Here is a 112,535-nt window from a genome sequence, read left to right as displayed (position 1 = left end):
TTTCCTAATCATTTTACGTATGGTCCATCTAATAATTCCAATTCGGGATGACAATTCTATACGGCGCAAATTTCTCGACAACCTCCTAAAAAACGATCGGGTACTTCACGGTATGTTCATTCCGATGAGCAACAATAAAATGAGAACTAATAAGAGGATGACGCCTAAGGTCAGATTATTAAGATGACGAAACTGAATTCTATTCTATTGTTCTCCGTCGAGTTGATCGGCGTCGCTGGCGGCTTGTCAGGAATCACTTATTTTGGACAATCGCTTTGCCCGGTCAACGAGGGAAGATATGCAAAGTCTAAGATGACATGATGATATTAACCCGTCCCTTTCCTCCGTCAAATAATGAGTCAACTCAACTTTCCTGAGGATTGAAGTCTTCGTGAGCGTTTAGATTAGATCTCGTGAAAGAAACAACCACCTCCAAGGAGATTTTTCCAGTGAATTTATTGCAGCATTGGACTTTTTAGAATAGTCACCAAATAAATGGTTTCATGTATTAGGCATGAGATGAGACGCGTTCTTGCAGCTTGATAGTTCCACGATATACGGATGTAATGACGGTTTTCGTGAGTCTAAGGTTCTGTGTCTATCAAGCTAGCCCTCACCATCAATAACATGATCACAGACTCATTAATTTTTTTATTTATTTATTGAGAATTCGGAACTGTCCAATGGTAGGAAAAAAGAAAGTTTAAGAAGGTAAGAAGATTGAGTTTTCTTTTCTTTAAAAAATTTCTTTGGCCGAGTAAGAAAATTGAGTTCATTTCCTCTATTTATTAGCATACATTTTGAAGTTAGATATGAGCTTATTTATTTATATGCTAAGCAGAAATTTATGCAAAAGAGCTCAAAATTCAACAAAACATATTATGATCAGTACTGGGTCTATGCCCGACGTTTGACCAATAAATCAGTATGTCCATTGGATAAAAGATTCAACTTAAAATCCTGTTAGAAGTCCACCAAACAAGCTCAGAATCACAGACTCCTTTGGATAGCCCATTGAACGTTTGGGCTTCTTAATCTGTACCAAGCCACTAGTCTCTCCCCAGTTCAGCCATTCCCTTGGGAGAAGTACTACAGAAGAAAAATGAAAGAAAAATTAATCTGTAAATTGGAGAAATAAGGGGAAAGATATTAGGAAGATAGTAAAAGAGACAATATATGTATTAATCCAAGCACATCATTACCTTTCCTAGCCTCTTGGCTGAGATCCGGAGAACACGCATAGTTAAGGTCGAACTGTATCACGATGAACGTATTAAGCGGAAGAAGTCGGAGGGCAACTCTCCTTTGGCAGGTTGTTAACCGGAGAAACAACCTAATATCGTCTTGCCAAAAGAGAGAAGCCCTGCAACTAGTTCACTTACTCATGTCATGTCAACTAATGCTCACCATTGTGTCCTGCTTTATGATACAAGGGAGATATATATATATATATATATAGGCCCTTCCCCTGGTTTTAGCTGAGGGAAAAGTTTTATTTGGGGCGAGATATTATGCGTAGCATATGCCCATGGATATCCAACGCTGGGTGCCCCTTCTTTCTTTTTCCCCCATTTCCTTTCCCTCTGCTTTCATTTGGATAAAAGCTTCCTCGAAAATGCCCGTGAGATTCGATTCAGCATGATTGAGACTCGACAACTTTAACGTTAATGTACTGGATGGATTCGCTCCCAGGATGAATCGGTCTCAAGTAACGTGGCTTTGAGTTTACATAGATTAAGCTTCCTTACTCCGATCGTACATGTAAACAGAGGTATTTATAACATAAAATAATGACCATGATTTTCTGCAAATTTTTCTAAGACACTCATTTGATCATGAATAATGTAATGCCGAAAATTTGTACTTAAAATATAGTATATATATGTCTCTTATACAATTTCATCAAGTTCCCTCTACGTTCATGGGACATGCATTTTAGAAAAAAAGAAAATTTTCATCAATCCGAATCCTCCCTGGCAAGTCTCTCATTCAATATTTGAACTCCCATGTACCTGCAATCACAAATAAATCATATGATGAATCACATTACTTCATTCTAGAGAGCTGAAAAATTAGGTAATAACCAAGAAAAAAGAAAAAGTCATGGAATCGAAGTAATTGTGGCAATCGCTCGATTCAGCAATTACATACCTGCCTAGCATCATGACTGTGGCTTGAGGATTAGTCCCTGGAGAGTAATTAAATGTGGACCCATCAATCACCCTGAGAGCATCTACACCGAGGACCTTGTAGTCGCGGTCCACGACCTTCCCGACCTGGCACCCTCCATGGTAATGCCATATGGTAATCACTGAGTCACGGCAGTACTGCTCCAACGAGGTCGAGGAATTCCGGTGCTTGGGCAACAGGTTAACCGGCGCGTTCAGGGTTATATTGAGCAGTTGTTGCATAGAGAAGTAATCATACGTGAAATTGACAAAGGACCTCGACTCGATCACCCTCTCGATGGTAGAGATCCCCTGTACGCATCTCCGGAGGTCTTCGGGGTCCTTGAAGTAGTTGAAGGTGATCGAGGGGTTGTCGTCCACATCACTCGTGCGGAGCTCAAGGTGGCCCGTGGAGAGCGGGCCCATTATCTTCTCTAGTATGAAGCCGCCCTGAAAGGCCGCTGCGTCGAGGGCACTCATATCTTCCACGGCTTTTGCAAGGGCCTCCGGAGTCCTTTGTTTCGGTGGCACGGTCGATAGTTGGCCAATCTGCATATAGAACCAAACCAGTTTGCAATGCTTTCCTAGAACATGATGAATTTGGGCGTGGATATGGAACATTGGAGAGTCGAACATAATTCACCTTGGGAGAGAACATGCCGTAGTCTCTACCCGAAGATAGCCGGGCAAAATTCCCGCCGCTGGCAGCTTCAATGTAGCTGCCGAACCGCGTGATGCCCACGACCTGGATGAGGGAGAACTCTACCAGGCTCGGTGATGGCACAAAGATGGCATTCGTTGGGTTGTCCGACATGCCCTGCCCCACCAGCGGTTGGTCCAACACCACGGTTATGTTATGGGCCCTCAGCTGATCTGCAGGACCCACCCCGCTCAGCATCAGCAGCTGCGGGCTCCCAATCGCCCCTGCTGACACTATCACTTCGCCCGCTCCTCCCGGCCTCACATACGCCCTGTGCTTAATCCCCCTCGAGTCCCTGAACGTTACTCCGTGGGCTACTGGCTTTGAGGTTCCTGCCAGACCAAGCTTATCGAGTTAGAGAAAAATTATTGCGTGTTCTTGATGTGCTAAGTGAAATGTGCCAATGTTTTCTATGTCAAATCAAATTATTAAAGTTGATCAATGCACTCGCTAAGCTTTACTTTACAGCAAATGGACCACATACCTCTAGTCCCGAACAAAATCTTATGCACAGATGCATACAGAAGAACGGTGATTCCAGTCGGGTTAGCATATTGAAGCAGATCAGCCGCAGTGTGCCGGTTCCCTGCCTCATCAAAGATGGTCCCGCCGATCTTAGTCCCGTAAATGTGGTCATAGGTGAAGCCATTGTATGGCTCTACCCCGACTTCCATCAGCCCATCCCTAACCGCCGCCTGCCATTGCCGGACCGTTGGCTCGAATGCCACCTTCCTCTCCACCCACTGGTACGATTCGTTAACCAATTTCCCGTCCCACCCCGCGTCCCTATGCATTTTACAATTCAAAAAGAACAAGACAGATTAAAAGTCTATTATTGGACCAAACACCTACAAAATTTGGAATTCGTCACGTATAAAAGATTTATGGAATGTCTAATCCTCACCATACGATACGATGTATTACCTCACATATTCTGGGGAGGCCCGTGTGTAGAAGCCGGCATTCAAGCAGCTCCCACCACCCAAGACCCGGGCACGGGAATTGATAACGCCATCCTCAGAGATGAAGCGCTGGGAGGGGGACGACGGAGAGAGGTCGGTCAGGGCGGCTCCGAATGCCGCCAAGTTGGTGATGTTGGGGTTGCCGTAGGGGGAGCCACCTCGTTCCAAGAGGAGGACAGAGTAGTTGAGGGAGAGTGTCGCTGCTAACGGGCAACCGGCAGTGCCTCCTCCCACGATGATGTAGTCGTAATAGGACACTGTCGGAGCTTCCATGGCATTGCGCATGAAATTATAAGTGGCGCCTGGAACAGTTAAAAACTAGATAGTTATAAGTTTAAATACATGTAAATTATAATAAAACTCATGCCCTATGGTCTATTACACCATAAACTATATATTTCATTTCAATTGCCAATCAAAGGGCATAGGTATTCGTAATTGAATATCGTCCACATATGTCAACGGTTGTTAGTTGGGTTTTGTATGCTTCAGGCGCATCAATCGAGAGCTTTAGATCAGAATTGTCTTTTTTTAAAAATTAATTCCCACGTCAGTGTTCCTCAAAATCTATTTCCCAAATTAGACATATTATTTTCTTAATTATTCTTCATTCCCTTAGCTTTTTTATTTGTTTCATTTAAATCCCTCTTGAAACAGGGTCTTCCTTTTATTAGCATGAATGAGTTATTTACAAGTTTGCCATTATACATACTCTTAAATTATATTACCATGAATCAAATTTTAAATTTTCTGAAAAAATTATTCGAGCTTAAGCGTCACATTAAGATTAAAATTTTAAACATATATATTTAAAAAATATTTAATAACAACCAACATATATACATTATTAGCTTAAGTTCTATGCTAAGAGTCTTTCGTTCGTTTGATGTGTTGCTTGTCGGGAGTCTTCTATGTAAGAATTTGGGCATATGCTTAACCATGATTGATCGTCATTGACTTCCCATCATTAAAGTAAAGTAGAATTAATATAATCTACATGTCATCAAATCATCTATAGATATATATATATATATATAGTAATATACCTTTAATATGCGTTAAAACTTAAAAGTATCAATATAAAATTTTAATTATATTTACTAAAAATATTTTTAAAATTTCTTTTTAGTTTTTAGGAAATACTTCATATAAGGATATTGATATTTTTCTACCTCGAATAATATATCTTTTCATAATAGACGTTCATGCTTTAAAAAATTTTAAATAGATATTGTATGTAGTTTTTTTACTCGTATTTTAGAATTGCTATAATACAAGTATATTTACTTATATATTTCACATTAATAATGTATTACTGAATAATTTCTGATGTATTAAATTTATTTTTTAAAATTTACATTGTTGTAAAATTTAAGATGCTTTGTAATTTCATTTTGCTCATCAAGTCTTGAATTTCTACAAAAAACATATATATCAAAATTATATAATGTAAACATTAATAGAAGAAGTTCATTCCAAAATATGATTATTATGTATATCTATCTATTATCTAATCTATATAAAAATGGTTAAATTTATTTTCATAGTTTTATCTATATTTTTTGTACAAGATGAAAATCATTTTCTTAAACTCTAATAATTTCTGTCCATAAAATTTAAATTTTGGTTCATGGTATAATGTATTTAAGAATAAGTCCGATGACTCTTACAAAAATTCATTCATGCTAATAAATAGAAGACCCTATTTCAAGAGGGATTTAAATGAAACATATAAAAAGTTAAGGGAATGAAGAATAATTAAGAAAATAACATAAATCTACTTTGGGAAATGGATTTTGAGGAAGAGTACTGTGGGAATTAATTTAAAAAAGAAGACTATTTTGGTCCAAAGCTCCATCAATCGATGGTCATAATGATCGAATTTAATGCTGACTAATCGACATATGATATATGTCTTTCATGATATCATAATTTTATTTTGGGTAAATGCCAGTGTTATCAGAACCGAACCGGACCGAGCGGTTCGACCGAACCGCCCGATTGGACTGGAAACCGGACCCTTGTCCAGTCCAGTTAGCTTAAAAATCGGAAATGCACAAATAAATCGGTGACCCCTAAAAACCAGCCGATTTTTAGGTAAACCCATCGAACCCATTCGAACCGGCCGGTTTCGTGGGTTCATAATTTTTAAAGGAAATCTGAATTTCCTAACCCGAAACCGAAAAGCTCAATTGAATCATCAAATCAAAATCGATTGAAACGATGAAACTTGAAAGTGAAACCCTAGTCTTCTTCTTCTTCTTCTTCTTCTTCTTCTTCTTCACTCTAGTCTGCTTCTTCTTCATCGTCACTCATCATCAGTCAGTGATTTCTGCTAGAGGCTGAGCATCCTCTTCTCCTTCTGTCTCTTCTTAGCTTCTCCTCGTCCAGACGTAGCAAAGCGATGACCCGGGAACGAATTCCTCACCGGCAGGGGAACAGGAGACGGCCATGTCGAGGCACATCAGCTCCTGAAACGACAGGGGGCCAGAGTCCAGACGCAATAAAGCTTCCTCTTCCTCTTCTCCTTTGAGGCATATTTTGACCTGAAAAGGTAAGCTTTGCTTGCGGTGACTGGGGCAAAAGGATGCTTGAGATGAATGACTGGGACAAATTTAAGATTTGTCTCTCTCTGTAATTGGTAAAGTGGAAAGGGACATGAATGTCTCTAGGCTCTTCCTGCTCATGTGGGCAACAAGGACCTCATTGCTCCCGGCTATTATGATTCTCGTCAATGCCAGAGTAGAGCCTGTTGTTTTCTCCATTGAAACTTTGCTATAGAGAAATGATATATGTCTGTTGAAACTTGTGCTGTCTCTGTTTGCTGAAAGTGTAATGGGCGGTTCCATCTTTCTTTCGCGAAATTCTGGGTTCCTTCTGCTAATGCCGGACAATTGCACAGGAAATGGGAGGATTCTTCGAATTTTTAATGAAGATTCTCATGGATGTGCTTGTCTGAAACTCTGAACTTTGGCTTGAACATATACAACTGAGTTGAATTATTGAAATTCGTGGTCTGTATAGTGATGAGCGCTTTCCCAGATAGAACCAGAAAGACACTTCTTTTTTTGTTATATTGACCTCCTAGAGAACCTTTTGTTTCATCTAAAATCTGCATATTGTGGGTGGATGATAATTTCTGCTTGAACTTCACTGTTTGACTTTGATTCTACCCTTTTATTGAGATCCTGATGGTGCAAGGAAGAAGAGCGATCGCGAGTTTGAGAGATAGAGAGAAAGGGGGCGAGAGAGAGATCGATCGATCGATTAGAAAGAAAAAGGTCAGTGAACGAGTGATTTATTGGAGAAATTTTATCTTTTAATTCTGCGCTTAACCTTGTTTTAAGCTATAGTTTGCAAACGAATCGTATTGACAGGGATGGAGGCAACGGTGAGTTTGATTTGGTACATATTTGATGAAATGCCCGTGTGTGAGAAAGAGGTGTTGTCGGTTACATGTGAGAAAGAGGTGTTGTCGCTGCCTGCACTGGTGCCTCAATGGAGCGGAAGCTTGTGGTGAGTCCCTATCCCTTGTCCATTGTTCACTGCTGTCTAGGAGGTGGTCATTTTTCAGGTAATAGGAATTGGCAGCAATATGAGTGAAGATCTCAGTTTGTTGTACTGCTTTTAGAAGTTCATTATGTGGAGGAAATGGGGAGGTGGTCCCTCTTCTGGTTTTTTCTCGAGCTGTAAGCTAGACTCTTGGTTAGATGTGTAGAGGTTTATCTGATCGATCTGATATGGAATTAAATTGATTATTTATTTATAAAACTTATTGTTGAGTAATTTCATAATTTATATTACTGTTTTTTGGTATTTTATATTATTTTCTTAAAATAATAAATATTTATTTATTTTATAATAAACAAGCAGTCCGACCCATCGAACCCCCGGTTGAACCCATAAACCCATGAACCCATAGCTCGGCCGGTTCGATGTCCGATCCGATTCTGATAACACTGGTAAATATCACTATATATCCCAACCTTTACACTTTTTCTTAATTTTATCCCAACATTGATTTTTTCCTAAGGTATTTGGATAGATTTGAAACCAAAAGTAGTAACATTATGATACCTATTGAAAAAATTGAAGGTTGAAATAAAACTAAGAAAATAAAATTATTAGTATTTTTTCTTTTATTTTTCGGTGAATAAATTATTATAAATTCATATATGCGGCTTCATCATCAATATATTCATATTGTGGATTTTGTATTTTTGTGGCCAAACATTCAGATTTATTCTAAAATGACAGACAAGGACTTAAATGACTCATTAAAAAAGGGTACTGGAGGAACATTTATTTATTTATTTATTATCTAGACTGCAATTGTACATCATCAATCATATAACTAACATCAATATACCAAAACAGTTGGCAAATTCTTGATGAGCTCTTTTCTGAAATTCCAAAAATTAATGAAAGAGAACTATTCATATATGCAGTCGGACTATCAAATCAAGGTTATGATCAATCAACGTACTTATTTTTCTCGGGACTATTCATATACGGCTACGAGAGTCTTCCTGATTGAACATTTTACACAGATGTTAGGAACTTTTCATGGTTATATGGCAAGCCCTCCGTTTTTAGCTCCGCACTGGTCATAATGTACGGATCATGATATATGAGAATGAAGAATGACCGATGAATTTCATCGAGACAAGCACAAACCAATGAAGGAGGGAACGAATGTGGGACAATTCTGTGTCGACAGAAATCTTGAAACAGCAAAGAATATACGGATAAGAAAAAACACAGCCGCATGCATTTTATAGTTTTTAATAATAAGCGAGCAAATTAGAGTACCTGAAGCAGAAGCAGCACAGAAGCCCATATGAAAGATATTCAAGAGGATCATCCCAACAGCAAAAGCAGCACCGACATATCTCCCCCGCCGATTGTCAGCCCGATAAGCCGCCATCACATACACCGTGTCTAGAATACAATGAAGTTATTATCGTTTATGTAAATATATCTATATATGCATATATGGATTGGAATCTCTGTGTGTATATATTATATAGGAGTGGAGTGGGAGAGATGCAATGTAGACGAAGTTGGGGGTGTGCAAAAATGTCCTTTGTCGGGTTTTCGGGACGAGAGAGAAGAAAATGCAGGAAAATAATTCTGCTATGATCTCTCTCTCTGTATCTCTCTCTCCAGAAGAAGATGGAGTAGCAGATGTTAATGATAAGGCAGACTGGATTGGAGTACTCATTTAAGGCTCTCTCCAATCTGCATGTCTCTATTGAGAAAATATTCAATGGGTATTTCTCATTCACTTTGAATGAGTAACAAGAAATCAAAATGCTTATAAGTGAGAATCTATGAGTTCATTGTGAGGTCAGTTCTCACTTTTAAAACATTTTCATTGGACGTTACAAATCCAAGTGGATAAGTAATACTCTTTCAATATTTGCTCGTGTCTCTCCTATCTCTGAATTAGGCCTCATACGACCACATAAGCACCATGTCAGACAGATACAAGCTCTAAAGAAAGAGAGAGACACCTACTACATTCGTGTCTTTGATTTTAGTATCTCTAATCCAGGCTCACATACATATTATATTAATTAAATGCATATAACTACTATTATATATCATTAATAAATACTCTTAATTAATAGTATTAATTAATTAAAAATCTCCCTTAGTGGGTCAAAAATTAACGTTAGGAGAGTTTTACCTCTTAATAAGTCGACCTAACTCAACTGGATTAGCCAGAACCCAATTAGATTTCCGAATATCATTATTCACATTGAAAAAAAATCTCCCTACAATAAAATATATGTGAGGATAATCCCATATTTTTAAAATCCCTAAACTGCCCCTGCGACTACATTTCCACTATTGCCGCCGTCTTGGTTCTTTCACGTTCTTGTTTTTATCTCTGCAACTGCTTGTCTCTTTGCTTGCGTGTTTCAATGAATTAGAACGTGGACTTTTTCTCAAGCTAGGAACGTAAATGTGTTGCAATCGCTTGATTGTTTGTTTGTCCCACGGCCACCTATTAGGAATACGAAATCCGCATAGTAGAATTATTTGCAATAGCTTTTTTCAATGATTCCAATTTTTCAATCATTCAATGGAAACAAAACTTTGTTGACCTTTTCAAATACGGCTTTTATTATCACTGCCAGTTATGCTTCACGCTTGAATTTCTTCATGCATCCTCTATTCTTTCATTATGTTGTTTCGATGTTTTTTTGCATTCATAAATGATATTGTACAATATTTGCTTAACAACTCCCCTTCTCTTTGTTGTGATTTATTTAGCTCTGCCATGATGGAGACTATCCAATCATTATGGTCAATCTCCTTCACCTGGAGAGTGAGTTTGATTGGGTGTTGTTGTTCAATTTAGAATTGGGTAAAAAAATGGTATCTGTTTTTGAGTGAGTTCTTTAAAAGTTTTTTACTCCGTGCTTTCCTAGAGTCATCGATGCTCGAGAAACATTGATTCCTTTAGATGGTTCCTTTTCATTTGGTTGTAGTTCAAAAGCGCCACTTAGGATGGGTGAGATGCATCTCTTTTGATCTGAGGAACACATGGTTTTGTACAGCCAATGCCAGTCGGATTGTTGATTCTCCGCTGGTTGAGCAGATTGTTCTACTTTACCGTTGTTCATTCTAATTGAGCTTGTCTCATGATTTTCGAATAATGAATAACTCCTTCCATCGAGTCTTGGAATGCATTCATTCCAACATTATTCAATTTCTGTACGACTTAACGAAAATTGTTCCTTCAACTCCTTGGCAAGCTGATCCTTTGCAAATATTATTGGACCAAAATTTATTGGAAATTTTCTTTGCAAATTCTTTGATGGTGATAGAGGTAACTTTCTGACCCATCGTAATTGCTCTGCTGTCAATTTTCTTGTAACTCATGCAAATTCATATACAGAGTTGTTCCTTTTTCGGCTTTACTATTAGCTGTATGGATATATTTATTCTCTACAAGGGATGCTCTTTAAGTCAAATGCTGGGAACACTACTTTTTGTTTTTTTGGTAGAAAAGGATAATATTATATTGGAAGTTAACCATTGTCAGTCGAGTCATTTCGATTAATACATGAAAGATGAGTTTTGTCAACACCCATCTGATCAAATAATACATGATCAAGAGCCCCAACAGGAGGGGTATCAAAATACCAAGTGGTATCCTGGTGTTGTAAGTCCTCTCGTGCTGACCGAGCAAGGAAATTAACAACCCCGTTAGCTTCCCTGAACGCATGTCGAATCCTAAAATCGGTGAAGGAAATAGCTAGAGTCCTGCAATCCAAAATAATTGGCATTAGTATTAGGTTGTCACGTGAGTTATCAAGGAATAAGTCAACAATCACCCTAGCATCCAATTCCACAATCAGAGATTGGATGTCAAGTGCTCGAGCCATGAGGAGTCCATCACGTAGGGCCAAGCGCTCAGCCATAAGGCTATTTGTGACCCCAAGATAGAGAGCAAAGCACCCCGATCCAGCCTCCCAAGTGGTTTTGTATGACCCCACCCGCTCCTGCTTTCCCCGCTGAGTGGTTCGCAGAACCATCAATATTGAGCTTAGCCCATCTATGAGTTGGAGGAGTCCAATGAACCAGAATACTATGCTTGTTCCCGTTCATTTTTGGGGCAATTGAGGCAAAGAATTCAGCGGCTAGCTCAACACAAAGTCGGTGGGGTTGGGGATGTATTTCTTTCTTGCCAAAAATAAATTTGTTCCTTTGTTTCCAAAGGGTCCATACAGCAAATGGGAGGATAATCTTCCATGGAATGTGCAAAATGAGGGGTTCATAAGCCTCACAGTTAACCTTAAGCCATTAAGTGATAGGAAGAGAAAAGGTTCCTCTCTTTGACGTTGGGATGCCCAGGTTATTCCAGAAGACCTAAGCTACCGGTATTCCCTTAACACATGAGATATTGTTTCCTTCGGATCCCTGCATATGGTGCATTTTGAAGGAATGTTGAGGCCTCTCCCATTAAGGACAGTAGCCGTAGGTAGTCTGTTGTAGCATGCTAGCCACATAAAGTATTGAATCTTGTGTATAGTGATAGTTTTCCATAACCACAACCAGGATTTATCGTAAGATTTCGGATTACGGCCACATGCGAGAGTATAGGCCAAGTTGGTATTGAACAGGCCATTCGAGGAATATTTCAAAACCAACCTGTCGTCACAACCATTGCAGGTCATACTACGAGGCACATTAAGGAGGAGCTCTCTGGTGTTATCAAGCCCAGGAAAAGACATTTTGTTTTCATCCCAAGAGCCATCATTGTCAATGACATCAGCGACCTTTAAAGTGAGGTCAGTAGGCAGTAAATGTCCAACAATTTGAGCCCTAGCTGGTTCATTTCCCAGCCAACACTCATTCCAAAGGTTCACCCTGCTACCGTCCTCAATCATCCATTTGCTTCCCAAAGAACATAATTGCATTCTAGTGGTAACAGCAGAACGACTAAGAGCGCTGGAGTATTTTGGGGCAGGCCTGGGTAGGAGATATTTCCTCCTGAGGACCCGAGCCCAAGGTCTGTCATCACTCTTGAGTCTCAAAGCAAACTTGCCTAGGAGAGCGATGTTTCGACCTTTAGTAGGGGGTTATCAGTCGATCCCCAAATAAAATTATGAGCAAGACAATCAAGGGAATTGCAAAATAGTTTGTGGGAGGAGGGTACATTGCATGATATGAGATGGGATAGAGGCAAGAACAAAGTTTGCAAGAGTGACCCTCCCGGCCATTGACAGAGAATTCGCTTTCCAACCGGTGAGTTTATCTTTGAATTTATCAATTAAGAAATGGAAAGTGGAAAAGGGCCTAGGAGACATGTCCAGACCATGGGGAAGCCTAAGCATTTTCTAAGAGTCGGTGCTTCCGAGATCTCCAAAGTATCAAGAACAAAGTTTTTTAACCGAGAGAATTAACACCAAGCGGGGGTCGGGGATCTGCTTCGTTGCCTTCCTCCCGAATTGGAATTAACACCAACCACGGATGCACGCCTCGTGGCATGAGTAGCGGCAGATTCGGGCACGTGTCGCCCACCATTGAACCCAGTGGGAAGTCCCTGAAGAAGTGTCAAGCCCTCCGATGCATAGTGTTCTATCTTAATGGTGCCATGCTCCTCATTTTCGCGAGGGCAGTCTCCATGAGTTGCTCGCATGAGTTGGTTTTCCTTCACGTCCCCCGATCTGTCTACAGAGGATGAATTGTTAGGGTTTGACCCATTTTCAGGGATGGAGAGTAAAGGTACAGAAGATAAGGCACACAGTGCCAGCATCCATTGGAGTAGATTGGGCCGCCTCATTATGGGCTGGGTTGATATCTATTTCAGCATTTGGGCTAGAGGTAGCCCGCATCTCATTGGAGTCCAACAACATGTCTCTCACTTCGGGCTCTCCTTGGCCATCAGGTAATGGGTCTTCTGTGGGTTGGGGGTTAGTTTTTTTCCCCGCAGCCCCTGATCCTTTTGTCATTATCATTAGAGCAGGTATATTGTTTTTGTCCCTGCGATGGCTCCAGAGGATGAGGCGTCCTGGTCATCATCGTAGTGTTGCTCAATTCCAAAAGCCTCTTCATAAGCCCCAGGGAGAGCACCTGCGAGTTCGTCTTTGTATGAAGTTGCAGCAATCGAACGTTCGCCAGTTGCGATAGGAGCTGCAGGGGTGACACCTCCAGACGCAGTGGATCTTGCATTGGTGCTCAGAAGATGGGGTTGATCAGAATGAGAGTCCTTGATGCGTTTGTTACTCCTTCGAATTTCATCAGCTTCCTCTGTCGAAATGTCACGAGTTTCCCCTTGGGAAGGGAGATGGGTGGGAGGGAGGAGAGGCAGAGAGAGAACACGCCATTAAATGTTAGGAACATTACGCAAAAAGGTAATGACCCCTTTTTCAGTGATTGCTACCATCCATCTATTCATTCATTCATTCGTTCGTTCATTCATTTATTCATGTTCTTCTTTTTTTTTTATTATTATTATAATTATTTTAATGTGGCTATAATGAGTTTGTTTAACTCTTTACTTATTCATTTTTTCAATGGCCACAAGTCCACTGCTTTGCTCTATTAATTTTACACTTTTGCTTGTTTAAATTATACAGGAGAAGAAATGCCATTCAATTTTGCCAGCTGTTATTGTTGAAAAGCCTTAAAACAAACAGGGCTTCCAACATTGTAGTAAGGTATGGTTTTTACTTGCCTTCGGTTCATGATTTTGTAGTCGACAAGAAAGACCCTTGACACTGTGAAGTTTGCTTTGAGAGGTGGAAATGGTGAACCCCATCTCTTATTGATATGTTTAGAATTGATGAATTAAGAACTGTTGATTTGAGTTATAGTGTTCTCTGTTTTCAAGACATATGGATTTTTCTTTTGTTTTTTTTTTTTTTCCATCCGTAAGCTTTGCTCTCATTCAAACTTAAAAATAAAGTATATTTGATTTTAGAGTTAAGTAGAGTTAAATTTTGATTTTAATTGGGTTGTAATGATTGTATTGTTGAATTATGAGAAAAAGTGTGAAAAAGTAATGAATAATTGAGAGAATTTAGTATTAAAAATTGAATTTAATAGTTAAAAAAATTGAAAAAAGGAAAAAAATAATAATTGTGTTATTAACTTTTATTGTGTAGTGAGTAGAGTTAAAGTTAGAGTTAAATTTTTAAAATCGATCTTAAAAATAAACGGGACATAGACAAAAAGGCTCACGGAGCTATTTTTTTTTTTTAAATAGTAGAACATAATGAAAACAACTTTTTCGAGCCTTGCCTTATTGGGAAAAAAGTTCTCCTGATCTTTCGATGAAAGGCGAATGGGGAGGGCCTGGAAAACTTTGACAGTTCTCTGTATTTGCTTCTATGTTCATCATAGTCTTTGCTTGTATTTTCCTGAAAACAAGTTCGCTTACTATCTCACACAATGATGATCAACTATCTTATGCTTTGTCCTCTCTATTACTTCAATTCTTTAGCATACAAATGCATAAGGCCATCAAGTATGGGCTATTCCCTGCTAGCCTAGTTCTAGAATACTATGTGCATGAAGCAAGATACTCTCTCCCAAGGAATCTGATAATGATTCTAGAAGTACCTCTCATTTGCTTTTAAACCACGATGCATGGTATCATGGCGGTAATAATTCTCGAATATCTATGCTTTGCGCTATATTCCTACTTTGTCGAGAAAAAGTTGGATTGACAAAGCGTTGTTTAGGATGTCTTTATATAATTGTAGCCATGTATCCAAACTCGAACATATATTTATTCCCTTATTTGGTTTGTCGGAAACTTTATTATTTTTTGATGATAGCAAAATGGCCGGTACTTTTTGTTGGGTCCATATTCGCTGCCATATCTTTAACACCAGATGAATCATGGTTTGCTGACTTCCACCATTCTAAGGGTAAATAAAACAAGATTTTATAATTTTGGTTTTAGTGCTTGGTTTTACTGGCGGAGGAATCCTGCTTCAGGTCATTTATATAAGGGGTTTTTAAGGCATATATATGTCATGATTTTACCATTTTAATAAAATATGTTCCATTCCATACTTTAAAAATTACTCAAAAAAGGCATATGATTTAAACCTTGTTCCAAATGTATCCGAGTGTCAATTTGTCCGTCAATAAAACGTAAGTAGACTCCAAATCTATCTCATGGTTTTAATTTTTTTCTAATATCTATCCGGGACAAAGGCCGCGGTAGTAAGGATGAGCCCACTTACGTTGCACGTCAACAACACTGTTAAAAGTTGACGGAAAAATTAACGCAGAAATAGATCTGAAATAACATGTAAACCATGAGTTTTTTTGGATAATTTTTAAATAAAATGATCAAATTATGAGATATATAGCATTACAATCCTTTATTAGTTTTTGCAACTTCGAATGTATTTATGGAACTGAATGGTTCATTTTTCCACAAGGGACAGAAATTTTAATTCCATCCCAAATCATTTTATTTTAAACTGCAATGTTTTAGAGATATCCGCAGGAATGTTCGAAGCGCTTTTTCTCGGAATTTTCAATGCTACATCTTCGCTCTTCCGGTTTCTCGTTGCCACTGTTGCAGGCAGAACTCGAAGGGCTCGCTTGGCGGTCTATTTCATTTTTCATCCCCATCAGGCCCTTGAACAACCTCATTCCCCTCCCCATCTCCTTTCTTATTGTCTAACGGGCTGATAACGGAGATGCAAGATATTTTGCGTCACAAGAAGAATCCTTGCAGGTCAGACTGAGTCAACTCTCTTCTTTAGATTAGAGAGGGACGGAAAGGACTCTGTAATTGGAGAAGTTGAGTGGGTGTGCTAATTCTGAATATGCAACTGGGGACGAGAAAGAGATGGAAAGGAGAATAGGGGAAGGAAAAGACGAAGGAAATGCTACAGAGTGAGTGAGTGAGTGAGAGAGAGAGAGAGAGAGAGAGAGAGGTGCTTGCAAAAAAAGAAAAAAAGAAAAAAAAAAAAGGCTTTCTCTGCATCTGCTTCTCTCTTTGCCGAGCTGAGGGCAAGATGCGATAAGGTGCCGGCATGAACCAGGAAGCCACCCTAGGATGTAAGTTTTAACGTTTACTGTAATTATTGGGATCGTTTAAGATTCATGTTGTACTGGTAATACTTTATTTAGGAAATTGACCAATTATTTATTCTTTTTCTTAATAAATACCAGTTAGAGACGGATTAGAGATGGAAAAGTCCACCTTACATCCATCTCTAAATGAAAAAACTAAAGACTTTATAAATTTTTATTTTCTTCTCAGCTATGACATGCCGTTCGTCTTCCATCACATTTTTCTTTTTTTTAATTGCCATAATAGCATCGAGTCTCAAATATGACATGTTGTTCGTCTTTCGTCACATTTTTCGTTTAATTACCATAACAACATCGAGTGGATCCCAGCTTGCCAATGAAAAAGTGACATATGTACCATTATGATTTTGAACCCCTCATTCTTTTAGTTTCTTGGTAACTCTCTCCCCCCCCCCCCCCCCCCCCCCCCCCCCCCCACCCTTCCTGCCGTCACCCGATCATCGTCGACACGGGCATCCTCTCTTCATCGTCTTCCCAATGCCACCATCCACTCCTCCAATTGTCGCCATCTCAAGCTCCTCTACCTCGATCCCGAGCTCACCGTGGCGACTCCTAGTATGTGTCTCCGATCTGCCCGAAAGCTCCTGCTTCTCAGCATCAAGCTTGGCTCTGCCACCACCAGCTCACACATTTCCTCCTTTCGGTGAGGTTGAGGCCAGTAGCATCAGCTCCGACACGGAGCACCCCTTTTCCGAGCTTCCTCCTTCCCCCTGTTGCTGCGGCCACCCTATCTCCTCCATCACAAGTTGCAACTACAACTTCTCCTTCCTTCTAGCCTCAAGCTAAGTCCCTGTCTCTTATCAATTTCTCTATCTTCCTCTATTTTTGTTTATCTCTGCCCATCTCTGTCTCTCTCTCTCTTTCCTTGGCAGCAGATCCTCCATGGCAACACTGAGCTTCACGATCTCCTGCCTCTTCCCATAGCTCCGACGACAGCAACAACTCGTCCCTCTCCAATTAAGCTCAGCCTTCCTGGCTTTCCAGAGTCCAGCTGCTGCAAACGACCTCAGCTTAGTCTCGCAGTAGACCATTGAAGCCAGCAGCTCCCCCTCATAGCACCCGCAAACTCCTCCTCACAGCGGCAACTTCAAATCGATCACTTCCTCATATCTGGCTCATTCCCGACACATAGAGGGCTAGGTGGCCTTCTTAAATCCTTAGTTCAGCTAACTGTGTGTGGCTGAGATGAATGGAGCTTGCTTGATCAATTTGGGGTCAAATAAAAGTGATAATGGGTGGAGAGATTGGGGCAAATTTGCAAAATTAAAAGAATGAGGGGTTCATTTTTATTTTTCAAAATCATAATAGTACATATGTCACTTTTCCATTGGTAAGCTGGGGTTTGGATGCTGTTATCGTCCACGATGGCATTTAAATGGAAAATTTGATAGAAAACGAACGGCGTATCATATTTGAGACGAAAATGAAAACTTATAATTTTTCATGTCAAAAATGAAAATGTGTCGAAATCGAGACAAATCTCAAAAGTAGGGTTTTTTTTTGTGAATTTACCCAATTGAAAAAAAAAATTGAAAATTTGAGTGTAATAATGACAAAAAAAAAAGTTTAAGGACTAAAAGTGACGAAAAAATTAAAGGTGGGATCCCTTATATCTCATGAAGCAAACCCATATGTGTCCTTTGAAAAACCACATGATTCAATTTGTCTCAAATTCAAATCACAAAAGGGGGTTTTTGTTTTTTTTTTTTTACTTGCCATTCACGAAACAGATTTGGGCTAAAATTTTGCTGATTGTTCGAGATGCAGGGGACTAGGAGTCTGATTTTCTCTTACAAGACAATGGCAATGGAAAGTCGTTGGAAGTTGTAATTAGAAAATTAGCTTGGACTTGCTACTTGTCTTTTAGGTGGACAGAGAGAAATACAAGGATTTTTCAAGGAAAGGCTAGAGATGTGGATATCTTAGCGAAGCAGGGTTAGACCGTTAGAGAGCTGGTGAGATTTAAAGTGGCATGGCTGCCAAATTTTGCTGTCAAAGTTGCAACATGCCCTCTGTCCACTTTAATTTGAGGGAGTTGATGTAATTGGGATGTTCTTTGTACATATTTAAGGGCCGTTTGGATTCAGAGTTAAAGTTACTTTGATTTTGATTTTAATTTTGATTGTGGAAAATGACAAATGAGATGTGATTATAAATTTGACTTGGGAAACGTGTGTTTTTGTTGTATAGTGTGTTGAATTAAAGTTAAAATTAAATTTCTTATAAAATAAACGGGGCCTTAGTTTTATTTGAATAGAAGAATTGCGCTTATAGGGAAAAAAACCCTAATTAAGGTCGGAGCAGGCGTCCCAATCTGTTCCCATTCATCGATTAGGGACATATTTTACTTATTTCAATTTAATTTTCTCATCATGCATAATAAGAACAAGGAAATATACAATTTTTCTGCTCCTTTTATTAGGTAGTCCCATGTCAGTAAAAAAGTACGGATCGAATATAAAAGATATCTGGAGAGAGACCTAGTTGTATTATATTTTCATAGGTCACACAACCTGCAGCTCGCAAATTACACATATCATATATATTATATACTGGTATTTTTTTTATGGCACTACAACATAAACGATCTATAGAAACAAAAATTAGAAACATTTAATTTTTTTGTTTCTAAATCTAAACTTTCAAAAACAAATAAGAGATATGTCTTTATATATAGTGTTATTTGTTTCTAAATCTTTACTTTCAGGGACAAATAAAATTGTATCTTTATACCATATATTATTTGTCTCTAATACAATTAATTAAAAAAAATTATTGACTTAGGTATGAGCAATAGAGACTAATTTATATGCTTTAAAGTGTATCAACGTATTGAGGCTGATATAGAGTTGCTAAATTGAATTTGAAATTTTTATTTTTCGAAGGTAAAAAATTTTCAAGTTAAGAATAGAGAATCGTATAATTCATTAATTTTACTTTATTCATTTCAATTTTTCACTCTTTCATCTTTTTTTCTAAGAACCATTTCTCATATATATATATATATATATATATATATATATATATATATATATTCTTCACTCGGTCTTTTCTTCATTGCAAGTATTTTCTCCTGTCATGCTTTACATTTTCTTCTCAGTTTCTTCCACTCCTCACCATATCTCTCTTCTCATTCTCTACTTAAATTCGACGACCACTTATCCATGAAAAATTCGGCCACCACAAGAATTTTTGGCATTTCCGCTCGACCAACAAATTGTTTACAAAAATTATATCACAAATCTTCCGATATAATTTCAAACATAAGTCTATCAAAATTTTTCTTTAAGAAAATACACTCTCACTAAATATTTTATTGGACCAAATATTATTATTTTGTAGGTTTCTTAAAAACAAAAATTATAAATATAAAATATTAATGATTTATTTAGAATATAAATATTATCATTAAAGTATAATAAATAACAAAAGTCACAAATTTAGACAAATAAAGAGAAGTGGTGCATTGGATAAGGCGACATTAGACTAAAATTGAGGTGGAAGGTTCGATTCTCTTTGTTGTAGAATTAGTTGGGTTGGTAGATTGAATTGGTTTTTTGTTGTAGAATTAGTTGGGTTGGTAGATTGAATTGGTTTTTTGTTGTAGAATTAGTTGGGTTGGTAGATTGAATTGGTTTGTTTGAAGTGTGGATTCACAAGTTGGTTCCGTAAAAAATATTTAATTTTTTTTTGTAGAGATTTATATATAGGAATAAAAAATATTATTGAGAAAACTAAATTTGCTTCTAAAAATATATATATATATATATATAGACAATTTTATGGGATACTTTTACTTATTTTAGAGGCAAACCATTTGTTTATAATTGAATTCATTAGAAACAAATAAAATTTGTCTCTAAAAATTTGTAGAAACAATACTAACATGGTCAATTAATTTATTTATCTCTAAAGATTATAGAGGCAAATAAATGGATTATAGAGACGTATAACACCGTTTCCAATAGCTCATTTGTATTGTAGTATAAGTATTATATACTGGTATCAAGTATCATCAAATGACCTTATAAACCATAAGTGGACATAATATATATTTTATTTCATATACTAAATAAGCAAAATATATTTGTGTCATCAATATTGGTACAAATACTAGTAATGCACGTACAACGCGCGTGCTGTTCTACTAGTAATTACAAAAATACAAAACAAATAAAATAAAATATTAAAATAAAAAATAAAAAATGTTAATTAATTAAAATTCATTAAAATAAAAAAATATTACATAACGTTAAAAAAATTACACAACATAAAAAGAAAAATACACCCGTTAAGAAAAAAATTACATGCCAAAAATTGCCACCCCTAATTGTCCCGTAGTAGGAAAAAAAAGAAAGTTTGAGAAGATAAGAAGATGGAGTTAAAAAAAAAAACTTTGGCTGAGTAAGAAAATCGAGTTCATTTCCTCTATTTGTTAGCTTATACTTTTGAGTTAGATATGAGCTAATCTATTTAGGTGCTACACAAAAATTTGGTGCGAAAGAGTTCGAAATTGAATGAAAGTATATTATGACCAATGCCAAGTTTATGTCTGACGTTTGACCAAATCAATATGTCCATTGGATAAAAGATACAACTTAATATCAAGCTCAGAACCATGGGCTCCTTTGCCTAGCCCATTGAACGTTTGGGCTTCTTAATCTGTACTCGGCCACTGGTCTCCCCCCATCTCAGCCATTCCCTTGGGAGAAGTATTACAGAAGACAAATGAAAGAAAAGCTAATTTGTAAATGAGAGAAATAAGGGATATTTACCCCAAAAAAAAAAAGAAACAAGGGAAAAGATATTAGGAAAAAAGTAAAAGAGACAATATATGTATTAATCCAAGCTCATCATTACCTTTCCTAGCCTCTGGGCTGAGACCGGAAAACACACATAGTTAAGGTCGAACTGTATCACGATGAACGTATTAAGCAGAAGAAGTTGGAGGGTAACTCTCGTTTGGCAGGCTGTCAAACGGAGAAACAACCTAATATCGTCTTGACCTATCAAAAAAAAACCTAATATCGTCTTGCCAAAAGAGAGAAGGTCTGCAACTTGTTCACTTACTCATGTCATGTCAACTAATGCTCACCATTTTGTCCTGCTTTATGATTTATATATATATATATATATATATATATAGGCCCTTCCCCTGGTTTTAGCTGAGGGACAAGTTTTATCTGGGGCAAGATATTATGTGTAGCATATGCCCATGGATATCCAACATTGGGTGCCCCTCTTTATTTTTACCCCATTTCCATTCCTTCTGCTTTCATTTGGATAAAAGCTTCCTCGAAAATGCCCGTGAGATTCGATTCGGCATGATTGAGACTCTGACAACTTTAACGTTACTGTACTGGATGGATTCGCTCCCAGGATGAATCAGTCTCAAGTAACGTGGCTTTGAGCTACTGCAAACTCGTGTGTTTACATACATTAGGCTTCCTCACTCGGATCGTACATGTAAACAGAGGTATTTATAACACAAAAGAATGACCATGATTTTCTGCAAATTTTTCTAAGACATTCATTTGATCATGAATAATGTAATGCCGAAAATTTGTACTTAAAATATAGTATATATATGTCTCTTATACAATTTCATCAAGTTCCCTCTACGTTCATGGGACATGCATTTTAGAAAAAAAGAAAAATTTCATCAATCCGAACCTTCCCTGGCAAGTCTCTCATTCAATATTTGAACTCCCATGTACCTGCAGTCACAAATAAATCATATGATGAATCACATTACTTCATTCTAGTAAGATGAAACTTTAGGTAATAACCAAGAAAAAAGAAAAAGTTATGGAATCGAAGTAATTGTGGCAATCGCTCGATTCAGCAATTACATACCTGCCTAGCATCATGACTGTGGCTTGAGGATTAGTCCCTGGAGAGGAATTAAATGTGGACCCATCAATCACCCTGAGAGCATCTACACCGAGGACCTTGTAGTCGCGGTCCACGACCTTCCCGACCTGGCACCCTCCGTGGTAATGCCATATGGTCATCACCGAGTCCCGGCAGTACTGCTCCAACGAGGTCGAGGAATTCCGGTGCTTGGGCAACAGGTTGATCGGCGAATTCACGGTCATATTGAGCAGTTGTTGCATAGAGAAGTAATCATACGTGAAATTGACAAAGGACCTCGACTCGATCACCCTTTCGATCGTAGAGATCCCCTGTACGCATCTCCGGAGGTCTTCGGGGTCCTTGAAGTAGTTGAAGGTGATCGAGGGGTTGTCGTCCACATCACGCGTGCGGAGCTCAAGGTGGCCTGTGGAGAGCGGGCCCATTATCTTCTCTAGTATGAAGCCACCCCGGAAGGCCGCTGCGTCGAGGGCACTCATAGCTTCCACGGCTTTTGCAAGGACCTCCGGAGTCCTTTGTTTCGGTGGCACCGTTGACAGTTGGCCAATCTGCATGTAGAACCAAACCAGTTTGCAATGCTTTCCTAGAACATGATGAATTTGGGTGTGGATATGGAAGATTGGAACACAATTTACCTTGGGAGAGAACATGCCGTAGTCTCTAGCCGAGGATCCCCCGGCAAAATTCTCGCCGCTGGCGGCTTCAATGTAGCTGCCGAACTGCGTGATGCCCACGACCTGGATGAGGGAGATCTCAACCGGGCTCGGTGATGGCACAAAGATGGCATTCATTGGATTGTCCGACATGCCCTGCCCCACCAGCGGTTGGTCCAGCACCACGCTTATGTTATGGGCCCTCAGCTGATCTGCAGGACCCACCCCGCTCAGCATCAGCAGCTGCGGGCTCCCTATCGCCCCTGCTGACACTATCACTTCGCTCGCTCCTCCCGGCCTCACATACGCCCTGTGCTTAATCCCCCTCGAGTCCCTGAACGTTACCCCGTGGACTACAGGCCTTGAGGTTCCTGCCAGCCCAAACTTATCGAGTTAGAGATAAATTATTTCATGTTCTTCATGTGCTAAATGAAATGTGCCAATGTTTTCTATGTCAAATCAAATTATTAAAGTTGATCAAATCACTCGCTAAGCTTTACTTTTCAGCAAATGGACCGCATACCTCTAGTCCCGAACAAAATCTTATGCACAGATGCGTACAGAAGAACGGTGATTCCTGTCGGGTTAGCATACTGAAGCAGATCAGCCGCAGTGTGCCGGTTCCCTGCCTCATCAAAGATGGTCCCGCCGATCTTAGTCCCGTAAATGTGATCATAGGTGAAGCCATTGTATGGCTGTACCCCGACTTCCATCAGCCCATCCCTAACAGCTGCCTGCCATTGGCGGACCGTTGGCTCGAATGCCACCTTCCTCTCCCCCCACTGGTACGATTCGTTAACCAAATTCCCGTCCCACCCCGCGTCCCTATGCATTTTACAATTCGAAAAGAACAAGACAGAGTAAAAGTCTATTATTGGGCCAAACACCTACAGAATTGGAATTCGTCACATATAAAAGATTTATGGCATGCCTAATCCTCATCGTACGATACGATGTATTTACCTCACGTATTCTGGGGAGGCCCGTGTATAGAAGCCGGCATTCAAGCAGCTCGCACCACCCAAGACCCGGGCACGGGAATTGATAACGCCATCCTCAGAGATGAAGCGCTGGGAGGGGGACGATAGAGAGAGGTCGGACATTGCTGCTCCGAATGCCGCCAAGTTGGTGATGTTGGGGTTGCCGTAGGGGGAGCCACCTCGTTCCAGGAGGAGGACGGAGTAGTTTTGGGAGAGGGTCGCTGCTAATGGGCAGCCGGCAGTGCCTCCTCCCACTATGATGTAGTCATAATAGGACACCGCCGGAGCTTCCGTGGCATTGCGCATGAAACTATAGGTGGGCTCTGGAACAACTAAAAATCAGATAGTTATAAGTTTAATTAATGTACATTATAATAAAACTCATACCCTATGGTCTATTACACCATAAACTATATACTATATTGATTAATTTCATTTCAGTTGCAAATAAATTTATATAATTAGCTAGAGATTATATATATATATATATATATATCATATCAATGGTGAATAATATCAAAGGGCATAGGTGATTTCGTAATTGAATATCGTCCACATATGTCAACGGTTGGTAGTTGGCTTTGTATGCTTCAGGTGCATCAATCAATGGGCGTAATGATCGCATTTAATGCTGCATACCTAGTCGATATATAATATATGTGTTTCATGATATTATAATTTTATTTGTCGGTGAATAAATTATTATAAATCTATAAATGCGGCTTCATCATCAATATATTCATATTGTGGATCTTGTATTTTTGGGCCAAACTTTCAGATTTATTCTAAAATGACGGACAAGGACTTAAAATAACTCATTAAAATATGAAAATTTAGCCTAGAAATAAACTAAAAAGAAAAGGTACTCGAGGAACATTTATTTTTTACCTGGACTGCAATTGTGCATGATCAATCATTTAACTAACATCAATATATCACAACAGTTGGCAAATGCTTGATGAGCTCTTTTCTAAAATTCCAATCCTCGAAATTAATGAAAGAGAACTATTCATATATGCAATCCGACTATCAAATCAAGGTTATGATCAATTCAATGTACTTAATTTTCTCGGGACTATTCATATACGACTACGAGATTCTTCAAGATTGAAGATTTGACACTGATGTTAGGGACTTTTCACTGTTATATGGCAAGCCCTCCGTCTTTAGCTCTGCACTGATCATAATGTACGGATCATAAAATATGAGAACGATGAATTTTATCGAGACAAACGCAGGAGAGAACGAATGTGGGACAATTCTCTGTCGACAGAAATCTTGAAACAGCAAAGTATATATAATATATATAGGAGCAAACACAGCCGCATGCATTATATAGCTTTTAATAATAAGCGAGCAATTAGAGTACCTGAAGCAGAAGCAGCATAGAAGCCCATATGAAAGATACTCAAGAGGATCATCCCAAAAGCAGAAGCAGCACCGACATATCTCCCCTGCCGATTGTGGACCTGATAACCCGCCATCATATACACCGTGTCTAGAATACAATGAACTTATTATCGTTTATGTAAGTATATCTATATATGCAAGTATGGTTTGGAATCTCTGTGTATATATATAGGAGTGGAGTGGGAGAATTGCAATGCAGACGGAGTTGGGGGTGTGCAAAGATGTCCTTTGTCGGGTTTTCGGGACGAGAGAGAAGAAAATGCAGGAAAATAATTCTGCTATGATCTCTCTCTCTCTCTCTCTCTCCAGAAGGAGAAGAAGAAGGAGAAGATGGTAATGATAAGGTAAATTGGGAGTACTCATTTAATATCGGGGAGGGGGAAATTCAATTTAAGTACACCGTACTTTCTTACTTTCTACAATAAAAGAGAGGTAGGAGATGAAATATCGGTAGCTAGGATGTTCATGCTTTCCAAGTGTATGTGTGTCTCTTGACCCGTTTTCCCCATGGATTATGTCGACCTGATTATACGTACATATTAACCTGTCTCCCGAAGTCGCAACTCTGAATGAAATTCACGTGTACTCACGAATGTATGAACACGTACCTACTGCGGAGAATACATTGTATAGAGATGCTTATATATCACATATGATACATCTTGAACGATGATACACGCGTCTCATAACATTATGATTATCAAAATGTTACAATGCTCAACGGTCACATATCACCAAGTTACTTACGCTGAATGAACATTTTGTCTGTAATTGCGCTAACTCCGCTTATGATGCGCAAGCTTATGTTAGAAAGAGATTCTTTAATTTCTTACGGTTCCATTGGAAAGAGGTCGTGATTTTTCAATTACAATTATAATTATTTATGGCCATTGTTACGATCTCGATCCAAATCAAAGATGTTGTCGGGATTCCTTAGCCCCCGATCAACAGATCTTGTAGATTCCCTGCCTAGTACTCCTCCTCAAGTGCTCCTTGGTCTTCTTGTAGCTGGCAACTTACCTTGTATGCTAGCAGATCGATGTTGTACACATATGTGAGCTGGAGAGCACTTGATCTTTATGCTTATTGCGTGCCGACCAAACTATAGGATTTTTTCGTGTGAAATACGAGGCCGGAGCCCAAACCACAAGGACTTTAGTATTGGATTTCTGGTCATTTTTCTGCCCCGTAAGCATTGGTTTGTCTGGGTTTCATTTTGCCTGTCTACTATTCACTTTTCTATAGCTTTAGTTCTACCTTTGTCATCCACATTTCCTTTTTCCTTAAGGGAAACAAATGAACCCTTATATATATATATATATATATAACTGAATTGGCTTTAACACACTTAAGCTTCAATTATCAGCCTCATAGTATTAAACAAAGTCTTGGTCATTCTTTTCTCTTTTGTTCGTTGATATAACTTAGGCCAAACAACACGACACGATAATATGACATAGATACGACATAGAATTAAGCGGGTTTGGGTTGAGGCTGAATGTATTTTGTGCCTAAACTGGTTGAACTCCTTTGACACGATAAATAATCGTGTTTAAACGGGTTCAACCTTTATAATCCGTTTAGACTAGACCCATTTCTGTATACTTGTTTTTGAACTTGTTTCACATATTGTAACAATTTATAGAAAAAATTACACTAAAATCATCTAAATTTATTTATATAAACCATATGTTTATAGTATTTTTATCATAGCAATCATGTACTACCATGTACTTAAAGTTATAGTGTCATATCGTGTAGGTAATAATATGTGTCTTAAAGTAATAGTGTCATATCGTACAGGTAAGTATACGTACATATTTAGACACAGTTAGTTAAAGGGGTTAAACTTATATCATATCCGTGTGAACCCGTAATTAAACCTATCGTGTTCGTGTTTGAAAATCTTGACCCGTTTATTAAACATGTCGTGCTCGAGTTTAGAGTTTTCTTATACGAATCCATTAAAAACGACTCATATAAACATGATGCGACACATGTTCTCACCTGATAATTCCTCTTTTGTATTCCCCGTTCTTTTCTTTTCTCCTCCTCATACGCTAGTCTTCGTCATTTACCCGGAGTAAAAATATAGTCCATCGTTCATGATTTGTCTTGCAATATTGGCAAAAATAAAAATGAAACAAAACAATTTCATCTCGCATTGTATTTTTCAAAAAAAAAAAAAAGACTGAAACGAGTCAATGAAATAAAACTTACTGAAACAAGCGGCTACTTGCCTGCATGGATGGGAGTGAAATGGAGGAAACCGGAGGAGACTGCATGAGATTTTTGAAGGGCAAATCTTAATTAAACAATCCTTTTTCACAGTTAAAGGTTGGATAATCGAAGTATTTCTAATTTTTTTTCCGGGTCATAAGACTCTGCATTCATTTATTAACACCTTTAAGAGGTCGTTGTAAATGTGAGGTCATGGAGAGTAGACACATTGCATGAAATTCCGTGACATGTTGAAGTGCGAGATCAAGGCTGGCAAGTGCACTGTGTTGGAAACTCAACCATTCAATTTTCAGGTAAAAGTCCATATAATACTGCTTGTATATATGTAACTACTCAAGAGATTATTGCACGTTTGTACCACTTCTGGTTGCAGCTTGGTGTGAAACATGCACCTAGAAATTAGAAATTCAGTTCAATGATGCTCATTCTCGACTCGTAATTGAGAAATCTTGAGTTTCTTCTTCTTCTTTTTTAACTGAAGAGATCTCGAGTTGAAGTTTCATTAATGAAACTTCTTATACCCTTATTAGAAGCTGAAGTGGTCATATTGAGAATGACATCAAACTATAGGGGCATACTATTGCAATTAGCTCTATGTACTTAAACAAGTAGAGATCAGTGAGGAGATAGTTAAAGATGCAAATGACTTCGTTAGTTCACCATACGTAACTACTTAATTATAAGAAGAAATCGACACGGACACACCCACCTATACCTCCTAATTAATCCTTCTTGTACTACATCAGAATGCAGGTGATTTGTCAAGGGAGCGGATGCAGCTAATTAATCTCCATAATCATAAAGGGATTCGATGACTATAGGGGCGATAAAAGAAGAACTAGGCCCCAGTTTTATGCGATCATCGTCGTCATCATCATTGAGTTAGGAGGATCTAAAATGAAGTTGGGAAGAAGGTCTTTAATTCTATAAGAACCCAACTACCCGTGTAGGGGGTAGTTCAGCTTCACTTAAGACGGCACATGCATGCAGATAAGGATGAGGAGGAGGAAGAAGAAGAAGAGCTGGAGGAAGAGATCGATCATCCATAAATTAATAGAAATTTTTTTAATGGAAAATAGTAATAATTGATCCAAACACTACATAATAACCATTCATCTCGACTTCTACAAAGGCGCGAACGGGGAATCAGTCTCGAGTATGGCCTGGTGTGTTGCCCGCGCCCACGCTCGCACCCCCCAACCCAATACTGGAGTGTAGAGTTGATCCATAAGAGCCGAGGAGGTATGTGATTTCGTTAGTATGAGATGGACGTGTAAGTGCCATGATATGCTAATGCTTTGAGATGGTAGAATAATTCGTTGGTACTTTTATTTAATCATGGACTTGCGGATGGAAATAGGGCACCATTTTTTCTTGCGTTTAGGTTTAGTCATTGTGAGAGAGCATTTAACGGATTGGGTTTATTTATTTTTTGCCCTGCTCCTATCGGAAAATTTTGTCACTCGAACAACTGAGTTAGTAGGATAAAATTAATATGGATTGATTCAAGCAGTTCAAAACTTATTCTCATTAAATAAGATCTCGATTTCAAATATTATGGATGAAGATAATTCATGATTAAGAGAGCTTCATTTTTTAGTGGACTGACCCAACTCGGCATGAATTAATCGACATCAATTGGATTTCCTTGTACCACTGAGCACATCAATAATAGCAGTAGAGGAAAATAAAGAACCAGTACAACTGCAGCAACCAGATGGAAGACTTCAGCCAAATGTGAGTAATGTGCTATCACGATCAGCTGAAATAGTGGACAGCTCATACTCATCGGACTCTCGCCAAGTGATGGAAAACTTAAACCAAATATGGGTAATGGGCTACAAAACGAGGGGTATAGTGTAGTCGGTAAATTTATATCTATATTTTTGTGAAAATAAAGATTCAAGTTAAATTCTCTCGCCGCAACATTATCAAAAATATAAAACGGAGCTCTCTTATTATGCCACGTCATCATTTATATAATAAGAAAAATTTTATATTCTTTTATAATATAAAAGTAGTTATATATTCAAAAAAAATTATTCTTTTCCATTGAAGATTTTTTCCCTAAGTATTGAGTTGAATAATTATATGTTAATATAGATTATATGTATATATTGATTCCTTTTGCATATGTAACAATATAGTCTATTTGTATTATATATATGCATATATTGATTTCGTTATTGAAACCTTATGATCTTTCTCAATATATATTGATTCCTTTTGCGTATGTAACAAAATATATTCCGTTTGTATCATATATAAGCACATCATATGTTTAATTTATGTAAATAATATATTCAGTAGAATATATCAAATTTCTTATTTGGACTTAATTATAGGAAATTTTTATACTTGATATATTTTTTAATTATTTTTCTTTGCATATAAATGGTAAAAGAATTACAATAAAAATATATAATAGTGTATGCATATTTTTTTATTAAACGTAGATATTTCTTCAATTGACTATATATATGTATTTTATACCGATCAAGTTCTTCAACAAGTAACAATCCATTGATTCTTGATTTACGAATATTTCTTCTCTTTCTTCACTATTTGTTCGGAGCTCCCCAAATCCTACTCCAATACCAGTGGCGGAAGATCCTATCATAGCCACAAAATGAGATGGCTTTTTATACAAGAGATGATCCAATTCTTTTACTTATATATTTCATTAGAAAATTTGACACTCTTTCAATTTTCTTTACAGGTGTAATTAGGATATTTATTTTGTACAAGTTAATTAATTTTTTTTATAATTATTGCATTACTATTTATAAAAAATTTCGCTCAATACACTGATTTTCATCTAGTTATACCTTATATAAACAGGTTTTACCTAAAATGTAGTAGTTCAAAACCCATTAAAAAAATGTCGTCGTCGATGGAAGTAAGTAGACGTCCAGACAAGAATTAATGTCTGGTCCCATAAAAATAATAATTATAACAATAATTATAACAATAATAGTAGGTCGATCACTATATAATTACTTCCTCCCTAGTCTTTGCAATAGCTGCTCTACATTTCCACTCGAATATAAAGGATGAAAACTGACCCCACAGCTCTTTTATTTATTACTAGATAATTCTAGCCCGAGCATCATTAAACATATTGAAAAGACTGGTGATCATATTCATAATAGTCTTATAAGTAACATAAAATGTCAGTTGCCTCCTTAGTAAAGGTTCGTCTATGGCCACATTAAGAGATTCGCCCGTGCCACTTTAGTAGTGTTCCATCCCTCAAAAATTAATTGTTTAAATATTTTATTTCGTGATAGCATATTTGATTAAAATTTCTCTTATTAATCATATTTTAGTAAAATATATTAGTTACTCTTTTACATGCACAGATTATGGCTTTGGCGACGTTTTGATCCCGACGCAATAGAAAGCGTTGACAGAAATTGTCGAAATTAACGGATCTTGATGCTTCTCAAAACTTCGGGATTTACCATCTTTAACCAACATTTTCAAAAACGTTGGCTTTTGTTAATCCTATGCTAATGCTTTTGGAGTTTTAGCCGACGCGACAGAAAACGTCGCCTTAGAAGGGCCCAGGCCGACATTTGTTGATCATTATCGACACTTTTCAAATGCCGGCCTTTGTTTTCTTAAAAAAATGAGGGGGGAAATTTCCATTCAATTGAAAGTTTCAAAATTTTTATCAACATATTGTCATTTTACTACTGGATGTTGTCAAATACATTGCCAATGTGCAAAAGTGTGAGAGGTAACACGTTGTCACCTTATAATAATTTATTGTCACCAGTTTTTGTGGCTCATAATAGAGAGGAAAACTTGTTGTCTACTTATGAAATTCTGTTGTTATGGAACATAAGATATTATAGATGATGATGTTGATGAAATAAATCTTTCAAGATATCATTATTATGTAAACTCATGGTAGTTCTTTATCAAAAGACCGATTTACTTAATTTTGCTAAGAAACAAAATGTTGTGTAATGTTTTGAAAGATCATTCCAAAACAATGAATTTTCTAATATTGGTAATTACCTTCTCTCCACTTTTCATATGAAAATTTGGCACGCGTATGCTTTAATCAATATAATTTAAGGCATAACTCGACATCATCGGTGCTCTTTTATATTTGTATGAAAGAATAATTGCTCCTCATGAATTTGAAAAGTACGAAACTAATCGAATCCAATCGAAAAAGAAGGAACTGAAGTGCTAAGAAACTTGTTTCTCCCAAACTTGACTAATCACACCCGTTGCTACCTCCTACATCGATTACTTGATACGTACTGCTTTAATATGCACTATTAATGATTCAGTTCGTTGGTCTTCATCATAGCTAGCTTCCAATACACATTCATCCACTTTTAAGTTCGTTTATAGCCAATATCTAAATGCAATTGTCAATTATATAGCTATTTTAGGGAAAACCCATAACACACCATTCTCAAAGTTACAACTAATCAAGATAATAGTCAACATTTCGATTATACAAGACAACTTTTGAATTCCTTACATCCTAGATTTCCTGGAAACCCAAAAAAATTCCTCGACAAGCATGACCACATATTATAAGAGATTGATTGAACCATTAAAAGAGTGTATACACCTTGAAACACATAACTAGGTTTTATGAAAGAGACATAAACCTATCGAACTATAATTACCTTTCATAAAAGCATGTAATTGACTAGAACATTCAAGAGTTAGATTAACCAACTACACTACTTTATAACTAGCAAACCTACTTGGTAGAGGGACCAACTTACATCTAGCTAGCACAAATCGAACTACGAATATTAGTTCATGTTATGTTAATAGAATTAAATCTCAACGAGTACCTAAAATAAATAAGTTAGCGTTAAATTTATTGAGATTTAGTATGCCATAATGGTCTTGGGCAACACATTGTCACCATATGACAATATGTTGCCACTAATATCCATGCATCATAATAGAAAGGACAACATATTGTCTCCTTATGACAATATGTCATCACTATACGACAACTCATAAGACACAACGTTGTAACCTAAAATTGACATGAGCCGACGCTTTAAGTGCCGACCTAAGGTTGTTTGGGCCAACACCTCAAAAAGCGTCGGCCATTGTCTTTTTTTATGAGAAAATTTTCAAAGGCTGAGCGGGAACTTTTTTGCTCAGCACTCCGGCTTAGCCTTTGAAATTTTCATAACCCGAAAAAATTTATAAATCTCAATCTCCCTTCCTCTTCCATTTCCGCTATCACCATCGCCATCTTCATCCCACCATCATCAACGCGTTAGACTTCCTCCATCCTCCACTCCTCTTCTGCCTCTATCATCACCGCCACCCCTGTCCTCCATCTCCTTCTTTCCTAGCCGTCACTGCTTCTCCCTGTTGTGCTGCTCTACGCCTTTCATACTACTCCATGCCTACCTCACTCCATCTCCTTCTTTTCTCTACCTCCCATCCATCTCCCTCGATTCCCCGAATCCTCGAGTTCTTCACTGGCTCAAGCTCAAGCATCCTCAAGTAAGAAAAGGTCGAACACACTGTCACAAGCCTCCTCAACTGTTTGATTGCACACATCGTCTAGCTCGAGAAAAGCATGCCCCTCAGCAAGACCAAGACTTTCCTCGCTATCCCAGTACCAGTCAGGAACGGGAAGAAGAAGAAGAAGAAGAGCGATTGAAATTAGGCCGGAGAGAACATAATCCTTTTCTTGTAATTGCTTTGGTTTTGGGTTTATTGGATTTGAGCTCAACATGGAAGTGTTGCACTTATCGGGCTAATTTGTGAAAATTGATGATGCAATTACAATGCAATCACTATATTTTGCACTTTTGAATTCACTTGCAATGAACACTTCTTGTTTAAATCCAATGTTGGAGATGTTGAGACATTGATTCCGGTTCTAGGTTATGACAACAGATTGTCCACAAATTCACAACTTGTTGTCAATTTCATGACAATCTGTTGTCAATTTTTTAATTGAAAATGATATGGGCTGACAAAAAAATGCGTCGGCCTAGGGATGGTTTTGGCCAACGCTTTGCACGTCACCAAGGGATAGTTTTGGCCTACGTTTTTTGCATTGGCTTAGGGATGGATTTTGCCAACCATTTTGGCCTATGCTTCAAGCATCGCATTGGGACGGTTTTGGCCGACACTTTTTGCGTTCGCCTTGGGATGGTTTTGGAGCGTCGGCCTAGGATGGTCTCTCAAAAAAGCGTTGGGAAACATAGGCCAACTATGTCAACGCCGACGCTTTTTGAAGCGTCGAGAAAAGCTTCAGCAGGGCCTTTCCCGATACTTTTTGCGTCTATATATATATATATATATATATGTTGGGCAAAGCCGACTTCACTGTAGAGATGTTGAACTTTTGCATTTCGAAAAAAAATTGAAGTTCCTACAACTTGCAGGATAAGAGCTCTTGTTATGATATTACTGTAGAGATGTTGAACTTTTGCATTTCGAAAAAAAATTGAAGTTCCTACAACTTGCAGGATAAGAGCTCTTGTTATGATATTAGATGATGAGGGCATGTACGGCATGAATAATGGTATTTTGTTCTTTTAAGACTATATAGAGATCCTTTTGATTTTCATAACTAAAAATTTTTGGAGCTCTATGAGTAGCGTGACATGATTAAAAGATTTCATTTATCGCTTCATGATTTGTGAGAATCTCAAAAGTCACTCAATAATAAACTATCTACTTCTTATGTGGTAACGTCTCAGCTTTTATTATTTATATAGATATAGATACAGATTTATACTGATATAGATAGATATATAGGTATAGACACAGATTCTCTTTTGACCACTCAATTTTTTTTTTCGGTGAATGGCCGCTCAAATATTCCTCTTTATTGATTTCATCCATGACCCCACTGAGCTCTTGAAAGTGAGAAAAGCAAGACACCCACCTTTTCGGCCATGCAATAATATTTACCGCTACAACTTACGTTTGTTCCTTGGCAGCGGATCTGATCCAACGTTTCTGTACTCCAATCCGCGATGACGGCGTAAATTCAGGTTGGAGAATTTCCTTGCATACATATTAAAGAAGGGAAAATGGACCTTTCATACCATCAACCGTCCAAGAGGCATCAGTTCTCATTGAATTAACAGCTTCAACTTGGATAGGATCTTACGTGCATGACATGGCCCTCATGAGTCGTCCATGCAATGAACGGATGAATTCCCCATTCCCAAGTACCGGCCTGAGTGTCCCGGAGGAACATGAATTCCTATTCGCTGTTGGTTTTTTAGAGAGGTACTTTAGATTAACGGATACATATCCAAATCGATCAGAAAGCCGGAACAGAACAGCTCTGTTTCATCCCTATAGCTAAATCAATCAACGGGCTGATTAAGGAAAACCTGAACCCACAGATTTCCCACAACCGATCAAGAATCAGTAACCTGCTGCAGGCACTGTGGCTCTGAAGATCCATAAAGTCTGATAGAGAAGACGATGCTTGTTGATTGAGCACGGTTTATTACATTGCAGTGATATCTATACATGGAAAAGTACTACATGAAAAGACAATAGGAGAAGAAGATGAAGAACTAGTAGAGGGAGTTGTAGGTGTAGAGAGTGGCGAGGATGGAGGACACGCAAATGAATAGTGACGGAAGGAGGGTAACATTCAAAAGCCGACTCTCACCCAAGTACCCGGCAAGTGTGATTGTGGCATCTGCAATCACCCGAGCAATTGTCCCGGCTTCCGTTGAGAGTAATCCCCCATTGTAGGTCCCCCGTGAAAGCCTCGAAGACATCACCCGCGAGAGCAACGATAAGTTGACACCTGGAAATGTGATGAAAGGTACGTCAAAACATATGATACAGCAAAAATTATCAGGTGTTAATATTGGCGATTCAGCTCTCTCGAGTCCGCAGCTGTTAAGAATTCAGGGGAGATGCATTTATTGCACATCAGCTACTGAAACAGGAAGAATCTTTTAAGATTTATCTGGTCTAATCAAGGATCCCATCCTAATTTTGAATCGTTTCATCGGGTGGAGAAAACCTCTCTCCTTTATATTGTTACAGTTTCCATATATCAATTGACGGATCAAAAATAAGAACGGAAGTCAGCGTGAGAAAAATGTACCTTCAAGAACTTCAGCAGATACAAACATAATGAGTCCGGAGATGACATACTGCGGAACCGAGTATGGCACAAATAAGTGGAAGCTGAAGATAATGCCTATGAGGACCACAATTTCCGATGCAAGTAAGATTTGCCTGCAATTCAGATTATAGAATATCTTCAGGCCTGAGTAAGCAGACTTGAAGGAGAAAGGAAAATTTTCTGCCATGAAAGTTGACGAATACCTGTCCTCGAACATGTTGCTAATGTAGCTCCCCACTACGACATTTACTGGAAGAACTGTGAGGCCAAGGCATGCAAGGAAAACAGCCACTGAACTTGTAGACCACCTAAAATAATACGAGGTAATGACACTCGATTCCGAGAGTAAAATCTCCATTGCATATTTGAGCATGAAGTATATCAGCAACTGGACCTGATCAGATAGCAAAGAGGCCTCGGTGTAAAAATGAGCGGCTGTATGATTGAATGAGAATAACCATGACAGCAAATTTCACAATATAGACAGTGTTTTTAGTTAGATTCCAGGATGTCAAACCTTTACAGAAGGCGTCAGTAACCTATATGCTGATGCAATTGAAGTGGCAGGTAGTCGAGAATCCTCAGGGCCTTCTTCACTTCCATCGCCCTCTTGATCACCATCTTCTTCATGTTGCTTCTTCTCCGAGCTAATTAGAAGCGGTTGTTTAAAGCCATTCTCCAGGGAATCATTTTCTGATGATTCTGCAGAAAACAATTGACACAACAGAATACATAAGTAGAAACAATAAAGTTTTACATGAGAGAATAGAAGGCTAGTGACTCCAATTCATAAGCATCCTCATTCATATATTAAGTGTCCAGCCCAACAGGATGAATATATATTCTCATGAGATGTTCCTCATAAAAGTCTCAATACACTAGCAACTAATAGAACTGTTAAATTGAGATAGTATTTTTTCAATCACATATAACCTTAAACCAAATTTAAAGGCCATGATTCAAATTAAAACTGAATCTTTTGAAACCACTGCAAAAGAGGATGAGAAGCAAGAAGTTTCTATGCAACTAACATACCAACTTTAGGCTCCGTCGAGTAGAGCTTTTCCTCACTCTCACGAGAAGGTTCTTTGAACGAGACCCAAAGCCATACCAAGTATACGAGCCATGCTCCAGCCATTACCCATCCAGGCAAAGTCACTTCATTGAATGTAAGATTGAAAAATGTAAATTTATACTGAAGTAAGCCAGCGAGAGCGGGACCACAGGCCATCCCAAGAGCACTGGCACTAACAAAACCTGCCGATGCCTGCATACGGACTTTTATAGGCACACAGTCGCTAATATACCGTCTATTAACGGCTCTGGCAGAACCCAATCTGTGAGTAAGCATGAGCAAACTTGTCAACCAAGAAGATGATGTGACTAAAAGATTCCACTTTCTAAGGAAGAAATAACAAACAAGCCGGTCACAGACATCAGGTCTTGCGAAAAAATATCTAGTTAAATGGGTTCAAGTGCATTTTCTATTTGTTCAAACTCGACCAGCTATGGTTGCTGGTCCAATTTGGTTTGCAAAACTAGTGTGCAAAAACTGTACTACATGCAATCCAACAAACAGCTAAAAGCAATAGGTACACTTACCCACAGAAGAGACGGCCTATCAGAAGGATTGCTATCGAGTTGAAATCATATGCCAGAGCATACATGGCATTTCCTGCGAATAGAACGATACTGCTAAACACAAGAGGCCTGAAATATGATCTGTTTGACCATGCACTAAAATACACTGATGAGAAGACTTGCGCAACGGCCATTGCTCCAATCACAACACCACACACTGTAGCTGCAGCTCCAAGACTCATGGCATAGTCATCTGCTGTGGGCACGATGATGTACGTATTGACCATATAGAGAAATGTATTGACCAGGTTTAACAGTAGTGACATAAAGTGGTACTGTTGATCTTCAACTTGATCATCAATAGGTGACGGTAGCTCATCTTGCATGATGAGTGCATGTTGTGCCATGAAACGAAGGAAGTTCGTTGAGTAAGTCAACCTATCTATGGCTGATTTGATTGTTATAATGATTGGATCCTGCAGACAAAATCTAGTGATTATAACTTAAGAAAAAAAAAAAAACCTGAGATGATGTTGATGAAATATAAAGCTGACGGAAGACAAACCTGGAGAGGAAGAGCAGGCTGGTCATATATTGATAAGTAACTTCCCTGGCGGTCCTGCAATTCCACAAGGTTGCGAGAGAGTGCTCCAACAACAGCCCCTAACCCCTGTAAGTTCATGAAACTGGTCAGAAAATTTTTCTGCGCTGATAGACAACTATGCATTTGAGAGTCTGTCCTCTGTTTTATGTAGCCCTATGAAATACTCAGCAGTTTGTCTGATCAAACAAAAAGCATGATAAAATACCGATAAAGAAGCACCCTAGAGATTATGGGGAGCTCATCACATTACCACATGCTTGAAGACTTGTTGGAGCTGTGAGTATGGGTGATTGGCACGAGTCTTGACATAGTAGTCAGTAAATTTATAGCCTAAGCGTTTATCAAACTTCTTCAGTATCTTCCGCAGACCAACTGCATTCAACTCCACGAAATAGAGAAGCTTCAGGAGGTCCCGCCCCACTTCTCTATAAGCTTCTCTTAGTTCATCTAACTGAGAAATATCAGGCTGTTGCTGAAGCGCTTCTTGCCACTCTCCAAGCTTGGCTATCCTGCTTGCAAGGAGGCCTTGTTGTTCCAAAAGGAACAGAACAATCTTCTCAATCTGATGTTAACCAAAATAAAGTATCATATAAGCATCTCTTAGCCAATGAATAAACGAGATAATATATACGGAATTTGTAGTAGTGTATATGACAATTAACAGATTTTATACTATGAGTTAATAAAAACATAATAGGAAACACAATATATTAACTATTTCATTCTCATCCTCAAATTAGTAAATATACTACATTGTGCATATTTCGAATTTTTCACATTACCTAATAATTTCGAGATAAGACATACATGCAAATTACTTCCTCAATAATTAAATAAGAAAATATTATGAATATTTCCTTAATAATAAATATATAAAAGCTTCCTTAGTATAAATGATAATGTGACAGCGAGAGAGCTCAGTTTAGGTTTTAACAAATGCAGTAGCGTGAGAGGCCAGCTTGGACCTTTTTTATTATGTTTATATATAGAGATTACTTCATGAACTGTATTTAAGGTAGAGAATTGTACCTGGTTATCCAGCATTCTCGAAAAATCCTTGAGAACATGTCGCCTCTCTTCAGATCCAACTCCAATTTGTTCTGCATATTGTCTTACTTTCTTCTTCATCAATTTATAGTTGATGTAATATCTGTCAGAGTTTGTGAAATATAAATGAGCTAGGAAATTGATCTTTTGCAAAAAATAATTGTTCAATAGCAATTATAGTGTTAACGGTGAGATTGCGTCCATCAAGCATGCATTGCCAACGTACAATTATTCCAGACAAAAGAGAGCACCCAAAGGACTGAAATCACCCAGACATTCATAGGAACTACAGACAGTAGTAATTGGTTTTAAATAATAGCTTTTTCCCAGCACACCATGGTAGATCTCATACTCCCTAATCAGATCAAGAGTATTTCATAGAGGCTCATCGTAGCTTGAGTGTATCAATATCAATCACTAGCCATCACTACCAATATCAAAGACATTCTATTAAATAGAATCAGACATATATGACCTTCATAATTTGGAAAACTATTCAAAACATTTCAGAAAAATTGGTGGTGTTCAATGTCGTACATGGTAATAATGAAATCAGAGCATGAATCTCTTTCCTAAGACAGATTAAAACTAATGGTCCATTTGGTATGACAAAGCTACAAGAGATTGGAATCTAATAACATGATACTCTGAAACTGGATTCCCATTTCTTTTCTATTCTTTCTTTCCCTGATATGTCGTATAGATTTTCCATTTATCGTACTAACAAATCACCACAGATGCAAACCTTGTCAATCAACACTTTTTGAGAATTACATACTTGTGCAGTAGGCACTATCAGCAGCAGATCACACTTCAAAGAGAGCACAAATACACTTCAAAAGAAAAGGAAAAAAAAATGCAATGCACAGATTCAACATACCTTTGCCACTTATACACTTAAAGAGAATAAAAAAAAATGCAATGGACAGATCCAACATACCCTTGCCATTCTTGAATTTGCCTTTCCTTCAACTTTTTGCCAAAAGCAACCATCTTTCTGCAACAAGGAATAAAGTTCAAGTCAATGAGCAAAAAGAGTTCATGAGGCATCGCTTGTCTACAGACGGAAAAAAATTAACAGCAAAAGAAGTAAAAGATAATGCACAATCGGCATCCATATGGCTGAGATGACGTGATATTTCCCCTTCGCATCAACCCCCATCTTGCATCCACGAAATCAAAATTCCATGTGATGCACTTCGGTCAAAGTAGCCCAGAACATGTAGCTACTCTTTGACCCCAGAATTGTCCCTTTACTTGGGCTGGACTATCAAGCTCCTTTCCCAGATCTACTTTTGGTTTTGCTTTTCTTTATTTTCACTAATTAAATTATCTTTCCACATCCAAGCAACGAATAGAGGGGTGCGAGATGCGAAAGTTCCGTCCAGCCATCAAAGAGTCAGATTTCTGTGTTGCAGAAGGATGTCATCATCAAGTTAAGTGGCTATGACTGGATTAACTTTTAACGAATAGGAAGCTGCGGCCTAATAGTAACATCGATATGCACAAAGACACGAGCAGAGGAATCATTCAAGCTCATTAACCAAATCCAGTCATCGCCAAGCTGAGACCTTCCACTATGTACTTCTACAGACGTAATCGCAAACGATGAACTCGACCGAGAAGCTGAACCAAACAGCAAGAGCAAGCAAAACCACACTAAAGCAACAAGACCACCTCGATGCTCTGTTTGGTTGCAGAGGAACATGAGCCGAGAGAAAACGGAAACGAGCTCGAACAAATCGAGCAACGAACAGAAACAGCGATTACACATTCCGCTACTCCTCTCCTCTCCTATCTGATTCAAATTCCGGTTACTCTGGCTCCCCCTCCCCGATCAACCGAACGGAGCAAGATAAAACTCTACACAGGTGATAATATAGCTTTCATGAGCAGCGGAATGCATGAAACATAACGTTACCGCTGAAAGTCGAGGGAGCTCGGTCCACCGGTGATCCTAGACTTTCAATAGGAGGGAGCTTCAGCTGTCAGACGACCATGAACGAGCAGCTTAAAGAGAAAAGCTTCGCCAGCATGAAGCTACGAGGAATAGCTGAACGAACGAGAAGGATGAGAGAGGAGAGGAGGATGCCGTCCGATGGATCGACGACGGACGGAGAGGGACGAGAGAGACGGTGAGATTCGAGTTGGCAGAGAAAGCGGATCCCTTCGTTCAAGCGAGAATTCACTCTCCTCTCTCTCTCTCTCTCCCGGTGTGATTTTCTGTTTCATTTGATGAAAATGGAGAAAAAAATATGTTTTTATTGTAATTTATGAAAATTTTTGGTTCGCAAAAATTGGAGGGAGGCTTGGCTGAGATTGCTGGTTCGCTTTCATAGGTGCAGGTGCAGTACAAGCTCGAGGCCGCGGGGAGTACGAACCTGCTCATCATTAGATTACCAAATTCAACAATATATTTATATTCATACAAAAGATAAATTAAATGGTAATTTATCCAGCTATCAAAATCCACTGGAGCCCTTATGTCAGCACTTTGAGGTGATCCTTATATTGATCTATGGCTCGTTGGGCCCCCTGAATGGTCAAGTAGTCAGATAATAACTATTTTAAACCTTCTATGTTCTTCTTACTCAATACTCATTGCATATTTTGTGAGGTAGGATCATTTGAAGTTTTCACCAATATATAGATCGATGATAAATTAAAATTTATGATAGGTAAATTTTACATGCAATATGGGGATTCGAAACTCATTAAAATTACATCGTTATCATGATCAACCTAATGTCTGAGCGTGAATTAATTTCAACAAGTAAAATTAATAGAATCACGTATATAAGTAAATTTGTAATATGGGATAGGGAAAAAGATTTGAAAAACCTATAAAAAAGAAGGGAAGGGAAGGGAAGAAGAAGATGATGCCAACGTAATGTGAGACAAGCAGATGGATTCAGAAAGGGGCCAGTCAGAAAAAAGCAGAAGACATGGCCAGGGATTTTGCACAGATCACGGTTGGCAGAATAAAGTGATCCTATGATAAGGACACACAGTGCCAGAGAGCAGAACAACGTTATAAATGATTTGAATCACGGACCCATGGATGAGTTTGAACTTACGATGAGGGGACCAAGATTTATGGTCCGATCAAGAATGTGGTGAGAGTTATCGGTACCCCCACGGCGCAGAACTTGATAACCACTAGACTACTCTGGAATACGATAGTTGTGACCTAAACAAAGGATCGTGATCCCGCCAGGGTGAGCAACAGATGAAAGAGGACTTATTTATGCCGGTTTGCTTCAAGAAGACGCCCTAAGACCGTGTTCATTTTTCTCGGATGTGTCAAAACCTATGACTCACGTCATTAATTGAGTACATGACAAACTACACATGGATATGCTCTTGTGCCAAAATATTTAAAAGTCATGCTAGAAAGAAAGAATAAGAGAGAGAGAGAGAGAGTGTGTGAGGTCATTCTGCGGCTATATGTTTATCTCTTCTTTTTTTTTTTTTCCAGTGAACTGTTTGGAAAAGGGGAAAAATAGATAAGTGAGGCCTATTGACCACAAAATCTTGCTAATTGCTAGTATGTCCAATGAAGACGGACAAGGTCCCATTTTTGGAAGGACCTGCTTCAGTGCTATGTAGGCACCACCTCATGCGAATTGGTCCCAATTGTAATTCCACATGATTTTTTTCAGGTTAAAAAATAATATATTCATTAAACATAATGAATATTATATTTACAAAAGCAAATTTATTTTTGGTTTCCATTAATATATAATATTAAAATTTTTAGTATATTTTTTTATTGAAAATTAAATTTAAGTAAAATAAAATTAGGACATTATTTAGTGTTAGATAAAAATATAGTATTTTAAATTTACAAATTATTTTTATTGAAAATAATTCTTTTTTAAATAAATTGGGTGAAAAAAATAAGAAAAAAAGATTTTTCGTTTACACAACCGTGATAATTATAAAAAAAAAAACTAAACTTACCCAAAAGAACATCGACACTTTCTTTTTTAGCTTAAAAAAGGGCGGGCCTACAGCAGCAAGTTGAGTGGGCCCGTTGTGGTTCACGTAACGCCGCGCCATTGACCTCGCTAAAAATGCAATCGGCTGCAATCGGTATTCTAATGGAGGTAACGAGATGAGTCTCATTTCGCTGATGATTCCGAAATAGGACGGATACTTCCATTAGACTTGTTCTAATTGACAGGCTCTCGCATATAAATAAAGAAAATATAAATTGCCTTAGTTGTATACTTCATAAATAATTAAGGAATTGATAAACTACTATCATTTTTTAGCACATACACAGAAAAATCCCTACTTGAACATTTATTTGTTTGGAACATAATGGGCTTACAAAAGGTTTCAAATCTCTGTAGTATTAGACATAATTAACGTCCAACAAATGACAACACAATTTGCCAACCACATCGTACCACATGCTTTATAAGCATCACATGGACTTGTCTGCTTTGTAAGCTAACAATGGTGCTTGGCCCAGTCTGATAATTTCATATTAAACTAGGTGCTGACCGTGCATTCACAAATGTAAAAATAAATAAATTTATATATATATATATATATATATATATTAATGGAGTCCACATTTATGGACAGAGTTTTCAATTCATCCAGAAAATCTTTTTTGAGAATTGTTTTAAACAATTATTTGACATTGAAAAAGTTTAATACTTTCTCATGCAACTATTTTAATATTTATTCGCGAATCTAGAAATTTATTTCATTTTTTAATATAATAATCACTTTTGCCATTATGACCGAACAATTGAAGTGTCAGCCGAGCTGAGGGTGTAAGGGAAAAAGTCGTATGGCGCTTCCTCACTGCGCTTCCCGACCTCTATATATTGTAATTGATGATTTTTATAAATTTCAGTTGTTTGCAAATCAATCATAATATTTGAAGTTGAAGAGTGCGAGGTGGATGTGCTGTCTAAGTTAGATTAGCAAACCCTCCAAAATGATTGTCTTTAGTTGGATCAAGTTGAACGAATCATTTTCAATTTTAATCCACATTATTCGTATATTCTTTCTTACCATTCTATGATTCAATTATCTCTATACTAAAAGTATAACTATCATAAAAAAAATTAATTATAATAAAAATAAGGTTGTCAACTAACTCTTCGTCTTAAAAAAATTTCATATACTAACATGGATTTGTTCAAACAGTTCGACGCTTATTTCGTTTAAATAAGATCTCATATTCGAGTCCTTGTAAATGCAGAAAATTCACGTTGTGAGAGTTTTACTCCTTAGTGGATTAACTCGACTCGACTAAATTAGTCGAGATCCAATTGAACTTTCGAATATTAGTGTTTATATTGAAAAAGAAAAATTTTCCATCCTTTCAGACCCCTATCCTACCTGCTACTTTCTCTCAATATGTCACGCTCGATGTGCGTACGAAAACGTTACTGCATAATGTAATTGCATATATGCGTGTTCAATGTTCAGCTATATCAATTCCATTATCTTTATAGGTTCAATTACATGGAATGCAATTTATTATCTTGAATTCAAATTATATTTATTGGAAAGATTATTTCTTAATTTATGATATACAATCATCTTCTATTATTCATATATCTAAATTAAGTACCATATATATACTTTTTCATAAAGAAAGTACCATATATTTTAAATAAACATTTTTCAAAGTTAAATCTTTCATCCTAATTACGGTATAAAATAATATATTAATTTCTCGCTATTAATTGTTTAATTTTTTAACTTTTTAAATACAATTCGATCTTATATTTGTATTAAATTTTCAGTGTAACATATGGAATATTGCCCAGTTCTATAATAGAACACTAACAAACGATTAAGAAAAAACTGATCTTTGGTACTTTTATTTTTTAAATCTTTCTTAGCATCAAATTATACCGATCTTCACCGCGGTGTTGTTCATGGTTCGATGATCATGCGCATTATATTTGTTATCTCAAATTAAGTCAAGCAGTCCAAAACCAATGAGGTGTAACTCAAATGGTAACGCGCCAGTATTTCAAGCACTAGGTAGAAGACTCGGAAGCAAGTAATGTGTGGAAGGTCTCCCTATTTGTTTTCAAATCCGCTTGCAATAATAGTAATCTAACTATAGACTTGTAGATTGGTGGTGATCCTCTGAAACCTTATTGGGGTCCCAGTGATGAGCCTAATCCCTCGGGCCTTAGGGTAGCTATGGCTCAAATCTAATGTTCTGCCGCAAGATTCGGGTCCATATGTTTACATTCTACGGGTTTTGCTGTTGATCGCCCCGACCCCTTTTGCCAAAAAAGAGAGAGAGAGAGAGAGTCGTCCAAAGCTCACCGAAAATTTTAAAGCGAACGAAAATGGTATGATAAATTCTATGTGCTCGTTATGATAACGTCTTTCTATTTCCATGGGCCTATGAAATAAAGAGACCTTCCTTCAATCATTTGAAAATTAGACTATTCAATTATTTGGCTAAATAGACCTCCTCCCAATATGTAATAATCTAAACACGCGCATCAAGATCTTTTACCAAACAAAAAAGGGATCGGGATCTCATCGTGGCATAAACTTGGCCTAGTCAGGACAGGGGTTATCATTTTCTTTTTTCTCATGAACCTTGAGATTCATTTATAACGTGTAAAAATTACATGATAAGAGTATAAAGTGAAAATGTTCAAGAAACGAATATTACAATATCAAGAATCAATCAGATTCTCCTAAACATACTACATAGAATAAACTGAGATGAAAAGCAAGATAGTAGATATCCAAGATTTCGATCAAAACCCTCTACCGTCACACATGGACCTCAGTAAACCAGGGAAAGGTCCTCAAGCCATATATCCATATAAAACTTAGCCATTTGTTATCGGGATTCCTTAGAGGCCTCAATATCAGTGCAAAGGAGGGTTGTCTTAAGCTATATTGTGTGCCAGGAACCCTTCACAAAATAGTACTGATTGGTAGAATTAAAGCCAAGGCAGGGGAGGGTTGTCAACCAACCGGCAAGTCGGGGGAGACACCAAGCTGTCGACCAATTCGGCGACCAAAGGAAAGCATTTGACTAAGCCGACAGGTCAAACCAAATCCCTAAGAAGAAGCCTCGATCGGTTCAAACCAGTGACCATGACAGTGGTCAAACATTAGTAGTGTCGGTTGGTGCAAACCAGTGATCATGCTGAGGAAGATGCCAGGTTGCCAAACAAACTCGCCTTTGCCACTCCACTCTACAACAAGACAGACAAAAGCAAACGGGGTAGGCTCGAGATGCCCTAAGCTAACACACCAGAAACAAAAGTAGTTCGATCACAAGAGCGAAATAAAAGTAGTAGTGGTCTAAGACTAATTGAGGGAACAATTCCTTAATGCAAAGGGGGGAGAGGCATTGATGGTAGAGCGGTAAGCTCAAGATGAAGAAGTCGCCCCATTTTTATTATCGTCAGAGGTACCGACAACGATAGTCGACATCCAAACATGGAGAAGATGAGGGAGGCAGTTAGACAGTGAAGATCGCCAAGGGATAGGCCTAGTCGAGTAGGGGCCGACGGGGTGGTCCAGCCAAGTCAATTGGGGTTCAGTCGGGTCGAGCTCAAATTTGTGGCAGCTTGCTCCGCAGCAGGTCTGCTCAAAGGTGGAGGCAGCATGGCCACGGCGGGGAGCGGGGGGCTGCTCCATTGGGTGACCCCTCTACACACTGCTATCGAGGAGCCGGAAATGAAGAGGAGAAGGAGGAGGGCCGCTACGATTTCCGGGGACGCCAACCATCACAACCTCCAATTCGCCAACCAACACGACCTCCTGGAGCCGTTAGCCCCAGGGAGTACCAACGGTGGTTGACATGGATAAGCCGGCACCATTGAGACATTGGGAACCGTGAGAGGAGCGCCGTTTAAGGTGTGACCCACTACCGGGACCCGCGAGATGTTAGAGACTTACTGCCTTCAATGGTACATTGTACGTGAGGAGAGGGGACCAAATAATCTCAAACAAAATGACATGCATCACTCAACTTGTTAGAAGCTCACACTAACTAATTCGAAGGAAATTTATCCAATTCTTTCAAGGAACAGATCCTTATGTCTGCAACCCGTTAGATCGACTTATGTCGGATCATCAGACTTATTATTCAAGCAATTGTTACTTCAATTGTCCTATACTCATCGAAAGCTGAGAGGCAGAGCGAGTGAGAGAGAGACAGGCTCGGCAACTAACGGACAGAAGTTGGCGTGGTACGTATATTGACCACACAAGTGGGAGTGGGCCAGCAGAGGCTGTCGAGAGGCCAAACAGATTCTTGAGTTTATCTATAGTGCAATGGTTGTCCCTGTCTTCCTAATTATAATAATAACATATATATATATATATATACATACTTATAATACACATAATATATGTTTTTTTTTCTCTCTTATCCGACCCTTCGCTTCTGCTTGATGTCCCCTCCGAAGGGATGAGGGCTTCGACTGTTCCCAGCCACGTTGGACAACTGGCGCGATGCCACCTGTATTAATATTAGCCGTGTAGAGTGACGTGTGCACGGAAGATTCCATGGAACGATCACCACACTTTCGATCACTTAAGAATGGGCGAGACTGAACAGAAAGAGCGAGGGGAGAACCAACGGCATGGGGTCTAAATTAATCATTCATCTTTTTAATTTTATAGAATCATTCTTATTTTCTAAATTAATCATATATTTTCTGAAATTCTAAATATATATAGATATATATATACATATATAACGAAAAAGTTAATGAAAGTTACGTTTCGTCATAAATTGTACAATTTAGCAAATTCAAGTCTAAGTTTTCACTAATTTTTATTTTTTGCACTAAATATATATATAATAAATATTTGAGCGTGTGTTTGTAAAAAAATTGCTCATTTATTTTCAATTAACAATTCCACTATATGTTTTTAATTTGCTTATTTATTTTCAATTAACAAAATCCGCTTTACAGTGTGAGATGCGGAAAATAGATCAGTTTGACGGTTCACAATTTATATTATAAATAAGACTATAAGAGTAAACGTCATTTCATTGTTTTTCCAGCCACTTAATGAAAAAATATTTATAAATAATTTGGAAAACCGTTGTCGTGAGATAGTGATACGACCCACTCCTAATAATTTTGCCATGTGAGAAAATAGAAGTGCTCAATGATAGTCAATATAATAATCCGTACAACATTGACTAAGATATATATTGTAATATATATGTGTACCAATCTTGTGCTGTCATTTTGTAATGGGCAAGATTCGAACTCAGCATACATAGATAAGGTGAACTCTCCAGATCATATAGATTTTTTTTTTCATGGTAGTATAGAGCTTATGCAAGTTGATCAGTTATCGACAATTTTCAATTCGGTACTGTCAGGCCCTCTTCAGGAATAATCATCAAAACAATTTCGGAAGGAATAATAATTATATTTATAGTCAAAATTCAGTTTTTGGAAAATATTGAATTTTAATGTTTTCATGATCAAATTTATAATTACAATATTTGATTATCAAGAAATTTCGTGGTCAAGACAAGGTACTCAAGTAATAATTAATTTCAGATAATATCTAAAGCGATTAAAAAAATAAACATTAAAGGGCTTAGAGACAAAGGTAAGAGACCTAGGCTAGGTTTGGAAGTGTTGTCGCTGATGAAGAAGTTCTGAAATAAAATTGATGATAAATAAGTGCAGATTTTAATATAAGTTAAAGAATTTGGAAGAAAATAATTTAAAATTATTGAAAGTAAAAAAGAACATTATTAATACTTGAAACAAAATAAATAGAAACAGATTTCATAAACACATATTAACCTGCTTAGAAAAATTACGTTTGCAACCGCAATTTTGGAATGAACCGTGGTGTCAAAAACTCTCACCAAATATCAAATCTACTTAAACTTATAAGAAAAATTGATTATGAAATATCTCACCGCACTCCCAAACGATCTTCTAATAGATCTATATAATGTGAAGTGGTAGCGGCCAAGCGTTGGCTTCATGTGGGCTTCCTCTTCAAATTAGGAAGAAAAATTTGTGGCATGGCATTGTACTAAAAGACTGAATGGTATATCAAAACATAGATGATGTGTGTAAATTATGATCCGGATTCTGGCTCATGCTTATTCGATTCTTTTCATGTTAGACTGTGATTGGCATTCAGATCCATGCTTCAGATATAGGGATAGATAAATTATGTGCTCCAATAACATGCTGGATCAGGAATGAGTTTACTTCATTTCTCGAAATCTTAGATTTGAATCTTATTAATAAACTGTTAGAGGGGAACTAAGCCCAACTTAAATGATCTTAATAGATTGATCTAAGGAAATATTAGTTTGTACTTAAAATTCATTACACACCCTTATTACTAAAAATGAATTAATATGAGAATTGAAGTCTTATACAGTGACACGTGTCCTCTTTTAGTAGCAAAAATATTTTAGGTTCGATTGGCATCGATTTTTTATTCAACTTTCTATTTTTTATACTACATAAATGTAATTCTTTGTACAGAAAAAAAAAACGAATTGATCTCCCAAAGTTTTCTGTAAATATAAACAATTATTTTTCCATTCAAATATCTTAATCGATTGCTTTTGCCAGCAAAAGTGGGGAGGAGTAGGACGAAGAAAAGGACGTTGAGATCATCCTCCAGAAACCATGAAAGAAAGGAAAAGCATTGGTCAAGCTTTTTTTACTTTTAGGGCTATTCATATGATTGCATTTTGATTAATCTATGATAATAGTCCATATAGAACAATTTTGGTTTTCACTTTCTTTTGGACATCATTAAAAGCACGCTTGGCCCCATATGTTAAGAGATTAAAAAGTCTCACAGATGTGACTTTCATTTACATTACAAAAAAATCATGAGTGCAACATAATGGGTAAAAAAAAGACACTAGCAAAGGATCCAATAGACGTGATTAATTTCATGTTGAGCCAAAGATTCATATAATAACCCAATTCTTAATTCAACATTACGATTCAATAACTTTGGATCAACTTGACGCAATGTATGTATTCATCCAACTATTTTCTTTACTCCAGCTGAAAAGTATGAGCATATGCCACAATCTCAATAGAAGAGACAAGAGAATAGCCCGTTAAATTTTACGTGTTGTATATACACCTTGTAAGAGCTACTAGTACCGAAAACATAAAACATCCTGTCGAGAAACAGATGAGCTGAATTGCTTAACCTTCATTGTTGTAATAGCGTTACATATATACAGGATTGCATGAAACAGAAAGTATCGAGAAAATATGGACTAAATCCCTATATACGGCAATATCCTTAACTGCCTAATATCGAGAATATCCTACATACGGCAATCTCCATCTTGTCTGACAATGTCCAAAAGGCGCTGAACCTCTGCATCTGATAGACGATTTAGTGCAAATCCACGGCTGGTGCCACTGTTGGAGGCCTGAGCCGAGTTAGCTGTCGGCCTCTGTTGGACTCCTGGTAAAGTCTGTTTGGCTGTCCAACAGCGTTTCATAGATAACCTCCCTTCTTCCCTTTGCCTTTCTTCTGCTGCTCTCGGTTGTGCTCCCAATGCGTTGGATATCCCACCAGCTGATAGCAATGGGGCTTGACGTGGCCTTCTTTGCCACAATAATCACACGTTGGCCTTCCTCCTGGTGGATACCTTAATCCCGCAGGGCTGCCATATTGCCCACCAGCTCCTTGCGCCATGCAAGCTGGCACGGATTGAGACCCTGCCTCAAAACCACGAGCAACCAAACGCTGCTGCTCTACATGAGACATCATAGCAAAGGCTTGATTCAGAGTGGGCAAAGGATCCCTGCTCAAAATATTGGATCTTGCAGTCCTAAACTCGGGGTTGAGACCTAGGAGAAGCTGATACACCTTCTCCTTCTTCCTCTGCCCTGTCAATGCTGCAGCAGATCCACAATTGCAAGGAGGAGTCTCGAGAAAATTCTCGAGCTCGTCATAAAGACGTTTCAACTTTGAATAATAATCAACAAATGAGCTGATCGTATAAAACAGAAAGTATCGAGAAAATATGGACTAAATCCCTAGATACAGTAATATCCCTAACTGTCTAATATTGAGAATATCCTACAATTATATTACATAGATACTATAACCCGTAATACATTCTATAAAAAATACGTGATGAAAGGTATCGAAAAGTGACAGATTGGTTAATAAATTATGTGGTCGATGATAAATATAGGGTGGGTGTTCACATCACACGATAGGAGTCCAAAAGGACATCATTGATCATTAATAAATTCTTCGAGTAATAATGATATACCAGATTAAGACATGAAACAGATATGATTGGTCGGACAGTTTGGGGACAAAAGGGCTTTTGCTTATCCTTTCCTCTGCCTTATCGGGCGGGCTCAATACTATTGGTACTACTTCGCATGTGGAATTAGAAAAATCAATCTTTCACGTTGGATAATTCCTATGCATATATAATAAGCTCGATATAGATGACTTACTTTGTTGATCGATGTAGATATTCCGAGGACCAAAGAAAGCACCAACTCGCGTTCGATCTTTCTGCATGAATCTGAGGTAGTTTGATACAAATGAGGCCCAAAGACAGGCCCAGCCGAGGGAACTCATCCCCTCACCATGCCTCCTGCTTCCCATTTTCTGGTCATATGTTTGGTTTCTGTTCTGAATTCTGATCCACGGAAATCTAAGGATGATGATCTTCCTACCTCAACATCTTTTTTCCACCGGCAACACAGCTTCAGCATAACTCTGAAGTCAAAGGATTGATGATCGATTCAACTGTATATATATCTTGGACATTAATATTTGTTTGTGTTTTATGCCGATCTTCCTGAAATAGAAGGACGTATCCTTGAACCCAATAGAGACAAGGGATTAGTAGATTTACAGATTCATCTGCGAGAATGTTTCAACCTCCATTTCTTTGGCACAACTTCTTAGTGAAGCCTACGAAGTGTCAAAGACAGCACAGAGGAAAAACAATGATGAAAACATCTTTTACCGGAGGGAAAAAAAAAATTGAACAAAAGAAATGCGTTTGCCGGGAGTCGAACCCGGGTCTATTGCTTGGAAGGCAATTATCATAACCGTTGGACTACAAACGCTGTTGTTGAAATTTATTCAATGTTAAAAGATTTGAAAATTTTGTCCCACACTTAACCTAACCAAATGGGCCTATCCTTAAGCCCGTTAAATTTCAAACTAACCGAACATGGTCCTAATGGAACCACCACTATAAAACATGTTTTTAATGGTGTCATCCTTTCTTTTTTTTTTTTTTTGGGTTGGTTTGGGCTAATTAAGGAGAGCCCTTTGGGGATTGAAATCGACACCTACTCAATCAGCCACTTGTACAATTATACACTAAGCTTCATTCATTGATATATTATCATTTTCTTGATAATTCATTCAACGAAATTATCATTATCTTTTTAAAGAAAAAAAGATCATAAGCATAGTCAAATAACCACATGAATATAAATCCTAAAGCGTATACACTTTTCTATAGACTCGTAGAGAAAAGATGATGCCATCTTTTAGCACCTCTAATAAGTAAGATTTTTAAGCGAATAAGCAACAATACAAGTAACTGTTTTCAAAAGATTTGGGTCATGAATACGCATCTTGACTCTTGATCAATGTTCTAGTCTCATCATGTCATTTTACCTCAGCTCTTATCACCGTTTATCTTCGACTTAATTTTCTTTAGCATGTCATTTCGTCCACTTCAAATTGTTGCATAGCTTTTTTTTTTTTGTTGAAATTGTTGCATAACTTCAATCTCACAAAAAGACGCTTTTCCCATGAATTTCGGACCTACGAGTGTGGGGGGGAGGGGGGGCGGGGGGGGGGGGGGGGGGGGGGGGGGGGTGGGGGTGGGGAGAGGATTGGGGGAAGAAAAAAACTCTCTTCACCAGAAAAAAGGAAAATGAAAAAATGGTGCTAATAATTTGGAACAAGCGAGTGGTTGACCGTGATTTAATTTCTTGTCGACACTCCGTCTATCTTATCTGCAATTTTGGTCCCGCATATAACTGATCATGTTCTCCCACTATTATTTAAAAAGAAAAAGAAAAAGAGAGAGAGAGAGAGAGATAACATAGAAGACATCCAGTACTCAAGATCAATCAATCAGCACTCAAGATTGGCCCTATAATGATCGAGATTTGCTAAATGAGGCTCCATCCAGTGGTTTATGGATCGGATGGCTTAATTATTTGGTATCTTAGCTGCACCGTCCTTTAATCCTTCAGGACGGTAGGATCACATACTTAACAGTAGCCCCACATTGCCTGCAGGGAGACTCCGGCTGGCTAAAGATGACATGATGTTCATAAAACAATAGCCTCTAAACCCTACTACATATTTGTTGGGAGAGCTTTAGCAAAGAAATGTCAATATTTGTTGGGAGAGCATTAGCAAAGAAATGTCAATCTATAAGAAAAAAATGAGAAATCCCTTGAAAATTTCGCAAAACTTTCGAGGCTAGCTAGCATTACTTTATGAAACTGTCAACAAGAAACATAGTATAAGATTCTGATCCAAATTACTATTTGTTTTCTCTCCTCGCTAATCAAGCAGCCTAGACATTATTTCACCTGTTTGTATTGACACGATCTGATGGTCTCTTACCTGAACATGCAACATTTGGACAGTTTTCCTTCCTATTATTATAACTGTGTTCTCTAGAGATCGAGCAGGATCTCCTCCATCAAACTCCTCCAAACCTCATCCTCTATCTCCATGGCTACTTCTTCGCGTTCTTCCTTCAAATCCCTCCAGCTCCCGCACTTCTCCTCCATGTCCCTCACGTAGGCAGCTCTCCCACTCTTCACCTCCCATCCAGACGATATATCTCTCGGTGTCCCATTCACCCAGTCTTGCACCACCTCCAGGGCCTCGAGCGTGGATACACTGCCTGATTCTAACTTCTCTATGCAGAAATCAGACAAGAGGTTGTCTACATCAAGGCCAATGGCAGGGTTATTAATCTTGATAGCTTTAAGAAGCTCCTCCACTCCCACATTGGTTTCGTTCTCTTCAGCATATTGGGCTGTGCTCGGGCTAGAGTATGACTGCATGGTCGACTCAGCAACCGGTCCATGGTCGAGCTCAGAGAACGCTAACCTTCCATCTAAGTTCAGTGGCTCCAACTGAGAGAGGCTCTTGATCCTCTGGCTTTTGTGCCCATTCTTTTTCCTAGACCCTGAATATGATCATATAATCATCATGACATCATCAATTAACATATATATATATATATATATATAATATGACATGCCAAATTACATAACCACAAACTTTGAAAATTAGCAGTTGTTTTAGTATAAATTGCACCACAAATTGATGCATACATCAATTAAATTATATATCCCCTTGGCTAAGTGAGACTTGTATATATGTCTATTTATGACGGTACCAAATATTGAATAGAGACCTTCAACTTTCAGACTAGAAAGCAAGATTGATTAAATTGTGCATGACATAATAGTCCATATAAGATCAAGTGGTTGCAATTTCTTTTTCTTTTTTTTAATGGTATAATAACAAGGTATAATCGAGGTAAAATTCACGGGGAAGACAGACTCACCTCCAATATGCTCGGGACTACACTCCGATGTCGAGCTGATCTCTTCATTATCATCATCCTTGAATGGGCAGTCCAAAACTGATACTGGACTGAACTGCTCTTTCTCCTCATTTGGCCAATCCTGCAGCACAAGTAAGTTCAAATAAGTTATTTAATTTAAAGAAAATTGTTTTGTGAAAATTCCATAATGAGAAGACACTGTTCTATGATAAATCTAAGCGTAAGCATAGATCTCATTGTGTGGCGGCCTCTTGCGGTGCTTGGGGCCCCATCCTCTCGTGGGTGGGGCTTCAAGTCCCACATTAAGAGTGTATGTATGACTGGGTGCGTGGAGTAATAAAATTAGTTTGGTTGCATCCCGCGTTCAATGAGTTGCCAATTTCTTTTCTTTTCTTTTTTCTTTTGGGTAATTAAATAATGAGTTGCCAATCAGTACTTCGCATTGATTTTTTTTTGTCGAGTGTTCCACTTTGATAAAAAAAAAATATTCAACAGACACCCAAAACGACCCTTTCAGAGGTAAGATCCAAAGAGTGTAGTTCACCTTTGCGTAAGTCAACCCCAATAACAGACAAGTATGTGACATCTGTCAAAGAAGATTGGACCCATTATTTTATTTTTTCTCCAATCTTACGTCGGTCCAATTTAGATGCTTCAGCAACACATTATATATTTTCCTAATACACTACAAGACAATAAATATTGTCCTACAACATGCGACCGGTAGAAGTAATTGTGGCAATTAACTAAACCCTAAAAAGCGAAATCTACAAATAAAGGCCAGGCCCCGTATATTTTATTGCACACGACAGCAAAAATAAAAATACTACCTAGCCTATGAATGCAGACAAAAGACTCCAATTCGCTTCCCTTTTCTGCTTCTCCAGTCATAAAAGAAATAAAAATTCAAATTGAAGAAACAGATATATATATATATGTGTGTGTGTATATATGGAAAAATTACATAAACGTAGTTGTCTTACATTGACGCTTCTCTCATTAAGTTCGGCTATTGGACTTTTACATGTACCGTAACTAGACTTGACCAATGATGTTGCACGCGCAAATATAGATCCATCTATTATATATGTTGTGTATGTTCGAAGTTACCGTGTTAAAATTAAGAAGACTTGTGTTACTTTTATATTTGTTGGCTGTTCCATATCCCTAGTATTTGTTTAACCTAAGTTTTATGAATGCGAGCCCGGGTTTTACATATATTAATTAAATATTATTTAAGTTAACTTTCAAAAATTTGAAATATAACTGAATATATCCCTTTGAACCAAGTACAAAAGCTCACTATACACCGCGTTTGAACTATATATCTATACATTATTTAATTGAATTAACTTTCAAATTTTGAACTATAGTAAAATAATAATGTACTGTATATTAAATCAGTCTCGTATTAATGTGACCATGATAATATACTCGAAACTCGAATTCTCAGACCAAAAGAGAAATATCTTAGCCGACTCAAAAAACCAGTTTCTCTTGCCTACGTGGCCCGACAGGTGAGAAAACAATAAAATAGGAGGTCCAATCTAGTATCTCGCGTAGTAGGACGCAGGGTAGTCTTGCACAATCCATCGCCGTAGATGCCGCCAGTGGACCAGCACTGAGCGGAATCTTAGGCGTCGAATCACTCGAAGCTTCGGCTTGCAACAGTTCCGAGAAGTACTCTAACAATTCCCGAGGCCTGAGTCCCCACCCACACGTGGAATCTCATGCAGTCAAGAGCCAGCTGTTTTTCAGGCGATCCCACAAAAAAAAAAAAAAACAAAAAGCTCTCCTTCTTCTCTCTCTGTCTAACCCCAAACAATTATGGTAAGATTCTATAAGGATTTATTTTACTGATATCAAAAGCGGTACTATTACTCTTATGTTATTCGATCGCCTCCATAGACCGTGTTGCGGAAATACATGGACTCAAACTCGAGTCGAAATTGAAATCAACGAAAATTCCAGTGATATTAGCAAATTAAACCGATGGTAATGTAGATCGAATCAATGAGAAATTCGAAAAAGAAAATAAAGAAGATCCCATCGGACAATTGTATCTATCTATATAAAAAAACAAATGCCGCCAACAGACAGGAGAAATTAATAAAAAAGTTAATAAAAAACAGAGATTATGGGCAGAACAGTGCATGCGAAGCATCTGATAGAAACTGCTCACCTCAGTGCATGCAGCGGGAGGGGTTGCTCCAGGGGATTCCTCCTCCTCGTTACCGCCGACTGTAACGCCGACTCTCCCGCTGACTTTATCCGCTTTTACTTTCTCCTCCATCGCAGGTTTTGGCGGTAAAAGTAAATCTTTTTCGGCGGAAACGACGGCGTCCCCATCCGAGCTAACGGAGTTACCGCTGAAGGTGCTGACAGTGTCAACAGCGCCGAACTCGCTGCTGTCCCAGCTGCTGCTGCTGCCGTTATGGCCGCTGCTCGAGCTCGCCGAGACCCGCGGGGTCAACGTGGCGCTCGCGGTTTGGGAATGGGAAGTACTCAGCTGATCGGCCTGTGGGTCCTTCTCCGCCAGGAACTCCCGGAACAGCCTCCACCGCCCGATCTCCGGCTCCGGCCTCCGCCAGAACCGCTTGCTCAGCAGCTTGCGGGAGAGGCTCCGGGGGAAGAGGCTGCGGCGGGCCTTGCCTGAGGTGGCCGACTTGGCCACGGAGGGAAACGGGAGGAGCTTGACAGCGTTGATGACCTTCATGGAGGCCCTGTGGAGGGCGGAGACGGTGGTGGACGCAGCCTTGGAGGGGTTCCTCTTGAGGGAGGGGCGGTCACGATGGTGGTGGGCCCGCCTGGAGGCGGTAGTCCTCCTAGTCCTCGCTGCCGCTGCTTCACCCCTGGCCTTGAGGTCGATGTCTAGGAGGAAGCGGACGGTGGAAGGGCAGCATTGGGGGCGGCGGGGGAAGGACTTGAAGCCATTGGACGAGCACGAGCTGAGGTCGTCCAGGAGGTAGTCCTTGAGCATCAGGACGGGCCTCCGGAGCTTCCGGTCGGCCAAGGCTCCGGGACTAAAAGCCGTAATCTCCATGTCTGCCAATGGGATTCGAAATCTACAAAACAGAGTAGGCAATGGACAGGGGAGTGAAATTATAATGGAGATTGAGAATGAGGAGTTGCTTTCAAGCAGAGTGGGGGCAGGGCATTAATGGCGGAAAAGCTTAAGTGGGCAATGAGGAAATTTCATCTCATCTAAATATCTATCTGGGGCGAGGTGAATTTATATATATATGGAGGAGGGGGCTGGGGCTGAGAAGGTGAGAGGAAGGAGGAGGTGAAGATCTCGAGAGGTTTTTAACAGGACAGAGTGAGTGTGTGAGTGTGAGTGTGACTGAGCTCTGTGCTGTACAATACAATAGGACGAAATGAAAGCAGAGGCAGAGGATCAGAGGAAAGAAGGAAGAAGAAGAAGAAGAAGAAGCATGGATGCTTCTTGGAGTGAAATTTTTTGAATCTCAAGTCTGATTTTTTTACTATTGTTCGAAATTGTTAATTTAATTTGATTTGATTTGAATTAATTAATTTACCGGGGGTCACGATTTGGGGATTAAAGAAAGGAGAAGAGGGGGCAGACAGAGAGAGAGAGAGAGGGGGGGGTAAGGGGTTTTGGTTTGGACGGGTATTGAGACCGGAAGTTGACCTTCAGAATCTGAGATTGCGATTTTTGACGCTCTTCCCATGCATGCAAACGCTGACCATACTTTACACTTGAGCACGTGTGCTTGTCCTTGTCATTTAATCTCTCTCTTTCCACTCATTTTGTTACTTTATTGCCTATTTATTTATTTATTACTCATTTCATTTACCACCACGGTTTGGTTTGATCAATGGAAGAAGTGATGGCGACGGGTATTAGAGTTGAGATTATATTCAAATTTGAAATTTCTCCAGCATCCGTCATCTTCCTTTTGTTGTGTGGTAGGATCCTCGTTCTCCTAAGCCTCATAGCTCTCGTCGCTCTCAGCGTTGGGGTCGGATCCAAGACCAAGAAATATATATATATATACTCTCTGAATATGCTCTCAATTTTTCCTCCCTTATCACTCCCAGTTCCTGTAAGATCCAACCTACCTTAGTTAGATTCAACTAGATTTGTATCTAATATCATCATCACTTCAACGAGAGGGAGCTCCTACCAGCCTAAGGCGAGCTAGTGCCACCTTAGGGAGGCACCACTTCACAGCATACCTTAAGGGCCCTAGTTAGCTCAGAGAGATAGAAATAACAAGATTTGATAGAGTTGATAATGGAGATTGTGGTCCCTCCTGCTTCTAGTTAGATTCAACTAGATCTGTATCTCATTGTCAATGATAATGTCACTGCATCAAACTTTTTTTTTTTTTTTTTTGTACTATTTGGGTCTTTTGTCCTCAATATTTTTTGGCCTTTTACTAGGAAAAACCCTCAATTATGACTGCCCCTTCATCCAATTTCCTAGATCAAATCTAATTTATTTGACTAATTAAATGTTCCACCGGTGAAAAACAATTTATGTTGACAAAGATTTAATGCGGATCGGTGTACTGGATCCATTTAACTCTTGCCCAATAGGCGCACTCTCTTCCGTCCATGGAGAAAACCAGAGGATCTCAATAGCCTAGCTTGCCATTGGCCACGATCAACCCAGGATGTAATTGTTTCTGTCTTCTTGTGCAGGGGAATTGAATTGAATTGAATTGGGACATATTCAAAAAATACCTGTATCTGGAGACATATTTAATCCTGCAAATCGGGAAGCCCCTTTGGCGCTGCCATTAGTCCTGTGCCCCCAGTTGGACTCAGTGTACGATCAGACCTTTTAAATGATGAGCAACACTAAGATTGCTGGCTCTTCTAATATATATATAATGGAAGGGAAAAAAAAAGCATAAAGAGAAGGAAACCATCATGCTTGCAATTGGTTCCTGGAAAAGAATAGAATAATCGAAATCGAAATGGAGTATTTCAAATGAAGTTGTTCAATTGAAGGTATTCCAACCTCGCCTTAAGCATTCCACTACATGTATGTTCTCACACATATATATTTAAACATATATTTACTTATAGTCACTAATCTTACGGTTTATGCCACTATTAATAGTTCGAAAGCTTTTCAACTCTCCACCTACTTTTATTCCGACAAAACTTGTAAATTAGTTAATTATTGTAAACAGATTTTTACTTTTATAGTAGCATTTTTAAGATAATATCTAATATTCTTCTCCAACCTTCGGCTAATTGTTGAAAAAGAAAACTTGTGCATCTCTGATTGGTGGCCTCGTTATATGGTTCATTAAAATAATTTAGGGGAAAAAAAAACTAACTATGATAAATGAACTTCGGGATTCGTTTGATGTCTTCCAGGGTTATGTAAAAACTTGGCTATTTTTACGTGCTATAATGACTTATCCAAGTTTATACTGCGTTGTGGTTAAATTTATTTTCTCGCTTGTTCAAGAGGAAATTTTTAAATCACAAAACACCAGAATTTAATGATGTAGGTATATATCGATAAGCAAGGGCTCGCGTCTGAACCATTTTTGCTTCTTCTTTTTTCTGCTCGCTCTATGATGAAAGGGCCCGGGTCACTTATCACCTCTCCCACGCGGAAGAAGTGGCCATAAGCCAGCTATTCTTTCACTAGAGATACAAAGAGGGTACCCGAGATCAGAGAGGGATTAATTATTGCAATGACTAGACATACCAAGTAAGAGTCAATTAATTGCATAGATGCCCGATATGTTAATCGGACACCTTTGAGTGCATTCACTTAGAACTATCCCAGCGTTTAGAGATCTTTGAGGCAAACAGGCAGGTGGAGCTGCCCCACATGTTTAAGATACATATTAGACAGTTCCTCATTTGTGTGTTTTTCGCTTTACAATGTCGTCTCTTTGGTCACTGTATTGCAGATTTTATTAAATTCCTCATATCCCGAGCTCAGGAATCCTATAGGCGTTAGGTCGTCGTTATTAGTTCAACGCAAGACATTATCGATGTTTCCTAATCAAGAGTTTATAGATTCATTTCGTAATTTGATACACCAACCCAACAAATTGACCTATGAAATGGAGTAGATTGATAGGAACTTCCACCGAATTCCCATGAGTGACCTTCTATTTACTCATAAGAGTACTACTTACTAGATCAGTTGATTTATTGTTGTCAAAATCACAACTCTAACTCTTAAAATCTTACGGTTTTATGCTTTTACCTTACTTGCCGTAGAAACTTAACTTTGATTTATTCGAGTAGAAATGTGATTCTGTTCAATAAAAACAGTAGAAACTCAATTCTACTGGGTCAAAATTAAACTAATATATTGTCATTTTCTAATCCAATTTAGGTGAAACTAATTCAATCTTATCATCGACTTAACAGTATAGAGCAATAATTAAAACAAATGCAAAATTTATTCATAATTTTTTTTCTAACAATTTCTATGCAAAATGAACGTTTGAAAATTATATTAAAAAAGAGATAATATTTATATTGCTATATGGAACATTAGTATGAATGTATATTGAGATTTAACTCTATAACGACTATTGATCACATAAATAGATTAAAATTATTATGTAACATTATATCATTTTTTTATATGCCTTACGATTTTACGATTCGATTTTACGTTCCAATTATGTGCGCCCTCCATCATTTCTACTTAAATAAACTCAATTTTGACTACCTTAGCTGAAAAGATAGTGATTCCCATGATTTTTTTTTGTCCGACGAAAGTACCTCACATGATTTAATTAGATGACGTAATCACTTGAAGTGATCCACCAGGGAAAAAAAAAGAGTAATCACTTGAAATGATTTTCGACCATAAGATCACGAATTTAGTATCGACAATTTTAAGCAGCCACGAAAATTTCCCTTATCAACCGTGTGTCAAAAAGATCCTATATTCTTATATGTGTCGACATAATAATTTCATAAATCGAAGTAAAAGGATTTAATACAATGATACTCATATTTGATATCTCTGATTCTTATTCAGCAAAAAAAAAAAATCGCTGATTCTCATAAGTGAAAGAAAAAGTTGTATGTATACTTTTCTACTAAAATAGGCTTCGGTGATCAAACGCCTAGTTGGGCCTACAAATTATGGAAAGTGCAAGTTCCACAGGCCAAAAGCCCATCACCAATTTCGTTGGAGCCCACAATTGGATTGAAGCGACGGGAGTTTTTTTTTTTTGGTGAAATGCGACAAAAGTTCAGACATGCTAGTTGCTACTATTAGGAATTTATGCACCCGCCTCTCTGTTTTTTTGTAATGTAATGATTGTGAATATGAATATGATATTCATATTCTAGTTCTTGTCCATTAAAAGTTTCAATTCATCTTTTGAGAATGTGAACATTGAGAGAGGAATTATAACAACTTTAATCTATATATAATATATAATTACTCGGTCAATCACCGGATTAGCCACGGATGCCCACTTGACGAAATAGAAGCTCCTCATTCATTCGTCACTATTAACGTTAATTAATTATATGCAATTATCAACCATTTACATTATGTATATATAGATATTCAAATAATCTCACTTGTAATATAAATTATATATATATATATATCTGTCGCATACAGTAAAATAATAAACTTTGATTAAAATTCAAAATAAGTACCTCTGAATGAATTTAATTATATGTCTACGTATCTATATATTAAATATTACAGCGGGGAAACACTAAGAAATTTTCCGCCAAGAATAATGGTCAAAATTCAAATCCTTAACTCAACATTTTCTATAATATAATAATTAATTAAGTAATTAATAAATTATCCTAATCATAAAAGAGTTTTAGAAAATTAGAAAAAAGCCTGCAACTCCCATTTTAACTATAAGAACACCTAGAAATACAAAATAATATAATTATTAATATATATTTAATGTTTAGGGAAAACTATACATTTGGTCCTAAAGATTTGGATGCTTTTCTATTTTAGTAATTTTTCTAATTTTTTTATTATCTAGATACTATACCTTTGAATACTTTTCTATTTTAGTCCTTTTCCTTTTTTTGATTTGTTTTCATCCAATACTTTTGATTACTTTTTTATTTGTCATTTTATCAAATTTTTATTAAAGAAGATTTTAACTTTGGTCCTTAACCTTTTAAAATTATTCTTTTATCCTAATTCTTTTTTTGGTTCAATTTTTCTTGAATCGAACCAAAAAATGAATTAGGATAAAAGAATAATTTTAAAAGGTTAAGGACCAAAGTTAAAATCTTCTATGATAAAAAATTTAATAAAATGATGAAAATAGAAAAGTAAAAAAAAGTATTGACTGAAAATGAATTAAAAAAAAGGATTGAAACAAAAAAGTAATGAAAGGTATATGATATAAATAAATAAATAAATAAATAATTAGAAAAAGGACGAAAAAAATTCAAACCTAAACAACTAAGTGTATAGTTTTTCCTAATGTTTAAGATAATTTTTGTATGAATTATATTACTCTCACATCCATATATCTATATATTACTTTCTATAATAAAATAAAAAATTTCAATTTAAATTAAAAACAAGTAATTTTGAATGAATTATATGAATTTTAAAATGGACAGTGCGTCTATCTTTAGATTTAAAAAATCAAAAGTTTTAGATTTTATGATTAATTATTGCTAAGAAAGACACCAATATGTACGAGGCTCATGTGCCTCCCTTGTAACCGATAAAAAAAAAACCACCAATATGGGTTGGAGAAATTCAATGTTCATCAGATATATGCTTTGTCAAGGTAAATTATTACTAAGAATCATACACATTAATATATTAGTATACTTAATTTGCTTTTATATAGGATGAATATTGGGAGAGTTAACTTTAATTACTGGTTTTAATTCATTTACATATAATATTTTTTTAAAAAGAACATATTATTTGTCAACATAAACAATAACTGTATTTGATTTCGTAAGTTTTCTTAATAGAAACTAGAATTTTGATCAAATCAGTATATAATTATCTAAAAAGAAGATGGTTGATAAAATCCTAACTGGTTATTAACGTGAAAATTTCTTATGAAAACTCAATGCATCCGCACAAAGCGCGCGGAACAGACTAGCATATATTTCACCATTTAGGTGTGAACATCACCTAATAAAGTTCCATTTACATTTTATCTTATCTACGACAATATTTGTTGCCGCTAATGGCAGTGCATAGACTCTTGGACTTGGTACCTCGCTCTTCGATGCAGTCGGGGTTTCCTTGTTGAGTTTCTTAGTAGTTTTTTTTTTTCAGTAATCTTAAATTATGGAAGATATTGCCGTTGCAATTTTGTGAATCGAGTATAAAAGATTATTTCTCTCCTAATAAATGCACTTCTCGATATTCAAACTTGCATTCTCCTTCTTAGAAGGTTAAAACTATTTACTACTCAATCAACACATTGTTGATGTTTCTTAGTAATTTTTGTCTAATGTTTTGCTTTGGCCCGTATTTCACCAAAAAAGATGCACACTTAAATTATAGAACTTTGCGGCACGATCATTAATGTAAATGAGCTAATCTATACATCTACATGATCTATCCTATGATAGATATGCTAGCGCTGTTGCTGCCACTGTACAATCTTTTTTTTTTCTAATCCGAGAAAAAGGAGCATAGTGAGGTGTGATACACGCTCTCGCGTAGGAACTAAGAGGTTTCAGATTTAGTGTCCACATCATATTACTTGTATCCATTTATTTAAATTCTATTTACTTGTACTAAATTCATTGGTCTTTTTGTAATCGGAAAAGTGATCAAAAGATTGGGCTTAGCTCCAAATTCATCGGAAAAAAAAAGTGGTCAAAAGATTAATAAGCAGGACAATAGCTGAGAAAAAAAAAAGGTCTTGCACTGAAACCAGAAAAATTATTCCTGATTAATTAATTAGTTGTCTATCTCTAAGAGATTATGTGGAATAGCTCCATAATGTGATATCGACGTCGTGAACTTCAGCATCATAACAATCCCAGTTGATGGTACTATGCCCCGAACAAGAAGGAGGGGGAGAAAGCAGTGGCCGGTCGGCCCACCTTGCCATGTTTAACTCTTGATCACCTCCGTCGCAATTCGCATAATCCTCGGACACTGCTGTTCTTATCTCCGGCAATGTTGTGACATCCACCTCGGGACAACTCGAAAATAAGCTTTGAGAACTGACAGTGATAGTTTCCCGTACCTGCTCCTCGCCATCGGCAGTACTGTCACGGGCTTCTTCCTTGCTTCTCGCTTCGTGGGGTTGAAATGCCTCTGCAGCCTCCAGCGCCACCCTCCTGAGATCGGCTGCCTCACTCGAGGCAGGAACCTGGAGCCGCCATGCAGAGTCTGCAAAGTTGAGGCACGCCCTCTTACCCCGCAAGGCGAGGGCTCCAACATCGTGTGCCCTTGCTGCCATCTCGGCAGTGGGATACGTCCCGAGCCAAATCCGGGTCCTCTTGTTGGGCTCACGGAGCTCGCACACCCACTTATTCCTGTTCCTCCTTCGCACACCGTGGTAGACAGGGTGGCGTGTCTCCTTGAAGACCCTCCGGCCGGCTCTCTTCTTCGGCTTGCTCGATGCCAGCAAGACCACCTCCTCGTCAGAGTGCACCACGGGCCGCGTGCACAACTCTGATGGGGAAGGTGACTCAGCGAGCTTAGTGGTGTAGGTGCAGCAGTCTGAATCGAACGACTGCGAATCATATCCCCGGCAAACGTAAGCTATATCCATATAGAATTTGGCGCACGGTTGAAAGTCTCAAAACTCACAGATACAAACTATGTGTATTTAAGCTTTAATCACAACTCCTTCTTGATACGTAATCGCTTAGTAGGTCTTCCGATAATCTAGATTCGGTGATTTCTATTGAAACGCTCGAGTTTGTAGATGACAAGCGAATGTGGGAATGTCTTTGTATATGATATCGACCTATATATATATATATATGCGCGCCCGTTGCATTGAGTAGGAAATGGGAGTGAATCAAGTATGACTGATAGATTGGAATGGGAGTGGAAAACAAACGTGGTGGGGCCCAAAACGAGTTCCCACATAAGGAATCAGAATAAGAGTGGAAGTGAGGCTGTCTCTAGTCTTGTCCCTACACTGCACTGGAGATTGACTCCCATTGTTGTTTCCTCCGCTGCGGTCATCATGGAAGTCACTCGGTGTTTTCCTCGTGCTTTAATTGCTTCTGCTGCAGCTGCTTTTGGAATGAAAATAACCACGTGGAAAATAAGGTTTTATTCGACCACGTGAGAAGTTCTGCTCCTCCCTCCCATCAGGATCAGTTTCGAGCATTTAATCTGAATCATGTGAACAATTAATAATGCATCGATTGCGACTAAATAAAAAGAACATGATGTTATAGGATATCAACCTAGCCAATTATATCATGCCAAAGAATATCATCTTTAAGTAGCTAACATAATCAAAAGTGTGTCCCGGTGGCGTATGTTCTCATCCGATAATCAAGATATTTCAGATTTGATACTCAGGTGAGACTACTAGTGTTCATTTAATAGATATTTACAACTTTTATTCCATTGTACTGAGCCATAAACCTTCCTTGTAACAGTAAAAAAGAGAAGAAGCTAATATAGCATTTTTGGATAAGTAAGCTATAACATTGATTTCGACTACTTTGAAGAGACTATTTATGAACACTGGAGAGAAAAAAAGAAGAGAAAAAGATGAACCAATGTGCATTAGTAGATTGCATCATGCTAAATTGCTAATTTCAACCGGCAGCTTAGGCTACTTGACCATCGTTAGCTAAATTGGCTCAAGCTATTGTGAATCCCCAGGAAAAATTACCTATGCCAAACTAACATGGATTGATTTAGATGATTCGACACATATTTTTCTTATACAATGTCACAAATTCGAGTTTTGTATATTGAGAATATCCACGATTGAAAAAGTGTTTTACCCTTTAATGCGCACTCAGTTCAAACCCAGATTAATCAAAGCCCATAAAACTTTTGGATATTAAGTGGTGCAGACAAAAAAAAAACTATGCCAAGCTTCAGAATGTATATAAAGATCATGTATATTACCAGATAATGGCGGACTTGGAGTACTAGGGAATATAATCTGATTTGATGTATCCATATCTGTATGACTATATCCATCTATTTATTTACATCTATATCTATGTCTTCTATATATTAAGCTAAACGAGAGTTGGAAGCCATGTGTCTTCTAATAAGAATTTTTACATAAAATATTGCAAAACCCCTTCTTCCTTCTGTTTTCGCAATAAAAAAATCAAGTAGTTAAATGATGGGTATATAAAATAAAAACTGTAGATTAGGTTTATACTTTATAGGACTTTAAGATGTACATGTTTTTATTCTTTTATATAATTGTGTTTATATTTATATTTATATTTATACTTATATCAATATATTTTTAATACTATCAATAATAAAAACACTTGAGTATACTTCAAGAATTTTAGTCATTTTTCCCAAAAAATTAATTCTTCAAATAACAATACATTATTTTTATTTACATTTTTAAAATGGTCAAATATTGCTTATAAAAAATTGATATTAATTTTTTAATTTTATTTGGATTGTTCATTTCTTATAATTTTCTAAACTTCGCAATTTTCTAAAAAACTATTTTATATAAGAATTATTTTTAATTTTATCATATATTTACTAAACTGGATGTGTTAATATGCATTTGTATTCTGATTAGTTAAATTTTTGTTACAAATAATTATATTCTTGAATATAGACACGTATTTTAACGTGGTAAGTTAATGTAATTTTTTACAAAGTAACATTTATAAAAATAATGAAATCCAAAGTATTGTCTTAATCTTTAGACATGTGCATGGCACGGGTAAATTAATCCACATCTACTAATATAAGATCTAATCAGTTATAAAAAAAAATAAACTTGTCGCAATGCGCGGGCATTTTCACTAGTATTGCCTAATATTGAGTATAGAAGTTTTTTTTTCTTTTGGCCACGAGAATAGAAGTTCAAAAACGAAAAAGTTGAAATAAAGAGAAAATTTTTAACAAAATAAAAAAGAATAGGTTGCATCATGAATCAATTTAAAGTTTTTTATTGATGATTATAAATTTATTTACTTTTACAATGGTATATTGCAAGAGCATAGGTATTTCTTTTCCTGAACATAGTGCTAGTCATGTCCATGGAGCAGTTGATTTTATTCCTTGCACAGAAAGGTAAATATCCTCCCAACAAAAAAGATCAATGTATGAGATGCAAGTTGTGTTAGAAGCATCAATGGCCCGAATCTCTTTTTCGGGTTATTTCATTCCTAATACAAGGTCAATGTATCTTCTGGAAGTGACTCTTTTCATACCACAAGGGACTCTTTGTGGCCGGGGCTGTCATAGGGGCTCCGACCTGGTGGCATGAATCTGTTTCCTAATAGGGAAAGGTGTCTTTCCTGTTTTCTATAATATCTATACTATTTATAAAAGTATGACAAGTTTGTTCAATTTTCTATACTATATTTTTTGTGAATATTATTAATTTTCTTTAATAATTTTTATTTTTAATTAAATATTTAACTACTCATGGGGTCCATTTAGTATATTTTTATGTGTTATGTCGACAATGTTAGTGCTATATTAGAAAAATCCTTTAAAACTGACAGGAAAATGATGACATGTTAGACATTATACGAAACTCATATTGTAATTTTTCTATTAAAAAATTCGTGCTAGAAATAATAAAAAGGCCAAGTTTTTACTTTTTTATGTCATCAACCCTCATAGATATTATTAATTATTTTTTATTTTATTTATTCATATATTAAAGTAGCACATATTTCTAATTAGAAATGGTCACAAATCCATTCAAAAAGAGATACTATTAATTTACTTATTATTTATATATTTCTTTTTTTAAAAGAGTTTTGTTATTTATTCTGTCGTTCGAGTATTATGTATTTTAACAATATCAAAGAAGGTTTCACGTGTAATGCGCATGTAAATTCACTAGTGTATATATATGTATATATATAGCTAGATAATGATCAAAGTAACACACAGGTTTCATATGGTACAAATTGGTCCGCTGTCTGTGTCTCGTGCTCATTTAATTAAAAGTGAAATAAGTGGAGTGGTTCTTGATAAAGCATTTGTCTTTGTTTTTGTTTTTGTTTTTCCCGTTCAACCTTGAAAATTTATTCATAACATGTAATAAGTACATGACGAGTGCACAAGATAAAATGCTCAAGAAAACGAAAATTACAAGATAAAAAATAATCGGATCCTCTTAGGTATTTGTTTTTTATCCTTCTTTCTTGGTTTCTTACTTGAAAGACATTTACACTATCCAAAATTACGGATTTCAGGCAGTTCATTTGCAGGGATATAGTAAAGTAAATTCTATGCCTTTCTACACAGATGCTGACATTAAATTTAATCTCAGCACTTCTAAAAACGCGTGATTCACTGCATCGACAATAATGAATGCAGTCGCTTATTTAAGTCCATGCATGTTATGGGAGACATTGCATGTTACCAATATGAATTAATTCAAATGATTCAGCGATTATTTCTCTTAAACAAGATATCGGGTTCGGATTTTGTGAATGGAAAAGGATTTATACTGGAAAAACTTTACCCTTAGTGGACCGACTCGACTCGACTCGACTCGATTGAATTAGTCGAAGGCCATTGGGCTTCCAAATATCACGGTGCACATAAAAAAAAGAAGAAGTCCATGCATTCTAATGTATAAAGAGGATAGTCCTTTTATTCGATGGTATACTGTACAATTAGCAAGATGTGGGAAATATACGCACAATGAATCACGTGTTTAGAGTACAAGAATAGAAAATTGTTAAACAGTGGTTGGAACCTTTTTTTCTGACGGAGAAGAGACAAAACACAAAGGCATAATCAAGAGTCTGATTGTCGTGCATCGATTCATCATTTTCATCTTTTCTTCTGGTCCTTCTTAAAACGACTCCTACCCATCACTTGAACATACCAATATTCAAAAACATATATTAAATGTGGATAATTAAAGGATTTGATTAGGCGCATCTTTAAGATGATTTTAAGTACTCTTGTTTCTGTTTTTCCTTTTCCTTCCATGGACAATCGCAATCAATCATTTGTCATTGATTTTTTATGTCATGTGGCCATAAACTACATGCGAATATTTGATTACTTACATAATGGCTGAAGTATTTTAGATTTAAAATAATCATCCCATAAAGACTTTTTTTTCTTTATTTATAAATATTTTAGCATATATACTAACTGCTATTAGGCTATCTGGCCTATAGGAAGAGAAATCTATTCCCTCCTGGTCACAAATTCGCGCCCTACATAGCCCCGGCTCTACACGAAGCAACTCAATAGTAACATTTTTTTTGTTGGCTAATAATTAGTATCGTTGTAGAAAATATTCTTCCCTGAATATAGATTCTTATGTTATTATAAATTTTTATTTCATAAGGTCCTCCGGTGGATTCAAATGATAACATCGGAGAAGATAAATAGTTTAATGAGAGTACTTGGCATCAGTTCAGTTTTCACTAAGCGACTTTGGGCGATATATAGGGATAAGTTCACGTTGTGCTTGTCATTTAACGTGGCCACGGTTCAGCGAGAAGCTAGACAACAGAAAAATCTTTTCCAACAGTTTTGATATTAATGAAACTAATTAAGTATAAGATCAAATTTCTCAATTGAAAATTAAAAAGAGATATAGCACAATGGCGCGGCTCTCACTTGGCAACCAAGAGGATTCATGTTCGATACCTAGTAAAACTACCCGTACTCCTTTATTAGCTATCATGATTTTTATTTCATTGTACTAAGCATACGGGTCTCCCTTGTAATCGAAAAAAAAATTATCAATTGAAAGATTACGATTAATTAATTCAATGGTTTCAAGTTCAAATAGGAAAGATGTATCGGCTTTGCCATGACAAATTAAACTTATGGCATTTAGTAATCGATTTAGTTTACATTCCACATTCGTCTTCAGAAGATATGGCCATCTCCTTCTCTCTTTAACTCAAAATCCCTATAATCTCGTTGATGGAAATTTCAATGATGGACCTGAATATATCAAAGTTTATAAACCCCACCTGGACCAGACGGTTCGACGGGTTGAATTAGGACTCATCACCGCTGTCTGGGTCCAAACATGCAAATGAGCCAGCTTGCTGTAGGACCCAGCCAGACTCAGAAAACTCGGTTGAGCAATCGACCAGTTCGGACGCGCATTTACGGTGTAGGACTGTATTTTCGGGGGAAAGACATTCTTTTTATTTTAAATTTTTATAAAAATTAATAAAAAAAATCGTCTGACGAAAGGTCAGATTTACAAACTAAGATATACGGAAGATATCTTTTTTAAATTCAACAACTTATTTCGCTAACTGACTAGATTGATTTGTGGCTTACCAAAAAAAATTCTATCTGCAAACTTCATTTTTCGGATTAAGAATAAACACATAATTCACTAATGAATAAATATTGATTCAATATGCTTTTTTCTTAAATTGAAATCAGAATTGCTTCATTTTCTCAACCTCATATATTACTTTTGGTATTCTTTAAATCAAGAAAGTGCTGGAGCAACATATTTTATAAATTAATTTCTTGATTTAATTTTTTTCACGTTCTCCAACCGAAAAGAAAATCTTATTCTAAAATTTCGTTTCAATAATTTTAAAATTTTCATAATTTAATGAAAAGGTACTCGATCATTCTCTTGATACTTTGTCAACTTAACTTCCTTTAGATCGCAAACTGCCATATAAAGATAAAGATAAAGATAAAGATAAAGATGTTATTTTAATCATTGAATATGCATTGTGCGAGATCAAATAAAGATAGATCAGTTATTATTTCCATCATTCGTATTATTTCCATCATTCGTTATGGCTGTCGTGAAATCAGCTATGTAAATTGGTTGAATGTTTAAATATTAGTTTTAACATTCTAATTTAAATTATGAATGGTAATTAAAAAATTAATCTGACATATAGTATAATACAATATGATAAATATAAATATCTTTTAGCATATGTATGAGTGCTAAAACTCATGCTTAATCTGCACAGCATTTTTCTATTCAAAATATATATATATATATATATATATAATTATAGATATAGATACGGGTCAGATCTGGAATAGCGTAAATAAAAGAATGACATGCTTATGTATTTTTAAATATAAATAATTAATCCTATACCCATGTATGTTTTTTTGGCCACCTACACCCATGCAATTAAAATTAAAAATTCCACCGGCCAAATATAGATTATGTCAACTTGAAAACATCATATTATCCGTGGCAAAACTTTAACTCTGCTTTAAAAAATTCTTATAGCTGACTCGACTTGTTTGATGAGTTTGTTAAGGATTAACAAAAAAATCTAAAAAAGATGTCTTTCAACAGAATCGATAGATTCTATCGGATTAACCGGGAAAAAGAAAAATCTTATGAGATATTGGATATATCTGAAACAGATATTTTAACTAGGATTTACACCCTACTATATATTTTTCTCAAATCACAAGCTGTGGCGTTGCTTTCAAGCAAACATCGTACCAATGGCTGGAGGCGGCATCGTGACAGCTCCCGGGAAGAATTACCCGGGCAAGCTCACTTTTCGTGTTTTCATCACTAGCCTTGTTGCTGCTTCAGGTGGTTTGATATTTGGTTATGATCTCGGAATTTCAGGTGATGTATCTGTCTGCTTTTCTGGCTTGCTCTCTTTAGATCGAAATCGGTTGATTATGTTGACAAGTTTAGCGAGGAATTTGTGAGGATGTAATGCATGAAACGGTGAAACTTTTGCTGTTCGACTGATTGGTCGAAGAATGTATGGAACAACATATCATACTATGTTTCTAATTTTTATGGTCTTGTAATCTTAGGATAAACAGATAGGGAAAATATGTCCTTTTGCATCGCGAATTCATAAAAGAAATTCTAACCGGTTTTTTTTTTTTGGCGTGGAATTAATGATTCTAATGGTGTCTTACTTCGATTCGATTCTTCACAGGTGGGGTGACATCTATGGACTCCTTTCTGAAGGAGTTCTTCCCCTCGGTATACCAGAAGGAATCCACGGTGAAATCCTCGGACGATCAGTACTGCAAGTTTAACAGTCAGACTCTCACGCTCTTCACGTCATCCCTCTATCTTGCCGCGCTGTTCTCTTCAATGATCGCATCCTGGGCGACCCGAACCTTTGGGAGGCGTGTCACCATGTTCTTTGCTGGGTTTCTTTTCTTTATTGGGGCCATCATAAATGGTGCCGCTCAGAACGTAGCGATGCTCATCGTCGGTCGGCTCTTCCTTGGATGTGGCATCGGGTGTGCCAATCAGGTAATAATCTGATCCCAATTTTTTATGTACACATAACTTGATGTACAGCGTGCACCTTTATTGTGTTTTCATAGCCCGAAAAACTAAATCCTATTATGTGCCGAGCCTCCTTCATAGATATTAGACAATGCATTCCAATGATTTGCCCGGAAAACTAGCAGAATATTGAATCGTGTGTTTTTATTGTAAATGTTGAATTATTTATAAAATAAAGTTATATCCATTCACTAGGGAAGAAAAAAAGAGAACGATTTTCTTATATATTCTTTCACGCACACAACATATATATACGATTTTCTATTCTGTAGAAACAGTTCATAGTACGTAATTAGTATAGCGGAGAAAGGCCAAAAAAGAGAAACTTTACATGTATAGAGATGATGTTATTGCTAATAAATATGCTCAGCTATTCACCCAAAAAAAAAATGCATAGCATGTCTCGCATCATCTTTTTTCTATACGAGGATGATTTTGTGAAATTAGGGGACCCAAAAATAGAGAATTTCCATTTTGTATAATATATTCAAGAACCATTAATTTGATTTTTTTTCCCAATTACAAAGAGGTTCAAGGCCTAATATAATGAAAGAGAAATCATAAATAATTAATAAGGGGGCACATACAGTGTTATTATGTTTCGAACCTGCAAGTTTTAGATCAACAAGTGAGAACGTGCACCAATATGCTACGCTATCTTTTGATAATTGGACTTTTATTTCAGTGAACTTAATTTGAATGATTATTTACGGACATCTTTAGGTTTTCGACATTGATGGTTTAGGTGTTGCTCTAAATATACTCTCTTTTTTTTCCAAAGAGTTAACGACTTTTCAAATTTATCAACAGATTGCCTGTCTTGGAAACAATTGCCTAATCTTATGTCGATTTATATGTTCTAAGTGCATTTGGCATTTGTTACATTGTGTTTTTTTTCAGTCTGTTCCGATCTACTTGTCAGAAGTGGCGCCATACAAGTACCGTGGCGCGTTGAACATGATGTTCCAGCTATCGATCACTATCGGTATCCTTGTTGCAAACTTGTTAAACTACGAGTTTGCCAAGATAGAGGGCGGCTGGGGGTGGCGGCTCAGCCTTGGTGGCGCTGTCATTCCGGCCCTTCTCATCATCCTCGGTTCCCTCTTTCTCCCTGACACCCCAAACTCCTTACTTGAGCGTGGCAAGAAAGAGGAAGCCCACCGGCAGTTGGTCAAGATTCGCGGTGTCCAGGATGTGGACGAGGAGTTCAACGACTTGATTGCTGCCTGCGAGTCCTCGAAGCTCGTAAAGAGCCCGTGGGGGAACATCTGGAGGCGCAAGTACCGGCCCCAGCTCACGATGGCCTTCTGCATCCCTCTCTTCCAGCAGCTCACTGGCATGAACGTCTTCATGTTCTACGCGCCCGTCCTCTTCAAGACCGTTGGGTTTGGGAGCAATGCCTCTCTTATGTCCGCTGTCATCACCGGCTTTGTCAACTGCATCGCCACCTTAGTGTCCATTACCACTGTTGACAAAGTCGGCCGTCGTTTCTTGTTCATTGGAGGAGGTTTACAGATGTTGATAATGCAGGTATTGATCCCTTTAACTTTTTTTTTCCCTTAAATTCTTATTTTGTTATATATATGTCACTTTTGAAAGGGCTAACGTGATATGATCTCTCTTGGTTTTTGGAAAGTTTATAATCACTGCAGGCATAGCATGGAAGTTCGGGTTGAGTGGTAACCCGGGTCCATTGCCCAAGTGGTACGCGGGCGGCTTGGTGGCGTGTATCTGCGTATATGTGGCTGGGTTCGCATGGTCATGGGGGCCCCTGGGCTGGCTTGTGCCCAGCGAGATCTTCCCCTTGGAAATCCGGTCCGCGGCCCAGAGCATCAATGTCGCAGTTAACATGATCTTCACCTTCTTCGTGGCCCAGATTTTCACATGGATGCTCTGCCACTTAAAGTTCGGCCTCTTCATCTTCTTTGCCGTGTGGGTCATCATCATGACCGCGTTCATCTGCATGCTCCTACCTGAGACGAAGGGTGTCCCAATCGAGGAGATGCAGCAGGTGTGGAGGAGCCACCCCTACTGGAAAAAGTACGTATGCAACGATGAAACTGCGGATCTTACTAAGAACAAGAAGGAATCCACCGTTTAATTTTCTCCTTTATATTAGGGAAAATGGATAGGAATTAGCTTAGTGGTGATTTCCCTTTCTTTCTGTTTACGCTATCACTCTCAAGTTTGAGTTGAATTTTTCTTGTTTGATTTGGTTTATTGCACAGACATTTGAGTTTGAACTCATGTTGGGACAATTCAAATGACCTATTTGAAATTTCCTTTGTGAATAATAGCAGTTTTAGTGTATTTTCTCCACTAGCATGAATGAGTCATCAGCCATCCCATATTTGATTGAACTGAAACTAACCAATCCATGGTGTTTGTGTATTCTTTTTTTAAAAAAAAAATTTCTCCGGTGATAACTATAGGATATTTAAAAATCTAACGAGTCATAACCAGTCAATCAATCTACTAAGGAAAAACACTATCAATCATAGATTCACTTTATTTACAATATTTGATACTTTTTTGCGATAATAATTGAATTGAATATTTTGTTGAAGACAAAGAGATGTCAAACTATCTAAATCAACTCACGTTGGGTTGACCACTAATCGTTAGAACAGAGGCCCAATGAAGGAAGTGAGATTAGTTATCAATAAAAGAAGGAAGTGGGATTGCTTGCTTTGTTAGCTAGTCCATAGTTCATGAATTTCGTTAAATACTATGGTTCATTACTAAAAGTAATAGTACGACTTAATTAAGTAATTCAATAAATTTTAAGTAAATTCTTTTTGAAAATTCATATAATTTATTAAAAATTATATAATTTATAATTAGAAATGAGGTGTATTCAATTGGCTTAAAAAATGGAGGCAAAAAAAAAAAAGAAAAAAAAGAGGCATATAAAATTCAATTAATAAGAGTCTAATTTAGGACCTTATGAAATCTTATCAAAGAGCAATATTATTGTTCCGAACCCATTTTCACGGAGGCTATTAATTTACAGTATTAGTACGTTTTCCTTTGCAAATCTGAGTTGTACGTAAAATATGCATAGTTTGCAATTGCTTGTACAATACAACTACATTGAAATGATTGTACTGGCAAATTCTAATAATTAAATTACTTAACAATGAAAAAGAATTGTATTATAAATTTTAAAGAGGATACTCGCTTTAAGTTAGTGATTGTAATCTGGATCTTCCCCAAGACTTAGAGTTCAATTCCATGCATATCTTTATTAATTAATAATCAATAAAATATAAGAGACACGTGACAATATAGAATGACCATATATCATTATCACTAATCAGAAGGCAAAACTAGAACTAGAGAGGAAACGTGGCATGTGGCAAGTTAATGTCTAATCATTTTTGTCTTTTTTCTTTTATTTTTTTTATAAAAAAAAGTTAGATCGGGTTATTAACCCATTGTGACTGCCCCAACTAAGGGAACCTAACCGTCACGGAATGTTCTTTTCGCCATAGCTCGTTGAGACTTTAGCCCAACAGCCCCACCAATACACTAGTGAATTAAGTCCAATGCTAACTGGATCAAGTATTATAGGCCGGCCATCGCCATCCCATAATACACTCACACAGCGGCGAGTTCTACCTCTTCAGTGAGGTAAACCTCACTCGTGATGTTCAAATGGAACGCTTGATGCTTAACTATTAAACCACCGTGCTGGTGGTGTCTTTTTTCTATTTAATCATTATTAAAGTTCTCCTTTGAAATTACAGTTTTTGTCCACATATGATGAACATGCATAATGTTATATATCTTATCCCGTTTTTGGTGATCGTCCATGTCACGACGGCGGAGAGAAACCAGTCGTTTTGCGAAGGCTTTATTACTCGTAACGCCGAAAGCCGCCGTCCAGGACAGAGAGGGCAGGCGTTTTCTCTTATCCTATCATCCAAATGCGAGCCATGTTGAAAACACTTTCTTAATGCGAAGACAATTTCAATCCGATCCATGTATTTTCTTTGTAGCTCCAGAATGTTTCAGTTTATGCTTCGATCTTTCTTCTCTTATGAAATTCAGAGTTTGATCGACTTCATTCAATTAATTATTGACTAACTTCACGGTATGGCCGCCGACGAGGGCGTTCACAGCAGTTTCATTCAACGACGAAATATTTAGTTGGAGCAGCCTATTTACTTGCAGTCAGATTGAACCAACAGTGCGCAAGCTACTCCATACACCATTGAATCCAGTTACTGTTTATTAGCTCGACCTAGCCTTAAGTTGCCCCGGCCCATTTGCCCCAATATCTAATAGTTCGCGGGTCATGGTTAATCATATATCTATATATGATCAAAGTTGTGTCCTCTTATAACCGCCCAATCTTAATTATTTTGTTTCCACCCACAATGGAATACATAGATATATATAGTGGAAGATTTATTAATACGTATATTCATAGATATATACCTCTATATATATATATAGTGGGTTTTTTATATGCTGACACCAGGACAATGAGTGTACGTAGTACTATGCTTGAAATGTGTAATACTTCTATTCATATGCGTAATATTTTTGAGAATTTATGGTTATATTGATTCATTTAAAAGAAGTATCATATTTTTCAAGTGTAGTATTATACTTGTCACAATGACATAATATCACCGAAATCCATCTATATATATATATATATAAAGTGCCAAAAATATATGAAAATATCGGTCATATTCTTTTTTCGGTTACATAAAGAGGTACATGGGTCTAGATAATGAAATAGAAATCCTAATAACTGATAAAATAGCACAGATGGTCCCTAAAGAATATCGAACCTGAAATTTCCTAATTACAAAAATGGTTCATGTACTTGCTAAAGAAAAAAGTAAAGCTGAATTATGATCTTATCGTTAACGTTGCGGCTTTGAAGATGTGCATGCATGCGTTTAACCGTGCGGTGCTACTCCAACAATGAAAAAACAATTTGATTTGAATGTGGGTCAATACGCGGAAATAAGTACTTCCGAATAAAGAAACGTATCCTGTCCAAATCTCCATACCTTATAATAAACAGTTTTTCGAAGAAGAGAAGAGATTCAACTTCCCTTCTATGTAATTATATATATATATATATATATATATATAGCCATACATGCACCCTTCATTCTTCAAATCTAATTCCAAACAGAATTTCCTTATTGATCCCTTCAAGAGCAATTTACGTAGAGCTTGTAATAGTCCTCCAACAACCACGAAAATGAATGAGCCCGACATACTCTCTCCTATGATCCCAAAAGGGCTGAATTCTCGATTCGAGCACAACCTAAAATGGAGCCAAGCCTCCCTCTTGATCGCCGAGGCCAAAGCAATAGCCAACTTATCAGTCCCGATGGTGTTGACAGGCCTGTTGCTCTACTCGCGGTCCATGATCTCGATGCTCTTCTTGGGTCACCTCGGGGAACTACCTCTGGCCGGTGGCTCCCTCGCCATTGGATTCGCCAACATCACGGGCTACTCCATCCTCTCTGGCCTCACCATGGGCATGGAGCCAATCTGCGGCCAGGCCTATGGGGCCAGGAGGCCCAAACTCCTTGGCCTCACCGTCCAGCGCACTGTGCTCCTCCTCCTCCTCACCTCGATTCCGATACTAGTCCTCTGGCTCAACATGGAGAGAATCTTGCTACTTTGCGGCCAAGAAAATAGCATAGCTGCAGAAGCCCAATCCTACATTCTCTACTCCATTCCTGATCTAGTTTTGCAATCTTTTCTCTACCCGAGCCGTATCTATCTGCGTTCGCAGGGAGTAACAATGCCACTCACTTGGTGCACTCTATTTGCGGTCCTCCTCCACATTCCTACTAATTATGTGCTTGTTGACATGCTCAACCTCGGCACTAGGGGTGTATCCCTTAGTGCTGTTTGTACAAATTTCAACCTACTCTTGTTTTTGGTGGCTTACATTTTAATTTCCCGCGTTCATGAGAGCACGTGGGCCCCGGTATCCCTCGACTGCCTCAGGGGCTGGGGACCGCTTGTGAGACTGGCTCTCCCGAGCTGCATCTCGGTGTGCCTGGAGTGGTGGTGGTATGAGATCATGATCCTACTATGCGGGCTGTTATCAAATCCCCAAGCCACAGTTGCATCCATGGGAGTCCTAATCCAAACGACGGCACTTATTTACATCTTCCCATCTTCTTTGAGCTTCGGTGTGTCTACTCATGTCGGGAACGAGTTGGGTGCAGGGCGGCCCCATAATGCTAGGCTTGCCACAATCACGGGGCTCTCCTTTAGCTTCATCCTAGGTTTCATGGCCTTGTCTTTCGCCATATCCGTGAGAAATTCATGGGCGGAGCTATTCGCAAAAGATGCCGACATAATAGCCCTAACTTCGGCAGTTCTGCCCATAATTGGGCTATGCGAGCTCGGGAACTGCCCCCAGACGACAGGCTGCGGGGTCCTTCGAGGAACTGCAAGGCCAAAGATGGGAGCGAACATTAACTTCGGATGCTTTTATGTGGTCGGGATGCCTGTGGCATTATGGCTTGGATTCTTTGCCGGATTCGACTTCATAGGACTGTGGCTTGGGTTATTAGCGGCCCAGGCCTCTTGCGTGGTGAGCATGTTGTTCGTAGTGGCCCAGACTGATTGGGAACATGAAACTCGGAGGGCGAAGCAGCTGACCGGCGGCGGAGCTGTTGGTCCCATGGATGAACATCATATCGAAGATTCTTTGAGCTCACAAGAGAAAGAAAAGGACGGCAATTTACTTGTTTAATAATTTGTGCTGTAGCTGAAATTACACGAATTACTGCTCGAATTGCGTGGCTATGTGTTAAATTCGATTCAAGAGGTGAATCGATGAGAATTTCAACGTTGGATTTTGTGACGGAATGTAGGGCAATCCGTCACTGAAGCCTGAAATTATTGTAGTGACTACACGCGCATATAGAACAGTTGATGGATTGTATACTACACAAGCAATGTTTTCTTTTTTCGATGAATACAAGAGGATGTAAGAGGGAGGAATCGATTTGTGCAGGAAACGTTATGAACGAAAATACAACCTAACTAAAACACGATTTCACGAGTGTTACTATAGCGAACTCCTTTCTCTTTATACTTGTTCCCACGGTTAAACCTAATCAAATATGCGTGATAATTTTGGCCATAGGTTTGAATAAAAGAGATATTGATGCAACAAAGAGATTAATGCCAAGCCAAAGAGGCTTTTTTGTGTTGTTGCTTGCTTATTCTTTTTTTCGGTTATAAAGGATGCTTAAGAACTAATATAATGAAAGAGAAATTATAAATAACCAATAAAAGAGCAGGGATAATCTCACCGGTACAGAACCCGTGACCTCTAGGTCGGCGGACGATGGTGTGCATCACTACGCCACATCCTCTTTTGCTTGCCAATTCTTTATTATATGAATCTTCAATACAGTGGTCAACTACTTTGAAAATCAAAGTTCCCTTTCATTAGGTCAAATAAGGATTTTAGGTTGGAAGGAAGTTGCGATATAGTGGCATACACTTCCTCGTCTGTTAATCTAGTAATGATTCCATATCTGATTCCCGTAATAAGATTAATTCGTGCCCGTTTATTAAGTGTCTGTTTCTATTTTCTTGTAAGTTGTAAGCCAATGAGCCTCCATGCAATGTAAAAAAAAAAAATTGATTTTACTTAATTGGGGGCAAAAACATAGGCATGGTTGTCTGATAGTGACTCGTGCTTACGCAGGCCATTGTAATAGACGTAATATGTTTGTTTTGTCATGTACAGTATGATATTTATACATGTGCAACATGCAAAACATCTGCCACTCTACCTTGTGTGCATGAATATTGACATACGAAGTCACAATATAATTTGTGAATCAGAAGTCAATACGAGGAATAAGACAGATGCAAAGAGAGCCAGTATACAATCAACACGGCGTATTCAAGTTCAGTTCAAAATTCTCGTCTTCGCATCACATTGGACTAAGTATAACCGACAAGTCGTAATACTACTAAAGTTAATTACGACGCATATGGGTCTTGCTTTCTGCCCATTTTAATGCGCAAATCGCTGGTTTTCCAGGTAGATTGGGTTGATCAAAGGGCAATGTCCAACAAGCCAAGAACGACTTTTAAAATCCTCTCCATGCATGTGATCTTTGAATTGCCACCCTTCCCCTAATGGTATATGTATATCACGCGATAGTATACTTATTATCCTAATTAGAAGTATTCAACAATTAAATATGGAATTCAACGTCGGACTTTCTAAAATGCCATGCCCTTTTCTAACATTAAGTATGGAATTCGTTCACCAAAACAAGAAAAGAAAAAAAGAAAAAGAAAAATGAAGTCGAGAAATACTAAGGCACTACACTGTTCAACCAAGAAAAAAAGGCACTATACTGATCATACATATCTCATTATCTGTTTCCTTGCGTGAACCCAATTTAGCGTTTATACATAAGCAAACATCTCGTAATCTCATGAGTTTAATATAATGAAGTAAAAATCATCATATTTAAGAAAAAATATGTAATATAGTGATGCACGCTCTCGTTTATCAATCAAAAAATTATATGTTCAATTCTCATGATAAAAATACCAATGCTCCTTTATTAATTAGTTATTAGGATTATGATTTATATTTCATTAAATACTAGGTTCGTAGATTTTCTTTATAACCCAAAAAAATAGAAATCTTAAGAGCTAAAAAATGACACAGTAGATCCCTTCACAAGAATCGAACATGAAACATTTTGGATATTAGGGGATTATGCGGGTGACTGAACTACAACTTGTTTCTCATTTGCTGAGTTGGTTTTAGTTGATTTTGTGTATAAGATATTGGTTTCTTTCCATGATGAGCCGCCGCATGCCTCAATATTGACCTGAAATTATTAATTTAATTCACAGAATGGCCGTGCCCAACTGTAAACTTTCAAATTTCGATTTATTTGATTAAAATTGTTTATTAGAAGAAGCGTTAATGTTGCCGCTAATCAAGACAAAGACGGCTATGCTAGAACTTTCACTAAAGTAATACAAAAGTACCTAAAAGCCCTATGAAGAACAATTAGTTTCGTTCAAATATAATAAATTAGAACAAGAAGGTTTTCAGATTTTAAAATTCTGTTTTCGGATATGGCAAAATTTCTAAATAATGGGGCGGTCAGGAAAAGATTATTTTGTGCGATTTGACGGTTAGTTTGAACGAACTGATCGTAACTAGACCTCAATTTTGCAATACGTAAAGCCCGCAATGTAGAGGCATTATTCGCTTTGAGCAAGATTAAGCTTTGTCGTCTGTCAAGGTGGTGTGTCTTCCAAGAAATGGATGCTCTTTATATCACAGTTGAGCAACCAATGACTTTTCGACCATGTCAAATGTTGAATTTCGTTGCAGATACCATATATCATTGTCCCTCGGTGGGAGATATTACTGACTTTTCTTCGGTTATAAGAGATAATATTACTGACTTTATCAGGAACGAGCCAACTGGAAATGAGGTCGAACTGAAGATGATGATGGCCCCAGATTTGAAGCACTGGAAGGTCGTCTAGGGCCGATGTTCAACGCTGTTTAGTTCATTCCAACCGGCGTCTTTTTAAGCTTAATTAGACCTCAATTTTGCAATACGTAAAGCCCGCAATGTAAATTGCATTATTCGCATTGAGCAAGTCGTCTGTCAAGGTGGTGTGTCTTCGAAGAAATGGATGCCCTTTATATCACAATTGAGCGACCAATGACTTTTCTACCATGGCAAATGTTGAATTTTGTTTCGGATACCATTTATCATTGTCCCTCGGTGGGAGATATTACTGACTTTTTTTCGGTTATAAGAGATAATATTACTGACTTTATCAGGAACGAACCAACTGGAAATGAGGTCGAACTGAAGATGATGATGGCCCCAGATTTGTGGAACTAGAAGGTCGGCTAGGGTAGATGTTCAACGCTGTTAGTTCATTCCAACCGGCGTCTTTTTAAGTAGAAAGATATCTATTGTGAATAATATCATTTCATCGAATCCTTTCTGTATGCAAATCTTTTTTTTTTTAATTACAAGAGAGACTCATGAATTTGATACAAGTGAAATAGAATTCTCAAAAGCTGATGAAAAAGCACGATAAGTCTCACTGAATATCGAACCTACAACATCTTAATTGTCAGGTAAAAGTGTGCGTCACTGCGCTACACCCTCATTGACAACGCAGGTCTTTTAATTCATTTTAACATGCATCTCTTAAAGAAAGAAATATATCTTTCTAGAGATTGGGAACAATATCATTTCATTGTAACATTTTCATTCATAGATCTTGGTCCTGCCATTATAGTTTAACACCATTATTACGTATTTACAACTATAAAAATTCTACAATAGCTCCTTTAAATATTTCTTCTAGGACCGGGAACATATATTTCTAATGCCATGTACTATCGACTGATTTGAATGCACGGGGTGAATCTATTAAAGATTTATAATAGAAAGGGCGTGATAATTTAATTAATGATGTCTGCTGATGAGGATGCACGACTCGTTCTTATGGATGGACTTGACCTTGCCTTTCTCCATGTCAGCCATGAGCTTTTTATTCTATTGCATTATCGTCATCATCATCCTGTCCTGTGTGTCTTTCGAAGAAGACGAGGTAATTGTCATCCACATATCAATATCCATGCATGCAGTTTGCCAGCATATTGATGTGAGGCCTCGTACACCTTACATGTTTTTATTTTAGTTTTTTTCATGCTGACCAAAGAATTGTAGTTATTGTAAGAATAAATAAAATTAATTAATTAAGCATTAAAGAGTGATATTTAGAAAATTTTCCCAAATAAAAATACTTTAAAAGAAGTAATGTTTTGTAGATCTGCGTGGTACTTGTCACTCTTTTACTGCGTTTAATCGTTTGGCAGGATGCGAGCTTGGAAAACGAATTCTTCATTTCTATTGCTTTGAATATCTTCGAATTCAATGGATTCATTCTTATAAACTAGAAATTTATTTATAATTTACGGATAATGATATGCCATCAAAAAGAATTTCCTTGCACATTTTTCAGAATTGAGGTGAGATTATATCAGCCCAAGATGCTTCCCATTTGCCACTGCCCCGAAGCAACATTGCTTTTGTAACGAGAGCTGGTCACTGTCGTTGCTCAATAACAAAATGATCGGTTAAGATTGTTGGAGCTTCCAGAGGCCACCGCAACCTTGGGTCTGTCGCAGTACCCTGCGGGGGCCAAAACCTCCCTAGATCTAGGATTGGGTTGCGAATCGGGGACGCTGATGCCTCTCCATTCACCACCATCATCAACCTAATTGAGATTATCATATCTCCGAAAATCCTGGTGAGCACATATGGGTGCTCATGGGAACCTGCAGCCTCCAGCACTTCTGACGACTTTGGCTAGGGCAGCAGCAACGCTGAGCCACCATGCTGTCCTCTATCTCGGAATTTTAAGATACACTGAGACCCTCAAAACAGGATGGTTGTGGCTGCCCTAGTCGAGGATGTACATGGCATGTCATAGTAATTTGTCATCATCGAGGCTTGGACTGCACAAACACACACAGCAAGTCCACTAGATGTGGTATCCTGCAATAAATGTCAGGAAGTAGGGCGAAAAGGGCCTTTTCGGATAAGGGCATGGATGTTTTTGCTAACTCAGACATTCCCTTCCGTGCAGATAAGAATTTCAGAATCATGCACACTATGCGCCATATATCCAAGAGGCTACAACTTAGTCTAACTGCCCGCCCCACACTGTGTGGGGACTAAACAGGATCAGCTGCTCAGAGGTAGCAATAACAGCCAATTCAGAGACCACATTAAACAACAGCAAGCATACTCACGTGTACAATAATCTCAAAATCGAGCTCTTATGCAGGTCACAGAGAAGTGCAATCCACAACGCTGTGTCATGGGGGCACTCTATCGTTATTGTGAAGCTGTGTGACCACAGTCGACATGATCAATGACCGGAGTTATATACAACCATACAAAGTGAACCCGCTGTGGGCACCAAGTGCATTTCATTCATGAGTTACTCAGTGGAGCTCAAACCATAGCCATAGGAGTCATCAAGTGGTGAAATAGGAAAAGGCATTAAGCAAAGAGAGGATCAATGTCGAAGCTTGAAAGCCATAGCAAGTGAAGGGAAAAAGGCTCAACAGTTTCCATTAACTCTCGAAAACAACTTATGGCACAAATTCATTAAGTTAAAAACAAAACAAAGAACTGTTTCAGGGCTCTCTTCTACCTACTACAACATATCAAACCGAAGGCAAGTCCAAGAGAAGAAGAGAGACAGAGGGAGACAAGAAATTAGATTTCTCAACTCACTGATCTTTACGAGCCTTGGATCTTGCGGGCTTCGCAGGCTTAATGACATAGCCAAGGAGGATCAGGGATATGGGAAGAATCGTTCCAATATAGTACACGCTCCCGTATGATGCTAGCGTCTCATGCATGCTCAGCACCTGTGCCACTCATGGAAAGAAGCATAATAAGAAGAAAAAGAAGCAGCAAAAAGAACTGAGAGTGACAAGGGAGAGTGAGACTGTGAGAGCTGACCATGAAACCGACAGCAGAGTAATTCAAGACCAAGAGGGTATAGGCAAAGTTCAAGAAGACAAGGATATTCTTTATGAGAGCCATCTTTGGAGGCACTGCTTGCTGCCATCTGTATATGACTGCTCGGGGAGCCACAACATAATATGTAAGTTTTCAGAAAAGAAAAAACAAGAAATCCACACCAGAACAATACATGTCAATGAAGAAGAGAGACAGATTACCTCGAGAACCAGCTATCATCAAAGCTGACTGTACAAAGAATATGATGTACCCAGGATATAATCCCTGCAATCATGAGACTGGAAGGTGAAAAGGCAGTCGGAGAAGATCATTGAAGCAAAAACAAAAAAGAGGGATTTCTGGTCCCAGATACAGTGTCTGATCTATGCTTAAAAATATCCCCGCAATTGCACCAAACTGATAACCAAGAAACATGCAGGCAATTAAGATCTACGTGTATGAACTTCAAAGAAGCCTCAACACAATAATCCAACTGTTGAGTTTTTGAGGAATTTTAAAGCGCAAGCACATAGATACATATTACGTTAAACAATTTTTTAAGTGAAAATGAAACTATTGTCCAGCACAAGCTGAGCTGAGTGCAGTTGTCATATACATAAGTATAAGAAACATGTTTCTTCACTGCCCGCAGAAACAAATGCATCACTCACATGCCAAATGGCGCTAACTGTCTGTGTCGCCAACAATTGGAAGAAACCAGGCCTTTTGCCCGTCTGAACCAGCCGATCGTACACATCTGCACCAACAGAATTCTATCATTTACACTTCCTAAAAGCCAGATATCTGCATAGGCAATCAAATATCAGGGAATGAAGAGTTGGCACATTAGGATTTCGTGAAATGAGTTTAGTTGGTTAGTAAAAGAATCAAATTGCCACTGTACAAAGATGTTAGAAATCCATAGATTTCAGTGAATGGTCACTATCTGACTAATGAGAGATCAACAATAGTTATGTTCCAAGACCAGGCAACTCGACAAACAAGTAACACAGTCAAAAGGACAATTTGTCCAACCAAACCTTAACTAAGCCCATTCTCAATTTACTGTCCAAATTACAATTTCCTTGGATTATACAATTCCACTCAAAATTTACCTATTATAAGCAGCTGAAAGGAGCGAAAATTCTAATGAGGCAGAAACAAACGTTAACATGCCCTGATACAACAATGAGCAAGAAGCAATACTCACAATGACGGAGCCAAGTGCTGACTTGGATGTTCCACACAAGTGGCAACTGCACCGCACTCTTCGCAAACTCAACTCCCACAATATCAACATTCTTTGCCCTGTCCCACCGTGGCTTTGGTGGAGAAGATTCGGTCCATCCACTGAAACCGAGACCGGATATGATGAGAGATGCCTCTGAAATTGACCAGATGAAGTAATATTTCCAGCGAGCGGTTAAGCCAGCCATGTACTGATAGCTCAACCGCTTCCAGAATCCCCATTCATTGTACACTGGTTCGGTAAACCGAGTCAGAGGATAGTGCGGTACTAGGTACAGGTACATAGCCATGCAAAAAGCAGCTTGAATAATTGCCCGAAGTGCTGCTCCGAAAGGTGATGGCTTAGGCCCTTTCTCTGAGTGACTCCAAATCTAAAGATAAATTGAAAGCAAGACTTAACTGATCAATCCAGTTTAAGAAAAGAATAAACTATCATGGAACATCAAGTTATTGCAAAACTTACCCCCGTTCCTTCAGTCCATTCAAGATAATCCTTCATCTCATAGACGGGACCCGCAAAGTGGCTGCCGCAACAGAGGCAGTACCCAAAATACTCTATCAGTGAAGGCAGCTTAATTAACTGATTTTTCTTCTGAGCTTCACGAAGGTCCTCATCTTTTAGCAAGCCATCATTGTAATTTATTGCGCAGGAAATGACTTTCAAGGTTAACACCATCAAAGCTCCTGGACAAATGGCCATATCCGTTAGGAAGGAAAGCAGAGCAAAGAAGATATCCTTTCACAAGCAAACCATGCCACAGCAATGCAAGCAGAATAACAAAATTCATTGCTTGCCTGTAGCATCAATTCCACCTTCCTTCCATGCATCCCCGCTCATGTAGTATACATGGCTACACGAATAGATACCGAGTCAAGAATCGGGCAATTCATCTGAACACACTGTTGAAGCATGTTTAGAGCAGTACAAAGACAGCAACAGAGGTCTGTCTGAAACTATAACTGAAGGCATTGCATACAGAAGATGTTTTATAAACTTAACATCCAATCTAACCCAGACCCACTAATTTAGGCCGTTGACAATAACGATACAAGTTAAGCTGTACAAAGTTTCTTATCTGAGAAACCAAAGGAGTATACTTTGCTGATTCTGCTGCTCTTGTTAAATTCCTTAAATGTCAATCTTTATATAAAGAAGTAATTAGAATTGAAATTAGCACACAGTACCAGGAAGAGTAAAATCCAACCATAAGCATTAATTAGGAGACCAGCTACTAAAGATTTTTTTTTTTCCTAGAAAAATATGAACTTGGCCTGCATTCAATGCAAAATAGGGAGAATCAACGGTGCAGCTAGCAATGCTGAGCCAAATCAGTCGAAGGAATTCGGAATGTACCATCCGATGAGGTAGCCAAATCCGAGGAAGAAGGTCAATATTCCGCAAAATGGGCGGAAGAGGAGCATGGAGAGGTAGCCGAGCATCATGGGAACGAGGAAGTGGAGGTTGGAGGAGAAGCCGAAGGCAAGGTAGGAGAGGATGGAGCCAGAGGCGGCGGAGTAGAGGTGCTTGGGAAGGCGGCCGGGGACGAGGCGCCAGAGGAAGGAGACGGGGATGGTGGCGAGGAAGCAGATAAGGAACCGGAACACGGGGACGGAAACTCCGATCGCCCCCGCCATGGACTCCATGTTCAGCTCCATCTGTTACAGGGGAGCTCAGATCACGGGGAGCTCGGGGCGGCTCGTTCCAACGGCTCGGCGGTGGTTATTGCCGGGAGAGGGGAGAAGACGAAGAAGGCAGGAATTGCGTGATTGGAGAATGGGGAGCATGGCCAGTTTTCTCGGTTTAGCCGGATCGCTGAAATTACTACTATGCCCCTCTATTCTCTCCCCTGATGAATTATTTGGTGCTGTGGACTTACCGTGCAATCGCTCGAGGTCTCCTCATTGTGGGATACGCCATAGGACGCGATCATTATGTATTTCGGACATATGCCATGTCCTATTACACTTCAAAATTGAAAAACATAATATGCGATTTAACCACGATGATATGAGGCTTTCTCGGAAAACCTCGATTCCTTAAACATTATAAGGAGTCAATAGCTCTATGGATCACATTTTAAATAGGTGAATCATTTTGAAATTACATAATAAATATATGGTTTGTTTGGTTTTTTATTGCTCAATGAACTAAGGAAATTATCACGAAAAAGAAAGTTTTCAATATAACGGGTAATAATTTTAAAACACAAAAACTTCAAGTGTTGACTAGAAGCCCAACTTCTCAAGACACGTGTAATACGAGAGAAGAAACCAAATGACGTGGCAGATGGAGAAGAAGGTTGCAGATCAACTTGGGTGCGCCGAGAGCAGAGGATGACAACACTTGCTCAGATTGCTCGCTGGTTGGGGGGGGGTTGACTCAAGCATCACGCGCAGCAGCAGCGCGTGAAAATGGCGGTTGTCCAAATGGGACATACAAGATTTCTTCTGTGGCAGAGTTTGGTTGGGAGTTGGTGTCTTCGCATAGGAATTATCGAAGATCTTTAATAGTACTTTATATCATATAATTAAATTAAATAGAATATAAATATTTATCGATGGGAATAATTCAGGGAAAGGGCCGATCAGAATTGGGTCGCCAAGGAGCTTCATTATCATTTCACTGAAAAATGGTTCGGTAAGGGTGAGCGAGTCCTAATGTATCTGGTTTTGGTCCCCGATAATAACGCGCACGAATTTCTCAAAACAAAAAGTTTGAAACCCGAAACCTGTTTTTATTGAATGCTTAATGCGCAAGTCTCGACCGATTAGTTAAAGAGAATTGTGTTAGATAGATTTCGACCACATCTTAATATGCTCAAGGCCCATCCGTATCCCTAGTTGATGAAAGCAGCAGCTTGGCAGTTGGTACTAACTAGTTGCCCAATTCAATGTGCAAAAGCAACTCCCATTACCAACTTTTAATCGTTGAAGGATCAAATCAAAATAGCAATAAGATTTTTTTATTTTTGGGCCAATTCTCATCATAGCAATAAGATTTTTTTTATTTCTGGGGCCCCCTTTAATCTTCTCTGTTTCAAGTTTCAACTTGGGGGATTGAAAGGTCGATTTATTACCCCTTTTTCATGTATTTGGTATGTTGGGAGGCGGTGAAAAGAAAGTCAATAAAAACAAACTTACACTTACCTATGAGCTAATCAAATGCAAGTGCACTTACACTTACCTATGAGCTAATCGAAATAGGGGATCTATTCAATCGCCCCGAGAAACCGTTCGAAATCCATCCAGGGCCGTTGGATCAATATTGTGATGGTCAATCCCGTAGAGTTGACCCGGCAGCCTGAGAGGCGTCGGTCATAGCGCCCCCTCGGGTACCAAATAATTACCGTAAAAACTCGATCAATGTGACTGCTTCTATTTTCATCCCGATTATTCTACGGGTCTACCTTCTTAACCACCAGCATGAACAAAAAGGCAGATAAGAGGACCATCAAGATTCGAGTGCAAGACTTTATGCTGACCGCCATAACCCGATGCTGCACAGTCGAGCTCCAACCTAGTATAGAGGTGCAGAAAGAGAGCAACAGAGCCTTCCAACATTACTTCATCAGCTTCATTCACAAAGGGGTCCAGACACTTTGATGAACTTACTCAAAATACAAGCAAGGACGTTTGAAAATATACACATTCCCTGGCTTGCGTATAACAATGTGAAGCTCGTGATCCTACTCGTCCCTAACTTCTACTGCTACCCGCTAACCTCAGAGAGAGAGAGAGAGAGAGAGCTTTAAGGAGCATAAAATTGCTTAAACCTCTCTTTGTATTCACAGGGGTATATCAACACAGAATCGACACAGAGCCCACCCTTCGTATGTGTACAGTCGATCTGGGTCATCGAGAACTTAACCCTTGTTGGGGGGGAGTCGTGGCCCAGAACGTTAAAATCACCGACATGGTAGTGCACCCACTTCCCGGGCGCCCTCAAGAAGCACTGGGATGCCGAGGACTGGCCCTCCGAGGCCCAAAGCTGGAACCGCACCGGTTTCTTGTCCCAACCATGGACATGCTCGGTGTTGCAGACTCTTCGGCCGAACCGCCTAGAGGTTTGCCCTAGTTGCAGCCTGAAGAAGACGCTGTATGTGCCTGGAGGAAATGGGAACTCAATCTCGCCCTCGACTTCGAACCACCAAGTTTGCTGAAGATAAGCCACAGTTTGAAATCTGCGAAAGCAAAAGAGAATTTAGAGATTAGAGCCCATATAATTTCTGAGAACCAATAAACGACAAATGCTAGAAAGTGATGACAATTGCTAGACAGGTTTTATATTCATGTTTCGTGGATCAGAATATCTTAACACGAGTCCTCGACAACTATATGCCTCAGCAATTATTGTTTTCTCACCATTGACTAGAGTAAGACATTTTAATCATTCTACTGAATTGGGTTGGACTTCGAGAAGCTATAGGGAGGTGGCAAATTGAGGAAGAGAAGGAGATATACAAGGGACAAAAATTTGCTGACGAAAATTGCCCCGACTTGTTCGTGGAAGCAATTCAATGACAACTTTTATAATCACCTGCGAAACAATCGATATTACAGTCCAAAACATTGGATCAACTTCTAAAAATTCTCCTATTGGACCAGAATATAAGCCATTCCTTGCTCACTAAACCAAAATCCTTCAGCCAGTAGCCAGTACGAAATCAAATTCGACAATTGTTAGTTACTCCATAAGACATCCACCCATATAAGCATGAATTATGAAACAGGCCTCATCATATGCAAAAACAAGCCCACATGATAATCGTGTTCTTCATACGGTTCTCAGATCCCTCTATAAGACCATCAGAAGATCCAAAAATATAGCAAATCAAGATCATGAAGCACTGGAAACATATCATACAGTTCAGCAGAAAGACATGCCAAAAACAGACAAGGGAACTTCATTGATCCAGCAGAGGAAATACCCCGATACAACTCTTGCGCTCCATCAGGGTGCATTTCTCTAATGCAAATCTCAAATAAAGCCCTTCTTGTCATTCACCTGAAATTCACACAGGGATTATCAAACAGGACTCACCTAGACTCATCGGTAGGGACGTGATTCCAATATCTCCGATCATCAATCCCTGTGATTGCTAAACCCTTTGCACAAATGTTTAGACAGACACGGCTCGTTTCTTTATCTAGCCACACTTTCTGCACAAAACAGAATATCCGAAAAGCTCAATTTCATCGAGAAATTCACCATAAATGGATCAAAAACAGCGCAACCAACATAATAAAAGCAATCGTCTGCCTAAGAAAATATTTCTTTCCTCGAAAAAATTCTCTTTTTTTTTTTTCCTGGAAGAACCAATTACGCGGAAGAAGAAACTAAAGCCATATTCATCATTCAGATAAAACACCCGACAGAGAATCGAGCAGGAGACAATAAGGCAAAAGATTCGACCTTCGTGCCACCATCGAAGGTACACGCTTGGCAGAGCCTCGTGTAAAGCTGCCGCTTGCCCAAACCGTCGACCGGCCGGTCGAACATCTGCTGGAAGAGAGCCGCGTAATTCTCGGGCAGCTTCGATTCCCAGACGAAATCAGCCCACGACGCGCCCCGGAAAGCCCGATTTAGCCGAGCAAGCCCACATATGTCCTTCGGTTCCAGGTGGGTCAGGATCGAGGCGACACAGCTCTCCGGCAAGTCCCCGAGACCGGCCGGACGAGGAACAGAGGAAGGAGCAGGAGAGCAACTGGAAAAGATCGCACCCATGAAGGAGGAGGAGAAGGAGGAACGGACTAGAATCTTCGGTTGGAGTGGATTGGGGAGTTATGGGGATTGAGGAGGCATTAGGGGGAGGGAGAAGGGAAGGGGATTGGATTTTGTAACGGAGAACGCGTAGAAGGAGATTCGGAGAGTTCGGGGGGTTTTGTCTGTTTATTAGTTAGGAGACAGAGCAGAGGGGAAGACCATGACAATGACGAGTCGTTGTTTTTTTCTCCTTTTTCACCTCTGTTATTGTTAATTCTCAATTTGATCCTCATAGTATGCATTATGTCCCAAAACACTCCACGAGTTGAGTAGTTTCAATTTCTATTTCGAAGTTCAATTTAGGCACTTTCCGATTGTTATTTTAAATAGAATTAGCGATTGGAGAGACATTCTCGAATCATGATTCAGTCAATCTGACTGTCACTGATGTAATATTTGTTTATCATGTACTTCATATATAATTAATTATCTATTTTACTTTTGACAGCTTCATATTTACATCTCTCGAATTCTTTAACTTATTCAAAAATCAAAAATTTTATTTGAGCACTTTTGCATCAATGACAACGCTCCCAATCCAAGCATCAATCTCATCATTTTACATGGTGATCTTATAATGTCTTCAGTTTACATAATTATGTGGTTATTCATCATGTGAGAAACTATATAGACATAAATTTGACTTTATAAAGTGAAATTTATGTGTAAGATACGGCACTGAGTTTTCTAAAGATTAAAACTAATGTACGGTGAGAAACTCTATCTGAGTCTTTTTTTGCATGACTCTGAAAAGGAAAAGGATTAGTAAAAGTACCAATAAGGGTTGGTTCAAACTGTTCGGAGGCTTATTCTCCTTAAATAAGATCTCAAATTTGAGTATTGTGAATAAAAAAAACATTGATTGGAAAAATTTTACTCTTTAATTGGTCAATTCGGCTCGAACTAGATTAGTCATGGTCCGTTGAACTTTTGAATACCATAGTACATGCCGAAAAAGGGCGAGTTAAAGTTTCTTATGCTCCGTTTGGTTTCGCAGTTAAAATCACAAAAATTTTAATTTTAACTTTAACTCAACACACCACACAACAAAAATACACATTTTCCAAGTAAAAAATTTTAACTTTAACTTTAACTCAACACACTACACAATCATTTATTTTTTTCCACAATCAAAATCAAAGTTAATTTAACTCTGAAGCCAAACGCACCATTAGATTTCAATTTTCTCCGGTTTGTAGGAGGAACAATGAAACAATTGAAAGTATGAGGACCATTTTGAAATTACACCAGAAATGAGGGTGTACATTGAAATTACAAATTGTATTATAGATAATGACTTGAGAGCTGGGAACGGTTTTGGTGAGAGGTGTGCGGATTTTGGTGAATCTGTGGTTACGGCAGTTTTTACGCATATAATTAATGATAATTTATGATTATAAATTACAATAAATTACAAATCAGATAGAGAAAAAAGATAAGATTTAAAAAAAAGGAGGTCAAATCCGGAAGACCATTTGCCCTTTAGTCTCTCTCATGTCATATTCCCAACAAACCCCATTTATTTTAGGATAAATTGCATCATGTATTTCATGATTTTACAATTTTATCAAATCTATCATGTTATAAAAAAAATTATTTAAAAAGGACTATGATTTGCAAGTTGATTCAAATATATCCCGCCGTTCCTATTTTCATTAAATATCTACGGAAAAGTTGAAGTGGTCGTTTAAAGAGGTTAACTAATTTAAAAAGTACCCCATAATTTTTCATATTTAAAAATTTACCCCAAATCTCTCTCCCTCTCTCCTTCCTCCTCCCTTCTCTTCTTCTTCTTTTTCGGTCGGACCTAAACCCTAACCGTTGCTACCTCCTCCTCCGCTGCATCTCACCTGGTCAACGATGATGATGTCCTCGACGAGGACGATGCCAACATCGCCTCCACCTCCTCGAGCCAAGTCTCCATCGAAGACAACTCCTTCTCCTTCTTCGTGCAGACATTTCCCAACTCCTAGAGCCTCCTCTCCATGGAACCCAGTTCCTTCTCCTTTGCCTCGAAGATGTCGAGCCTCTCGTCCAAGTTTTTAGTGATGAAGTCGAAATGCTCCTCCATTTCCTTCCATTGGAACTCGAAAGCTTCGCGCAAGCCCACTTTCTTACAGTGGACCAACCTCAGTTCCTCCCTGATTCTATCCATTGTAGGGTAGGAGGAGGTGAAGGCGGAGTTGGCGTCGTCCTCATTGAGGATGTCATTGTCGGACATGGGGAGGTCATCGTCTTCGCCGAGGAACCCGATTATGTGGTGATCTTACTGTTGAGAGGCCATCTATCGGGGATGATGCGGTCGAGGGGGAGGCAACGACAGTTAGGGTTAGGGTCTAGCCGAAGAAGAAGAAGAAGAGAAGGGAGGAGGAAGGAGAGAGGAAGAGAGATTTCGGGCAAATTTTAAAATATGAAAAATTTTGGGGTACTTTTTAAATTAATTAATCCTTTTAAACGGCCACATCCGCTTTTCCGTCGATATTTAACATGAAATAGTAACAGCATGATAGATTTGAATCAACTTGCGAACCATAAGTCTTTTTAGATAATTTTTTTTACCATGAGATAGATTTGATAAAATTGTAAAATTATGGGATACTTGATGCAACCCTTTATTTTTCAGCTTTCGGCAACATATGTATGAGGGCTTTGCTTTTATTTATATTTATTATCTGTGTTCTTTTATTTTGTTTATTTATATGTGCTAATGATAATATGACACCATGCAATAGAAACCAATCTTGTCGCTCACGCGTCGCACAAACATTTGCACTGTTTATTTTAAATCAGATTTTCCATTGTTTATGTGAAAATTAATGAAATCTCAATAAGAAACACAATTGAGAAGTTTAGAACTTAACCCATTGAGAAGTTTCGGAATAAGCCATTGCGTAGTCCTGGAGTTCAATACCAGATGACACAACGGTATGATCATAATGAGAGAATTTGGTTTAATTTTTATTGAAGTGAAGAATTATAAAATTAGTAAATTATCTCTATTTAAAAGAAACAATCGTCATTTTTTTTAAAATTGTCGGATTTTTTATTCTTAATTTTTAGGATTAGATTTACTGAATTTAATCGTTCATTAAACCGGAAGAAAGCGCATGTCCCAAAGACGTGGACTATATCGGATTTATATGATATAAAGGGGAGACTCGAAAGATCGATCAATAAGGAAAGGAGGGTTTATCAACTTTTATATATTTACGTTGGTTTTATATATAAAGGAGAGACATTGATCTAAGCCATGGATAAGAGAATGAAACGAGAGCAGGCATATTGATTTAATAAACCAACAATCAAACTAGCTCTCGAGATCTTAATGCTATTAAAATAGAACAGACATACCATTGTATTAAAATTACTTTTCTTTTTTAGATGAGCTTTATAATCATGCTAGTTATTCATCTTAAGAACATTATTAATCTCTGTCGATATATAAACATTATCTTACACAGTATTTCAAGCATGGCTCTTCGATTTTTCTACAATGTTATTACCTGGTGTCATAAGATTTTATCAAGTTCCGTAATCACATCACACACATCTACAAGTAGATTTACCGGAATTAATTGGCTGGTATATAGAAGTCTATTTTTCCTTTGTTTGACTCAATATATCACAAAATTGTCTAATGAATAATACTTTTCCTTTTCCTTCGTTCTGCATCTAGGTATCAGAAAATATAATGGTCCCGATTAATATAGTTCAATCGAGATCAGATATTAATTAAAAGGTAAAACTTTTTAAGTCGTGATTTTTTCTATTTACACAAGAAAACGCGAAACCTTGTTTAAAGAGAATAAGTATCGAATCACTATATATATATATATATATTTTGTTAATCATCCCAAAGATAATTTTCAATGTGGGATCTAAGAATCCTTGACACTCATCCTCACGCGCGTCTAGTGATGCGTAGCGTGAGTGAGTAGATGTCGCATAATCAACATGCTAGAGTGAGATCCGAGTATAACTCTGATACCATGTTAAATTCCAATGCATAAGAGGTTGAGCTCGTATATATCACAAAAAGTAAAGCTGATAAGATGCGAGACTTAACCCTATTATAAATCCAGAATTATCTTAGTATATTTTCGATGTGGGATCTAAGGATTTTTTACGAATATTATTTGTTCTTATTTGCCTCAGTTTTTACAAAAATGTAAATCTCTAGAACGGTCTCCACTCTCTATCGCCCAGCCATATATAATGGTGGACGGGGGCAATGAATAACACAAGTCCAAAGTAAAAAACAAAAGCGATCACACGCACTCCAAACTTTTAATATTGTTTTAGTTTTAAGATTAAAGTGCACATTGGATCAACCCACACGCCTCGACAAAGCTCTATTGAAAGAATAAAAAGAGAATAAACATTGTTAATTCATTATAACAAAAGAAAATTTATATCTATAGGATTAATATAAATATTTACTATGATATTAGTCTTTCAGCTTCAGTTTATACTAAAAAGTGATAATTCATGTGCCTCCCAAATCAGCTCATCGTGATTTGATCCCTCTAAATATATTAATTAATTTGATCTTTGTTTTTTTCTATATATTATGATTATGATTGAGAAACACAATCATTCAACCTTTGACGCATGTGGTATGTGCACTGCGAACTTAATTTATCATCTTAATTTATGTATATCTCCAAGTCCATTAGGTCATATATCTCTTTCCAAATGGTTTGGTAGAAGAAGGAATTTGTAGGCACAGTTTGGTACGGGTTTTTCTTTTCCAACCTCGACAGCTTTCAATTTTCAGGACAGGCAATTGGCGCAACTATAAACGTATCTACATTTAGGAACGCGAAAATTAGACCTTTTGAAATTCATTTTTTAAGTTTTTAAAACTCTGTGTAACATATCATAATCCAATGGTATCAATTTGAAGGAAAATTGGATTTATTCGAACATCAAACATCGAGAATGCATTTTGAGCAGTTAAGATTTTTCTTGACTCCTGAAGATAGATGAGAAGCAGATTGGCTGATGTTGGAGAGCAAAGAAGAGAAATTGATATGACAAATTATCATATTGAAGAGAAATTTCAATCGTCCAAGGCTTCTTCTTCTTCTTTTTTTCCTTTAATAATTGTCCTATCAGTTCGAATCATTCAACAATTCTTTAGTTTGATTAAGAAATAAATCGTCTAGATTAAAGAGACTAGATCTTATCCAAACTAATCGTCAAAATATATATAAGGACCCTGTCGTATCATATCGAACTATTTAAACAAAGTATTATCAAAACAAAAAACAAAAGGATTAGAACAAACAATAAATCAAACAAGAAGAAGTCACAGAAAGAGAGAGTAGGGTTTGCCAAATTTTATACGACATATAATTGGAATTATATTGAATGTATTGTTGTCATGAATAGATTAGAAGGACATGACACATAGAAATGGAGTGGTACGGGCGGTTCCTCTTTTTTCATACAACAACATGCGTCTGAGTCAGCACGTTAATCCAGTCATCATCAGGACCTCCACCGCATGACAACTAGCTTTTACACGACAGCTATCATTCTTCTGACTGAACGGAACCCAATTTCGATATTATTATATGTGTAAAAAAATAAAATCAATAACAATTAACTAGGGAAAAAAAAAAGAGCCTTTTTCTGAGCATTGCCCATTTGTAGTAAGTTATAAGGGTGGTCGATTTCGGGTATTCTATTTTTTTTCACCATATTCGGACCCTACCCTGTAAGGAATTGGTTTCAAAATTTTGAAACCGGACCCTACCATGTTGAATTTTGAAATCGGAACCTACTCGAAATTTATATTATATTACAGATTTCGGATATCCTGTTGAATCTGTAATAAATATTTAAATAAATAATCATATCAATCATCAATTAATTAACAATTTCAATGCACGAGACCAGGAAAGCTAAAACCAATAATCATAAATCAACCATCACGATGATGGTGCTATAGCTAGTTGTTCCTCATATCTTTACTGTGAATACCATACCGGGATGAATTGAGAACCTGAAGCATCTAAGGAAAAAATCTATGTAAAGGACAAACCTTCTTGAAGTTGTATTGCTAAGAAACTCAACTATTTCCATTTGCTCGGAATAACCTTATCTCACACATCCGGAAGTTTAAGTCTACTCGAGTATTACATGAATTTACATTAATCGTAATTTTTACGAACAAATGTCTCGAAGAAGAAACTAGTTGCCAAGACCTTCTGCTCTGTTTTCACTTGATCAATATGGATAAAACAAGTACCGCATAAAACTGAACATAGTGAGATTGCTGGAAGGAGCTCTTCCAATCTAATACCCACATGAGAGACACCATTCAGATACTCGTTCGAGATTTTTGTAAATTCGAGAACTCGTGTTACATTATTTTGTGCTCTTCCACTTTTCACTTGAGGATTTTGGACTCGATTTCTTCCAAGCTCTGCCCTTTAGTCCCCGGGACGAGAAGTACTATGAATGAAAGTGACACCAGAGCAATGGCACCGAACATTCAGGTTTAATAAGATTCGTTTTGTTCTCCGATAATCGGAAGAGCATGGACTCGAAAGAATCGAGAATGCGATGAGCCGAAGTTGCAGGGGAAGGAAAAGGAAGGTGAACTGGACGAGCAGCAGAGAAGGGAGAAGCAGAAGCTCACCGAGAAAGAGAGCTTGAAGGAGACTTGGAGACAGAGGGGACTGGATTGGGGAGCCCACGGAGAGTCGGAATCAAGACTCGAGAGCAGAGAGAGCAGCTGGAGATTTAGGAATTAGGTTTACAAACAGTGAAATAGGAACATAGTTGAGTTAGAGATTTGAGAGTTCAACTTTATTCTTCTTTTTTTTAATAAGTATCTTCCGGTTTCGGTTATGGGTACCATGTAGCTAAGAATCGGAACCGAAATCGATTTTCACCGGTTCCGTATTTTAATACCCGGACCCTATCCCATTTTCAAAATGAGCTACTCGGACCCTACCTGTTAGGGTATATTCTGACCGGTTTCAGATATACCTAGTATCCGTGCATACTCTTAATACTAAGCCATAATCAAATCAATGTTCCCTAACAAATACTTTTTCAAGTTTTTTTTAACAAAATCAAATTTTACTTAATTTAACTTAACTTTATTTTTTTCCTTAATTCAACGACACAATCATTACTATTTATCTTTTTTTAATTCTCTCTCATATTTTTTCTTATCTATTATTATAATTTTTTAATAATAAATTCTCTCAATTATTCAACACTAACACAATCATTACTTTTTTCTATCTTTTTCTTCAAATTCTTTCACATACTTTTCACAACTTCTTTTGTCTTCATCACCTCAAATTAAGCTAAATCAAATTAAATCAAATTTAACTTTGTTATCAAATGCTATGCTAATATTTTTTTTATCTTTAATTTGATATCAAAAGATCTCGGATTTATTTACCCAGAAAAAAGATCTAATTCCCTTTCTCAAATTGTATCCTATCACATATATTTTCACTAGGTCCAGTAACTTTTCTTGTAATGGAAAAAAGAAATGGGATTGAAAATTCTAGTGCATTAAATATATGATTCAAAGGGAAATTTTGGTTATGATTTTTATTCTTTTTTCCTCCAACGTGCTCTAGTATCCATCAAGACCTCCCAGCAGTACTCCCAGGACGGTACTATTTAGGTGGCCCCGCGACAGTTGGAAGATGGCCCTAGCTTAGTAGGGATTGTGCTCCAATTTTGTGATCCATCTTGATATTTTTTTGAATATGTTGCCAGATGAAATTGTTTTATCATTATTTTTTCTTTTGTTCCTTTTTAAATGATTATTTTCCTGGGAAAATCATTGGCAGAAGACCATATTATGAAAAGTAAAATTATGGGGGTCATAATTTCCGGATTGGTTACTTTTTCCCATGGGGGAGGCATCTTGACCGACCTAATCCTAAAAATATCTGACAATTTGGTATCTCAGACAATGATGGATTGGCGGCTTCTCTCCTTTTATGGTCCTGCGGAAGCCATGAGGCTGAGGCTTCAAATCTGTTTGCCATTTTCATGTTACAAAATTATTTCTTCGCCCCGTCCATAGTACTCCTAAGTAGAATTTGAATGTATAGCCTACAATATTCACCATAAAATCAAAAGAAAAGAAAAAAGGGATATCGAATGAGTAGAAGCCTACGTACTATTGTTATGTCGCCAAGGTCTCGCTCTAGGTAGTCCCGATGTGAAAAGTGACATCCATGAATGCCAATCGATTGATGGCATGCTTAGAATCAATAAAGATAAATAAACTCTAGGAAAAATTCGAAAGGTTATTCATTCACATGTTATATATTGATTGTTTTAACTTGGTGACCCATTTGAATAAAAATTTGAAAATAATTCTAGCATTTTATGAACCGTTCATACAATCAAGCTCAGACAGAACGATTAATGAAGGTGAGAATTGCTTAGCTGTAATTCTCACAGTATTGCACTATTTTAATTTTGTTTTTCTCGCTAAAACAAATATGGCCAAAGCTCTTGCAAGAATGCCAAGAAAAATTGGAAAAGATCTCAAAGGAAGGCCTGCCGTTTCATATATTTCCTCCTTCCTTTTTTTTTTTTTTAAAATGGAAGCCCATGGTTCACATCCTACTTTTCATTCCCTTCGATTTTTTAGAAACGATGCGACGGTCATTTTCCTCTTACGAGTGATCGCAGCATATGGTATGACTGATCCGAGCTATGAAAAGAAATAGTATCAGTGTAAACGATCGTAGTGACGTGAAAGAGGAAATTGACAAAGTAAGGGAGCATCAAAATTGAAAGTGACGCTTGTGGCTAATTATACGGTTGGAATTGTTCATGTTGTGACGTGAGAGAGGAAATTGTCAAAGTAGGGGAGCATCAAAATTGAAAGTGACGCTTGTGGCTAATTATACGGTTGGAATTTGTTCGTGTTGTAGGTCCATTCCAGATGTGTGGCCATGTCTTAAGACAGCTATAGTATTCTTTTACCAGACCGCGAATCACCTTCTTTGTGACCGAATCATCGCCCACGTGTATACTATGTCGTGATTGTGCATATTCGGGCGCTATACCTCAAGAGGCACGAGGTTTGCACATTTCCTGGCTAGTTTGAAATCGAATCATCTTATGTTAACAATGCTCCTGTCTCTTATGCATAACCTAAATGTTAATAAAATAAGTCAGTTTTGCTTCCTTCTCATGTCGAGCTACGTATGTACCGAGATGGGGACGAACATTGTGCCAATGTCAAAATATAACGTTTATGTATAATAATAATTCTAATTAAACACGAGCTATTCTATTGATCTAAGTCGACGGAAAATTGGACACAGGTTGTGGACACTAATATCCATCATTTTCCTGGAACTATATATATATATTTTTAAAAAAATCTATTTTGACATTTATCTCTCCGGATTGCACCAATATATTTTTTTTTTAATTACAAAAGGGGTCATGAATCTTAATAATCACAAGAAGTAATAAAAAATAAAAAGACGCTGAAAATCTCGGTGGCAAATTTCTTAATTTACAAGCAGTAGTTTCTTTTGACGTCAAATTTGGTAGTCATAATTAGGCAACCTCCTTTCCTGAATGTTTGGACCCTTATAGAACTTTGTATATATTCCCTCAATTTCATAAGGAATTTTTCATATTCACTCCCTCTTAATCTTATCAAATTATCTAAATACTGGCCATTTCATAAATCTTGTTCCCCTTTACTTGAAGCTATGGATCCACTCTAGTCAAACTGAATGAAAGCGAACGTAGGACAAAATCTAAGGCATTGCCGGCCTCGATTCTAATAGATGGTCGAGGTCTAGGAGCCCATGGAGCAAGTCGAGAGTAAAAGAATGCTATATGATTTCACCATCATTTGCAAAAGAACGGAAGAATTTGAAAGGCCAATTCTGGAGTCCTAGCCGTAGTTATGCCTCGTCTTGCTTATTGAAAAGAATAGCGGACAAAAAAGCAATACGTCCATCATACTCAGGATGGTCCACGGAAGTACGGATTGCATTGCGACGGTTGCCAAAACGCTGCTCAACCAGCTGGCAGAAAAATCCCCCCTTTTTTATTCTTTTTTTAATAAAGAATGATATTTAGACTCGGTGGACTTCCAGCAACGCACAAACCGAATAAACTGGGCCGTTGGCCTGCCCACATACCCGCTGAACGTGACCAAAGAGTCCTGTGTTGGACCTATATACCACGTCGACTTGTCATGCCACACTCAAGAATTTTCTCCGTTTTATTTTTTATCAAATCAATAGTGTAATCATGAGATATTTTGTGCTTATCTTTGGAACTATTATTGGCTTGCAATGTATATCGCGTGATATGCCCGTAATGTGACGAGCCTTCGTAATTGACAGATATAAGTGAGCTGGAAGCCGAAGATGATGGGACCAAGAACATATTTATGCGGCATGCGTCCGGATATGTGATAACTGATGAGAGCGACACTATCAGCCTAATAGTAAGGTAGGCGGGGAGTTGTCTATGTCCAGCAAGTTGTCCTTGAAATGAAGCAGTCCATCAACCACATGTGTGGCCCAGTCTGTCCTTAGTATCCTATCAAGAGGCGTACTACACGTTCTCTTTTCCTGAATCAAATTTGATTGCACGTATCAAATGCGGCGATAAGCTAGAGCACCGTTCAGATTCCGTAGTATAGTATCCAACAACCACCGGCATCACCTCGGGCAATCGGTATTATCACTTCACACAGAGACTTAAATTTCACTCGAGAAAACATTAGACCAAATCAGATGGCTCGAGCGAGTCTACAGAGGTCGCCGTCGCTGCAAAACGGCCATTTTAACCCGGCATATAATGCTGCAACTCCGGGGAAAAAAAAAAAAACTTCCTGTGCTGAAGGGAGCAATTTCAAGGAAAAAACGATTGGGATAAAGACTATCATCGCCCAAAATCCTTCTATTCAGATAACTTATAATTTTGAAAACATTCCAAAACATTTTGTAAGTATCAAAACAATAACTAAATATACTTTTTAGAAAGATTTAACTCTCTTCAATTTAAGATTATTCCCTTTACATTGAGGGAAGAAAGAGAGTTTTGTCTGAACTAAATGGGAGGGTTGGCCCGAGTCCCCTCCTTCGACATCCCTCGTCTAACAAACTCCCAAGTAGTAGGCAAACATCTCAAACAAATACATAGCTTGGAAATGTGGAGGAAACCAATTCTCCAATTAATCGAAATGTCAAATGCTGGACTTGAGACAGTTCCAAGCTCCAACATTCATCCCATTCACATCGAAACAGCACAAAACCCAAATAAATAACGCGTAATACTGTATAACTTCCACCCCTTTCCCTTTTCTTCCTTTCGTTTCTTCAAGTTACCTAAATATCTCTTCTTCTTCAAAGTAATAACCACAGGTACGATACCAATGACTACACTATATCAGCTCCAGAAACAGAGCTTCTTGCTTGCTTGCAAGCCCGAGATCATTCAACGTCAGGGAACCCTCCCCGTCGGAGAATGCCCTCCTAGGATAAGGCCTCACCTGTTCGACATAAAAAAATAAAAATAAAAAAAGAAGCAGACAAGTTCTTGATCATTATCTTCAGCAATACAATCATATAATGTTTGGATAAGACATCCTTGGAGTTGAAAATTACCACTCTGTAAGTTCCGGGTTTGACAGCTCTCCCGATGTCTATGAAGTCAAAGAGGCTCTGCACGGGGGAAAATTACAGGCATGAGCTATGAAAAAGTAGGAGAATAAAAACGAGAAGGAAGCGAAGCGCCTTTTCTTCTTCCAGAAGTTCACCTCCAGCTTGTCAGACTTCAGAAATCGACGGCCTCGACGACTGCCATCTGGCATCCTAACCAGAAGCGTAATAGCATTTTCATCACTGGACGATGGCTCCTGAGGCAGGGAAGCTTCTTTTGCAGCCAATTGTCTCTCAAATTCCTGAAAACTCCCATTAAAACATCAATCAAAAAGCCAAATCAGCAGAAGCATGATCGTGTTCCGAAACTTGTTTATTATCACTATCAAGAAATGGCTCAGTTCCTCTGTACTCATGACAAACCATTTAAACAAGAAGTGAATCTCACCTCAATCGCGCACAAGATCTTTTTAGGGACAAACTTTATCACTTTTTCAGGTTTCAATACGGGAAATACAACTGATCTTATATTTGTCCAGACATGAAGATCATGCATAAAGAACTCAACTATCACAAAGAGCTCACACAACTAATCTGGGAATCAACAAATACAATTTAAAAAAACCAAGAACCAACAGCATTCCAGGGCAAAACACCAAAAAACAACAGTACCTGTTCCTCCTCCAACCTTCTGCGTGCTTCTTCTTCTTTTCTCCTCTCCTCTTCAAGAGCAGCTCTTTTAGCCGCTTCCTCCTCGACACGGCGAGCTTCGGCTTCGGCCTTTGCTTTCAGCTCCTTTTCTCGGTCAGCTTGCAGAGCTGCGAGATACTCATCATCCTGCACATTATAAAAAAATAAAAATGAATGGATTATAAAGGAGTCACACACACTTAAGTAAATCACTTATTAAGTCAAACACCTGACCTGCTGCTCTCTTATCAAGCGCTGAGCTTCCAGAGAGGGCGATGGAGGACGAGGTGCTGGCCTAGGATAGCGACCTTGGGCTTGCATGAACTGATGAGGTGCATATGCAAAATTATAACCCGTCCCCTCAGGAATTCCTCCAAACATTGCAGCCTCAAGCATAACAGCTTCATCATGTTCCTCTGAAGATATGCCTCCCCACTTATTTAGGATAAGTCCAAAAAAGAAATTATTCAAATTGTCGCACAGATAAATAAAAAATATTTTTCAACTTCTTGTCATACCTGAAGAAGCAACATTAGACGAGAATTTTATATTATACCTCATCAGTGGGGAAGACATTTCCATTGTTTTGGGGATGATTATTAGCATCATTCTGCCCTGGAGATGGTGGGCTACCCTCAATTTCTTGGAGAGGTTCCACAGCTCGAGAAGACGAGCGTCGTGACCGATGCCTAATGAGAGGCTGCTCAATCTCTTCAACTTCATCCTGGGTGGATGAGCCTCCCATCTCCAGCCTACATAATGAGGATTCAAGTCAACCATCAATCCAGCATTCAAAATCCTTAAATATTCCAATATAAGCAAGAAACAAGATTATGGTTTCTCAGCCAAAAAAAGGGGTAAAATCTCACGCTGTCAAGACACTACTTACCGCCCATTAGATGATGGTGCTTTTCCCAGCTCGACTTCTGCTACTTTCAATGATCCAGAATCGCTCGCCCTCTCACACGATGCATTTTCCTGCTCCGCAGTCCGTTTCCATTTCAGTAAGATGAGACCCAGAACACCAATAGGGGGAAAAAAACAAATTACGAAGCAACTGACCTTCAAGGATAACGAAACTGCCTGAACAAGCTCAGCATCCTCAAGACGAGATGGCCTTCGCTGAATGCCAGGATCCCTAAACTCCTGCTGAAGGTAAAAAGGACAAAACCTTCAAGAAATGTAGAGACACAATGGCTAAGATAACATTGAAAAATGGAGAGCATATCACATACACTATTCGCACGGGGGCTTCCCTCAATGTCCCGTTTAGATGCCTCGATAGCAGCCCGAATCATTTCTTCTTCCACATAATTGAAGTCTGATGAGTTATCATAAACAGGAGCACTCGGTCGCACATTTCCATCCTGAAATGAGATCTCTTCTCTCTCATTCGACTGTGCCACATGAGCAGTTGATATTGGAGGAATATCATCATCTTCCTCATCAACTATGACGGTTCCACGGACACTTGGGCCGTGATCATTGTCGCTTCCAGTGACATCCTCAATGACAGGACCATGGCCAGAATTACCAGATGCTCCAGACCCATCCTTAACCTCAATTGGGATCTCCCTAACTTCCCGAGGATGTGAAACAAAAGGAGCATGGTTACCAAAATTTGAAACTTCGTCAAAGTATCTCTTCGTGAGGCTTTCAAGATAAATTGGATTCAAACTGTCTCCGGCTGCTGAGTGAAGTGAAAGTGGGGGATCCCGAGGTTCAGCTTGAACTTGATCATCAATATCCATGAAATCATCTGGTGGAGCAGGTCTTGCACTCACTCTGGAAGCCAAATATGAATGAGGAGATAAAGTTAAAGAAATGAAAGAAGAAAACTAGAAGCAGATGTGGAGTTGAATGATAAAATGGAAGGCTGTGATCAAGTAACCTACTGATTTCTATCTCCTTCACTGAAATGAGCATTCAAAGCTTCATTGAGATTGCCATTATGCTCCTGAGAGAAATACGTTGAAAATGAGGACAACCGCTTAACAAGATATTGGTAATTGAGGCTAATATGCAAACTAAACTTGTAATAGCAAAGAGCATTCAGTTTAAGCGCAAAAAGGCCACCATAATGAGCTGAACTGTGGTTAAGGTGATCACAACTACTGCTTCGCAACGAGCTGCTATTGCCTTTTCAGTAGCGCATTCTATGCAGAGTGCAACACCCAGATTGTCGCCCTCAGCCCAATAGAGGTGACAGTCTCTACAAGATAACACATTACCCGAGGCATGTTCTCCGCATACTGGGCAATCTGGAGTTTATTATATATAAAAATCCCGTAAAATTACCACTTGTTCCCTTCAAACAGCTGCGGTTACAGAAGCCATATTTCCGAGTATAATGCCTCAAACACCCTTCACTATACATTAACACGTGACCATACAACTACCCAGTGGCAGCACCTATAGCCATCTTGAGCACGTGTTGAACCTCGTTCCCATAAGCTTAAAAAAGAAACAACTACTTGTATTTCCACTGAATTCTGGAGAATCTCAGCTCCGCAGACACAGTCAAAATTTCAATTACTTTACTTGCGGTGCCCAAGTCGATAAGTGAAGTGCTAAAATCCCCGCTCCCCAGTCGTTCCCATCGATAAAATCATCTCCTCAACATCAAAAACCACACTGGCGAGAATGTATTCAAGCAGATTGAGAGACGAGGCAATCGCAATCGCAATCGCGGTCGCGGTCGCAATGAAAATGAACCAGAAACAATCACTGGTCGGACCAAACACCACGATAAACAAACCCTAAAACAGCTCCAGAAGAGCATCGCGAAATCCACGCAATTCCGAAATGGATGGAACCCATCGACCAAAGTTCGCACAATTCAAGCCGGAAACATCAGCAGGCGATGGCAGAAATGAGGTACCTCGAGCTTCTGGAGGGCGGCAGATTCAGGCAGGCCGGTGATGCTCATGAAGGTCAGCACTTCGTCCTGATCAGGCCTCGCCATGGTCGAGATTTGGGTATTCCGATGAGCTCCTTTGTGATGGATAGAGCTTCCGTGCTGAGTTCCAGTTCTCTTTTCTTTATGCAGAAGGCAGATAGTTTCTGCTCTGGAAGGACTGCAGCGGATTCTGTATATATACGGTTGCCATAGACGAGAAGAGGTGTCGTAAAATTGAGAGTTCCATGGGGGTAATCTGGGGAATTCGCTGGTAGATTCTAGAGCTCCTCCCTGATCCTTTACTTGTCCAGCCAGAAGGTTTACGTTTATATTGTACTATTGTAGTATGCTCCCGGTGTACCATGACCCAGATCACGTATACATGCGCTCTGTGTAAATCGGTTTTTCACCCGTTCCATTCCAAACTCTGATAAGTAATTAAAGGGTTTTGTCATTGAGTTATGGAACGGACACAGGAATTACAGACCAAAACCCTATACAGTTTGAAAATGGTTCAAAATTTCGTCTAAAAATCTGTTCTAAACCCATTACGAATGAAATTGCTAAATTATCCTTCATACTTATCAAGGTTAATTACTGTAGGGATACAAAAGGTTTTAAAAGGGTAACATTTTGGTACAAAAAGGAAAAAAAAAACATAACAATTGAGTATACGGATTTTAAAAAATATTACAATCAAGTACATTTCGTGAATTCCTACTGACGCCGTTAGCAAATGCCGATGTGGCTGCTGACTTTCCCAAGTCAGAATCTCACGTGGCTATAAATTTAAAATAAAAAATTCAATATTTAAAAAGAAATGAACATATGGAATTAAATAATTAAAAAATAATTAATTTTTTTTAAAAAAAAAGGTTATCAAGAGAGATTTCCCAAGACAGTGGAGGGAGATCTCTCGACTACCATGGGGTGGGGGCACCATCGTCCGGTGACCCCATCCATAGATCAAGGTTGATCGAGGTGTGGGGTCGCCGGCAGGGACGCCCTCACCCCCCGTAAAAAATCGAGAATTTTATGAATGGTTTTGTTGAACTTCATTGATATTATGTCTTTGTATATATAACCATAAGCTAGAAGAAAAATCAGGAAAGAGTGGTAAATGTTACAAGTAATTAATTTGTCACCTATCTATCCCATAATACAATACTATGTACAAGGAAACAAATCATAGAAATCACGAGAGGATATCAGGATATCCCGTAATACTCCCCCTCAAGTTGGAGAATGAGGGTCCCGAATTCCTAACTTGCAGAGGAGAAACTAAAAACGGTCACGTCCCAAAACCTTGGTGAAAAGATCAGCAAGCTAAAGACGTGTGGACATGTGATTGGTAATAATCTTGTAGGATAGTTAGTGTTCCCGGATGAAATGGCAGTCAATTTCGATATGCTTGGTTCGTTCAAGGAATACCGGATAAGCAACGATGTGGAGTGTTGCTTGGTTGTCACAGTATAGCTGAGTCGGGCCGGATAATGTGACACCAAATGATAAAAGTAGACTGCGTAGCCAAATAACTTCACTAACTGTAGTTGTCATTGCTCTGTATTCAGCCTCAACAAATGAACGAGATATAGTTATATGTTTCTTGGTCTTCCATGAAATTGGACTACCTCCAAGTGTTATGAAGTAGCCTGTAATTGACCTTCGTGTCATCGGGCAACTAGCCCAATCAGAATCACAATAGGTTATTAGCTCCATGGATTGTAGTCAGAGAAAAATTCCCTATCCCGATGATTGTTCCAAGTATCGAAGTATGCGCATTGCTGCCATCCAATGATCTTGGCATGGATCTTACATGAATTGGGATAGAATGTGAACAAAATAAGATAACTCAGGACAAGTGATTGTCAGGTAGATAAGGCGACTAATGAGACAACGATATCTGCTAGGATCAGGCAATGGAGAACCCAAATCCGAAGATAATTTGTGCTGTTGTTCCATGGGAAATAAAGAAGGTGGAGAACCGAGCATGCCACATTATGTAAGTATATCAAGGACATATTTTCTCTAATTGATAAATAATCCTTTGTCCATCCGAGTGACTTCAATTCCAAGAAAACAGCACAAAGGACCTAAATCCTTAATACGAAAACATGTGGCCATATATTGCTTGAGCGAAGCATAAAACTCCGAGTTATTGTCGACAATGATTAAATCATCAACATATGTTAGAATCGCAAGAAAATTCCCATCTTTCTACAGTGTAAATAATGAGTGGTCAGCGCTAGATTGAGCAAGTCTAAAATTGCGAAGTGCTAGCGCAAATTTGGAAAACCAATTCTTAGATGCCTGTCGTAGGCCATAAATAGATTTACGTGGGCGACATGCATATCCTAGACGTCGATAAGAAAAGCCCAATGGCATGTGCATATAAACTTCCTCAGTTAAATCATCATGTATAAATGCATTATAAACATCTAATTGGTGCATTTCCCAATTGTAAGCAACAACCAAGGATAAAAGTGCTAGTTCCACGGGGCGCAACGGAAGCGAAAAGGAACAGAAATTCAAAATTTCCTACCCGTGAAACTAATTCCAAGACCTACTAGAAGAATAAGAGTAAATAAAAACGTACCTGGAATATTTAAAGTTGTCGACCGAGCGTCCCACGCGTGACGCCTCTACTGGAATCCACACCGACTTTGTCGACGAGTCTTCGAGATCGGCGGTGCTAGCGACCAACACTCGAAAGAAACACCGATGCGACACCCAAAATTTTCAGACTAATGGACCTAATTTGAATTGAACAATTCAATTCAAATTATTTATATTAAAATAAAGCATACACACATGTATATACGTATATGCTTATGCATGCATATATATATCACATATATATATATCCACACACTGTCACATATATATCTTAAAACCTTTCAGCTATATATATCTATATATATAGAGCTTGGGGGGGACGAATTTCATGTCCCTGACCGGTGTGGGACAAAGTGAAATAAGGATCCCAATTGTGTATGTATATATATATAGTCTGTCATTCATTGCCCCCCTTTTTATAAGAGAAAGAGCGGTGACGAAAACGTAAACTCCACCGATCTATATATCTCTATATATTTTACATACATACACATTGTATCGTGTATCAATGATGTCCATTAATCTAATAAATCGAATACAATTAATCGACAAATTTAATCTCATTAAATATCCGATTAATCGATCGCACCATAAATCATCTAATCTTTATTAGACGATTTTATTGTTTCAAAATATCCCGTCGATTTAGTCGTCGTGTGTGACCCTGTAGGTTCCCAATTACGTTGACAGTAATATCAAAATCTCTATTTCAATATTACAAACAGTGAGCGGCATCTAGCAATGCATCACTGTTACTCAAGTAATCTAAAAGTCAATTTCTCGACGAACCTCGTGACCTATATTACCGTGTAATATAATCCATTGTCCTCTATATCTCTATTGAGCCCAAGGCATGGTCGATGACATCCTTGTATGGCTCAATATCTCTCTTTCTTGGTTTACCGGGTAAGTCTATCAGAACAAATGAGCTCGATATCATTATATCGACTCATTTGGGTATGCATACACTTTTAGACTTAACCACCAAGTGGCCGTGAGATATCGCTCCCGTTTCGTAGGAGGGACAAATCCTATCTTGATCACTCACATTCCTCTCCATGCTCTGTGATATACCCAATAACTGTCTTTATAACCATCCTGTTACAGTGGCGTTTGACAGTATCAAAGTATATGACATTACATGTAGGAATCTATGGTGACCTCAAGTCAAAGGACCATTACACTATAGTCACTTTGAGATATGCTAATGACAGTCACGTAACAACCCATGTAGCAATCTCATGGCGGATCAGTCCTATACACATTACTCTTAATGTATACATGTGGTGTGATTTGATATCTCCATATCCATGACCTATGAGATTTGATCATCAATCAACACTTACACTAATCTAACCGTATTATCGTTGTCCTAATTAACGATAATACTTTGACTATGGACATTTAGGAATAATGTTCAGTAATTATAGGATCTCACAATCAAGTCACACTTGATGCCTATTGAACCTATTATTCCAAGGACATTATTGTGTAAAATCATATTTAGCGCAATCTACACAATAACAGATATGCCTCGTAATATAATGAAATACATGTCATATTACAGAACTGATGATAGATTGCATCTAGGGCATACACAAATTCCCAACAATCTCCCACTTGCACTAGAGCCAATCTGGCATCTGTCTAATGCCAATAGATCTAGTGTGAGCCTCGTGCTTGCGCTGCACAAGAGGCTTCGTAAGTGGATCTGCGAGATTCTCATCTGTTGGTATTCTGCATATCTTCACATCTCCTCTGTCGATGATCTCGCGAATGAGATGGAAGCGCCTGAGTATATGTTTGGATCGTTGGTGAGACCTAGGTTCCTTAGCTTGCGCAATGGCTCCATTGTTGTCACAATAGAGATCCACTGGGTCTGCGATGCTAGGAACCACAGCAAGTTCTTTTATGAACTTCTTAATCCAAACGGCCTCTTTTGCAGCGTTAGAAGCAGCAATATACTCGGCCTCTGTGGTAGAGTCGGCTACTGTCTCCTGTTTGGAACTCTTCCAACTCACAGCACCTCCATTCAGGCAGAACACATACCCTGACTGCGATCTACTGTCGTCCTTATCGGTCTGGAAGCTAGCATCGGTGTAACCTCTTACAACGAGCTCTTCTTCGCTTCCATATACCAAAAAACATCTCCTTAGTCCTTCGTAAGTACTTAAGGATGTTCTTTACTGCAATCCAGTGTCTTTCACCTGGATCTGATTGGTATCGACTCGTCATACTCAAAGCATACGAGACATCTGATCGAGTGCATAATATAGCATACAT

The 112,535-nt window shown here is 38.1% G+C and overlaps 10 protein-coding genes, 3 long non-coding RNA genes and 1 other non-coding gene across 18 annotated transcripts; 5 read left to right on the top strand and 9 right to left on the bottom strand.

Moving 5' to 3' along the window:
* Window positions 1–1,828: 1,828 nt before the first annotated feature.
* On the bottom strand, window positions 1,829–9,032 carry LOC116205079 (protein HOTHEAD-like). 2 transcript variants are annotated; one of them, XM_031537539.1, is made up of 6 exons: window positions 8,643–9,032; window positions 3,793–4,148; window positions 3,353–3,654; window positions 2,812–3,200; window positions 2,152–2,717; window positions 1,829–2,012 (listed from the first exon to the last, which is right to left on the bottom strand). In XM_031537539.1, the coding sequence occupies exons 2-6, from the start codon at window positions 4,113–4,115 to the stop codon at window positions 1,958–1,960; spliced, it is 1,635 nt and encodes a 544-aa protein (XP_031393399.1). In that variant the 5' UTR covers window positions 4,116–4,148; window positions 8,643–9,032; the 3' UTR covers window positions 1,829–1,957. The 2 variants fall into 2 exon arrangements, with proteins under 2 accessions (XP_031393399.1, XP_031393398.1); XM_031537538.1 differs by having other exon boundaries at window positions 3,793–4,132.
* Window positions 6,018–7,619, top strand: LOC116205080. Its single transcript, XR_004156455.1, has 2 exons — window positions 6,018–7,111; window positions 7,208–7,619. It is a non-coding gene; the product is annotated as an uncharacterized LOC116205080 (long non-coding RNA).
* A 3,235-nt stretch (window positions 9,033–12,267) lies between the features above and the next one.
* Window positions 12,268–14,163, top strand: LOC116202385. Of its 2 annotated transcripts, XR_004156062.1 has the most exons (3): window positions 12,268–13,236; window positions 13,315–13,702; window positions 13,928–14,163. It is a non-coding gene; the product is annotated as an uncharacterized LOC116202385 (long non-coding RNA). The 2 variants fall into 2 exon arrangements; XR_004156060.1 differs by lacking the exon at window positions 12,268–13,236 and having other exon boundaries at window positions 13,259–13,702.
* Window positions 14,164–16,805: 2,642 nt separating this feature from the next.
* On the top strand, window positions 16,806–18,572 carry LOC116202386. The gene is made up of 2 exons (XR_004156063.1): window positions 16,806–17,549; window positions 18,177–18,572. It is a non-coding gene; the product is annotated as an uncharacterized LOC116202386 (long non-coding RNA).
* A 3,342-nt stretch (window positions 18,573–21,914) lies between these two features.
* Window positions 21,915–25,658, bottom strand: LOC116205957 (protein HOTHEAD-like). Of its 2 annotated transcripts, none has more exons than XM_031538665.1 (6): window positions 25,286–25,658; window positions 23,900–24,239; window positions 23,460–23,761; window positions 22,919–23,307; window positions 22,266–22,831; window positions 21,915–22,126 (listed from the first exon to the last, which is right to left on the bottom strand). In XM_031538665.1, exons 1-6 carry the CDS (start codon window positions 25,401–25,403, stop codon window positions 22,072–22,074), a joined length of 1,770 nt encoding a protein of 589 aa, XP_031394525.1. In that variant the 5' UTR covers window positions 25,404–25,658; the 3' UTR covers window positions 21,915–22,071. The 2 variants fall into 2 exon arrangements, with proteins under 2 accessions (XP_031394525.1, XP_031394524.1); XM_031538664.1 differs by having other exon boundaries at window positions 23,900–24,248; window positions 25,286–25,657.
* A 9,253-nt stretch (window positions 25,659–34,911) lies between these two features.
* LOC116205655 (SPX domain-containing membrane protein At4g22990-like) lies at window positions 34,912–41,163 on the bottom strand. The gene is made up of 11 exons (XM_031538287.1): window positions 40,834–41,163; window positions 39,853–39,909; window positions 38,895–39,015; window positions 38,116–38,427; window positions 37,827–37,931; window positions 37,283–37,737; window positions 36,716–37,017; window positions 36,198–36,382; window positions 35,884–36,074; window positions 35,660–35,793; window positions 34,912–35,353 (listed from the first exon to the last, which is right to left on the bottom strand). Exons 2-11 carry the CDS (start codon window positions 39,903–39,905, stop codon window positions 35,115–35,117), a joined length of 2,097 nt encoding a protein of 698 aa, XP_031394147.1. The 5' UTR covers window positions 39,906–39,909; window positions 40,834–41,163; the 3' UTR covers window positions 34,912–35,114.
* A 10,762-nt stretch (window positions 41,164–51,925) lies between these two features.
* TRNAG-UCC lies at window positions 51,926–51,997 on the bottom strand. Its single transcript has one exon. It is a non-coding gene; the product is annotated as a tRNA-Gly (tRNA).
* A 1,373-nt stretch (window positions 51,998–53,370) lies between these two features.
* Window positions 53,371–57,917, bottom strand: LOC116202591. The gene is made up of 3 exons (XM_031534190.1): window positions 56,666–57,917; window positions 54,484–54,604; window positions 53,371–54,099 (listed from the first exon to the last, which is right to left on the bottom strand). Exons 1-3 carry the CDS (start codon window positions 57,524–57,526, stop codon window positions 53,579–53,581), a joined length of 1,503 nt encoding a protein of 500 aa, XP_031390050.1. The 5' UTR covers window positions 57,527–57,917; the 3' UTR covers window positions 53,371–53,578.
* Window positions 57,918–64,268: 6,351 nt separating this feature from the next.
* Window positions 64,269–65,387, bottom strand: LOC116203188 (dehydration-responsive element-binding protein 1E-like). Its single transcript, XM_031534851.1, has one exon. The coding sequence runs from the start codon at window positions 65,190–65,192 to the stop codon at window positions 64,392–64,394; it is 801 nt and encodes a 266-aa protein (XP_031390711.1). The 5' UTR covers window positions 65,193–65,387; the 3' UTR covers window positions 64,269–64,391.
* Window positions 65,388–72,012: 6,625 nt separating this feature from the next.
* LOC116202922 (sugar transport protein 12-like) lies at window positions 72,013–75,164 on the top strand. Its single transcript, XM_031534558.1, has 4 exons — window positions 72,013–72,167; window positions 72,493–72,818; window positions 73,755–74,384; window positions 74,491–75,164. The coding sequence occupies exons 1-4, from the start codon at window positions 72,038–72,040 to the stop codon at window positions 74,953–74,955; spliced, it is 1,551 nt and encodes a 516-aa protein (XP_031390418.1). The 5' UTR covers window positions 72,013–72,037; the 3' UTR covers window positions 74,956–75,164.
* Window positions 75,165–77,997: 2,833 nt separating this feature from the next.
* On the top strand, window positions 77,998–79,814 carry LOC116203254 (protein DETOXIFICATION 49). The gene has a single exon (XM_031534928.1). It carries the CDS (start codon window positions 78,082–78,084, stop codon window positions 79,597–79,599), a length of 1,518 nt encoding a protein of 505 aa, XP_031390788.1. The 5' UTR covers window positions 77,998–78,081; the 3' UTR covers window positions 79,600–79,814.
* Window positions 79,815–84,953: 5,139 nt separating this feature from the next.
* Window positions 84,954–88,446, bottom strand: LOC116205597 (lysophospholipid acyltransferase 1-like). The gene is made up of 8 exons (XM_031538229.1): window positions 88,008–88,446; window positions 87,449–87,504; window positions 87,117–87,337; window positions 86,616–87,024; window positions 86,077–86,162; window positions 85,627–85,690; window positions 85,406–85,524; window positions 84,954–85,311 (listed from the first exon to the last, which is right to left on the bottom strand). The coding sequence occupies exons 1-8, from the start codon at window positions 88,307–88,309 to the stop codon at window positions 85,171–85,173; spliced, it is 1,398 nt and encodes a 465-aa protein (XP_031394089.1). The 5' UTR covers window positions 88,310–88,446; the 3' UTR covers window positions 84,954–85,170.
* Window positions 88,447–90,200: 1,754 nt separating this feature from the next.
* On the bottom strand, window positions 90,201–92,520 carry LOC116205286 (F-box protein PP2-A12-like). Its single transcript, XM_031537842.1, has 3 exons — window positions 92,067–92,520; window positions 91,695–91,813; window positions 90,201–90,834 (listed from the first exon to the last, which is right to left on the bottom strand). Exons 1-3 carry the CDS (start codon window positions 92,376–92,378, stop codon window positions 90,402–90,404), a joined length of 864 nt encoding a protein of 287 aa, XP_031393702.1. The 5' UTR covers window positions 92,379–92,520; the 3' UTR covers window positions 90,201–90,401.
* Window positions 92,521–103,558: 11,038 nt separating this feature from the next.
* On the bottom strand, window positions 103,559–107,816 carry LOC116205153 (plant UBX domain-containing protein 8-like). 2 transcript variants are annotated; one of them, XM_031537652.1, is made up of 11 exons: window positions 107,619–107,816; window positions 106,633–106,694; window positions 105,973–106,522; window positions 105,800–105,886; window positions 105,627–105,715; window positions 105,294–105,489; window positions 104,972–105,172; window positions 104,720–104,884; window positions 104,206–104,349; window positions 104,054–104,110; window positions 103,559–103,938 (listed from the first exon to the last, which is right to left on the bottom strand). In XM_031537652.1, exons 1-11 carry the CDS (start codon window positions 107,700–107,702, stop codon window positions 103,831–103,833), a joined length of 1,743 nt encoding a protein of 580 aa, XP_031393512.1. In that variant the 5' UTR covers window positions 107,703–107,816; the 3' UTR covers window positions 103,559–103,830. The 2 variants fall into 2 exon arrangements, with proteins under 2 accessions (XP_031393512.1, XP_031393513.1); XM_031537653.1 differs by having other exon boundaries at window positions 105,800–105,883; window positions 107,619–107,815.
* Window positions 107,817–112,535: the final 4,719 nt, after the last annotated feature.

This window comes from Punica granatum, chromosome 4 (assembly GCF_007655135.1).
Source record: "Punica granatum isolate Tunisia-2019 chromosome 4, ASM765513v2, whole genome shotgun sequence".
In the NCBI taxonomy this organism is placed as follows: domain Eukaryota; kingdom Viridiplantae; phylum Streptophyta; class Magnoliopsida; order Myrtales; family Lythraceae; genus Punica; species Punica granatum.
The sequence above is the reverse complement of the archived record's forward strand: the minus strand, read 5'-3'. Positions and strand labels throughout refer to the sequence as shown.

Bases quoted from the DNA above. Each gene is read 5' to 3' on its own strand.
- LOC116203188 (XM_031534851.1), bottom strand. From the start codon at position 65,192: ATGGATATAGCTTACGTTTGCCGGGGATATGATTCGCAGTCGTTCGAT.
- LOC116202922 (XM_031534558.1), top strand. From the start codon at position 72,038: ATGGCTGGAGGCGGCATCGTGACAGCTCCCGGGAAGAATTACCCGGGC. The intron at 72,168-72,492 runs GTGATGTATCTG...GATTCTTCACAG, and splicing joins TTATGATCTCGGAATTTCAG to GTGGGGTGACATCTATGGAC. The intron at 74,385-74,490 runs GTATTGATCCCT...GTTTTTGGAAAG, and splicing joins TACAGATGTTGATAATGCAG to TTTATAATCACTGCAGGCAT.
- LOC116205957 (XM_031538664.1), bottom strand. From the start codon at position 25,403: ATGATGGCGGGTTATCAGGTCCACAATCGGCAGGGGAGATATGTCGGT. The intron at 23,308-23,459 runs GTATGCGGTCCA...TTGGGCTGGCAG, and splicing joins GATTTTGTTCGGGACTAGAG to GAACCTCAAGGCCTGTAGTC. The intron at 22,127-22,265 runs GTATGTAATTGC...TTGTGACTGCAG, and splicing joins ACAGTCATGATGCTAGGCAG to GTACATGGGAGTTCAAATAT.
- LOC116205286 (XM_031537842.1), bottom strand. From the start codon at position 92,378: ATGGGTGCGATCTTTTCCAGTTGCTCTCCTGCTCCTTCCTCTGTTCCT. The intron at 91,814-92,066 runs GTCGAATCTTTT...TGTTTTGTGCAG, and splicing joins CCTTCGATGGTGGCACGAAG to AAAGTGTGGCTAGATAAAGA. The intron at 90,835-91,694 runs GTGAGTCCTGTT...TTGCTTTCGCAG, and splicing joins GTCCCTACCGATGAGTCTAG to ATTTCAAACTGTGGCTTATC.
- LOC116202591 (XM_031534190.1), bottom strand. From the start codon at position 57,526: ATGGAGATTACGGCTTTTAGTCCCGGAGCCTTGGCCGACCGGAAGCTC. The intron at 54,605-56,665 runs GTGAGCAGTTTC...CTTGTGCTGCAG, and splicing joins CTCCCGCTGCATGCACTGAG to GATTGGCCAAATGAGGAGAA. The intron at 54,100-54,483 runs GTGAGTCTGTCT...GATCATATTCAG, and splicing joins TAGTCCCGAGCATATTGGAG to GGTCTAGGAAAAAGAATGGG.
- LOC116205079 (XM_031537538.1), bottom strand. From the start codon at position 8,757: ATGGCGGCTTATCGGGCTGACAATCGGCGGGGGAGATATGTCGGTGCT. The intron at 2,718-2,811 runs GTGAATTATGTT...TTCTATATGCAG, and splicing joins ACGGCATGTTCTCTCCCAAG to ATTGGCCAACTATCGACCGT. The intron at 2,013-2,151 runs GTATGTAATTGC...TTGTGATTGCAG, and splicing joins ACAGTCATGATGCTAGGCAG to GTACATGGGAGTTCAAATAT.
- LOC116205597 (XM_031538229.1), bottom strand. From the start codon at position 88,309: ATGGAGCTGAACATGGAGTCCATGGCGGGGGCGATCGGAGTTTCCGTC. The intron at 87,505-88,007 runs GTACATTCCGAA...CTATTCGTGTAG, and splicing joins TTTGGCTACCTCATCGGATG to CCATGTATACTACATGAGCG. The intron at 87,338-87,448 runs GCAAGCAATGAA...CCATTTGTCCAG, and splicing joins AGGTGGAATTGATGCTACAG to GAGCTTTGATGGTGTTAACC.
- LOC116203254 (XM_031534928.1), top strand. From the start codon at position 78,082: ATGAATGAGCCCGACATACTCTCTCCTATGATCCCAAAAGGGCTGAAT.
- LOC116205153 (XM_031537652.1), bottom strand. From the start codon at position 107,702: ATGGCGAGGCCTGATCAGGACGAAGTGCTGACCTTCATGAGCATCACC. The intron at 105,716-105,799 runs GTCAGTTGCTTC...ACTGCGGAGCAG, and splicing joins CAGTTTCGTTATCCTTGAAG to GAAAATGCATCGTGTGAGAG. The intron at 105,490-105,626 runs GTAAGTAGTGTC...CTCATTATGTAG, and splicing joins GCACCATCATCTAATGGGCG to GCTGGAGATGGGAGGCTCAT.
- LOC116205655 (XM_031538287.1), bottom strand. From the start codon at position 39,905: ATGGTTGCTTTTGGCAAAAAGTTGAAGGAAAGGCAAATTCAAGAATGG. The intron at 37,738-37,826 runs GTTTGTCTTCCG...TTTTGTCTGCAG, and splicing joins AGCCTGCTCTTCCTCTCCAG to GATCCAATCATTATAACAAT. The intron at 35,794-35,883 runs GTATTCGTCAAC...TCTGAATTGCAG, and splicing joins AGCAACATGTTCGAGGACAG to GCAAATCTTACTTGCATCGG.